This window comes from Macrobrachium rosenbergii, chromosome 43 (genome assembly GCF_040412425.1).
Source record: "Macrobrachium rosenbergii isolate ZJJX-2024 chromosome 43, ASM4041242v1, whole genome shotgun sequence".
In the NCBI taxonomy this organism is placed as follows: domain Eukaryota; kingdom Metazoa; phylum Arthropoda; class Malacostraca; order Decapoda; family Palaemonidae; genus Macrobrachium; species Macrobrachium rosenbergii.
The window spans coordinates 10,389,369-10,516,781 of NC_089783.1; the positions used below are offsets into that span (position 1 = coordinate 10,389,369).

Here is a 127,413-nt window from a genome sequence, read left to right on the forward strand (position 1 = left end):
CAAATAGCCTTATAGAAAATTGATTAATGATGATACAAAATGACATTTTTATAATAAAATAAAGTTTTATATATACTTACCAAGTAATTACATAGGTATTAGTTTCTATTTACCGGCAGCTAGAATATTGAAATGCGCGGTAGCGCTACTTTTGTTTTGGCTAGGCAAGTGACCCCGCCCACTTTCGGGGTAAGAGAGGAACCAGCTTAGCAAACGAGCTCAATATGTTTATGCCTTCCAACAATGTGAGGGAAGGAGGGAGGGCTTTGATCATGTAATTACCTGGTAAGTATATATGAAACTTTATTTTATTATAAAAAGTCACTTTTATATAAGCTACTTACCAAATAATTACATAGCTGAATCCCACATTATAGGAGTTGGGATGCATGGGTTATCTATCCTAATACATTAAAATTAGTAATGTAAAGATATAGAATATTGCTAGCATTAGTTAAGATGCTTGCTGGTCCCTTACCTGTTGAGAGAGCTGCTCAGGAAAAGTACTGTCTCTGGATGGCGCTCATCTCAACGTATAGCGACATGGACAGTTCACCCCTGCCCTGGGCACAGTACCAGAAAAACACAACCAGAGAATAAATAAACAAAACACAATCGCCTATAGCCAAACATTACAGCATACCATTACCCAACCATTGTGGATAAAAACTGGTGAGCACTCCAAATACCAAGTACCCCCAGGCTCCCCTACGACTCGATACCATGAATCAAGGCGAAAAAATAGGAAGGATGAAGGAAGCTTCCTAAACTCCTTCTTCCAGCACCATACCAGCAATCGAAATAGGCCCCAAGGTACTGCAATTTTCATAGACAGTTTCAATGTCACCCAAATAATGAGTTGCAAAAACCGATTTGCATTTCCAAAACGTTGTTTGAATGATAAGAGGCAACAGACAAATTATGCCTAAAAGCCAGGGACGTGGCAACTACCCTTACTTCATGTGCTTTGACTTTTACTATGGGCAACATATCTTTGTCAATTTGTGAGTGTGCTTCTAGAATTACAGTAAATCCTTAATGAAAAACACCAAGTCATTTTTCGAAAGAGGGCGAGAAGGATCCTTATCTGAGCACCCATGGTTGCTCAACGGCCCACGGATCTTTTCCATTCTCAGTAAATAGTATCTTAATGCACTTACAGGGCAAAGGATTCTTTCTACTTTGTCAGGACCTAAGACATCTATTAAGCTTTTAACAACGAATGAGTGAGGCCAGGGGTTGGCAGGGGACTCATTCTTGGCTAAAAATCCTAAGGTAAATGAGAAGATTGCATTACCTTGAGAGAAGCCAACCTTTTTATCCAAAGCATGAAGCTCACTGACTCTCTTGGCCATCACTAACACTACTAGGAACAGAGTTTTCCTAGTAAGGTCCCTTAAGGAAAGAGATTGCATAGGTTCAAAGCGTGGTTGCAATAGCCACTTCAGTACCACATCTAAATTCCAAGCTACTAGCCTATTAAATGACTTGATAAGATCAGAAAGGTCCTTATTAGAGGAGAGATCTAAACCTCTATGTCTAAAAACAGAGCTCAACATTGCTTTGTATCATTTAATGGTTGAGGTGGAAAGGTACCTGGTAGACTTCAAATATAAAAGGAAATCACCGATTTCCACTATAGACGTCTTAGAAGATGAGACGTTGTTTCTCCTGCACCAGTCACGGAAGACTGTCCGCTTGGCTTGGTAAACTTTGCCCGAGGAAAGTCATCTACACCGAGCAATAGCGTCCGCAACTACGTTAGAAAATCCTCTCGCTCGCACCAATCTGAAGACAGTCTGAATGTGGTCAGATCCAGAGTGGATAGTCCTTGATGGAACCTTTTGAAATGTGGTTGTCTGAGTAGACTGGGTTTTTGAGGTAATAGTCTTGGAAAATCTACTAGAAGCTCCTGCAAATACGGGAACCATTCTCGGGCTGGCCAGAATGGGGCTACTAACATCATCTTTAGGTTCCGGCGACTTCGGGAACTTGTTTAACACTTCTCTCACCATCTTGAATGGGGGAAAGGTATAAAGGTCCATGTTCGACCAATCCAGAAGCATCGCGTCTGTCGCTCAAGCTTGTGGATCTGGCGCTGGCGAACAATACAGGGGGAGATGATGATTTTTTGCAATCACAAACAGATCTAGAATCGGTCTTCCCCACAGTTTCCATAACTCCCCATGCAAACTAGAGGGTTCAGAGCCCACCCGTGGGGGAGAACTTGTCTTCAACGCTGAGTTCGTCTGCTAAAACGTTGCATTTCCCTTGAATGAATCTGGTCAGGATCTGGGTTCGATTCTGATCCGCCTAAATGAGAAGGGCTCTTGCTGCTTGTCAAAGGGAGAAAGAATGAGTTCCCCCTTGTTTTCTTAGACAAGATAGAGCTGTGGTGTTGTCCGAATGGACAGACATTGTCTTCCAACACCTCCGATGTAAACACTTCATAACTCAGTGAATTACTGTCAATTCCTTTACATTGATAAAAAATACTCACCCGTTCCGAAGTCCACAGGCCTGAAACTTCTTTGTCTCCCAAGAGGGCTCCCCAACATAGGTCTGACGCCTCTGAATAAAACACTAGGTCGGGGTTCAGAGCGAGAAGTGACTTTCCTTGAGAGAGCTTGTCTCTTGAATTCCACCAGGCCAGATCTTCTATTTCCTTCATTACTGGAAAAACATAAGCATCCAGGTGTTTCTTCCTGTTCCAGTTGACTTTCAGGAAGACCTGTAGGTTTCTCATGTGAAGCCTTCCAGGACAATACCAATCGTTCATGGACGAGTCTCCCTGGCAAACAGGACCGAAGGGCGAGAAACTTGTTTATCTTCTGAAGGCAGGAGTTTATCCTTCTGGGGGGAGGGAAAAACAAGAAAACTCTTAGAGTTTATCCACAGTTGAGATTTTTGGAAATTCACCAAGAGGCCCAAATCCTGGGTGAGAAGAAGGGTCTTGTGAAGGTCCTCCGCACATTTTTCCTTCAACTGGGAGCGAATAAGCCAATCGTTAAGATACAATGAAATGTTGACTCCAATCAGATGTAACCATTTTGCCATTGGGGCAACAACATGCATGAATACCTGGGGGGCTGTCATCAAACCGAAGAAAAGGGCTCTGAACTGGCACACTTTCGCTGGGAACACAAACCTACAAACCCTAACCTCGGCTTTTTGATACTGGGGGACATGGAAGTAGGCGTCTTCATGTCTATCGAGATCATCCAACCTCCAGATGAATGACGGGCAAGGACTGGGACGTGCCCCCATCTTGAATTTGGTTTTCTGTACGCGCATGTAAAGTTCAGAGCCGCCATATCCTCAACTGCCTCCAGCCCCGGGATGCTTGTGGGGACTACAAACAGTCGATTATAGAACCCCAGAGATGAGGTGTCCTCGACTAGTTCAACTGCTTCTTTTACGAGGAGAGCTGTCATTTCTTGGGAGAGGGCTGAAAATTTCTTGGAGTTTGCCGAGTAGGTCGTCAATAAAATAGGCTTGTTGCTCAAGGGGGGTGGGGGGGGGGGGGGGAGTTCCAGAAACGGGATCGAGTAGCCTTCTTTTAGAACTTGGACAATCCAACTCTCTGCTTCTTTTGCTTTCCAACGCTCCCAGAAATGTAGGAGCCTTGCTCCCCACAGGTGTGCGGAGGGTAAGATCCTCACTACGTGCGGGTGGTTTGTAGGAAGACTTCTTGATAGCTCTGGGGGTGAAACGAGCATTTACACAAGGTCTGAGGAAGCCCTTTGTCTGCCTCACCCCTAAAGGGCTGGGGTTGGACAGGAGAAATTGTCCTAGGGGGATAAGCCGGAGACTCTAGGCCATCTCACTGATTGTGTGAGGAGATCCTGCATAGATTTCTGTTGAAGATCAGTCGCAATCTGTAGCACAGTCGATTGAGGGAGAAGGTGCTTCCTGTCCAGAGGCGAAAAAAGGAGTGCGGACTTCTGGGAGAAAGAAACTCCCTTCGTGGTGTACGAACACCAAAGCTCCCTTTCTTGAGGATACCCATTGCAAAAAGGGATAACTCAAAAGAGCCGTCTCTAACACCCTTATCCAGGCAAGAGATGACTCCTAAAAAATCCAAAGAGAAATCTTCAGGGATACAAAGGCACTCCTTCACTTTACGAGCAAGAGCTCCTACTGCCCAGTCGAGAAAGCTGAGCACTTCCAAGACTTTGAACAAATGCTTGATCAGATGGTCCAATTCTGAGGATGAGAACAAAATCTTGGCTGCATTGAACGCTGACCCCCGGAGGAGTCAACTAAAACGGAGAAGTCTCCCTGGGAGAAGGCAGGCGCTCCCATGGAAGGAGCCTCTCCGGTCGCATACGAAAGATAACTTTTCTGAGACAGCCTAGACGGAGGGCAAGAAAATGAGGCTCTTCCCTGCTCCCTCTTGCTCGAGAGCCAGTTCTCCATTTCACAGAGAGCCTTCTTAGCTGAAGAGGACAGTACCATTTTAGGCAGTCTTGAAGAAGGCGTTGGGTTACCCATAATGTAAGTCGAAGCTGGAGATGCTGGAGTTGCAGGAGAGAAGTGATCAGGAAAAGTCACCAGCAGAAAATTGAGTAAGGAGGCACACGCCGACAGAGGGAAACAGGGTCCACTACTTCCTCTTCCTCTGAAGAGATTGGCAACATATCTGCAACGGGCTGGGGAACCGATGGGGCTTTCTGAATTATGCTCAGGGTATTGTCCAATTTGCGTTGGATCGACTGAACAGAAGGATCCAAAACAGAAGGCACAACTGTCGTAGCCGGAGCAGGCAGAACCAAAGAAGACACAGGCTCTGCCGAAGAAACGGACGAAATCGGGCGCTTGAAAGCGGCACTAACCTTGGGCACCAAATGAGCATCTTGCTGCAAGAGGGGAACGGATCACTGTGCGCTCGGAAGTCGGTGGGCACTCAGGAGCCGATGGGTACTCGGATGCCAATGGGCGCTTGGGACCCGATGAGCGCTTGGGAGTTGACAGACCCGTGGGAGCCAAAGAGCGCTCAGCAAAGAGGCGCTCAGGAGATGATGGATGCACAACAGATGAATGGCGTTCTGAGGGAGCCACAACAGAAGCACCATGACCCGCTGGAGAAGGAAGATCTGGCACCACTGGGAGCCTTGGCACCACAGACGACTTCTCCGCCAACAAAGATTCAGGAACAGCAGATTGTACAGGCGCTACAAGCACAGGAGCTGGGCGCATGGGCACTGGAGAGCGTTCCGACATCACAACCTGTCTTGGTAAGTCCTCCAAAGCAAAAGATGCACGCTTAGAAGAAGACGAAGTTCTCGATGCCGAAGAGCGCTTCCGAGAAGTAGCGTGCTTAGAAAGTAGAACTTGTCCCACTAACGCTGGTTGATTCTGAGAGAAATGTTCCAGACTGTCCCAGAAGCTACAGGAAGGAAGACATTCTAAAAAAGCCTCTTTAGCCTTCTAAATCAGAACAGCAGAAGGTTGATAAGCACCCACGGTACATCTTTTCAGAGGACGAGATTCGCCTAGCCATTGGCGCCTAGGACTGGAGTCACTGCTGGAAATACTAGAGGACAGACGATCCAATTCCATTGAGACACCTTTCCAGCGGCACTCTGTCGTAACCTGGGAATTGGCAACAGGTACGACTGAGGGGGCGACTGCCTGTGAGCAGACCCCACTGACCTCCTTTGGGCTGCCAGTTTGGCTCCTCCCAGGTTTAGGGGAGTTTAACAGGGACCTTGGCCTAGGAGAATCGGCAGGACAGACAGCCACCTCCTCCACTAACACTTCACTATCACCTGTCACATTCACTTTGTCCATTAGGACTTTAACAGAAGTACCCATTTTCTCCATCGTGTCGATGAGTAATCCAAAATTAAGATTAATTCTCGATTCAAGGCTGGTAATGAGGTCAGGATTGGGAGTAAGGGAGCCAGGGTACAGAGTAATTGGTACAGATTGAGACATGGGATCAGGTGGAACAAAGGATAAAGAATCAGAATTATCAGACAAAGATTTTGCTGACACCTGACTAGCTAAAGTCTTCTTTACCACTAGCTCTAGCCATCGCTTTTTCTCTTTTATCCCTGTCTAATTTTGCTCGGAATGACTATTCACAAGGTCTTCACATTTTTGATCCCAAGAGACACACTCATTATAGGTCAATTCAAGGGCGTGGCACTTGACCCTGCAAGAAGTACAGAGAGTATGAGGGTCATAACATGCTTTAATCAGTCTCATATTGCAGCCTTTACTGCAATACCTAACACTTTGAGAGCCCGAGTCAGACATGCTGGCAAGTCGAGTCAAAGAAAGTCCAAATAATTGTCAAATTAATCTTCAAAGAAAACCTGACACTAACTAATTGTGCTGAAAAGTCTACCATAAAGCAAATACTTCACCAATGATCCAAGATTAACAGAGGGGAGAAATTTCAAAAAACCACTGCTGCCAATCACTGTAACCACAGCCATCAGAAACAGGTTGAGCTCGTTTGCTGTTGGTTCTCTCTACCTCAGTGTAATACCGGGCCAGCCAAACGAAAGTAGCGCTACTGTGAATTTCAAAATTCTAGCTGCCAGTAAATAGAAACTAATAGCTATGTAATTACTTGGTAAGTATCTCATATAAAAATACATTTTACTTGGCTATCCAACTTCTCTAACTCTTCCATTACTCAAATTTAATATAATTGTAGAATCAATTAATCAGAAGCACTTTCAAAAGTCTAGACCATTTCAATTAAAAGTCAGGTTAAAATACTGCTATAATAATGACAGACAAAACATAAAACACTGACATTTTAAAGTGCCATTCTCCTACAGATGTATTTTGCTAGCTTAGAAGATCCTCCCTTCATGTTTTTAAAAATTTAAACAAAAGCTTTTAAAAATTAATTTAAAAATGGTACCACTGCCTCATTCAACAAAAAATAAACCTTTAAACAATTAGAATGTGTTCTGCCTGTTAAAATATAATTTAAAAAATAAATATAACATAAAATCGACAGTAAGTTTACAGAATGCCAGTGAGCTACACAGGGCAAATGATCTATTGCTTCGAACAGAACTTAAGAACAAGTAATTCACGAATCTTTGTACTCAATAAGCCTAATGACAATTTTACACCTTTATCTAATTTCTTAAATTGCAACATTAAATTGGCTACCATTGTAATATTAAATTGGCTAACATTACATCATTTAAATTGGCTAACATTGTAACATTAAATAGGCTAACAATGTAACATTAATTACAACAATGTAAATATTAAATTACAATATTACATCATTTTAATTACAACATTTTAACATTAAATTGGCTAACATTTTAACATTAAATTTACTAACATTGTAACATTAAGTTAGCTAACATTGTAACAGTAAATTGGCTAACATTGTAACATTAAATTGGCTAACACTGTAACATTGTAATGGTAAACTGGCTAACATTGTAATATTAAATTGTAAAATAAATGAGAGACTGCATTATAGAAAATGCTATGAGCCACAGCAAGTCTGAAATTCACTACATAAGGTGAGACATTGATACATTTTTAATATTTTTACAATGAACTGCTAGCAGAAAATATGGCATAATTAAATATATTAAATATGAAATAAATCAAAGCTTTCTCACTGAAATGGAATCTAAACTGTGGTTACAAAACCTGAAATCTGATTCACACTGAAAAATCAACCCAACTTTAAATTTCAAAAAACACACAGGAATGGTAGTCTATCAATGAATGAGATCTGTTTGGTTGCTTTTCACAATCAGAATGTGAAAAAAAGACAAACTTACAAGATAAAGAACTATGGTTTTACAATCCCTTAACATCATACTGTATATCATAAGACAAGCTTAAATGCAATGTGTTTTGACTGTTTTGCCTATAGCTCCCTTAAATTAAATTTTTAATACATGTGGTGTTGATATTTTCAATTTTCAATCTCCTTGATTATTTCACTCTCTATGATATATGTTTTAACACCAAAATATGATTTAAGATTTAAGATGTTTCAAAACAAAAATTGACAATAATTACGCACGTTTCTTTCAAGGCTAACTTGAGACTCATATAAACCAGATAACTTCCTTTTGAAAGTTAAAACAAAGAATTTGCGACAATAATAATAATAATAATAATAATAATAATAATAATAATAATAATAATAATAATAATAATAATAATAATAATAATAATAATGACTGATGACTACTGCTGCTTATCCAGCCCAGGTCTAACTTATGGAAGAGTAGCTGATTGATTTACATAACACTCTAATAGAATCACGACTACATTTTGCCAATGGTATATTAAATATAATAATCTACATTACATGGATATCGAGTCATCGTTTGACAAACCCTCATCTATGTTAATGCAGCACCAAAATCTTGGGGTGAACTGAAAGTGAATTATTTCTGAAAATCCAAGCTGCAAGGTCAAGCACTGGGGCACTTTCAGCCATTCAGCACTTGAGGAATTGAAAAGAGTTGGACAGTGGTTGGACAGAAAAACGGAAGAAAGGAAATGGAAATGGATGTAAAATAAATGTTTTAAAAAGAAGTTGGTGCAGCTAGGGGCCTAAGGGATGCCACAAACAGCCTACAGTAATGCCTACAGTACACCATGAGTGAACTAGAGGTGAACCGCAGGTGAACCGCATTTATGTACCTAAGTGAGAGGAATAATTTGTACTGTTGGATATCCTTTTATAAAAGTGTATGTTTTACAGTCTACAGGAAATACCTGTAACTCTAGGCACATAAATCACGCAATTTGTGTCCATTATGCAAATAAGCTCGCTGGCATCTGTACAACTTAAAATCTTAAAATTATTCAACAAATGATTTAAACATAAAATGTTACAACTATAAAATCAAATTAAAATTATCACAATTACTTAACAAATAATTTCATTACAAAGCACAACACTTACAAAATTCTTTTGAAAACTTAAACTCACCATAGTGTAACAATTATAAAATTCTTTTAAAAATTGCATCAAATTTTACAAAAACTGCAAATGCAATACACTGTTTCTTCCATTCAAATATTCCACAGTGTTTCATACATGTATACATGTTCAGCACAATCATCATTGTATAAGCATTATACAATTATCCTTTTGAGACACTCTCTACTTCTGTTCAATTACTTGATAATACTCATTTTCAATTTCTGATAATTACTATTCTATCTAAAGAATGCGTACACTTTCATTCACAGTCTCCTATTCATGATTCTTATACAAAAAGTCCCCTAAACAGGGTTATGAACCTATGGGTTATGAACCTATAACCTATATCCTACAACCTATAAATTGATGTTTCTTACGGGGTCACCAAGAAGGGAAAAACATTATCTGTGCAAAGAAGCATTTTTTGAAGGCTCTCTGAAAATGACATCACAAAATGAAGCCTTGTTCCAATTTTAGAAATTATTATATATAAAAAATAAATATATCAACTTAACACCCTCCTGTACAGTAGTTATCAGCTATATAAGCATGGTTATTTTTGTATATGCTGCCATATATCAATCTCTTAAAATTGACTTTTAAGCGTAAAGTACAAGTTAATTTAGGTTAGGAACTCTATGGAATTGCTGTTAGTTATAAGATCTCAGGACAATATTCAAGTGCAGCTGTAATATAGTCTTTGTTACTTAAACTCGGCTACTTATCAGAAACCTAGACAATATTCAAGTATAAGCTACAATATAAGGTCTTTGTTACTTAACAAACTCTGCTACTTACCAGAAACCTAGACAATATTCAAGTATAAGCTACAATATAAGGTCTTTGTTACTTAACAAACTTTGCTACTTATCAGAAACCTAGACAATATTCAAGTACTATATAAGCTACAATATAAGGTCTTTATTACTTAACAAACTCTGCTACTTATCAGAAACCTAGACAATATTCACGTACTATATAAGCTACAATATAAGGTCTTTATTACTTAACAAACTCTGCTACTTATCAGAAACCTAGACAATATCCACGTGATTATATAAGCTACACATAAGGTCTTTATTACTTAACAAACTCTGCTACTTATCAGAAACCTAGACAATATTCAGGTACTATATAAGCTACAATATAAGGTCTTTATTACTTAACATACTCTGCTACCTATCAGAAACCTAGACCATATTAAAGTGCAGGCTATAACACTTGAGGTTTCAAGGCTCAGATACTGAGAAGAGAAGGAAAAATGAATACTGTAATAAGTGAATGAACCTATCAAAGATCAGCCAATACACTCATACAGTCAAACATTCACTATATAACATATAAAAAAAACACTTTCGTGTTCCAAGGTACCTATTAAGCCAAAACTATTGTGTAGGTACACAGGTACCTCTGAAGAATCATCTTAAAAGCTAAAAAAACTATAGGCCTCCATACACATCACTCATACATAAATTCATACATATACACCCTACAAGACAAGATATCAGTCATTATACTTTGCTGCAAAGCAGCAACAAGAAATGTGTAATTCTATTAAATTCTTATCCTCAACTGAAAATGTGATGGGAAGGTCGGTAGATGACGCTGGAGCAAATTCAGTGTCTCCGATTTTAAACAACGCTGCCCCTATGCCAGAATGAGGAGCTCTTGCTCCTTGGGCCAGAATTTAAAGGATGATTCTTCAGTGTAAGCTCTAGACTTTGTGCAAATTCCAAAATCTGCAAAAAAATCAAGATTTTAGTAATGGCACTGAAAACATTCACAAATAATTCAGACAGGGAAAAACTCTGAAACATTTACTAATCTTACCCTCAACTTTGCACAAAAAGTTGTTAAAATTGAAACCTACATAAGCAATATATTATAAATTTAATACCTTCACTAGCATCTTAAGTCACCGTTTTCATGTTTAACTTCATAATCTTAAGTTTTTACCTACAGTAACCTAAATAAAATTGTACCACCTGGCCATGTAATTTTTAAAACACTACCTTGTTCCAAATTCTACTTCTTGTTTAATTATTATTATTATCATTATATTACGGAGATGAACCCTATTCATATGGAACAAGCCAACAGGGACCAATGACTTGAAATTCAAGCTTCCAAAGAATATGGTGTTCATTAGGAAGAAGTAAGAGGAGGAATAGCTGCAATGTATGGTATTTGTTACTTTACAGACTTTGTTACCTATCAGAAACCTAGACAATATTCAAGTATAAGCTACAATATAAGGTCTTTGTTACTTAACAAACTCTGCTACTTATCAGAAACCTAGACAATATTCAAGTACTATATAAGCTACAATATAAGGTCTTTATTACTTAACACACTCTGCTGCTTATCAGAAACCTAGACAATATTAAAGTGCAGGCTATAACAGTTGAGGTTTCAAGACTGGAATACTGAGAAGGGAAGGAAAAATTAATAATAAGCGAATGAACCTATCAAAGATCAGCCAATACACTCACACAGTCAAACATTCACTATACAACATATAAAAAACACTTTCATGTTCCAAGGTACCTATTAAGCCAAAACTATCATGTAGGTACACAGGTACCTCTGAAGAATCATCTTAAAAACTAAAAAAAACTATAGGCCTCCATACACATCACTCATACATAAATTCATACATATACACTCCACAAGACAAGATATCAGTCATTATACTTTGCTGCAAAGCAGCAACAAGAAATGTGTAATTCTATTAAATTCTTATCCTCAACTGAAGATGTGATGGAAAGGTCGGTAGGTGACGCTGGAGCAAATTCAATGTCTCAGATTTTAAACGACGTTGCCCTTATGCCAGAATGAGGAGCTCTTGTTCCTTGGGCCAGAATTTAAAGGATGATTCTTCAGTGTAAGCTATAGACTGTGCAAATTCCATAATCTGCAAAAAAAAATCAAGATTTTAGTAATGGCACTGAAAACATTCACAAATAATTCAGACAGGAAAAACTCTGACACATTTACAGTACTAATCTTACCCTCAACTTTTGCACAAAAAGTTGTTAAAATTGAAACCTACATAAGCAATACATTATAAATTTAATACCTTCACTACATCTTGAGTCACTGTTTTCATGTTTAACTTCATAATTCTCAAGTTTTTGCCTACAGTAACCTGCATAAAATTGTACCACCTGGCCATGTAATTTTTAAAACACTACCTTGTTCCCAAACCCTACTTCTTGTTTAATTATTATTATTATCATTATTACGAAGATGAACCCTATTCATATGCAACACGCCCACAGGGACCACCAACTTGAAATTCAAGCTTCCAAAGAATATGGTGTTCACTAGTAAGAAGTAAGAGGAGGTAAAGGGAAATAAAGAAAGAATAGATCTTACTTGCAAGAAAAAAATAAATTAATACATTACTAGATAGGTAAAAACGTATTAAAATGCAAGGCGAATACTGCTAAGGTAGTAGTGCATTGCATCTTTGCTTGAACTTCTTAAGTTCCAATTGTACAACATCCTCTGGGAGGCTGCTCCACAGTCCAACAGTGTGATGAATAAAGGCCCTCTGGAACTGAGTTCTACAGTGAGGCACATTTACTGCATACTGGTGCTGTTGTTCAGCAGGAAAAGGGGATTAAGGATCAATTGTGAGTGTGAAAGATTTCTGTTAAAATACAACTTACAAAAAGCGACAAACAAGAGACCATGTGTCAATGGTCCAAGTCACAACTGCTAATATTAAGAAGGAATTCTTCAGGTGAGCCCTAAGAGAGTTCAGGCATTGGATGTCTACTTGCTCATTCCTACAAGTCTTATATAACCTATACTACAACACTGCAGATAAATTTCTCAGGCTCTTTGATGGATGCTGTTGCTCCTAGTAAGTTTGTAATTCACTGGTGTATTCTTATCTTTGGGAGTATGGTTAGCAAGTTCATGGCATTCTGGGATGTATTTTAGATAATACTGATAACAATAATAACAAAACTTACAATATATCTATCACAGCAGAAAGGAAATCAAATAAAATACAAATAAACTAGGCCTCTGTAACAGCAAAACCTACTAAGTCATGTTAATATGTATTTAAATTAAAAATGAAAACATGAATGACAAGATATATCTGCTCAGAAACTAGAGTAAAATTGAAATAATAACAAAACTTACATTAGATCTGCCAGAGCAAAGAGAAAATTAAATAAAATACAAATAAAAGGACAAATTTTAAATAAATTTTATAACTAACAAACCTTCGGTCTTAACATAAGGATAAATACAATTTGACAAAGCCAAGTGCCAGCCTTCAAAATCCTTTGAGCAGAAAAGTTCTTTTTGAATGCCAAAAAGGGCCTAGCCCTCTAACATCATGTGCTCTTGTATGCACTTTGTTAGGACTGGGGCATGAAGTCGAACTATAAGCATGTCGAATAGTTTCAAGAAGCCAAGAGGAGATCGTATTCTTGGACACTTCTTTCTTGTTCCAGCCAGTGCTAAGGAAAGTCTTCGGAACCCCGGTCTGAGATGATGAGTCCTTTTCAGATAACAGCGTAGAGCTCTGACAGGGAAAAGGAGCAATTCATCCAGATCGTTGTCAACAAAGTCATTAAGAGACAGTATGGAAAAAGATTAAAATCTGTCATCATGAGAAGAGGGGTTTTGAGTCTTAGCCATGAATTCCGTGACAAATTTGAAGGCTACAGATGTCCAACCCCTTGTATGCTTGGCATCAAAGGATAGGTCATAGAGTTCACCAACTCGTTTCGAAGAGGCCAGGGCCAAAAGGAAAACCGTCTTGAGAATCAAGTTTCTGTCTGATGTACGGCGTAAAGGCTCAAAAGGAGTATGGGTGAGGCTGCCCAGTACCAAAGTCAAGTCCCAACTGGGTGGTCTAAGTTCTTTTGGAGGACAAGACTGCTCAAAGCTCTTGAGAAGCAGAGATTTCCCACGAGAAAGAGAGATCAACATTCCTCATACATAGAACTGCACTCAAGGCAGCTCTGTAGCCCTTGATGGAAGACACAGAAAGTCATTTCTCTCTGTGGAGAAAAACAAGAAAGTCTGCTACTTGCTGAAGAGAAGCTCCGACTGAAGAGAGATCCCTTTGAGGCCACCAACCACAGTAAACGGCCCACTTGCCCTGGTACATGGTTGAGGAAGAGCTTCTGAGATGGCCAGACATCTCCGATGCTGCTCTGCAAAAAAAGCCTCTCGCCCAGGGGAGATACCAGATAGTCTCCATCCATGAAGAGAAAGGGACCCTACTAAGCAGTGGTATCTCTGGAAGTGGGGATGACACAGAAGGTTTTGCCATGGAGGAATCTCTCTTGGAGCTTCTGACAGTACGGTTAGGTGATCAGGGAACCATTCTGCATGAGGCCACATGGGAGCATCTAGGGTCACTCTGAGATTCTGAGAGGCCATTACCCTGTTCAGAAAGACCTTACTTTGAAATCTTGATGTGACCTTTGACAAGCAGGTCTAAGTTCTGTCGAAGCATCAGAGGGGGGAAGGACAAAAGTCACTTGACTTGCTCCCTCAACAAAGAAAAACAAACTTCCAACTCCCTGAGAGACTCCTAGGAAGACGAAGAAAATGCCAGAGAAGGGGGCTTCCTACAACAATCTTATACTTCTGGACACAACAGTCCCTGTCTGCAAAAGACAGGACTCTGAGACACTCACTGACGCAAAAAAGGAAGTAGTGTCAGCTCGTCTTGAGCTATCAGACGAAGGTAGAAAACAGACTGAAGAGAGTCCAGGTGGAAACTCAGATACTGGATGCCTAGACACTGGGCACTCGGATCCCACTGAATGCTCGGACGCTCAGCAACCAAAAATCACAATTTTTGAAAGTATATTGTATTTTTCCTAACTATACAAACCTAAGGTCCTTTACATTAGGAATTACTTTCAGGCATAGGCTGGAAACGGCCATTAAACTCTTGAGCAAGGTGGTTAGGCAGTAACTACCGCCAGGTAGGCGGGAATACCCGCCTGCCCGGATGTAAACATTCCAGTTTGCCTTTCGGTCCAGGTTCAGATTGAGGGGTGGCATGAGGTGGGCATAGTATGCAATGTAAAGGACCTTAGGTTTGTATAGTTAGGAATAATACAATTTACTTTCAAAAATTGTGATCTGTTCCAACACGATATACAAACCGTCGGTCCTTTACATTAAGAAGACTCACTGGTTGGAGGGAGGAATCTGAGTGAGTCTCCTGAACTGACTGGAGTTCTGCACACCTGGGCTACTCCTCCTGGTCGAAAGAGCGAGGAGGAGTACCACGCCTCTGACATATTGATCGGAGTGTAGGAACTGCTAGATCAAATGTCAGATACTGGACCCTTTCGCATGAGTGATGAAACGTAACTCCTACAAAATAGGCTGGAAGGATCTAGAGTCGGAGGCAGTAAGGGAAAGCCGAGATAGGGTTCCCTTATTGCCAGTCTCTCCTTCCTCCCCTTGCTAGAGGAAGGAGCGGAATTGCTTCTATGATTCTATAAGAAAAATAGAACGGGTGCTCGATGTGTAGTCTTACCGCATCAATGCCAGTTCAAGCAGCTATTGGTTCAAGTACTATTCTCATCCCTAAGGAGGAGAAGCTGGAGGACGGGGAAGGAGGAGGAAGAGAGGCCAGTCACTCTCGGAATCCTTCTCACTTCCAGAACCAACACCTTAGGTGAGATGCTACTCGTCCTCTTGAAGGAGCCAGGTAAGACAACACAACTTGTTGAGCAGACACCACAGAACCAAGGAAAAAGGGTTCCAAGGGCCTGTGGGCAAGACTGAAGGAAGAAAACAAGAGTGGTCTACGAGACTGTGTCTTGCTTCCAGACAGACAGAAACTTCCGGAATGCGAGGGATGGACCAAGCCATCGACTTCGTGAGCTCTCAGATGAAAGGTACCGGTATCGTCGTCGTCAGCTGCCAAGTACCTCCTTAATCGCTTCACGAAGTCAGGAGGAAGATGTGTCCTTAGACACTTCTTCCTTGGGAGAGACAGTACTAGCGAAAACGTTGACAACATCCAGGTTAGGAATGTCGAGCCTTTCGGAAAGTACCACAGCTCCCTAATAGGACAAGGTAACGAATGATCTGGATTATTGACACAAAGTCCAAGGAGGAGGGGAACAAGAAGGACTCGAACCCGACAGTAGATGCCAACGGATTCGGAGTCCACCTACACCAAGGCCAGGGTAAGATGAGAGATGGTCCTAAGAGGGCATATCTCTATCCGACGACTCTCGTAAGGCGAGTGCAGAGCACGGACAGGAACCCTAAATGGGAATCACATGCCACCCAGGGAACAGTTCCCTGGGACAGCACGACTGAAGAAGCTTCTTGTCCGTAGCTAACTCTCGACTGAGGAGACGAAGGCTACCTCAGATAGAAGACTAGGTCGCAAGGGCCTATGTTCTTCGCAAATGAAATAGAGAGAAGCAACCCTCGGTGGAGAAGACGAGGAAGTCCAGACTTGACGAGCAACTCTGACCCGAGAAGAAGTTCTGACAAAGACACCACCAGTGAAGATGGATCCAGTCCCTAGGACAGTGTTGCAGAGGACTTCAAGGGATTTCCAGCTATATCCGTTGCTGCTCGGCGAGAAAGCCTATGCTTGCAAGGAAAGCTGGAAAGTCTCCCAGTCCTGAACACACAGGGATGTACTGCCTCAAGAACTGCTTCTTCTGTAGCTGCTACAGGAGGTTGGGTCAAGCGGAATTCTTCTCGATGCCTCGGCAATCAGGTCGGATGAAGGCGAAGTCTTCAAGTATTTGTCTGTAACTCGGGGTGAGCAATATTTGTGAACCCCTAGTGAAACGGACAAATACGGAAGGAAAAAACGTCGATATCAAGTTTTCACCCAAAAGACAGTATGCCTCACCGGAGTGGCCCCTGGTCTGGTATGAATGAGCGAGAAAAAACTACCGACTTGTGTGCGGGGAGGCAACAGAAGAACGGTAGGGATTTCTCAGTCGAGCAGTCTCTGCATGAATCTTCATGAAGAAAGAGTGAGCAGCATGTTCCGTCCCAATCACTCAAACCCGAGGCCAGGAATGCATGTGGTTAATTGAGCTGTCGAGTGTGCAATAGAACGACACTCGAGTACCTGCAAATGTCGAGATGAAACAAGAGGAAAAAACGATTGCCTCTTGTTTGTCGACAAATGTCACTACTGTACTGTGGTTTGTTGTTCAACGAAACCAGTGAGTGCCCCAAAACCCATCCTGAATTCTCGGATGGCCAAAAGGCTGCCCTGAGCCCCAGAGTGCGCCTTGAGGACGGACGGTGATGAGCAGGTACTAATCTTCTCGGTCACACAACTTCAGGACAAGGTCTTACCAGAGTGTGCCTATTCCTCAATCTGTGAATCTGTAAGTAGAGGGGAATATGCAAGCATATTCAAAGGTTCCTTCAGTCAAGCATTAGCCTAACTCTTTCCTCATAAATCGAAGAGGAAAGAAGGACGGAGGAATGGAAGCAGACTTCCAATCTCCACCATGGGGAAGCTATTGCAAGATGACAGGGTACTGAGCTAATTAGCTCTAGCCGGGCTGGCATTTCCCGAACTGGGAGCACAGGAGAGGAGGTGGGATGGAAGTTCGATGGAAGGAATTGCCGAGACCTAAGGGAAATAGATACTTCTCCTGAAGGAATCCATTCCCAGGTCTCGGCAATGTCGCTGCCAGTTCCAGAGACTCAATAAGTATCATTTCGTCCAGGCATCAGCAGTTGCAATCTTCTTCTGAAGCCTAGGACTTCTTAGCTAAGGAGTTGAGGGGGGCTGGCTTGAACTCAAGGTCGAGTTGAGATGACTAAGACCCAAAGTTCTTGCCATTGTCCAAAGGACAAGTCGGTGCCCTGGTACAAACTTTGATTACCGAGGTATCTGGCAAATCTCTGAAGAGAAAGGCAGAACCAAGTAAAGGTTCGTTCCTAAGGGAGATCCTCAGGGAGATCCAAATTGGGACAAAGTCCTTCTTCTTAGCACCAGAATTGCCCAAAAAACTGCAGTCGGCAAGACCCTCCGAGGCAAGAAGAATTCATATTCTGTCGAGGCAGGGGTGGAAGCTCGGTGTCTCGACCTGAATTAACTCCTTCGAAGAAAAGAATTTATCGGGTCGAGAACGCTCTCGGAACCCAGGACCGCGGCGGTCCCCAACACTCTTGGTCCCTCGGGAACTGCAAGGGTTGTGAGTGATGAAGGTTATTCATTGGGGGAGCTGCGGTCCTGTCCCGGGGATCCTCGCGCCAATTCGTCGGCACGAAGTTCTCCAAAAACATGGGGGCGATCACAACTTGAAGAGGAAGACCCTCGTTGTTTCTGAAGCGTGAAACTCCTGTACCTCTCCCCTTGGAGGGAGACCTTGACAGATCTCATGAAACCCTCCTCGGCTACCTGGTTATACTACGAGAGAATCGGGGGGCCGACAACCAAAGAACGCCAGGCAGCCGAACTCCAAAGATAATTTCGTCGGAGCTCTCTGTCCGTCTCGCGCCTCTCGGAACAACCAAGAGGAGAAGGGAACAGGTGAGGAGAAAGAGTATCCCTACCTGTCCTGCCAGTAAGATAAGCAGGAGAGGCGGACCATGAGCGATAATCAACCGAAGGAGATTACTGCCACATGGGGGAAGAAGAGCAAAAAGTTCACTCGAACATAGCCAAGAACCCGAATTGGAAAAAACCAAGAAGGGCCGAGCGGATCACACGAACGCAATCCAGCTGGTTGGTATGCGGCGGACTGGGAGGCAGGCGGGGCGAGTCGAGCTGAGCCAAGCCAGTCTGGCAAGCCGAGTCAAGCCGAGCCGAGCCAGTCTCGTAAGCGCGACCGGGGGCCAAGCCTAGCCAAGCCAATCGCTCAAACACAATCGTAACTGGGCAGGCCGGACTCGTCTGCTGTGAACAATTGCTAGTTTCCCGAACTCTAAACTCCTTCGAGGCCAAGGCCCCTCGAGAAGAAGGTTCAAAGGGGAATTCTGTGTCTGCTATCTTGCATGCTCGAACCCTAAAGACCAAGACACAAGAATGAAGCCCGGCCGAGCAACCGAAGCAGCTGGCAGGCAGTATCGAGACACCCAGACACCCGCGCGTCTCGGCACCAAGACACCCGGGCGTCTCGGCACCCAGACACCAGGGTGTCCCGGCAACCAGACACCTGGGTGTCTTGGCACTTTCTCTCGTCCTGTGCCTCTCGTCAGGAGAGCGCTCGTGATTCATAGAATTCGAGCCACCCACGAGACTTCCAAAAATCAGGAGCGGCTGCCTTGTTCCCTAATAGATCGAAAGAACCAGTCTTAGATGCAGACTTCCAAGACTGGCAATGAGGGCGTGGCCTCGAGAGGCCGCGCTCTCGCGGCCACCAAAATGCAAGATCCCACAGGAGAATGCGAATCGATTCCTGCCCAAGGGCGGGAAGAGTCAACGAGAGAAACTTGTCCCTGGAAGAGAGTCAGTCCCTTAGAAGTCCCGCAGGACTCCCAAAGGGAATCTCTTCCCTGCTTCTTCTGATGTTCAAACCGACAGGATCGAGACACCAGGCTGGGAACCCGACCGAGCACTGGCAAGCACTCAGGGAGCGCTTGCGGTGCTAGCAGGAAGAGGAGCCGAGACACCTAGGTGCCTCGGCAATTTCTCTCACACTGCTCCCGCACTGGGCCCAGGAACATCTCTCCAGACCAGATCAGGATACTCGATATTCCATAGAATCTCGAGCACTCGGGGCGGCTCGTGAACGAGCGCCCGAAGCAGCCCCCATCTTAGAGGTGGAACCTCCAGGACTGGGAACGGGATTGCAAACCGAGGTCTGCGTGCCCACAGCTTCCGAAACGCAAAACCCAGGGCTATGCGAATAAGTTTTCTAACCCGAAGGTCGGAAGAGCCAACGAGAGACCCATTGCCCCCTCGGTAGGAGGCAGTCCCTAGACGTCCAAGGGCATCAAGGGGAAGAAGCAGCATTCCTCTCCTTCGGCCGATGGAGGTCTGTCCGATTCTCGGGACCCCCTTGGACCTCAGGAGAGGAAGGGAAGACACAGCAGAAGACAAAATCGAAGATAAGATGAAGAGGACGGCGGCTACTTCCACTCCGACATCTTCTACAGGATGGTGGACACGAAGCATTGTAACCTCCAGGGTAGTCCGGCAGGAACACAACAGATGCGGCCCAGGACACTACCACCACGAGAAGCAGCAGGCATGATCAGGACAGCCGATGCAGGAGCTACGGCAGCGGTTCGGAAGGCAGGAGCTACTGCAACGGCCAGGAACACCACTTCAACAGGGTGACTTCCTTCATCTTCACGCCGACATCTTCTACAGGATGGCGGACATCGTAACCCCTGGGGCAGCTGGCAGGAACACAACGGAAGCAGCCCCTGGCACGGCCGCCAGGAGAAGTGGCAGGCATGATCAGGACAGCTGGTGCAGGAGCTACAGCAGAGGTTTGGAGAGCAGGAGCTATTACAATGGCCAGGAACACCACTTCAACAGGGTGACTTCCTTCCCCTTCATGCCCAGATCTTCTACAAGATGGCAGACATCATAACCTCCAGGGCAGCTGGCAGGAACACAACGGAAGCGGCCCAGGGCATGACCACTAGGAGAAGTAGCGGGCACGATCAGGACAGCCGATGCAGGAGCTACGTTAGCAGTTCGGAAGGCAGGAGCTACTGCAAGGGACAGAAATGTCCCATGAAAGTCACCAGCAGCGACAGGAATGATCAGGGTGGCTGCGGCAGGAGACCAGGAAGAGCAGCCCAGAGACTGTCGTCGAGTTGACAAGAGCATAACACAGGGAACAGCAGGAGTAGATGGACCACAGGTACGCCGGAGGCTGTGCAACAGCATAAATGAAGACCAGCAATGACAGCGATCGATCCACATCAGCGGGAACAGAGTCAGAATGATCCCGACGTGGAAATATGTCATCTAACCAGATATTGTGGTCGATCCCGAAGCAACACTGAATGAATGTCGGGACTGCTTCATGAGCGATATCCTTTGATATATCCAACCAACTACTGCTGTGTCTGCGATGCTCACTGTCAACCTGAAAGAAAAGCAAAGATGATTAATAGAGGGAGACTCCTCTCACTACAAGGGGAACTGCCCTACGCAGTGGGAGGAGGTACTCTACAAGAGGTCACCCGATCGCTCCCCGCCGCTGGTCTTCGCCCGACGAGTGAGCGAAGAGGGCCAAGGAGAGAGATCCACTAAAGGGGGAAGGAAGAACCTACGGGAAAAGAAAAAAGGACGGAGGGGAGGCCACCATGGGCGCCGTGGAAGCAGAACTTACCGACAACAGCCACAACCTCCCACCCGGCCCCCAGTTCTCCAAGCAACACTCAGCATAAGTAGGAAGGAATTAGTGATGCTCCTTATACACGGAGGGCGGAAGCCCAAGAAGGGAACGAACTCTTACGTCCCGATGAATGTAGGGGAGTGAAGATATTGCCTCCCAAACTATATCTCCGAATGTACAGGGGCGCCTGGAAGAGAAGCATTATCACTCGGTTACGTTTCTCCAATAACGCCCTTGGCCGTCAAACCCAAGACACAGCGCTGGGAACGACAGCTTATGCAAGGTTATTACAAATCATGGGTTTGTATTAATAAATATCAAACACACGTATATATGACTAAAAATACAGAAAGATCCCACCGGGATAATAAGAGCTTGACGACAGTCAGGCAGAGAGAACGAAAAACAAGTCAGCAACGCATGACAGCCGAAAGCAAACTGGAATGTTTACATCTGGCCAGGCGGGTATCCCCGCCTACCTGGCGGTAGTTACTGCCTAACCACCTTGCTCAAGAGTTTAACGGCCGTTTCCAGCCTACGCCTGAAAAGTAATTCCTAATGTAAAGGACCGACGGTTTGTATATCATGTCGGAACAAACCTAGAATTCAAAACATTGCCTAACTAGTAATCTATAACCCTGTGACAAACCCAACAATTCTGCATTATACTGAGCTAAATTGAAAACCCTATCACCAGAATTACCACCACCGCAAGACGAACCAAACTCATCCACCGAAGGAAAAGGAACCTTCAAGGACGAAGGAGCATTCGCCAACACTACAGAACCCGGCAAACTCGAAACCATATCCGAACAATGAACCACGGACTTAGAAACCTTCTGTTGTAAAAAACTCAAAGCAGGAAATAAAACCAAAGATGGATCCAAGACGAAGTCGTCACGCTAGAAACCCCAACCGAACCCGAACAAGACGACGACTGCACCTTCCACTTCTCTTTCTGAACACTTCCTAACCTATTTTCCCTACTAGTCTGTGTCTTACCTAACTCTACATCAACCTCTGAACTTACACCTTGAGTGGGAAGGGGGGAATGGGCTGCCAACACTGCCTGCTCTGCGCCGGGGAGCCTGGCAGAACCTACCTTCGAAGCTTGCGGTTCTCCATGACCCCCGGCACCCATTACGGCTGGTTCTGGAACAGGCAGGGGGGGCTGAAAAAGAATGATTACTATCACTATATCTATTCTCTGTTAACTTACTCATCAGGCTAGAAATAGGCTAGACATACTGGATGATAAACTGTCCTCTAAATTCTTGAATAATCCTAAAGCTAACACTTCCTTATCTACTGATTGTAACCCTACACATAAAATACAAACAGAATGTCGATCGTGTTTGAGGTTACTCATCCTACGCTTGCCAGATGTGCAGGACCGATGAGCAGCAGCATCTCCAGCAGTAAAAGACTCAGTTGTCGAAGATGTAGACGAAGTGGAAACAGCGGCGCTAGCAGACGGCGACATCTTCTTGTCTGACTTGTCCAAACAAGTCCAAAGTACCGATCCAAAGTTAAAACCGGGAGAGAAGTTCCAAATCCGACTAGTCAATAGAGTATAAATCCAGTAGGAAAGGCGTTGAAAACAGTCCAAAATCGTAATCTGATGTCCAAATTCTTTAAATGGGGGTCGGGCTAAATGACCAAAAGTTCACCGGATGTGGGACACACCCACACAGCACAGTGAACAAATAACAATTGGGGATGTCGGACTCTGTCGGCCGGTATTTGCAGCAACGTTGTCAACGGTACCTCAGGTAACTCATTTGACAAGATTTTTCCTGTAGCATTGGTAACGCTGACAGTTAATTACCCACTTTGTGAGTAAAATTATGGGGATATAGTTCTGGCTGGTCAGTGACCAGGGCTAATTCAGGTGTTTAGGGAGTGTATTGCAATGTGATGGATGTGTTACCTGGTCGAGAGGAAATTTCATTGGTTACCTTTTTCTACAAAGTCGAGAAGTCCCATCTACTGGCAGCTTGATAGTGACCACATCAAAAAGGCTACTGGTAATGCACATCTGTACCTACACACCTGCATTCTCTCTCTCTCTCTCTCTCTCTCTCTCTCTCTCTCTCTCTCTCTCTCTCTCTCTCTCTCTAGGTCTATAGCGAAACAAGCTGTACCCAAAATCATTTATTTGACAAAACTCTAACATAACTGGATTGCCAGAAACAAGATATGAAATAAAATGAATACTAATGTTCACCAACTGATCAGACATATTAAAGTTCATCATCTCTAACTAATTTTTCTCTCCACATCGTTATCCAACAATAGGTCAAAATAAGTCAAAGTCCAGGATATTCCCAATGAGTACATTTTCACCTCTTCCTCAGTGAAACATCTGAAGAAATCAAATAAAACCCTTGTTAACAATTGCATAAAAATAAAGATATGGGAATTCCTTCTATGTTACTTATAAAGTACACACAATGTAATAAATGCTTGACACAAGTGAGACATATGTTAAAAGAAAGAAACAATCTACAGTTTGGGAAATCTAAAATTGGTTCCTACCTTCAATCAGCAATGTTCAGTCTTAATCGACAGATCTCAAAAAAACAGGGTCTTCACCGAAGACTTTTAAAAATGTTCAGTGTTGGTCTATGGATGATCATTTGCATGATAACTAATCCCTTCACACACTGGGACTCCGCCCAAAAGAAACGTACCTACTAACTAATTAACCGGAACCTGGACATTTCCAGCAAATGCACTCACACAGTCTTGTTGTGAGGCAGAGAAGTTCCCACGTCTTGAGAATACCTGATGTACACAGTTTTACTAATTAGGAAATGCACCAGACAACAGCTAATCATCCTGTCAAGGTTCTTCACAATGTCTTTAGCCACACTTATCAATATCACAATTTTTAAAGTGAATTGTATTTTTCCTAACTATACAAACCCGAGGTCCTTTACATTAGGATTACTTTCAGGGGTAGGCTGGAAACGGCCGTTGAAACTTCAAACAAGGTGGTTAGACAGTTAACTACTGTCCGGGAGGCGGGAGTACCACCTGCCCGGATGTAAACATTCCAATTTGCCTTTTGGCCCAGGTATCAGATTGAGGGGTGGCATGAGGTGGGCATAAAGTGTAAAGGACCTCGGGTTTGTATAGTTAGGAAAAATGATATTTTTATAATAAAATAAAGTTTGTTCATACTTACCTGGCAGATATATATACAGTGGTACCTCGGTTTCCGACGCTAATCCGTTCTAGAAGGAATGTCGAGATTCAATTTTGTCGAATTCCGAATTAATTTCGACCATAAGAAATAACTGAAAATGGATTAATCCGTTCCTGACCACCAGTCACTACTCCAACCTTGTCTTTTTATACAAAACACTACACACATTACAATTAAATAAGTTCAGAGTTAAATAACTTACCTTATTAGAAGTCTTCTTACAGTTTTAAATGCATACTGTATCAAAAAAATTGGCCTACCAGTGGTAGACTGAGCGCTGCAGGCTAGGCTAGGCAGCCCATATGCACTCCAGAATGTACTGTAACGGGTACGCACAAAAACTGTTGTTAATGATAAATACAATGAAAAACAAGCCTGGTCATTACATTAAATTAATAAAACAATATTAAAAATAAGCCGAATGTACGGTAGAGTCTGTTATAAAAATTAAGAAAAACGTCTCAAGTTACGTCGGCATCGGCAGCTTGTGGCAAGCGCGAATGTAAACAAACCAGAGCGCCATCCTGGTGGCGTATCGCGGTACTACTGTAATTACATAAACATTGTGTACGTTCAGGATTGTATTAATTTATGGTAAATTCCATTCAGAGTCTACTGTAAGTGCTTTTAAATGTGCGTGGGAAGAATGCCACCAACAACGCCAACTAGCGGCGGCGTTATCAAACACTTTTGTTTACAAACATCATATGTTTCAAACGGGTCGGATCGCGTCGGGTCGGATTCCGGTTTGTTGTTCGGGAACCGCGCAAAAAGTTTACTCGGCATTTCGTGTCGGAATCCGATTTTGTCGAAAATGATTTTTAATGGTCGGAGACCGTTTCCACTGGCAGATATATATAGCTGTATTCTCCGAAGGTCCGACAGAATTTCAAATTTCGCGGCACACGCAGTGGCCGATCAGGTGGTTAGTACCCATTCCCGCCGCTGGGAGGCGGGCATCAGGAACCATTCCCATTTTCTATTCAGATTTTCTAACGCCACTGTCTCCTGAGGGGAGGAGGGAGGGCAATATGAATATATATATCTGCCAGGTAAGTATGAACAAACTTTATTTTATTATAAAAATATCATTTTGTTCATGAGACTTACCTGCCAGATATATATATAGCTGAATACCACCTTTGGAGGGGTGTAGAGACAGCTAAGAATAAGGGAAAAACAAATTTAGAGGTAAAATTATTTTGGTTCCTTACCTGACAGCATAGCTGACTGAGTGGTTACTGTCACCCTAGCCTGCTTCTGCTTTCCTAGAGACCCCAGCAAGGTAGTGACCTATAAAGCTGGCGACTGCTAGATGATCTGTCAACGGGGCGTGACCACAATGTGACTAGACCATAGACCATACAACAAGGACAAACGAGTATACCAACCACCTAACCAGCACTAAGACGTTAGTCAGCAAAAGATTGGGAAGACTGACTCCATCAATCGACCCAACAACCATAAAAACACAAAAAAACAATTAAAACCCTCCTAAACAGGATTAAAGGATCAGCAGAGCTACCCCTGACCCCAAGGTTGTAGCAGCAGCAATGTATGGTCCCAGAGAAAAGCAATTTTCGTATGCTACCTAAACATCTCTTAAGTGTGTGAGGCAAACACCGATTCACTTCGCCAAAATGTGGCACTAAGAATGTCACTGAGTACCATATTTTTCTGGAACGCCATGGAGGTAGCGACTGCCCTAACCTCATGGGCATTGACTCTCAACAACTTGAAGTTGGAGTCGTCACAACAAGAATGTGCCTCCTTAATGACATTCCTAATGAAGAATGCCAGTGCATTCTTCGACATGGGATTAACAGGATGTCTCACAGAACACCATAAATTGTCCGAGGGACCACGAAGGTCCTGTGTTCTTTTAAGGTAATACCTTGAGAGCTCTAACAGGACAAAGAACTCCTCAGGTTCTGTCCAACAAGGTCTGTCAAACCTTTAATTTCAAAAAAAATTAGGCCAAGGGTTAGAAGGCCTTTCATTCTTAGCCAAGAATTAGGGGACAAAGAGCAGACAGCATTGTGTCCCTTGAAGCCCACATGACGGCTGAAAGCCTGAACTTCTCTCACTCTCTTCACCGTCGCCAGAGCAATGAGGAAGACCGTCTTTCTAGTAACATCCTTAGAGATGCTGAATGAAGAGGCTCAAAAAGACTGGTCATTAAAAACTTGAGGACAACATCCAAATTCCAAGTAGGAGGAAATAGGCAGCTGAGGAACCTTGGACGTTTGAAAGAGATCTCAAGAGATCGTGAAGGTCCTTATTATTCAGACAAATCCAGTCCTCTGTGTCTGAAAACAGAAGAAAGCATGCTCCGATATCCTTTGATAGTTGGAACTGCCAACTTGAGCTTTTCTCTCAAAAGAGAAGGAAATCAGCTATTTGGCTCACAGTGGACGAGGAAGAGGAAAATCCTTCTTTCTGCACCAACCCTGAAGGTTGCCCACTTCGCTTGATAAACTCTGATGGAGAAGCTCTTCTGGCTCTAGCGATGGCCCGTGCCACCTGGCCAGAAAAACCCCTTCGCTCTGACCAATTTCTCAATAGTCTGAATGCAGTCAGGTTCAGAGCGGGGAGATTTGATGGTATCTCGTGAAGTGGGTTTGTCTGAGCAGATCTGCTCTCATAGGAAGGGATCTGGGAACGTCCACCAACCAGAAGAGAATTTCCGAGAACCATTGGTTCAAGAAGGCAAAACGGGGCGATGAGCGTCATCCTTGTCCCTTGAGAGGCCGAGAACTTGCGATGACTTCTCCCAGAATTTTGAACGGGGAAAAAGGCATAAACGTCCATCCCCGTCCAATCCCAGAGAAGAGCATCTATCGCCACTGCCCTGGGTCGAGAACAGATGAGCAGTAGAGAGGGAAGCCTCGCTGTTCTTGAGGTCGCGAAAAGATCCACAAGATGGCGACCCCAAAGATTCCAAAAATCTTGGCAAACCTCCTGATGAAGGGTCCATTCCTTCGGCAGGAGTTGATGGCGCCGACTGAGCAGGTCCGCTCGAACATTTTCTACCCCTGCAACAAAACTTGTGAGGATTGAAATGTTGCGAGCATGAGCCCAGAGGAGAATTCTCTCTTGCAAGGCCGAACAGGGAACGAGTGTGTTCCTCCCTGTTTCTTGAGGTACGCCAACGCCGTGAGTGTTGTCCGAGTTTACTTGAACAACGCGATTGGCAACTTGAGACTCGAAGAATTGGAGGACTAAAAGATTGCCGCCAAATCTTTGATGTTGATGTGCCAGGACACCTGTTCCCTCTCCAGGTTCCTGACACTTCTTTTCCCCCCTAGTGTTGCCCCCCAACCCGCCAATGATGACGTCGGAAAACAACACTAGGTCGGGGTTCAGAAGCTTGAGGGAGATCCCTTTTCCCAACTTCACAGGATCGAGCCACCACTTGAGATCCTCTTTTATGGAAGGAAGGATCCTCAATTCTTCTTTCCAAGTCTTCCTTGTTTTGCCAGTTCTCCAGCAAAAAGAACTGAAGAGGCCTGAGATGTAGACTCCCAGAAAAACAAACTTCTCCAGCGAGGAAATGGTCCCCAGCAGACTCATCCATTCCCTCACCTAGCATGTTTCCTTCTCCAAGAAGACCGAAACTTTTTCGAACATTGAAACTGCCGTTCTTGCGATGGAGACGCTATAAAAAGCCGCTGAATTCATCTGAATCCCCAGATAAACGATGGACTGTGAGGGGATCAGTTGCGATTTTTCTACAGACCAGAAGTCCCAGGGACTTCACGAGTTCCAGAGTAAACTGAAGGTCCTCCAGACACCTTTGTCAACCAGTCGTCCAAGTAGAGTGAGAGATCCTGAGTGCACAGATGCATCAACCAATCGTCTAGGTAGAGAAACATCCTGAAAATGTGACGCCAACAGAGGTGCAACCACCATCCAAGTAGTGACCAGACCCATTCTTCATGAGAAGAGTAAACACCCTCAACGGGGCTGTGCTGAGTCCAAAGCAGAGAGCCCTGAACTGGTAAGTCTTGCCCCCAAGACAACCTGAGATACTTCATCGAGCGTGGATGAATCGGACGTGAAGATAAGCATCTTGGAGGTCTAAAGACACCATCCAATCCCGGGGACGAAGGGCTCCTAATATTGACTGAGACGTTTCCATCTTGAACTTGTCCTTCTGGACAAAGTCGTTCAGCCTGCTGACGTCCAAGACGGGTCTCCAGCCTTCTGAATGTTTCGGGACCAGAAACAGTCTGTTGTAAAATCCCGGGATTTTGTGTCTAAGACCTGCTCCACTGCTCTCTTCTCAAGCATTTGTTCGAGAAGGTCAAACAGTATCTTCTGCTTGGCAGGATGGTAGTTGGGAAACAAAAACAAAAGACAAAGGCGGAAGAGTCAGGAAAGGAATCAGGTAGCCTCTCTCTAACTACTTGGAGGGACCAAGAGTCTGCCCCTCTCTTTCCAGGCTTGAGCAAAATGAAGAAGCCTGGCTCCTACCGGTATCTGGAGGTGAAAGGAGTCACTTGCCGCCCCTCTTGGGGACGACCTTGCTCTAGGAAAAAACTCTCCCTCGAGGTGCAGGTTTTGTTGCTTCCCGTGGAAGCCCCTCCTTATGAAACATTTAGCTGCTTCTTTTAGCTTTTTGAGGTCTGAGATCGAAGTCAAAGAAGGCGCTGAGGACGCTTAGAATGTCCTGGAAAGGAGGTCTTGAGTGGCCTTCTCCTGAAGGCTGTGTATTTATTTGCTTGCAAGGTCTGGGGAAGAGATGGCTTTAGAGAAAGGAGCCAACTGAAGCTCTCCTTCTGAGATGGAGAAACAGACTTCGCCAAAATGAAGCAGAACAACGCTCTCTTTTTAAAACTGACGAAAACTGAGAAGTTGGCTTCAGAGCCATCTCTGACGGCCTTGTCCATGCACCGTCAGTACACTGACAGCTCCCCAGACTAATGGAACTAGGGCTAGTAGCCTTAGTGTGCAGAACTCCCAGACACCAGTCCAAAAGTTAAAGACTTCCACAGTCTTGAAGAGTCCTTTGAGATGGTGGTCCATTTCTGTGAGGGTCCAGAAACCTTAGAAGAGGACACGAAGATCTCCTAGAGGCGTCCACAAGACTATCAAAGTCCCCTTTAGAAAAATGGAACTGTCAAACCAAGATCTTCACCTGTGTTGTTTAAATGCCGGATTTCCCAGACAAACGTGAAGGAGGCAAAGCGAAAACTCTTCTGAGTTCTTTCTAGTTGTCATCCAGTCCTGAACTTTCTTAAAAAAATATCCCAGAAAATTTTATTTCTTTTTTTAAGAAAGCCAGGAGATTTCCTCGCCTGAGACAAAGCCAACTGAGAAGGGGAGAGCGAGGAGCCGAAGCTTGAAAAGTTTCAGGAAACAAATCCTTAAAAAGACAAGTCAGAGTCTGATAATCAGAGAAGAAGAAGAAGGTACGTGTTTCTCTTCATCCGAAGGCTCTGACGAAAGGGTTCTTCTTCCTCAGCTGGAGGGTCAGGAGAGCGTGGGAGGAAGGAGACCGACTTCGCCGATACGCAAGCGGGACCCTATCATGTTTGGAAGTCGTGGCTAAATCCTGATGAGCAAACAACAGAAGAAGCGGGAAGTTGATCATCAAGAAAAACTGCAGGTGGAGTCAACGTTAGTAGGGCCGAAGAAGAGATAACGTAAGAAGGAGCGAGTTGAGCGTCCTGGCGGGAAGCGATGCAGCTGGAGCGTGACCGGACACGGAAGGAGCTTCACTATAAGGCGCGTGAAGCGTCCTGGGTGGAAGCGCCGAGACTCAAGGCGTACTAGAAGAGCGTCAAGCGTGAAGCGTGAGGAGCGCGAGAGGCTAGCGCGCGCCAAGCACACTCAAACCTGGCGCGATCGGGAGAGACGCAAAATCTTCAAAGTGAGAGAAAAGCTCCAAAGCCTTCAACTTAGGGAAGACGAGAAAGCTTCAGGAGAACTAGCAGACAAAGACGACGTTCCCGAAGCGGGAGGAGAGTGAGAAGGCCTGTACTTTAACAGGCAGATGCAAATCTTTACGACGAGGCCTGTCCTTTCTACGATCCATAAGAGCTCCAGCTGCTGTTGCATGCCCAACAAAATCTGGCAAGTTGGGGAAACAGCTCTCTCTAGAAGACGGGCTGAATTTGAGAGAAGGAGAGCGGAGAGGAGAAGTCTTCTTCTTCCACAGGGAAAGAGTTCCCTTGCCTTAGCGCGACTGGGAAGACGAGCAGCATCAACCTCCGTTGCACACTTTATTTCTTCTGCAGAGGAATTCCACGCAACTTTCGGGGAAGAGTAAAACGTCTAGAGGAAGAGGACGTGAAGCGCCTCTCCTCTCAAGCTTCTCTTAAGAGGGCGAGAGTCCAACCGAGAGCTCCAACCCCGACAAGGGGAGGACGTGTCGGAGGACGAGAAGCATTCCTTCATGGATGCGTGCCTGAGCACGATCCCTGGCAGCCTGGGTGGAGTCAACAGGACCTGCTGAAGGGACGCCAGATCGGAGGGAGTCCCCATAACCTTCATGCGGCTTTCGACATGCCCCCTCCCCGGTCTTGGGAGTTCGGCAGAGGTCCAGGCCTAGAAGCATTATAGGGTCGATCTGACGCCCCTCCACAACACTAGGGGCATTAACACACTAACACTTTGCGCTTGCAGGGCATTGCATTTATTTTCAAGAGCGCGAATAAACTCAAGAACGAGAGCCAGAGCATTACTTTCTGCAACAACCTCAAACCCGAAGGCAACACTAAAAAAATTAGGACTACAAGCTACAGGGTTACTAACAGGAGAAAAACCGTCTGTCCACAGAATGCACTCCTGGAGGAAGACCTCCTCAACCTATCACGCTCCAATTTACGCATATAGGATTCATACTTCTTCCATTCTCCCCTCAGATAATCCCTCACATTCATTGCAACGATTGTCCACAGAACATTGAATACCCTACATTTCATACATAAAGAGTGAGGGGTTATCAAAGTCTTCGATAGCCTCACCTTACAACCACCCAAGGTAAAGACACGATAGCTAGAGGAAGACATCTTATAGAGAAAAGTCAAAGGCAAATTCAAAAAACGGTCCAGAAAAGCGTATGCCAAGTCACAGATCCAAGTCGATACCAAAAACAACCAAAATACTCAAGTGACAAAATATTGAAATCCAAAAGGCGGAGGAACTGACAACAGATGTTGACAGTCCGGCGACAGAGAAAATCTGAATAGAAAATGGGAATGTGTACTAACCACCTGATCGGCCACTACGTGTGCCGCGAAATTTGAAATTCTGTCGGACCTTCGGAGAATACAGCTATATATATATATCTGGCAGGTAAGTCTCATGAACAAAATACAATTTACTTTAAAAATTGTGATTTGTTCTGACACAATATACAAACCCTCGGTCCTTTACATTACGAGACTTACTGATTGGAGGGAGGAATCTGAGTGAGTCTCTATGAACTGACTGGAGTTCACCACCTTGTCTTCCCTTCCTGGTCGTGAGAGCAAGAGGAAGGAGTGGGGTTGTTTCTATCAACCTGAACGGAAAATAGCACAGGAGCTCCCGTTGGGTGCTTACCTGCATCGACCGCCAGATCCAGCTTGTAACGGCATGTCCGTTCCCAGCCCGTGGGAAGAGAGCCAGGATGGGGAGAAAGAAGAGAGGCCAGTCACTCCACATTCATTCTCCCAATCACAACCGTACAACTTAGATGAGATGCAACCTGTCCTGTTAGAGGAGTCTGGTAAGCTACACAACTTGTTGAGCAGCCACCACAGGACCCAAGGAAAACGTGTCTAAGGACTTGTGTGCAACATCCTGAAGGTAGAAGGAGGTGAAAGTAGTCTGCTTGGACCACACACCCGCCTTCAGCACCTGTGACACCAACATATTTTTCCGGAATGTGAGGGACAGACCAATGCTGCGGACCTCGTGAGCTCTCGGACGAAGTGTACCGGTGTCATCTTCTCCTGCAGCAGAGTACGCTCTCCTTATCATCTCACGAAGCCAGAAAGAGATGGTGTTCTTGGACACTTCTTTCTTGGTCGAGCCAGTACTAATGAAGAGTCGTCGACACTCAGGCCATTGGTGTCGAGTCCTCTTCACATAGTGCCGCAGCACTCTAACAGGACACAGTAGCATCTCGTCTGGTTCATTACCTACAAAGTCCTCTAGGGGGGGGATCGTGAAGGACACGAACCGTGCGTCAGGGACCAAAGGATTCTGAGTCTTCGCTACGAAATCCGGGACGAAATTGAGCATAACTGATCCCCATCCCCTCGAGTGTTTAACATCGAAGGAAAGTCCGTGAAGTTCGCCAACTCTCTTCGCCGATGCCAGGGCTAGCAGGAAGACAGTCTTGAGGGTCAGATTCCTGTCTGACGACTCTCGTAAAGGCTCGTACAGTGAACGAGTCAGACTCCTCCGGACGAGAGTCACATCCCATGCAGGGGGCCTGAGATCCCTGGGTGGGCAAGACCTTTCGAAGCTTCTCATTAGTAGGGATATCTCGAAAGAAGAGGAGATGTCTACTCCTTTCAGCCACAAGACTAGGCCGAGTGCGGCACAGTAGCCTTTCACGGCTGAAACGGAGAGAAGCTTCTCTCGGCGAAGGAAGACAAGGAAGTCCGCGACCTGCTGAACAGTAGCTCCGACCGGAGAGATACCCCTTCGACGACACTAACCACAGAAGACGGACCACTTTCCCTGGTATACCGCTGTGGAGGATCGTCTGAGGTATCCTGCCACCTCTGTTGCTGCGCGACGCGAAAAGCCTCTTGCTCGCAAGAGATGGTGGATAACCTCCAGTCATGAAGACACAGGGAATGCACTGCCTGGTGGAACCGCTCTATGTGGGGTTGGCACAGTAGGTTGGGCCAGGGGGGAATCTCTTTCGGCGCCTCAGAGAGGAGAGCTAGCAGGTCCGGATACCAAACGGCCTGGGGCCATTTGGGTGCCACCAGAATCATACTGAGATTCGGGGTGATCATCACTCAGCGAATCAGACAGAACGGGGGAAAGATGTATACGTCGAGGATGTCCCACAGGTGCTGGAATGCGTCCTCCGCAGTGGCCCATGGGTCCGGCATGACAGAACAGAAGACCTGGAGCTTTCTGTTGTGCCGGGTGGCGAACAGATCGATGGCTGGACGCCCCCACAGGTCAAAAAGCCTTTCCACTACCTCCGAGTGGAGGGACCATTCGGTCCCTACCACTTGGTTCTGGCGGCTGAGCTTGTCTGCCACGACATTCCTCTTGCCTGGAATGTACCTGGCTGACAGCTCTACCGAGTGAGCCATGGCCCACTTGTGCACTTGCATCGTCAACTGATGAAGCTGGAGGGACACCAGGCCCCCTGCTTGTTGACGTATGCCACTACCGTGGTATTGTCACTCATCAGTACCACGGAGTGTCCCATCACTCGATCCCGGAACTCCTGGAGGGCCAGGAAGTCTGCCTTGAGTTCCAGGATATTGATGTGAAGGCGCTTGTCGTCTCGGTGCCATACTCCCGAAGTCAGCAATTCCTCCAGGTGTGCGCCCCATCCCTCAGTCGATGCATCTGAGAACAGTAGTATGTCCGGAGGGGGAGCATGGAGGGATACTCCTATCAAGAGGTTCCTGTCATCTGACCACCAGCGAAGGTCCTCCCTCACCTCCTCGGAAAGAGGGATGAAGAAGGATTGGGGGTCTCGGGACTGGGACCAATACTCCTTCAGTCTCCACTGGAGAGACGGCAGGTGAAGACGCCCGTGAGGTACTAGCTTCTCCAAAGCCGACAGGTGACCGATGACGACTTGCCATTGCCAGGCTGGCTGCTCCTGTCGTGACAGGAACAGCTGTGCTGCCTGCCTGAACTTGCTGATACTAGAGTCCGAGGGAAAGACTTTCGCTGGCACCGTGTCTATCAGCATGCCCAGGTACTTTATCCTCTGCTTAGGGATGAGATCTGACTTTTCGAGATTCACCATGATCCTTAGATCTCGGCAAAACTCGAGGAGCCGATCCCTGTCCTGTAGCAACTGCGAGCGAGAGCCCGCCAGGACTAGCCAGTCATCGAGATACCTCAGTAGACGTATCCCGTGCGAGTGGGCCCAAGCTAACATGAGTGAGAAGACTCTCGTGAACACCTGGGGAGCGGTAGAGAGCCCAAAACAAAGTGCCCTGAACGGGAAGACCATCTCCCCAAGGACAAAGCGGAGGTACTTGCAAGAGGACGGATGAATGAGTATTTGGAAATATGCATCCTTCATGTCCACCGTAAGCATGAAGTCGTTCTCCCTGATGGAGGCCAGCACGGATTGCGCTGTTTCCATCGTGAACCGAGCCTGGCGAACGAAACAGTTCAAGGGAGAGAGGTCTATGACCGATCTCCATCCCCCTGAGGCTTTCTCTACGAGAAAGACACAGCTGTAAAAGCCTGGAGACTGGTCCGACCCGACTTTTACAGCACCCTTGCTCAGCATGGCTTGCACTTCTTGCTGCAGTGCGGTGTCCTTCGAAGATCTTTGTACGTATGTTTGGAGATGGACCAGAGTGTATGTGAGGGGAGGCCGAGACTCGAAGGGTAGTAGATATCCCTCCTGAAGGACATCCACTATCCAGGTCTCGGCTCCATGTCGCTGCCATGTTGCCCAATGGCTCGACAGGCAACCCCCCACCTTCGGCAGCTGTTGGGGGGAACGCCGCCCCTAGTGTTTCACCTTCTTCTTCTTCCCTTTGCCCCCTTTACCGGTTTGGAAAGTGGGCTGAAAAGGACGGGAGAGACCACCCTTCTCGAGGAAGAAGAAGGCTGGGTATTTCCCCGGGACCCCTTCGAAGACTGGGACTTCTTAGTGGCCGAGGAGGTGCCAACCTGGCCCGAAGACCTGGCCGCAGAGGAATGCGAAGACCAGGAGGTCTTGGCCACTGCCTGGTGGACAAGCCAGTCACTGTCATCGGCCCAGCATTTGTCTACAGCGGCGTCCACCAACTCTCTGGGGAAGAGAGAGGAGGAACCCAGCAACGGTCCACTCCTAAGGGCAACTGCTGACTCAGGACCTACAGACCTGGAGAAGCGAGAGAGAACTGCATCTCTTCGCTTCAAAACCAGGTTTGCCCACAGGTTCGCAGTCTGGTGGGCGAGGTGGGAGATAGCCCTAACCCAGACTGGCACAGTCTCCCAAAGGCGGAGTCCTCTCCAGGTACGATGGCACCCGATGAAGCAGCTACCTTCGATACTGTGAAAGATCACAGATCGTGCCAGGACACTGCTTGGAAGGCCGCCATGGCGGTGGCTTCCAGGGTTGCAGCTTCTTGCTGGGAGAGGGAGATACTCTCTGCAGCAAGCTGCTGCAACGTCAGACCTGGATCCAGACAAGTCAGGTCCGGATCAACCTGTTTAGTCAGTAACGCCCCTACAGCTGGAGTATAGAAGCGCTTCTGGCAAGGCAGAGGGGGGGAAGAAGCTTATCCAAGTGGTCTGACCGAAGTGAGCTGTCTTGCCCAGACACAAGACTGTTCACTTGGTCGAGGACCCCCTCGGCAAGCATGGACCACGGCAGCCCCACCGAAGCCTTGGGTTCCTTCTTGGGTCCCCAAAAGGATTCAAGGCGCGAAGGACGATCCACAGAAGAGGCCGTGGTCCCTTCCCCGAAGTCGTTGTGCTGACGAATCAGCGCAATAACCTCTACAAAAGTCCTCTATATCTCGGGGGTGTCCGCATCCTGGGGTAGAGGACCCTCGAGTCCCTCCAGAGTGCGGTCCTCCCAGTCTACTCTCCCTGCAGGAGGGAGAACCTCGTCAGACCCCCGTGATCCTTCCTGGACCACGCGGGCATAAGACCTGGTTGAGCCAAGGACCGAGCCAGATTCGTATGCCTACGAGGTAGAACTCCGAGGAGAAAACTCGCCAGAGCTCTTCCTGTCTGACTCACGCCCCCTGGAAGGAGCCGAAGAGGTGGAGGGGACAGGCAAGGAGGATCGAGCACTCCCACTGGCTTTGCTGGCAGAACCAACAGAGGCAGTGGGTTGGGAGCGGTCACCAACCCACGGTGGTGACGGCAACCCAAGGAGAGCGGAGCAGCTCGCGTGAGACGAGCCGTGCATTCGCTTCCCCCGAGCCAGGCTGGCTACGCGGATGTGGCCGGGGACTAGGAGGAGCTGAGCATGCGTCTGGCTGGCGCGAGCTTGCGCTGTCCTCTAGACGCGCCCCAGTCTTCTTCGAGGCCGTAGCCTCTCGAGAAGACTGAGCAGGGGACCTCTTCTCTGTTTCTCCTGGCGTTCGGCCTCGAGGGGCTGAAGCACTATCCCGAAAACCTGACTTGACACTCCCAGGAGTGCCAGCAGGAAGAGCCGGGGCACCTGCATGCCTGGGCTCTTTCTCTCGCCCCATGCCCTGGTCTGTACGGCGAGAAGTTTCTCCTGTATCAGCCTGGGGTACCCGGGTCTCCTTGGAGACCCGGGTACTCGGAGCAACTTGCGTACAAGTGTCTGACGTGGACTCGCTGGCCTTAGAAGCAGGAATTTTCTTTGGCACGGAGGGGGGGGGGGTTGCAAACCTTAGTCTGCACGTCCTTGACTCCCGATGCGATTGACCCGGAGGTCAGGGCAGCGGTTTCCGATCCATGGATCGGGAAGAGCCGACGAGAGATCCCACTGCCGCCTTCCCTGTGGAAGGAGGCAGTCCCTTGGAAGTCTCGGTGCAAGACTTCTTAGGGGGGAGGAGAGGTAGACTTCTTCTTCTTCGGCTGCGAAGCCTCGGAAGGAGAAGAAGAAGAGGCAGCAGATGAAGACGATGACGATGATGAAGACGAAGACGAAGGTGACGACACCTTTCTAGACTTCTTCTTCTTCTTCACCATCTTCTTCAGTATCGCTGTCAGGTCCCCAAACCAAGCAGGCGCAGCCGAAGACTCAGGAACAGGAGGAGGGGCTGCAGCAGAAGGTGCATCCTGGGGAGAGACCGCGTGTCAGCCAGGAATGAAAGTAGGTGGGGCCAGGAATGCAGGCACGGGTGGTGCATGGGCAGCCAGGCCAGGCCGTGCCAGAGTCGAAGGTATCGGGAGAAGAACAGACGAAGAACTGGGCTGGATCGAGAAGCGAGGAGCCGGAACCAAAGTCGAAATCGGGCCAGGGTCAGCAACAGGGGCAGGGACAGTCCCATATGGAAGGGTTGATGTCACCATGTAGGAGGGGCCTGGTTGCAAGAACAGGGCCAGGAACCCAGGAGGCAGCGGTACTGCCTGATGCATGGCAGGTGCAGCCGAGACCTGGGTATCCTGGTGCGAAGCTACTGACACCGGAAGCTTGGCGAACCCTGACATGGTGACCGATGTTGTGGTAATTGTCGCTGCAGAGTGAGTAGTCACTGGAGCGCTGGATAGATATGAAACCAGTCCCTCCAGTGACGGTACACCAGGTAGGCCCAGGTGTAGCCAGGTTGATGAAATGTCTGTTGCCTGGTTATCCAGCCCAAGACCTGAAGCAAAAGTCGGGTTAGGTTGGGAAGCCTCTACTGGCTCTGGAGGAAAAAATTCCCCTCCAGAACGGGAAGAGACCCCCGAGAGGATGTCCCAATCCACCTCTCCCCCGCGCCCTTCCACAACCAATGAAACGAATGAGGAAGGGGAGGGGGAGTCCTTACCCGAAGGAGAGGAAGCAAGAAGGGGAAGCTCACCGGGAGGGAGAAATGAACCCGACACATTCGCCACCACTGGAGTAGTCGGGGGCGTATTACCCTCGGACGACTCCTTGGTAGGCTTACGATGGTAACGTCTCCTCCCCTCGAACTTCCTCCATTGCTCGGGAGACCAAGAGCAACACTCACTACAAGGAGCGTCACGCAAACACACACGCCCATTGCAAGATGGGCAGAGAGCGTGTGGATCCATGTCGACGCTAGACCTAAATGAATTACATTTCTTCCCTCCTACCCCGGGACACACATGCTGGGGAGAGGAAGGCTTAGAAGGCTTGTCCATAATGAATTTGGAAGAAAAAACAAAGATTTCCCACCAAATATTGAAGAAAAGAGCAGTCAGGCAGAGAGCGTGAAGAACATCGTCCGCATCCTACGACGGCCGAAAGCAAATTGGAATGTTTACATCCGGGCAGGCAGTACTCCCACCTCCCGGACAGTAGTCAACTGCCTAACCACCTTGTTTGAAGTTCAACAGCCATTTCCAGCCTACGCCTGAAAGTAATCCCCTGATAAAAAGGACTGAGGATTTGTATATTGTGTCAGAACAAAGGAGAAAATAAGCAGTCAGGCAGAGAGCGCGAAGAACATCGTCCGCATGCTACGACAGCCAAAAGCAAATTGGAATGTTTACATCTGGGCAGGCGGTACTCCCACCTCCCGGACAGTGGTCAACTGCCTAACCACCTTGTTTGAAGTTCAACAGCCATTTCCAGCCTACGCCTGAAAGTAATCCCCTGATAAAAAGGACTGAGGGTTTGTATATTGTGTCAGAACAAAGGAGAAAATAAGCAGTCAGGCAGAGAGCGCGAAGAACATCGTCCGCATGCTACGACAGCCAAAAGCAAATTGGAATGTTTACATCCGGGCAGGCAGTACTCCCACCTCCCGGACAGTAGTCAACTGCCTAACCACCTTGTTTGAAGTTCAACAGCCATTTCCAGCCTACGCCTGAAAGTAATCCCTGATAAAAGGACTGGGGTTTGTATATTGTGTCAGAACAAAGGAGAAAATAAGCAGTCAGGCAGAGAGCGCGAAGAACATCGTCCGCATGCTACGACAGCCAAAAGCAAATTGGAATGTTTACATCTGGGCAGGCGGTACTCCCGCCTCCCGGACAGTGGTCAACTGCCTAACCACCTTGTTTGATGTTCAATGGCCGTTTCCAGCCTACGCCTGAAAGTAATCCCTAATGTAAAGGACCGAGGGTTTGTATATTGTGTCGGAATAAATATCGTTTATTAATACAATTACTAGGCTAAACAATTGAGAAAAAGTGTATAGAATGCAGCACAGGCGAGATAAGATGAAAAATTGACAGAGATAATGAGATATTTGCCTTATTTTGCCTATATTTTTATATTCATCCACAAGGAGCTGGTACTAAACACAGTGCCCCAAGGAGCTTCTACCACACTGAGCACCAAGCCCTAAGGGATGAATGCAAAAACATGCACGACAGATGGCAAATTTTTCATCACCTTGGTTAATTTTAAAATGATCTTACCTGTACTGCATTCTTTGGAAGCTTGAATTTCATGTCAATGGGCCCTGTGGGCTTTGTTCCATATGAATAGGGTTCATAATAATAATAATAATAATAATAATAATAATAATAATAATAATAATAATAATTCTATACACACTTTTCTACAGTGTTCAGCCTAAGGACCAGTTGAGAAAGACAGGCACAGGTTCTGCCAACTACAACAAACCTAACCTTCCCTAGAATGCAATGTCCTGACCTAGCGTTCTTCAGCTAAATTGGGGCGCCGTTCCTGACCTGGCCATGGGGTTTTGCCTCCCTCTCCTGCACCCCACCTCCCCCAAGGAAGTAATACTGAACATGGGAAAGACCCTCTAAGGGAATACCCTAGAGGTTATACTGTACCTGACATTTCACAAGTGTTTATGGCACTGTTTCACACAAGTTAAGTTTACATGACAATTCAAAATAAGTCTAAATGAAATAACAACGTAACAGGCGACACCTACGATCATTATATAACGAAATAAAACGACAAAGGTGTCGAAATAACTCGGCTATCATGAGGGGTAAAGCTAGCTACAATCATGGCGTGTGCCTTGTGTTTACAGTCTGGGTGAGCGATAACGAGCCTAAAATAAAAACCTAAAACTATAAAATCGTAATATAATTTATGAAATGTAATTGAATTATTTTCATTAAAATATTATACTTATTTATGTTAATACTTAAAATTCATATTCTAAATCATATCTGTGGTTTTGAATTTAAGATTTGTATTCTTCATAATTCCCTTTAGACTTATATTTGGATTATTTTCATAAAGATTTTGAATGCATTTGATATTATATTTAATATTTGTGTGCAATATTACATTCATCATATGTTTAAGATTGATATTCTTTGTAATTAATTTTAGGCTTGTCTGTTTTAAGAAATTTACGGGGCCTGCGACGCTATAGACACCTATTGACAGCTGAAGTAACTAAAATAACAAAAAAAGCTAACAATAAATACTAACTGAGTACTTTGTTTGTTTACACAAATATTTAACCTTCGATTTTACGTAAATAACAACGAATTTCAACAATTTCATATAAGTTATAGATTAATCAACCTTTTTCGTTTTCTCTGGTCCTAATTATTGTTCTTGGATGTAATTAAAATTGCCAAAATAAATTCATTTTAAAAATATTGCTAAGCCAACTATTAAACTTTTGGCTTGTGCAATATACAACTATTGTCTAATCTTTAGTTAATTTGCATATAGAAATATTTCTATTAAGTTATTATGGAATATAAAAAAATACTAATATATTATATTAATTTTTATAAAAAAAACAATCATTAATGAAGTATTTTTTATTAAAACTGAGAAATATAAAAGGTATTTTCCTATGCACGTCTGGTAAAAGAAACAGACAGATGAACTTTGAAACCTGACGCAGATTTTAAAGTAAAACATGAAGAATCGTGTTATCGATCATTAAATAGGCAATGCAGGATTACTGACTAATTAAATAAAGTATTAATAATTAATAAAGTAAATATAAAGTTAGACTTCACCTCAAACTTAGATACTTTTCGGGACAATAGCTCGAGTCGTCTTATAAAACATTATCTTGACATCATTTAAAACGATTCGAATTATGAATGAAAAATGACGTCACTGCCCTGAAGATTACTTGACAGTTTCCATGGAAACCGAAGTTTTTACGCGAGTTTTAAAACAAAGTCTATTAGTTTTAATGGTAAAAATAATATAATAAAAGTTAAAATTATATATTACTATATCATAATGAGTTATTTTACTGATTAATTCATGAAAATATATGTTTAGATGTCGAATTCATCTATAAAAATACAAATTTATGAGATCGCTACTCACACCTATGGTTAAACTGCAAAATTGTCCTCTGCTTCAGTCCAAAAGGAAGGCACAAACTGGCAACTTTCACTCAAATTCATCGTTATTTACGTTCGATAATTAGGTGATTTTAGCGACTTACATGACACTTTTTTGCATGAAATTTATTAATATACAAAGAAATATGGCAAGACAAAAAAACTAGTTTTAATGTATATCTAGCTTATAAAAAAAGAATTTTGAAAGTAGCAAAAAGCAACTCTTCTATTCTTCCTACCATCTCCAGGGTCCCCCCAACTTATGATTTGCTGTTGGGCCAGAATTGGAGTTTTCGCTCTTATTCCGATCTACTACAACGAGATTTCAATATATAATCCTACTTGGGGTTGTGAAAATGATTATAATCATATAGGGGTTGTAAGTACTGTAATGTAATACAAAAATTATATACAATATATTTATATATATATATATATATATATATATATATATATATATATATATATATATATATATATATATATATATATATATATATATGTGTGTGTGTGTGTGTGTGTGTGTGTGTGTGTGTGTGTGTGTGAGTGTGTATTGTTACAGACTGGACTGGTGTGATACGAATTTGCACACAAAATTAAAATTGATGCTGCCATGAAACCAAGGGAGTCCAGTTTGTAAACAAAAGGGGATTTGATTGAAGACTTACCTCAGAATTTTCCTGGAGTTATAATAATTTAAGGTGGAAGGTCGCCTTATTGGAATTTAGAATTCTTTTGCCAATTTACAGTGATTTATTTATAGAAACTTAGCAAATCAACATTTAGACACCATACAACATAATCACTGAGGGGCAGATTCAGAATAGGGCACAGTAACAAGAATGACATGAATTGGCAACAAGCAAGTGGATAAAAAATGGGGCCAATCTGCAACAATCAGTTCAGTGATAATAATCCCCTTCAGTCTGCCCTGATTACGTGGAATATTAATGCAAATGATGGTGCTCCAGGATGGAGGAATGCTTCATGCAAACAGTTGACCACAACGGACACTTCTCTGAACTACGACCAGGCATTGATTAAATTTGGGTGGCAGGCGAGGTATGGAACAGGATTGCGATCGCACCACGTGTCTCTCCTGAAAGAGACGTTTTGCGTTAGCCCTGCTCAAACTAAGGGAGAGGGAATCTTCCTACAGAAGATTACCCAACACGTTCTTAAATACAACACATAACGTAGCCTTTTGATGAAAGCACGTAAACATGATCTGAGAATTGGAGCAGCGTGTGCGTTAACAATGAACACGTAATTATAAGCGCCCAAAGTTAACTTACGCGATTACCACTTAACTTAACTAACTTAAATAGCCCTTAGATTGCACTGGTGGAGGGATAAATGATTGTTATATCAGGATCTTTACTCGAATTCAAGGTGCGTAAATGGCAAGGCAGGGGATACAGGCAAGATTCTGACAAAGGGAAGATTGTTTCGTGGAGGAAGAGGTTAAAAGTTTAAAAGAAATGGAAATTAAGGAGTTAAGTACAAGGGACAGGGCTGGCTGTTTGACTACTCGCAACGTACGAACCTTTTATGATTGTTATAGGCGCCTACAATCGGATTGGCTGTCCGTCGACGATCGCCACACCAGTGGAGATGGAAGGACCCGCAGCGTGTCCGCTACAGATGAGGGCAGAAGCAAGTCTCTTCCCTGCTTTTGAAAAGCAGGTTGCATTTGGCGTCGGGGGTGGGGGGGCAGCTGTACCTGCAAGCATGTCAAAAGGCCAGCAAAATCACAGAGAAAAGAAGACCGTAGGACTAAGGCCTTACAGAATAAAATCCTACCGCATCCCCTAATCTCGATACGCCTATTGGGCTTTCTGAACACTAATTGCTACCCCATCTCAGGCGATGGGGGGAGACGGGGTTCTGGGTATTGTTCCCGCATCGTACAATCTTAAAGAGGGGGAGGGAAAATCTAGGTGTGTTCTGGTAGCAAGGGGGTTTTTTAAGAGGGAGACCCATTGTCTACCCGGCTTGGGCATCGCCTGTAGGCCGTGGAAGCATGCATTCTCTGTCCCTATGAGTGAAAAACAACTGAGTTCCGCCATATTGGCGCCAGCTATAAGCTAACTAAAATTAAAATTCTCTATATAAGTTAGCTAGATAGCAGCTAAATAGGAGGGAGGAATGTATATCCTTAACAATGTATATATCATATATTATATAATATAGGTGAAACTTAGCCAAGGGCCTGTGCAGATACTTGTAAATCATTAAACCCCATGAATTTACAATACAAATACTTAAGTTCAACAATATATATATATATATATATATATATATATATATATATATATATATATATATATATATAAATATATATATATATATATATATATATATATATATATATATATATATATATATATATATATATATATATATATATATGTATATATATTATCATAATTAGCAAGAACTCGCTAGCAAAGTGCTTCCCCCTTTTTCCTTTTTTTTTGTTGTTTTCATTTACTGTCAGCTGATCGATATTTCAATATTTCGCATGGTCAGTATACAAGAGATTAAAACGGATTGAAGGCCACTCCCTTTAAGTAGGTAATTCCTTTCCGAGGTAAAAGTAAATCTGTCTGGTCGTTTTCTTACAGGCAAAACACCCCTGTGGGCATCAGCTGAACATGACTCAACTCCCCCTATGTGTTGGACGTGCCCCCTGCCCCATAGGAGGAGATAAAAGCAGAAACCAAACCGAGGTTCGCTCTCACACATGCGCTGGATTGGATGGACTAAGGACCAAGCCACCTGCCCCTGGCAGTGCCCTTAGCTAACCACGTGGCCCTTTTCAAAGTATACTTTCTCCTCGTGCCCTTCGACCGCGAGCCACGTGTTTGCTCCACCGTTGACCTGCCAGATGCCCACATGCCATTGCCCGGCCCTTCGTGAAATTCCCACTCATTGCCCTTTTACGTGAAGCCCCTCCCCCCGCACCCTAACACGTGGAAGAACTCGCCCTCGGAAATCGCAAGTCATCCCCGGACCGCTTTCTGCGCTGGAACCAAATCTGCCTTACGGTAAAGTGCTTTGGAAGACCTCCATTCAGTCACGCTTTTATCTCGTAATATTTACTTAACTTGAAAGCCAGTAATCACGGAATCTCTTGTCAAATGTCAGTGCTCCTCGAGTGTCGGCAGTGCTAAGCTATCATTAATTCATCGAAGCCCCTTGGCACCCTCAGTGCAGCTTCGAATTCATTAATCTTTTGTCTGTTTTCATTACTGGCATATAATGTGCATATCTCTCATTTCAGAGGGCCCCTATATCGTGGAAGCTTCTTGGACTGTGTCTGGAATCCCCCAGTTTCATTCATCCCTTAGGAATCCCCTTCAGGATCAATAATCTACTAGCATTCCTCTTTCCCGTACTAACGTTATTTATGTAAATACATGCCTGCAAGTTTGCCCACGTGTTTTACATAATATTTTCCTCAGTAACAAGAGTCTTACGCTCATATGAAATTCCCCTTTGTTTTCCTCTTTTTTATGTTTTCCTGGACCCACGAAGTCAGAATCACAAGGCTAAATTACCTTAAATTGTTGCTACCTGTCTCACAGAGAATATTTCAAACTAAATCGCCAGGAAAAACTTAAAAATATATATATACATATATATATATATATATATATATATATATATATATATATATATATATATATATATATATATATATATATATATATATATATATATATATATATATATATATATATATATATATATATATATATATATATATATATATACATACATCCCAGTTTGCCCCTAAATCCCCTCTCACATAACCTGATAGTGAGTTACAGTATCCTATAAATTTTCTAAGAAAATTGAATCAGATTTGTCAAAAACACACTCAGTTATATATATATATATATATATATATATATATATATATATATATATATATATATATATATATTTTTTTTTGCCAAGTTAGATCAATTAGTACCATCAATTAAATTCACTGTGGAAATGGAAAGTGATGGGTGCATAGCCTCTTTGGATGTCCTCATACGAAGAAATAGTAATGGGTTTAAATATAGTGTATATAGAAAACCCTCTGATATTTCTTCCTCTGTGCATTTCTATTCTGGACACAAAGCAATAAGGTTAAAAAAATCAGTGTTTTCATCAATGTTTTTAAGAGCATTATGTGTTTGAAGCCCTGAATATATTGATGAGGAAATAGATAAGATTGGAATACAGGCAAGAAATTGAAATATCCTGACAGTGTATTAAACAATGCATCAGAAGCGGCAAGAAAAACTATGTATCAAAACCAAAAAGAACCTTACAACACAAAAAATTTGCTTGTACTGCCTTATAATAATAATATGAAAGATATCCCCCATCATCTTAAGAATTTTGGAGTAAAAGTCACATTTAAGAACAATAAAACAATGAAACATGTACTTATCAAGAACTCCCCCGACAATACTAAAGGGTGTGTATATAAAATTCCATGTAAGTCTTGTGACAACTTTTATATTGGCCAAATGGGTAAAGCACTGGAAAAGAGAATAGAACAGCATAAAAAAATGTGTGAGATATGCACAGGGGAACAGAGGTATTTTTGTACATGTTAGTAGAACAATCATGCTATCAACTGGGAGGGGGCAAAAAGGATTTTATATTCTAATAAGGCACTGGAAAGGAATATCATCAAATCTAGCTTTATAAAAGAAAGTTACAGCCATAATATGAATATCAGTCAAAGGATATAAACTTGATCCTTTAATATCAAAATAAATTTGTTAATTGTTTAAATTTTAAGGGAGGCAGTAGAGATGTATGGACATAAGATTATCTTATTTGTAAACACTGTATAGGGGGCCAGCAGTGCTAATGAGATTTCCAAACCCTGCCTCCCTGACACCTGTCAGGTGTCGATCTGATGTCGCTTATAGTCGGTATGCTTATCAGTATTGTCCCCAGAGAGTATATTGTGATTTTTAGCCAAATGAGTTTTGAAGGCCACTCCTACCCTGACACCAGCCGGTGGGTGGATATATAGTCTAACGGTTGTATATGCTCATCATTACTGTTCCTATAGTATAATACTTGTGAATTCTAATACTCTGTGTCAGTTCTTCGTCAATGGCTTGGAAATAAAGTCGAAACTGGTCAGGACCTCTTATTTTTCACCTGTGGTAATGTGTGATAATCACGTACTAAAGTTATAATTATATATATATATATATATATATATATGTATATGTATAATTGAGTGTGTTTTTGACAAATCTGAATCAATTTTCTTAGAAAATAAATAGGACACTGCAACTCACTACAAGGTTCTGTGAGAGGGGATTTAAGGCAAACTGGGATGTATATTTTTCATATTACATTACAGTAACTTACAACCTCTATATGATTACAATCATTTTCATAACCCCAAGGGAGGATTATATATTGAAATCTCCTTATTGTATTAATGAATAAATAAAGAAAAGGAGGCAAAAAAAGAGAGACAAGAATGGGAGCGAAAACTTAAATTCTGGCCCAACAGCAATTTGTAAGTTGCGGGAACCCGAGGAGATCGTAGGGAGGATAAAAGAGTTGCCTTTTGTTACTTTTAAAATTCCTTTTTTTTATAGATTGGATGCGAATCAAAACTCAGTTTCTTCATTTTCCCATATTTCTGTGTATATTAATAAATATTCATGCAAAAAACTGTCATGTAAATCGCTAAAATAACATAATTACCGAGCATAAATGACGATGAATTTGAGTGAAAGTTGCCAGTTTCTGCCTTCTTTCTGAACTGAAGCAGACGACAATTCAGCAGTATAACCATACGGCATAAGTAGCGATCTCATAAATTTGTATTTTCATTCATAAACTCGGCATTTAAACAGTATTTCCATAAATACTTCACTAATAAAACTTATTGTATTTTATTAATATATAAATAAACTTTTATTATATAAGTTTAATCATTAAAACTAATAGACTTTTATTTTGAAAAATTTGTAAACAAACTTTGTTTGCCATGGAAACCAGTGAGTTCTCTTACGTCATCTTTTTCATTCATAAATTCAATTCTCGACGCAGCGAAGTACTGAGTAACAATATCGTTTAGCAGACGAATTTTTTTCAAAATAGGGATGTACAGAATGTTTTATTTTATATGTATTTTTAAGACCAGTATCATATATATATATATATATATATATATATATATATATATATATATATATATATATATATATATATATATGATACTGGTCTTTTATATGTATTTTTAAGACCAGTATCATATATATATATATATATATATATATATATATATATATATATATATATATATATATATATATATATATATATATATATATATATTCCTGAACTAAACTAGTGACTAAAACTTGGCATCACAACAAGAGATAGAAAGGGAGAGAGAGACTGCTGACACAGTTCACATTCACATAAGAGATAATAAGGTTTTAGTGCTTCGATTAAGATCCTAATTCAATGTTGGTTGATGCAAAGACCGTCAGACAAGGCCGGTAGCTTTACATAGGGTCTAAGTAATCGTAGATTTGTTCGTAAAACGTGGTTACGATCGCAGACTTGTGTCGGGATGAGAAAGAGAATACGACGTTCAGTTTCATCCTGAACCTGTTATGTTTATTTGAGCACTTGAAAACCCACAAGTTCAAGGAGGAATAATGGCTGCTTAACTACCACCCCTTCCCATGACAATCTTTACATTTTATCACAAAATATCGCGCGAACCCTTTTCCAAAGACATGTTTATTGATTATTTAGCACCTTATGTGCACTGTCAACTTCTTTATAAGTTTCTTTGGGCAGCCTTATTAATACACAGTTTCAGGATATTTGCACTTTTGTGCAGCACAAACTTTGACGTCATTCACTCTAGAATTACTCTAACACTGAACTTTACTATCTAGAGTTGCAACTTGCATGAGAGAGAGAGAGAGAGAGAGAGAGAGAGAGAGAGAGAGAGAGAGAGAGAGAGAGAGAGAGAGAGAGAGAGAGAGAGAGAGAGAGAGAGAGAGTGGTCTTATGACAACGTAAGCACTTGCTCCTTCGAATAACCCATGGGGGAGAGAGATAGTGAGCAAGATCTAAAGACTAGTCTTTAGATCTTGATAGTGAGAGAGAATGGTCTTGCTACAGCGCAAGCAATAATTGCTCCTTTTTATAACACAAAGAGAGAGAGAGAGAGAGAGAGAGAGAGAGAGAGAGAGAGAGAGAGAGAGAGAGAGAGAGAGAGCCCTGTACCACTAGATTCAGAACTGAATGTCCCTCACCTAAAATTATTTTCCGTCTACTGATAAATTCGGCATTTAAACAGTATTTTCATAAATTAATATCTATTAAAATAAAACTGTCTTTACATTCCAAAATATCGGTGTCCAAAGCTTCTTATGACGACTTGTTAGTACAGATTTTCACTTCCTAAATTCGGTCGGTCTAACCAGCACCTATTTAACATCCCTGTAATCATTTTGCGACCGAGACAATCAACTGAACTCTCCAAGATGTCGGAAATTTTATTTCCGACGCACTAGTTCTAAGTCGAGATGTCAGTTGACTGTGATAATCTGGCCTTCAGAGCAAAACCAACAAACATCAAACAGAAGGTCCAGCAAGATTTTTATTACAAAATTAGACTATTTAAATTTAACAAACACAGAACCAACGGACCACGAGTTCTGCAATAAAGCACACAAACTAAACAATCGGAAAATTTCATTTAACCTCAGAAAAACTCTTAACATCGGTCTGAAAAGGTTACAATCATATATTTACGTTAGATCTGGATCATTAAGCAATAGCTGCGATAAACTTTAACCGCGTCAAGTCGCGGATGACAAAAATACAAAGGGATTACATTAGCACACTATATGAACCGGCCCTTGGCTGAGAAATTGCGAGGTGTACGAGACTCCTCCCGCCTGTTGCTTATCGTGGTGGCCCCGATAAAAGACACGGAGCACCTCTGCATGGTTTCAGACTGGTAATAACATTTCTAGGGCTTTTGCAAAAGAATTCATTACACTGTTATTTCAAATTACCACAAAATCATTCGATTACATAACGCTGATCATTCTTCATGGAGCTTTTATTTGATATTGTTATTCTCTGACACAAAGGGAACCGAAAATTCTCACTAACCTGGTTTCAACAAATATTAAAAAAAAGTTAAAGTTGGCAGGAAAAAGATGCATTGATGGCCGAGATGTTTCATAAGACATCCACACATATCTCTGTTCTGTTTGGTTATATATCGTGTTCATTGTTTATCACAAAATATCGTACGAATCCTTTTCCAAATATGTTTTATCTCTTATTCAGCTGCTTGCATCCGCTTTTAAATCCTTTTCAGGTTGCTTTTGCAGTCACTCTGATGTAGCTACACTTTGCCTTTTACTTCACTTTTTATGGAGCACAAAATCTTCACGTCTTCTCTCGCCGGGACCTAAGCTAGCACTGACTATTACCCTCTAGTATGGCATGAGAGAGAGAGAGAGAGAGAGAGAGAGAGAGAGAGAGAGAGAGAGAGAGAGAGAGAGAGAGAGACTGGGACTTTCGCTCCTTTGCGCAGAATGAGAGAAAAAAAGCTCTTTTGTGTAACATGAGAGAGAGAGAGAGAGAGAGAGAGAGAGAGAGAGAGAGAGAGAGAGAGAGAGAGAGAGAGAGTGACCGGAACTTTCGCTCCTTTGCGCAGACTGAGAGAAAGAGAGAGAGAGAGAGAAAAAAGACCAGAATTATCCCTCCTTTGTGTAACATGAGAGAGAGAGAGAGAGAGAGAGAGAGAGAGAGAGAGAGAGAGAGAGAGAGAGAGAGAGAGAGACTTGTGCCGATACAAAATCGGTCAAAAAATGTCATCCCAAGTCTTTCAATTTCCAAATAGAATTGACTTTTTTTTTTATCGTAGCCCATCACTCAAACTGTCATCACCCATCACTTTCACCCAAACTGTCACCTGTCACCCAAACTGTCATCACCCGTCACACATGCTGTCATCAACCATTACCCATCACTCAACTCACCTGCCTTATTTGCAGATCTGTCATAGACACTTATTTGTTTATACACTTTGTGTATGTGTACAGTACATTATATATATATATATATATATATATATATATATATTATATAATATATATATATATATATATATATATATATATATATATATATATATATATATATATATATATATATATATATATATATATATATATATATATATATAACGGGGATCAGGGATAAATTGTGAATGTGAAAGATCTCTGTTAAAATACAACTTATAAAGAATTGACAAACAAGAGACCATCCATCAATGGTCTGTCATAAGTGCTAATGTTAAGAAACAGAAACCTATATATATATATTGGGCCTTTACTGATCATATGTGATCTCACCCCTGGGGCATCATTATCAACAGAGCCTCATTGAATGGGGATTTATTTTAGCCAGGGGTGGACCCTTCCCCATTCTCAGCTCTGTCAACTAGCCAAGGCAGGTATAGAATAAAAATGGCTTCGATGACCCTCGGTCAAGCGATGCTTCCAGTCAGTTGTACAAGGGAACCAAAGTCACTCAGAACCACCATTGCGTTGCAGGATTACTTATCTCTCCTCTGCAGGAAACACACCATTCCTTCGTGCCATCCATGAACCAGTCACTCCTTCACAAGTTGTGGAAAGCCAATCATTTCCAAATCTCACATCCAGACTGACCTGTCGATGGCTGAGGCGCCCCCAGACTGTACCTCCAGAGCAGTGGTTCCCAACCTTTTTCCTGTCATTTCCCCCTGCACCCAGTGCAACCCTCCAGATTTCCCCCTTCATGTGTATGAGGGAAAGAGTAGTTAAAACACACTGTGACGACTTACTAATTTATTTTTCCATTATAGACAAATATACTGATAAACAAATAGTTAGATAAAGAGCGGTTAGTTACCCCGCATAGCCATAGAGAGTGGCTAGTAGCAAAATAAAAGGACTTTTGTTTATTCTTCTACTTCAAAATTGAATTAGTGAGAAGGTTGAGGCTGCTTCTTGTGCACCAGTGTATCAATATCAGGGCTAGTTTTGGCAAGTGCGCAACGTATGTCACATTCCACCTCCAGTCGGTTTCGTGCTTTGGGCTTGATTGTGAGTAAAGTAGAAAATCCTGACTCACAAAGGTAGGTTGTGGAAAACAGAATGAGTAGGTAGTGTAATTATTTCCCCCCTGGTAGCTTCAAATTTCCCCCAGGTTGGGAACCACTGCTCCAGAGGGTGGGAACATAAAAGGAGTAACATGAAAAGCCTATTGTGCATCTGTAGGCACTAACTCCTGCGAAAAGGCATCAGTTTCGTTCCTCGGGAGGAGGGGGGGCCAGACAAACCCTCCTCGTACCAACACCAAAACTCCTCATCAACATCAAAGCCCTCTCTAAAGCCCCTTTTACACGGGTCAAGAGGCAAGTCAAGTGAGCAAGTGGACGGCTTCTCTTTTGAAGGCAAGCAGCATAGGGCAAGTGCTTGTATACACAAAGCAAGTGAATCAGGCAACTAGCCTCTCAGTTTGTGCTGTGCATTTGGAGCATCCACATACATTCTTTGTTTTACAATGGATCTTACAAAGACTGTTATTGAAAATGTGTCCAAGTTATTGTATAGTGAGATGTTAGATATAATTGAGGAGGAGGTTACTCAAGAAAAGCGAATTTGGGTAAGGGAGTGGATAAAAAGGAGAAATGAACATGGGGCTTCATCAACTCTTTTAAGAGAGCTGTATTGTGAAGATCCCAATGAAAATAGATCCTGCTTGAGGATATCCCCAAGAGTTTTTGATAAGCTACTTAATGCAGTTGGCCCGGAGATACAGAAAAATGATACCTTGATGAGAGATGCATTACCAGCTAAAACCAAATTAAGAGTTAACCCTCATATATCTAGCAACTGGATACTCATTCAGAAATCTGCAGCACCACTTTTGGGTTTCAGTTGCTTCAATTTTGAAGATTATCCCAGAAGTTTGTGACACAATTTACAACAAGCTGCATGAATACACAAAATGAAAATTTTAAGTTTTATGATGCCCTTTTTTTACATCTTGTTTGTATCATGATTTGCTCTACCTTATTTTTGAAAAATAAATTACTTTTCTAGTACAAAAATAAAAAATATATTTTCTGTAAGAAAATAGATTTTTACTTCAAAAAATAAAAAAGAAATAGTACCACAGTATAAACATTTATGCTTCAGCATAAAATTGTTGTTAACTTGTTGCAAAATGCATTTCTACTCTGGGACATAAATAATCTTTATTTGTTACAAAGTAAATAATTGTTCTATTAAAAAAATGAGAACATTCCTTTGTTACAAAAATAATTTTCTCCTCTTTCCAAGAATCAGAACGGCTTTATTTGAAATATGTATAAACACTTGCTGTAAAACTTGTTCTTAAAAAAATAAAAATCTGCTCCTTAGTATTGAAAAGAAAAAAAAAATAATAACAATATAGTAATTCCTGTAAAATAAGTGAAAATATTTACTTATTTCATGACTTACTAAAGTAATGAAGTTTAATAAAAAAAAATAAAAATAAAAATAACCAGAGCACTAGATCTACATTACACCATCGCCAAACTCACTGAGGCTTGAAATGGCAGATGGTAAATTATCATGGTAGGACACAATGATTCATAAAGATTAAAAACTGTGTCACTGAATTTTTATATCAAAATATATGCCTAGAAAAGATTAGTACAGTTTATTAGGTTAGGCTTAGGGATGTGCAGTGTTCAGCTACAAATTAAAGCACATATATAGACTAATGTAGCCTAACTTGTTTGATTAATAAATGTACTCACCAAATTACTTTGTGATGTTCGTTTTAGTGTTCCTTGTTTCATTATGTCTTTCATTAGTGGAAATCATTTAATTGCAGACTTATACACATCTTGAGTACCAGCACCAGATCTTTCTGACTGTTCTACTTTACTTTGTTCTTGCTTAAATGTTGTCCTTAAACTTTTAATTTTCTGTTTTACATCACTAATTGTATAGTTTTCAATTTCCATTTTCTTGCATATGTCCATGAGAGCACACCTTGTTTCGATATGCATGTTCCACAAACACTCATGCTCCATATACAATAGTACAAAATTGTATGTTACATCTTCAGTCCACTTTGAGGGCATTTCTGAATACATAAAACAAAACGATGAGTAAAATAAAATTCTGGTACTATTCGGCACGTCTGTCCTGCAACTGAGCTGGAAATTCAAGTGCATGTTCACACGAGTCAAGTAGGTAGCAAGTAGCTTGCCAGTGGTGAATGGAAGAGGGGAAGCAACTTGCCTCAAAATAGACCTCGTGTCTATTCACTTGACTCGCTCTTCTGCTTGACTGTCAACTTGCTTCTTACTTGACTTGCACAAAATATTGATCAAGTGTAATGTTTACACATGTCAAGTTACTTGAAGCAAGTTACTTGCACACTTGACTTGCCTCTCTACTTGACCCGTGTAAAAAGGGCTTAACCCTGTGTTTCTACAGACTTAAATCATATGCACTTTCTTTCCAGCCACTGGTACAGGTCACCCTTCACAGTTGGAGTAACACTGTAGACCTCAAATGGCTCAATTTGAATGGATTAGCCTATCAGAAAAGGCACATAACCAAATGATGAATATTCTATAAAATGTTGATCAGCACACTTAATTAAGGTGGGAGTACAGTATCACTAGATACACAAATACACAGATGATTCCTATACAGTTGTAAAAATTGTCATAAATTTTCTCTTATTTATATATCTCATTAAAGAGGTCCATTTTTTATTCAATGGCAAGGAAGAATATCACTTACAGATTCATGTGTTATGTTCCCAGTAAATTAAGGTTAGTGAACTAGTAATCTGAAGTTTTGTTGAACAATTACCTCAGAACTGAGAAAATAATTTCAGTCTCTCTACAGCTGTCAAAGTACCTCAAGAAACTTGTGAACATCCACATCTGTATCTGACTTTTCCAAACTTGTTGTAATTCACTGATGTCTCCACCTGACTCCTCAGATTTATTGCAAGTTTCAATAATGTTCATGGCAGCTACTGTGACAATGGTTTTAGGATTCGTTAGGGGTCACACATCCATTTTTATAACTTTACCCAGTTTGTTTAACCTGACTGATCAGCAGACCAGCAGTACAGTGAATGTGCTACTGATGTCAGCTTTTGCCCTTATTACCTTCAACTTCTCTTATTAGATTCAGCAACTTTATTTTTTTGCTTAAATGCAGGACAATGGCAACAACCTCTTTTGTCTCAATGCGAGACAAACATGTGTGCCTGACTTTCTGTACAATATAAGCATAGCAGATTTCATCTTTGAGTGCCTTTTCCAGTGATTATCAACTTTTCTGGCCAAAAACTTGTTTCCAGTTGACAATTTACTCTCTAAACTGACAGTAAATACAGTATACATCTCAGCATGTATTTTCCATCATTGTATTATTTTCCTAAGCTATGTTCTCAAACTGACTGCATAACTGAGGTGGACTTGAATTTGTTCCCAAACCACTCTGTTTAATAAGAAAAGCAGTTGCATGGGTGACCATCCATTTTGATATTTAAAAATACCCTTCACTCCATGAAAACTTTCCCTACAACAGTACTCAGTCTTTCAAAGAATATCTAAAACTATCCACTCTAATATCATAGAAAATACTTGTCAGTCTTAAGTGTGCGCCTGTTCATCTAGTAAAAATTACAAGTCATTTAAAAATGTACATAAAATAGTATGCACTGCCACAACTACACAACAATCATATTCCTAAGGGAATATGTAGTCACAGTTAATGTCCTAAAACATGAAAAGTTCAAGCCCTTACACCACTGTGGATAAATAAAACAAAGTAAGATATTAAAACTAACTGTATTTTCTTACTCATTCATTTTCTGCACTGTTGCCATAGCCACATCTTGCATCACATCTGGACGAAGAAGGTCTCTGATCTGGAGAGAAAGATAAGATAGAGCTCCCTCAACTTGTGTTCCATTTGCAATGTTTTCAGCAATATTTATTTGTTTGCAAACTACAATTAACAACTAAAACCTACGAGAATGAGAAAGTCAAAAGCAAGGAAGAAATGGAAAACAAAGAACAATACACATGTGACATATATGGGAGATTAAATACACCATGTGAAAAGATTAAAATCTTCAAGAAGGTTACTGGATAAAAAATGGCGAGGTAACAGCATTATAGACATGACAAAACAATGTAATATCATTAATACTTGAGATGTCAGTGTGGAGAGAGAAAGAAAATGAAATTCCTAAGTTCTAGGGTTTACTTGGATTACAATGTTTATTTATACACATCTTGAATTTCCCTGCTAAGTTTTTGCTTGCACTGCCCAGACACAGTGCTCTGTAGAACTGCCCAGACACAATGCTCTGTAGACAGTGATACAGGTTCTTTGCAGAAAACTTTGGCCTGCCAGATGAATTACTCTCTGAATTTTACTTACCATCCTTTCCTGTGGACATTCTTGGGATTGACTTGAAGAGTTCGTTTTTAATGAGAGATGAAAATTGGAGCAGGGTAAAGCTAATGGTGTTAAAAGGTGGGTGAAAAGACCACCTACCTTTTAACACCATTAGTTTTATCCTGCTCCATTTTTCACCTCTCATTAAAAACAAACTCTTCAGGTCAATCCCAAGAATATCCAAAGATGTGACTTGATCGTCTCACTACTGTACAATATTTTGAATCAAATAAGTAAATGACTTTGCAATACAAAAAGGGCAAATATATACTGAAATATTCTTATGAACACTGAAACACAACGCGAAAAAAAGTGAAGCAAAACTGGAAAAAAAGCTACTTGAAAATTTTTTTATATTTGTACAACTTACCTCATAATCTTGTTCAATGGACTGGTCAAATGCTGCCATGACACTAGTTGGTGAAATCATGATAGAATGATGCGCTAGAAGCTTAATGCAGTTACGCAAACGACCAATCGTCTTTCTAACTTCAACTGGTACCTGTGATATTTTTAAAATACCAAATTTTTAGTCTATATAAAAACAACTGAATTTAATACTTTTTTCCCCCGCACACAGTACTCTGTCCTTTACAGTAGAATACCTAAAACTAATATCCACTTCAATGTCATGGAAAATGCTTGTCAGTCTTCAATGTGCACCTATTCATCTGGCACAAATTAATGGTCACTGATATGGACAGTAATTCTTTTCAAAATGTAACTGAGGGAAAATTTTGAGACAACATAACTGTAATGTGATGTCTCACTGCGACATGTAACGTCTTCACACTGAAAGGCGATGAAATGAAAAAGTAGATTCTTTCCACTCCCATTTAATGAAGAGACGGAAACAAACGTGAGAGCGGAGGATGAGATCCGATGCTCGTCACTCGTCAGTGACCACTGGCTATCTTATGCATCGCACTTGGCAGGAAAAGACAAAAGTATTGTCTGCTAAAATACAATGTTGCCACGTTGCATAATTCAGCTAGTGATCTTACAGTACTTATACAAATATATGAATGGTTCAACACGAATGAAATATCTCAGGTAACATAAATATACTTCTTTCTGTAAAATAATAGTAAAAGTGTACATGAATACAGGTTAGTGGCTAACCTGTGAATAAGCATATTTGAAAATAGTTTCAATCAACTCTTATATCACATATCTAAAATACTTCATTGAAGAGTAGTGCTGAAAAAGTCCATTATACCAGAACTAATGGTTCCTTCACATTTCAGTGGCCCAAGCACCACAGTCTTCTGGCTTAAAAGCTACATCCATTCCCTTTAGTTTCTTTCAACCTACCCTGTCCCAGTGCTTATGTCTCACTTGACAGCACATCCTTTTGGCCAGCCGGTACATACCTAACAGAAGCTCCGATCTCCGGTTATCGGCTCCAATAAGCGCCGAAGTTTGGTTATCGGCAATTTTCGCTTATCGTCACGCTGTCGGAATGGAACCCAGCCGATAACCAGGGACTACCTGGAATTAATTCTATCAAGAAAATTATCATTATTTGAAATGAATCTTACCTACTGTTAAAGCTGATTACCACATTGAATGAGGATGGTGGGTGAGTGCAGCCGGAAAAACAACGTTCAGCCAAGCGAACTAAAAGCTTTTTAAAGGGAAACAAAAAGCTTCTCAACATTCCTGTCTGTTGTGTGATCCTTACTGACAAGTACTGTAGCCAAACACTGGAACCACAACAGGGTGCAAGGCCCTCATAGTGAGACTTGTCAGAGGATCCTTATAGGAAAGAAAGAACTCTACCTCATAGAGTACTAGTGACTCCTGTGCCTGAGTTGAAAGCCCATAACCAACAGTCCAAAACTAAAGACACTACCGCCCTCATATACAAAGGTATGCTCCTATACACCAATGTGTACCTTCATGCTCCCAAAATTTAAAAACAGGATTTCCTTACAACTAACAATACGATAGAAAGCAAGGCTACTATCATATTTGGTTCAGGAGAAAGTGTCTCAGCTGCAACGAATGGGTTTTGTACCTAATGTACAAACACAGTTGTGAGTACACTACACTGTTTGTATTAGGAACTAAGCTATTAAACATTATACAGTTTCCTAGCTTGGTCTTTCAACTGTTCACCCATTCCCAAAGGCTCTACTTCCGTGATAATGCACCTTACCAAAACCCATGTTAACTTCTTATTTGTTTTAACAAGAGCTGAGGTAGAAGTAAACTAAAGAGCTTGGGTTAACGGATTCATCTTCTGCAAAAGGAAGTGAAAACGGAACCATGCGAGCTATGCACCACCTAAATACTTAAGGGGAATCAACCAAAAAACACAGGTGAAACTCCTAAAGTCTAAACGGCGGAACTGGGATGGAAGAAGTGACAACGCCCAGATAAGCAACTAATTGGGTCAGAAAAGCATAGTTTAGTCAACAATAGGTGAAACCTGAGTGAATTCTCCTGGTCATGCAAGAGAATTCCCCTGGTTCAAAACCCTTTGGCAAGTTGTGACCATGACGAGTTCATCAACTCTGGTGTCCTTCAAGGGTCCCCAAAAATCTTCAATGGCCGATGAACTTTTCACAGGGAAGAAAGTTCTTGAGATCATAAAACTGCCAAAACACACGGATGATCACTGGAAAAAGCTTCCAAACTTACCCGGTGAGATCTCTGCCATTCAAATGTACAAATGGTTCAGTCTGTAGATAAAAACCTGGAGTATATGCTTCTGTGGCTGGGAAAGGATGGAAGTGCTAACGTTTCCAGTCTCAAACCCAAAACTGTCTGATACCTGGTTCTCGGAAAACTCTGAGGGGGTAAGAGAACAGGTGAGAGTCTAGCACCCCTACCATACCTGCCGGGAGCCAAGGGCCCTACAGGTGAGTAAGGCCCTGAGTGGTCTTCAATTCATGTTGAGGACGGCCATACAGGTCTGGAAGAGCGAATGTATTCAAGCGAACGTGAACAGAGCTATCCCTAGGTGAGCAGGTCCATTCTTGCGGACTTAAATGAGGGCTGTCCCGGGAAGAGCAATCATTCACACACAGACGTGGACGTGGCTATCTTGATGACGTGCTATATAGCCTTCTTTGAATTCGTGCTTCTGCAAACGAAGATTGCCAAACTAACGAAGCTTTCGGTTCCTCCCTTGGACTCCCAAAAAACTTTGAGGGCAGACTTATGATCCATTGAAGCAGCCATGGTTTCTTCCTCAAGATCATTGAGCTGAGATTAGCCACACGATTTCCAAGTAGGTCCTCTGTAGATCTGGGGTGTCCATATCCTCAGAAAAAGTACCCTCTCCCTTCAAGTCACAGCACCCTCAGTCTACTCTCTCGACAAGAAAGAGGCCTTGACAGAACCCCAGACCCTTTCTCGTTGAGAGGGGCTGAGCACCTTTCCTGGACTTGTCAGAAGCCAAAGCCCCGACAGGAGAGGAAAGTTGTGAGCGATCGCCAAGACTATGGTTGCACAGGTCTAGGAGAGCGATCCTGCACATGCGAATGTGGGTGGGGCTGTCCCGAGAAAAGCAAATGGGTTCAAGCAACCGTGCATGGAAGCTATCACCAGGTGAGTGGCTCTTACAGGTGAATGCGGGTGAGGGCTGACCTGGGGAGAGGGATCATGCACTCTCGGGCACAAACTCAGGATGTTCTCATGACCTGCCCCAGTCTTCTGCGAGGCCATGGCCTCTACAATGGAAGAAGACTATATGGGGAACTCATTCGTAGTTTTTCCAGGTGCACGAACTTGTGAGTTGCTGCACCTGTACAGGACCCTGGCCGCGCACTTGGGCAAGCACTGGCAGGGGGTGAAGCAGCACTTGCATGCTGTGCACTCTCTCTCTCTCTCTCTCTATCTCTCACTGGTGTTATGGAGGTTCGTGGACCACGTGCAGTGGTAGAGGAGCCTACACTAGCCTGTGGAGGTGACTCCACGGTACTGGTAAAAGTAACTCAAGGTTCCTAAGAACCCCAAGTACCTGGGGTGACGCAGGTCTCCTTGGAAGACCGCACACCTGAAGCTCCTGAATACGAATCTATCGTGCATCAGTTGCTTCTGCTATCCGAGAATTCAAGGATTCTTGAGCAGAGGTAGGTTCTATGCCAGCCCAGAGTGATTCAATGGTACTGGTGAAGGGTAAGTTGGGATTTCAAAGGAACCTGAGTACTAGCGCACCTGAAACTCCCGAGTCACTAGTGGATCGATAATCAGTTGCTCTCTCTACCCTAGTGTCCGGGGAAACTCGATCAGAGGAAGGATTATACCAATCCGTGGAGGTGACTCCACGATACTGGTAAAGGTAACTCTGGGTTTCGACGAAACCCAAGTACCCAGGGTAACACGGTTCTCCTAGGAGGTCTGCACACTCAGCTTTCAAGTCTCGTACAGGACGACCTTCGGTTGCTCCCTCTACCCGAGTGTCCAAAGAAAAGGGGGTGGAGGTATGTACTAGTCCAGTAAGTTGACTTCCTAGAACTAGTATTGGTTACACACGTTACCTTTTCAACTTGTCGTATCTGGTGCGCCCGTGTTGTAGGGCATTTCCTAAGTACAAAGACATGGGAGAGCACCCAAAAGAGATAGCACACAAGTAGATGAAGGCGAAGACAACGATAATTCGATTCTCTTCTTCGACTTCTATCACAAGTCTATTACTGTCCCGGGACCCTTGCACCACTCCCATGAAGGAATGGAGAGGTGGGAATAAGCACACACACACACACAAACACTCTCTCTCTCTCTCTCTCTCTCTCTCTCTCTCTCTCTCTCTCTCTCTCTCTCTCTCTCTCTGAGTTGAGCCACAGGTTCCGTGGCCCTAAGTCCTATAGTTTGGCCACGAAGCCATTAAGCCAGTATTTATTTTGGGTATGATAGACTAACCTATGGTATTTAGGCCTATGGTACCCTAGCTTAAGGTATGTAAACATGGGATAGCTTAGCCTATTGTATTGTAGCCTATGTTGATTTTTTACCTGATGCCTTATAAAACATAGCCTATAAAATGGGATGTAGACAGAGCAGACAAAACAGTGACACCATGCAACATATATCTACTGTACATATGCATGCAAAAACATCACATATATATGCATATACATATAAACATATATAACTCTTGCAGTAATCAAGCTGTAGTGCTAAGAACGAAATACCGCAATCATAGGTACTTCCGCTTCACAATTAGACCTAAGTACCTGCCCTATTAGAGGTGACTTAGGCTATACCTTATGTAAGTTGTAACCCAGCTCTAAGCCGCTTCAAAACTGGAAAAGATGCAGTATCATCCCTCTAGTATTTTCCGATACTACACAAAATTCCAACATCTTGTCAGATCACTCGTTATCTTGAGAAAAAAACCACACTCATGCCTCGGCTATGTGGGCATTCTGCAAAACCGAAACATTTGGTTTCCATAAAGTCTTCCTATACAACCTATTGTTTCATCTTTGCTTGCTGTAGCTGACATAATGCAAAAAACAGAAAACGAGCACAATACCATATAGGAGAAATTTAGCCAGAAATCACAAAAATATAACAACGCCAATTCACACATCTGTAGAAGCAGGTGTCATGAAGAATTCTGACTCAAACTTATACATTCTGACACCAACTGGTGGGAAAACAAGTGACTGCAGAGACAGTCCTAATGGGTTAGCCAAGTGTAATTTGAATTCTTTTAAACACCGATCACACCTGATGGCACAAAGACGTAAGCTAACTTTAAAAGTAGGTAAGATTCATTCCAAATAATACTCAGTTACATTGCAAATATGATTACACATGATTACTATTACCAAACTACAAATTCAAACAACTTTTCTTATCCATAAGAAAAGTGTCAACATCATATCTATGATTAAACTAAGAATTAGAAGCACTAGAACACTGACAAGCATCTTTTCCTTTATAAATACCCATTAAAAATCTACAAAACACACACCCTGCACTACAAGAATTTCCCAATGCAGCTTCATCTGTCTGTATGTGTCGAAACTTTGACAAGAGAGATTGTATTTTTCCGCAAGTTGTAGTGTAGCTTTATATATTCTTTCTAAATATGCGTAAAGTGGAAATGTGTATTATGTAGAAGAAGGATATTATGTTTTGTTGTGTTTGTATTTAGTTGTGAAAAGCATTGTGTTTGGCTTTATATGTGTAATAGAGCTTAAGTGCTGGTCATCGGCTATTTGTTGGTCTGGTTGTTAGTCAAACATTTGGTGTTGGTCAGTGACAATCGCGAAGTCAGTCTTGTTATGGCGTTGGTGCAGTGTAGCTGTATCTAGGAAGGGCTCAGGAAATGAAGCCATAGTTGTTGGCGCCTTCAATCCACTTGAGCACAGTATTCCTTTTCATCTTAAAATTCATTTGGGGTGATTTCCTTTAGGAGATATGCATATCTAAATGTAAGGAGAATTTCTTGGGGTGTGCTTTGGATGAGGGTTACTAAGTAGAGATTGTGCTCACGCCAATCCCAGTCTCAATTCAGGCTAAAATGCGCCATTTGAACTAACAGTAAGTTTATGCCATTTATGTCTTGGATAATATACACAACGCAATATAGTTTTGGTCATGAGTTAGAATAATATAGTTGAAGTAACCTGGGTGTTGTAGCATAAAACTTTGGCTACGATTAGGTTAGTACATTTCATACCATTTAGACCATATGATCACTTTACAATTTGAAATGTTATAATTATTCTGAACGAGTTGCAATAGTATGTATGAATCTTATCATAAGTAAATATGCAAATAACTACAAAATTTTAATCATTTTGTCAAGTCCATGGGTCAAAATAATAATCATGGCCTTGAAATAGACAATATTGTTAAGGATGATGCCTAGATTCTTTTACTGAAACATTCATAACAAATAAGGGACATGGGATTTGTAGCCCAATACCATGTATTACTACAGAAGAAATACTAATGTACTAAGTTCTGGGGGTTTGAATTTACATGGAGTTTGACCAGGCAAGAATAAATGCATGACAGTGGATTTGTTCGGGGAGAAAAACTGGATGTTATGATCCTTGGTGAGACACAGGTGAAAGGCTGGGAAGTACAAGGTGAGTGTATCTACATTAGGTGGGAAATGTTAAGTTAGGCAAGGGGTAGCACTAATAGTGTCTGGAAGAGACAGAAAGCATTTACTGTCACAAAATGGAAAAGAATGAGAATGAAAGGTAATATCTGAACCTGTGCCTGGGTTTTGGGGAATACATGAGAGTGGTTTCAGTATGCAATTTAAATGTCAAAGTAGGTGACAGAAAATGATAGGTATGGAGTTCTGTGGTAAATAAGAATGGAATACCTTGTGAAAATGTTCAGAATGTGGTTTGACTTTTCACACGAATGGTTCAAAAGAATACTCATAAGAATCTAGAATACTTGTGAAAGAAGAAAGAGCATGGAAAAAAGTTTTTATGATTTTGTTAGTAGAGTAGATGGAAGAGCAACTTGGCGGATATACTAATCAAAAGAGGAGCGGCTATAGGTACAGTATATCTGATCCTTACCTAGTGGAAGCAAAGGTTAAAACAGATAAATGTTTAAGTTGAAGAAAGGGTGAAAATGGGACAATATGTGTAATTTTGTAAAGGCAAAGCACCAGAAGCTCATAAATGGTGGAATTTCACAGATGATAAGTTTGATATGCAGGATATTAGAAAACCAAGTATGAAGAAAATGGATGAAAATGTAGTAGGTATCTCATAGAAGTAGAAATGGTTATGAATCTAGTCATACAGAACAGTTCATTTGTGGGCATAGGAGTAGACAGAGGGAATGAAATGGTATATAGCAAGAAGAGAAAATAAGAGATTTAGTGAAGGAAACAGAAGACAAATAATATAAATAAAAGAGTAAATGTGTGCAAATGCTTTTGGGAGAAGTTATTCTAGATATACAAAAAATGCAGCAAGAAGGTCAATAAGCAAATGGGTCTCAATGCTGGCTGTGCATATGGAGACATGTCTGAAGAGAATGCTGTGCTTTATTGGTAGGGGTTATTTTGTAGGTTTCTTAATGTGGGGAATATATGCAAGGCAGAGTGAAGTGGCTCAATAGTCAAAGACATTAGTATGAGGTTGACAATGAATGTGAACATAACCGATAACAAGAATGTAAAGACCAAAATAAAGAGGTCAGAAAATGGAAGGTTACAAGGATTGCTGAGATTACAAGTCAGATGTTATGATACAACAGAGTGTGATTAACAGAGTAACCAGGTTTAGTAAGTTATGTCTGGTTGCTGGAAAGTTTCAAAAAGAATGGGTTGGAAGAATAATCCTTCCTTCTATATGAATAGGGTAACAGAGGAGACTAAGAATTACAGGGCAGAATGTTACTTAATATACTGTACTAGGAATGGTATGAGATTTTACCTGAGAAAGAGAACGGCTGATGTGCAGAGAACAGTGGGGATTAAGTCTTGAAAGATGTGAGGATCAAGTGTTGATATGAAATACCTATGTGTAGTATGAGAGCAGAGGAAAAAGCAGTGTGTGGCATAATTGGACCTAGAAAATCTTATAGTATAACTGATAGCAATGGTGCTGATGACAATTTATTGAAAGCAATTACAAATTTTAATGAAGAAAGCAAAGTAGGTGTTAGAATATGTAAATGTTAAGCGACTGGTGTGGCATATAGGAGGGCCTAAAGTTGGGGTGTAATGTATTATGTCACATTAGATGCTGAACATCTTCAGAGAAAGAGAATGAACAATGCATTTGGGATCAAAACTGAAGGATATGAAAATGGGTTGAGAGTCGAGTGTGGGGATGGGTGGAAATAATGAGGATAAACTATAGAAATTGTTGAAAACGTGACAGTGTTTGCAAGCAGATAAAGTTAAAGTAAAAATTAAGTAATGGTTAACATGAATGGTGGAAGAATTGAAGCACTTTATATATAATGTATCTGACAGTACATTTAATGCATGAGGCTGGATGAGAGAAGTAAGCCACAAAACAAGTGAAGCAAAGAAAGTCCCAGGATGTGGCAAAGAGTTGGAAAAGAACTGGAGTGTCTATGGAGCACAAAGCTGAAATGTATTAAGGGATTATTAAGCCAACTCTCCTTTCTGGAACTAAAAACAGCACTTCTGGTGTGGAAGTATGCTGTAAGTGTGGGAGAGACCACTGCCTTGTATTTTCTCTGGAGCCATCCTGTGTTAGGAGCATTAGCATACTGAATAAAAAGATTATCAAAAAAAAGCAGAAATAAGGTAAAAAAGACATGCTCTAAGAGCAGTGAGTAAGTGCTAGGAACTCCCTAAAAACGGCAATTGTCTTTTATTACCATCAACCCAATAAAATTTCACCAATTATTCAATTTGGGTGGTCTATTTATCAAGACAAGTGTAAAATTAGAGAACATATATTTAAGATTAAATACATGAACATGATTCTTTTACCATACGTTATGCTGTATTTTTACTGATATTACCAATTATCATGCAAGTTTATGTTGGTTAAGTATCAGATAAAAGAAATTAAGTTTAAACATAATTTAACCAGACCAACATGATAAAAATCTTAACTCTCACAAGGTTGGAACACTGCATCCTCTGTTTTTCATAAAAATACAATGCATAAAATACATAGGCAGTGCAAATGAAATGAAAATTAAAGAATTAATGAGAAACCAGTGGTATACAACTGAATCATAACACATGGTACTCAGCAGTAAAACATGAGCAATAAAATATTTTGTATGAATCCTCAAAGTTCAATTAACAGCAAACTGAAAAGTATTGCACCCACACACACTTACTTAAGAATAAAATCTGATCATAACCCCAGAATCTTCATCATGCTCAATCTACCCAATTATAAAGTTTTACAAATTTGTAATTCAGTAGGTGTAATAAAACTATCAAACCCTTCAAGCCAGCCCTGTGACAATCAAGTAAATATTGTCATGTACCATAATTAATTAAGCCTTTACCATTATTATTTCAATATGAGAAACTCTTACCTCTTCAAAATTCACTGTGTATGTGGATGCCTGCTCTTGTGGAACAGTGGGAGTTATATACACATATCCATTTGCTCCAAATACTACTCTTGCCCCACAAGGAAGATCATGCATTCTTTGCTTATCTTGGACAATCAATGATGGGGAAAAAGCCAGTAAAGTACCTTGTGACAGCTGAAAAAGATTTGTTTGTTAACAAGTATTCATAAGTGTTCTGCAATTACTCACACTAGCTATTTACTACTTAACCTTATGATTACCAAATGATAACTGTATTACAGACTCACAACCACTTAAGGGGAAAACACCTACACTATCTTCCATTGAAACTTTATGCAGGACTAAGATATATGCAACATCCATTAAGCCAATTACTCTCAGCCTTTTATTTTTCAACTATTCCCTTTGCTATGTTCCCACCTGGCATTGTTATCCCATATTTAAAATAACAACACAGTACTTCCCCCTGTACTGTAAATAAAAAAAAAATAGACAGCTAACTCTCTAATACTGGGTCACATATATAGGAAAAAATAAGTGAGTGCTTACTCATACCCTCTCTCGTTTTTTCTTTCAAGAAAAAATTACAGTATAACTGGGTCTCACCATTCCTCTTCCTTATTCTTGCTTGAATTATATACAGTACTGATGATGGGGTGAAGTTACAACCCTGTGATTATATGATGTAAAGTGAATGAAACAGATTTTGTGGTGGACAGCACTGAGATAGAAATCTAAAAATATGTCAGAAGCGTCATCCACTTCAGATGAAATCAGAACACCTAAACATGAAAAAGCATGTCAATGGAGTTCCTTTTGAGATGTCAGGAGTGTAAGTCAGTGGAGTTTCTTCCAGTATGTCAAAAGCAGACATGATCAACAGTTTCTTTCAATATGTCAGGAGCAGCTGAGGTTGGGAGTTACATTTTTTCTTGGGTTCCACTAAGAAAAATCTTGTGATAGGATATTGGCTTCTTTCCCATTTGTTTAGGTAAAAAAGCTGATGCAGGGATCTAAATTATGTGTCCAATCTATGAGTAATTTTTACAATATGTATGATCCACAAATTAAGATCCTTAAAATTATCCTCTAGAACTTGTGTAGTACTGAAATTATTGTTAATAACTTAATAAATACTTTACTGTTTCCTCCATGTTTGTTCCGTTATTGATCATTTCATAAACTCTAATTACTGTACTCACAACTTAATCTTCATGACCTTCAATACACGAAGTTCTTTCACTCCCTCACCTGCCATATTCGTAAATCCTTATACTGTATGCCCAAAGAATTTTTTCTTCATTAATTCTAAGGAAGCCTTGACTTTCTTAAACTGTATGTATTAAAGTACCCAGATCCAATTCAATCATTCCAGATTTTAAGAATGTAATTGATAAAGAAGTAATAGGAGGAGGTGGAGATAATCAAAGAGAACTGGATTAACATCACAAATGTACAGTACATAAATCTACTGGAAAACAAAAGCTGAGATATGAGGTAGAAAGACAGAAACCTTTGATATTATAAGCAATCTAAACTATAATAAGGAATAAAGAAAACCAAAGGTACTAGTAGAAAAATTTCAGGGGGAAGAAAAAATACACAAATTAAACACACACAAACTCAAGTTCAGACAGTGAAACTGAATGATGCATGGGTGTGTAAACTCTAATAACATTAGTTTTAAATGTACCTTTTATCACTGCCTTGTAGAAAAAGTATAATCACAGCTTTACAAACTCTCTTGGGCTAGCCAGATTTCCTAGTGTCACTGCATGATGCTAACTCTGCATCCAACCTTCCTCTTTCATCAAGGCTTGGGACCAGCATGAGTGTATTAACTCTTACGGCATTATTTATTTTTAATATACCTTTATCGTTGCCTTGTAGAAAAAGTATTGTAACTTCTATACAGTTGCGTTAAAAATTATTCCACTTATTTATCAAATGAACTAGTAAAAACTGATATATTTTCTTGATTTCAAGGCTCAGTATTCTTTTCACTAGTAACGTGCTTGACAGTAAGCACTGTTAAAGCAAGACTAGGAGATGAAGATTTTACAGAAGAGGGAATAGATATCTCTATCCCAAAATGAATACACTAGTGATATTGAAATCACAAAGCTAAGACCTTCAGATCAAAATCAGTACCCACCTAGTGAAAAGGAATAACAATATCCCACAGAGAGGTACCACTTTTAGAGTGCCTTGTGCAGCATATTGCAGGTGGAATTAAGGTTCCTCATGGCATCCAACTTATTCCAAGTAGCACTGCTTTCAGCCTTGTAGTTTGAATGTATTTCATTCACCTGGCTGCTAAATATATAACTTATCTGGCTTCATTTTCCATCTTTTACTAAAGTATAAATCCTCTGTCCAAGCCCTAAGTGTAGAAGTGTTCCTAAGCTATTTCATTAAACTACTAGCTGACCAACCCGGCGCTGCCCGGGAAAACCCTGAACGACAACCATTAAACTCTCTCTTTCTCTCTCTCTCTCTCCTCCCAATGTCCCCTCTACTCTCTCTCACACTTCCTCTCCCTCTCGCTCTCTCCCTTTCCTGTTAAGATAGTTGCTTCAATTACATTGCCAGCATTTTTGACATTTTATATTTCACCCCTCCTCATCCCCCCTTCCTATCAGGGCTGAACTTGGACTTAAAGAGCACTGGGAGTGTCACTATTCATCTCAGCGACCTTGAAAACTATGGATTAAACGCTAATATCTGTCATTTTCAGTTATTTTTACGTCACCCCCTTCCCACCCCCCTTCCTATCAGGGCTCAACTTGGACTTAAAGGGCATCGGGAGTGTCGCTATTCATCTCAGCAACCTCAAAAACTATGGGGTAGACACTAATATCTGTCATTTTTGGTTATTTTTACATGTCAACCCCTTCCCACCCCACCCTTGGATGCCAGTGATGTCTTACCCACAGTGTCTTTTCAAGATAGTAAGTCATATGTATACCAAGTTTGGGTGAAACTGCTCAATGCATTTCAGAGTGTATGTGGAACATACACCACACACACACACACATACATATATACATGGATACATCCAGTCCCAGGTTATCGGCGATCCAGTTTTACAGCGCTTGTCTAGTGACAAAAATCGGTGATATTCGATGCCAACATGTGCCAATTTCCGCCTACTAGTGCCGATAATCAGGTACTGGCGCCAATATATACCTAACAGAGGTCCCAATAAGCACTGAAAATCAGGGTTATCAGTGATTTTCACTTTTCATCACGCTGTCGGACGGATCCCCCGTCGGTAACCGGGGACTGCCTGTATATAGATTTAAATAATAATACTGTAACAGGAAAAAAAAATTGTACAAGTCAGTTTAAGGTCAGTCTGCCACAGAGGTAGGTAATAAAGTGTAAAAGTGAAAACAACATGGAATGAAGAGCCTAAAAGAGACAAAATATAACTTGACATGGCCCAAACCTTTTGAAGCTAAGAAAATTTTTTTAAATAACCTCGTAGTGGTAGTCTTAAAGTTCAAGCAAAACATCTATGATCTATTTTAAAGCTATAAAAGAGGTGGAGATATTCCTTCCCTCATGAAATAGTACTGCTCATGTTTATCTAATAGGCATAAGTGAGGTGCTTAGTGACAGTCCTTCACTAAAACTGTAAAACTAAAGAGCATACTGTACACATACTTTGCCATACTTAGTTGAACGTGCTGTAAGCCTTAGTAAACCATCGTCATTAATTTTTTGAACTTCAACGCAAACAAGGTCCCCTTCACGAAGAAGGGCCCTCATTTCTCGCTCATCTTCAACGCTGCTTCTTCTCTGTCAAGGGAGAGATAATTAAAAAGTTACAAAATTGTCATCACTCTCACAACCATAAAAGTTATTAAACCAGTCTGAACCTCATTTCCCAGAATGCTTTCATCACAGTGCTTACATTTTTATTCACAATGGTACATGTTTTCTTATGTCTATTCAATATATCACAGACACTGATTAACCCCACCTTATACCATAATACTTCTGAAATATATCACAAGTTAATTATACATGAAAGAAAGCAATTCTATCCTATACAAAAGTACAGCAAAAATTACAGAAAAAAATTATAATTTCTGAGTTCATTCCCGTGTCAGCCGGTGAAATTCCATTACAGCACGAATTTCTAGGTATAATAATGCTAGATATACCAGAGAAAAAGAGCTTTCAGGAAAGCTGGGGTTACTACCCCCAGTCGAGCGTCTTCTAGGAAGACGTCGGTATAAAGAAGGGTGAGTGAAATACCACTACCACGGAAACATACTCGAAAGATCTCTCCCTATCAAAACCCCCGGAACAGAGCGGTGAGCCGTTACAGCCCCTACACTCAACACCCGCCAGGATGGCGACACCAGCGCCACCTACCTCATTCCATTTTCTAGCACGTGACTGCATCCGTTTCTTTTGTGTGCTCGTCTCCCTTTAATTTGGATTTTCTTGCATCTACGATGGCATCGAGCAGCTTTACCATCTCCAAGTTAAGTACCATCTTCTTGTGGGGTTTTGTTCTATTTTTTGGCTGTTATGGTCTCGTATTTTCATAAATATTGAGATCTTTTTATGACGCCACGGCGTCCCCCGCCAGCCATGTCGACCGCGAGGCGACTCCTTCAGTTCTTTTCGGTTGGAGTTGTCTCCTCGTCGTTATAGATAGATTTTTACCCCTTGGTTCCCTTCCTGGTGGTTCCTTGCGGTGGCTCCCCCCCCTTTTTGTTTTACAAAATTACGTTTCATTGGCCTATCGGCCTTTGTTAGGGTGATGCCCCGTCCAGGTACCCCCCCCCAGGTTGGGTTCCTTATTATTTTTGGTCTCAAGTAGGCTAATTATTTTATTCTTGGAGATGGTGCTCTCTTTTTATTTTATTTATTTTATTTATTTTATTTATTTTGTTGTTTACCTCCATGTGGTGGCGGCAGCCTCAGATCTAACCGCTTCCCCGAGGTAGGCTACGCACCCTATTGAGCACATTTTGGTTCCATTTCTTTATGTGTGATGGCTATTTTGTGGAGTAGGCTTGTTTGCTTCCATCCCCTTGCCCTGGGTGTGGAGATCATCAGGTTGAGGGAGTTTTGGTTGCTGTTTCCTCTGGGGTCGTTTTTCGGTGGGCAGAGTGAGCCCCTTAGTTCTCTTCCTTCATTTGGGGGAATTGAGTTCTTTGGATGTGTTTCCTCTAGGCTAGTCGCCTCCTTGCCCCCCTTCTCGATCCCGGTTGGTTCTCGGCACAAAATTTCTCTCCCTGTTGCTTCCCCCTCCCATCTGCACTCCTCCCTTTTTCCTAGCCTATAATAGGTTAGGTCCCTATTAGGCTTCGCCTAGGAAGGAGTCGGGCTTTGGGCTGCGTAGCTTCCAGTAGTAGGCTACCCTCCCAAGTTTCATTTTTCTTGGAGGTATGGGTGCAGTTGAGCGGGTGATATGTTTCTCCCTGTCTCCTGTTCCCTTCCTGGTAGCCTACCCCCTCCCCTACTCCACCCCCTCCAGCCTTGCTCTACTCGCGCGGGTGACGCTAGATGGCGTTTTCTCCGAGTTCAGGGACTCCTCCTTTTGGTAGAGGGATTCGCTCCCTCCCATACAGTCCCTAGCATCGCTGTGTTGGGGTTGGTGGTTCGTTTGCTCGAACGTGTTCGAGACACTATCCCACACCTCTCGTCTCCCCGTCGGGTTACGTAGATAGGGTAAAATATAATTGCTCCGGCTTATGTTATGAACATACGAGCATTTTGCCCGTCTTGTTTCTCCGGCGGGGAAGTAAGTGCGGAAGGATTTACATTATATAAGGGGAGCGGATCCCTCCGGTCTCCGGAGTATTTACCGTCACTTGTTATTGTTATTATTTTTGACTAATATTTAGATAAGTCTGTTTATCTACAGGAGTACGCTCCTTTATATTATATATACGTGAGTCCGGTCCTACACCCGGGGGCTCCGCCGTTATTTTTACTGGCAGCCCTTATGGTTAGTTCCTGGTTTCTCATTCCTTCATTCCCCGGAGTACTCCGGGGTCTGAAAGCTTTTACCTTCCACTCTGTGTAATTTAGAGCTTATTGGCCCAGTTTATGATAAGGGAGTTCTTCTCCGCCGGAGTATTCCGGTTGTAGTTGAGTTTCCCGGCCTTGCCGGCTTTAGATTGCTTAGGGTGGTAGGTTCATGTACTTTTCTACTTACAGACTGTTAGCTGTGAGGAGCCGGGTGTACCGCCTCCTCCAACAACCCTACGGTCACGTGGTGTGCGGACCCACGCTGGTTGTGCGGTCCGACTTGACGACCTGGTTGTTTGGCACCCCGATGGTTGTGAGGTTTGCTTCGCTCTCTGCGCAACCGTCCAGGATGAGTCGGTAAGTGACAGTCTTCTTCCGTTTACGCTCCTCATATTGTATATTGTTTACGGGGTTCCTGGACTGTTTTTCGTTCTTAGCTAATTGTTGGTTTTCTTACAGGCGGACGAATCTTCCAAGAAGTCTGCCTTGGAATCCCTCCGGGCCTGGGTGGCTGGGTTTGGCAGGAATGTTCCGTCGGGGAAGCCCTACGTCCTCGACGCTAAGTTGAGGGACCTGCTCTACCCTGGCGCACGGGTGGCAGCCGCAGTGCCTGAAGATCTTGCCACCCCTATCATCCAGCAAATCCAGGATGCGACCCAGCCACCCCAAGTGGATATCCTCTACGCTGAGGTCTCGGAGGATGTAGCCGCCTTGGATCTTAACCTGGAACCAATGAACACAGAGCAGGACCAGGTGGTAAGTGGTGAGGTAAGTGAGGTTGTTGGGGCGGGCCCCCCTCTTTTTGACTCCCCTGTTTCATCTGTCTCTTCCTTCGCAGGTTTTGTGAAGTCTTCCTCCTTGGGTGATAGAGCTCCGTCTGCTATCCCCAAGTTGAAGTTGAAGACTTCATGGAAAGCGAAGGGCTACAAGTCCTCGACTTCCAAGAAGGCATCGCCCTTCCCCCCGTCGAAGGCTAAGGTTTCAGGACCTGTAGCCTCCGGGAGCAAGTCTGGTTCCTCCGGCAAAGGCGCGAGTAAGAGGGCTGCAAAACCAAGCCCTCCTCGCCAACCTGCTTTCGACGCAGAGGCCTTTGCAAATCAACTTTTTAGGAAGTTTACAGAGGACCTAGATACGAGATTTAGTAAAATCTCTGAGAAGTTGGCCAGTCATGATAACATACTGGCGGGAATGGCTCGCCCACCCCCAGCCGAACCACAGTATGTTATCCCCGACACAGCGGACCTCCCGCGTTCGATGTCGGTAACCCTTGGCGTTTCGCCTCGGGCCATCCAACATGATGGCAAGCTCACGGTTGAAGGTCTTGGCACGAGACGGTTGGAGGAATTGGAGTTCTTCCCCCCCGATCTCTTGCCCCCTTACCCAGGCTTCGTGAGGCTTACGGAGGAAGCATGGATTCGGTCAGATAAGGTTCCTAGGGAGACTGTCATCGTCCCTAGGGACCAAGCTCAGTCGGCTCTCCTGCGCACTCTGACGGAGTGGCAGGCAGAAAATACGGTTGACTCCTTTCAAGGGCAACTTTACAATGTTCGCCCTGGGAGACAACCTGCCCACCCTTGCTTGGACAAAGTCGCTCTGGCTCGGCCCGGCGTGCTTTGAAGGTAATCCGTTACCACAGCTGAGGGAAACAGACCCCACTTCCTGGTATTCCCAGGAAGTGATGAGTTCTGGGTGGACGCCCGTCCACTTTCACTGTCGGGAAGCTGGACCCTTTCTGTGCTTCCTCGCAATTCAGTGAGCAGCTCCCCAAGCTGCCGGAATCTTTGTTGAAGGCGGAGTTTGATGCCCAGACTAAGTTAGCCCGGTCCTTGAACTCCGTCTGCCTTACGGAAGCTACTGCCGTCTCCTGCGCGGACGAGCCATTCTTTCAGGTTTTGGCTAAGTCCCTGCTAGCTGGCTTCCAGTCTGACCTGTTCGAGTTTATCATGGCCAGACTGGAATGCAGGAAGTTCATCTTCGCCGATGCTACTATCCGCCACGAGCCTAACAAGCTCGTTAAAAGCTCGATCTGGGGACCTAACCTCTTCCCTGAAGAGGAGGTCACAAATGTTATGGCCGAGGCTACAAGGGCCAACCAGAGTCTGCGCTCTCGCTGGGGCATTTCTGCCTATAAGCGCAAGACCCCAGAATTGGCCGGCCCCCAGACGAGAGGAGGCAAACGTTTCAGGAGGCATAAGAGGCCCCACCATCAGGCGGTAGTCCAAGCCGTCCCGGTCTCGGCAGTAGCTCAGCCTTCCACCTCCAAGGCTCACCCCCAACAGTATGTGCTTGTCCAACCAGCTGCACCTTCTTATGTGGCTTCACCAGCGTACAACCCCACATATGAGGGCCGTGGATACTTTCACGGCCTTAATAGGGTCGCAAGGGGGGGAAGAGGCAGAGTCCCTCATAGAGGAAAGCCCAACACCACCCCAAGGGGAAGGCCTGGACGTGGTAGGGGGAATAAACCCGCTCCCTCCCACTGAGAGAACCCAGGTAGGTGGTCGCCTGTATTGGTTCAGGGACCAATGGACCTTCAGCCCTTGGGCACACAGCATTGTGTCCAAAGGGCTAGGATGGAGCTGGATCAAGAACCCTCCTCCTCTAACCAGATTTTACCAGCCACCCACATCAATCCTACAGGATTACGTGACAGAATTGCTCAACAAACAAGCAATAAAGAAAGTAAGGCACCTAAAGTTTCAAGGCAGGTTATTCACTGTTCCCAAAAAGACTCCGATCAGCAAAGAGTGATCCTGGATCTGTCGCGTCTAAATCTCTACATAAAATGCGACAAATTTCACATGCTTACGGTAGCTCGGGTGCGGACTCTACTTCGCGTGGAGCCGTCACCACCTCTATCGATCTTTCAGACGCTTATTATCACGCCCCGATTGCGCGGAACTTCTCTCAGTTCCTCGGTTTCAGACTCGGGGAATCAAGCCTACTCCTTCAGGGTCATGCCCTTCGGTCTAAACATTGCGCCCAGGGTATTCACCAAGCTGGCGGACACGGTAGTGCAACAACTCCGGTCTCGAGGATATCCCTAGCAGCGTACCTAGATGATTGGATAATTTGGGCACCAACAGTTCCGGAGTGTCAGAAGGCTACGTCCATAGTCATCAATTTCCTGGAGTCGTTAGGTTTTCAACTGAACAGAGAGAAGTCCCGCCTGACTCCGGAGTCCCGGTTTCAGTGGCTGGGTCTCCAGTGGGATCTGTCCTCTCACACGTTATCTCTCCCGCCTCCCAAGAGGAAAGAGATAGCATCTCTCACCAGGAGATTTCTCAAAAATCCATCGGCATCCCGCCGATCCCAAGAAAGAGTCCTTGGGTCTCTTCAATTTGCCTCAGTGACAGACCTGCTCTTAAAAGCGAAATTAAAAGACATAAACAGAGTGTGGCGGAGTCGAGCCAATGTCAAGCTCAGAGACAAGGTCTCCTCTATTCCTCGAATCTTAAAGACAAGACTGCGGCCTTGGACCACAGTCAGAGGCCTGTCCAAAACAGTTCCGCTTCAATTTCCCCCTCCGGCACTAGTTGTTCACACAGACGCTTCCCTAAGCGGCTGGGGGATATTCACCAAAACAGAAAGTACAAGGAACGTGGTCCACAATGTTTCAGCAGTTCCATATAAATACCCTGGAAGCTATGGCGGTCTTTCTAACTCTGAAGAAAATCCGCCCCCCCAACCGGATTCATATCAGGCTGGTGTTGGACAGCGCAGTGGTAGTTCATTGCATCAACAGGGGCGGCTCCAAATCAGGTCGAGTAAACCAAGTAATGGTTGCTATCTTCTCCCTGGCGAACAAGCACGGCTGGCACCTGTCAGCCACCCACCTAGCGGGGTGCGGGCGTGGTGGCGGATTCCCTGTCCAGGGCTACTCCGTTGGAGACGGAGTGGTCCCTGGACGTGGAATCTTTCAAATGGATTTGCCGCCGGGTTCCGGGCCTCCAAGTGGATCTGTTCGCGACGGAGAGCAACTTCAAGCTCCCCTGTTACGTGGCCCCGAACCTGGACCCTCAGGCGTACGCCACAGACGCAATGACAGTAGATTGGAACAATTGGGAGAAAATTTATCTGTTCCCTCAATAAATTTACTGCTGAAAGTATTACACAAACTCAGGACATTCAAAGGTCAACCAGCCCTAGTAGCCCCTATTGGCCAAAGAGCAATTGGTTCCTCTTCTTCAGGAACTGGGATTACGGAGTCTTCGGATTCCCAAGCCCATTCTGACCCAGACAGTACAAACCAAGACTGTGTCAGCTTCCTCAAGAATTCAGAATGCCCTAGTTTTATGGACTTTATAAAATTCGCAGCCCAAAAGGGAGCGAACATTGACCCTGTCAACACTCTGTTTTTAGAATCAGATAAAAGAGATTCTACTCTTAGACAGTATGACTCAGCAGTCAAAAAATTAGCCTCCTTCCTGAAAGCATCTGAAGCCAAAATCATGACGACTAATTTAGGAGTTTCTTTCTTTAGATCACTGTTTGAGAAAGGCCTTGCTCTGGCCACTATTACCACAGTCAAGTCAGCATTGAAGAAAGTATTTCTTTACGGCTTTAAAATCGACCTTACAGATTCCTATTTTTCATCTATCCCCAGAGCATGCGCTCGTCTGAGACCAGTATCACGCCCACATTCTGTTACGTGGTTTCTCAATGACGTCCTTAAGTTAGCATCAGAGTTGGATAACTTTCATTGCTCTTATCAGGATCTGTTAAGGAAGACTTTATTTTTGATTAGCTTGGCTTCAGGTGCTAGAATCTCAGAGCTGTCGGCTCTCACTAGAGGTGATAATTTTGTGAACTTCCTCCCGTCTGGAGAGGTCCTCCTTTCCCTGACCCTAGATTTTTAGCTAAGAACGAAGACCCACAGGACAGATGGTCTCCTTGGAAGGTGGTGCCCCTTCCTCAAGACCAGTCTTTATGTCCAGTTTATACACTTAAATCTTACCTTTTAAGAACTCCACAGAGTAAGTCGGGTCCTCTTTTTATCAGGGAGAAAGGTGGTACTCTTTCACTGAATGCTATAAGACAACAAATTCTGTATTTCATTAAACAGGCCAACCCAGATTCAGTTCCTAAGGTTCATGATATTCGAGCAGTTGCTACTTCCATTAATTACTTTCATAATATGGACTTCTCAGAATTATCTAAATTTACGGGTTGGAAATCACCTCTAGTGTTTAAACGCCACTATTTAAAATCGCTCAAAGCCCTGAAATTTTCTACCATAGCTGTGGGAAGTGTCATCTCCCCACCTTAACTAATCATATCCTTATCCTTTCCTTTCCCCCGCCCGCCTGCCTCATTTACTTCTCTGCTTATTCTCCTGGTTGATTATACCTCACTGCCTGGATCCTCATATTGATGTATCTTGTATCTGTTGATGGAAAAGTGTAATCTGACATGTTATGATTGTTTTTTCTTATGGGGTACTGGACGGTTTTTATTTTGCTCCATGTACCCCAGATATATGTATATGTTCTGTATATGTTAATTTTCATTGATCTTGTCTCTTACGTGTTTAGCCTAAGTTTACGTGTATAGTTTTAAGGTTGTATTTGCAATTATCTTATGCACATTTCATGTTTCAATTTGCTTTAAGTAATTTTAAGATTTTTGGGGCTTCTTCCCCGTCGTGCCGGGGACTTCCCCACGTTTCATAGTATTAAGTTTTTGATGTGCCTTAGATTTAGTATGCCTTAGATTTAGTATTCTTGCTACATGAAAGAGATTACTTGATTAAAATTATTTTCGTAAAATTTTTGCCTTTTTCTTCAGATTACCCCTTTTTTCCTTGTAGTTGCAGCTTTGGCATGATTCTCTATCACTATTTCACCGGCTGACACGGGACTGAACTCAGAAAAGGGATTTTGACAAAGGAAAAATCTATTTCTGAGGAAGGTCCCGTGTCACCCGTGACCCTCCCTGATCACCTAGTACTCCCCTACTTGCACATGCCAAGTCTGGGGTTAGTGCTAGCATGGAATGAGGTAGGTGGCGCTGGTGTCGCCGTCCTGGCGGGTGTTGAGTGTAGGGGCTGTAACGGCTCACCGCTCTGTTCCGGGGGTTTTGATAGGGAGAGATCTTTCGAGTATGTTTCCGTGGTAGTGGTATTTCACTCACCCTTCTTTATACCGACGTCTTCCTAGAAGACGCTCGACTGGGGGTAGTAACCCCAGCTTTCCTGAAAGCTCTTTTTCTCTGGTATATCCAGCATTATTATACCTAGAAATTCGTGCTGTAATGGAATTTCACCGGGTGACACGGGACCTTCCTCAGAAATAGATTTTTCCTTTGTCAAAATCCCTTTTTTACCAACCTGAGCTACCACATAACCTACATAGCAGAAAAAAGAATACTGCACTCTTTCTGCTGCAAACCTGAGGACACTTACAAATCATTAAAAGATTAACATAATTAACAAATCATATAATTGAAAAGGTAGTAAATGTATACACAGCAACTCATTATTTTACATCTGAACTAGATGTATTCCCAAAACCCTATAAATAATGCACATTGCATTATCTACAAACATGCAATGTGCATTTCAGAATCAAGTTAAAAACATACATTATACAGTAAACAAATAATGTACCTGTTCACCTCCTGGTAGCTGAATATTTGTCAACCTTAGCTCAGCATCAAGTCTTGAGTTGACATCAACTTTCCACCTCTTGTTTTGAACTTGTGTAATTCTTCCAATTATTGTGTCTCCAATTGCACCTGAAAATCACAGTCCAATAAATATCACACAAATTTGTAAATGAATCAACTATGTTTTGAAACAATGTGATTCAAGATTGTTCAATGTTTTCCGATTACTGTATTTGGCAGTTAAGACAGACAGGGAACTTACAAAAAAATACACCTTTTAAGAACAAGTCACTCTCAAGCTATCTAACATTAAACCCATTACTTTGTGACAGACTTCATCTGTGGCAGCAGTAATTTCAAAACACATTTCTGAAAAACATTTTCCCTTTCCAACTCTCTCAGTACGTGTACAGGTCACTTACAGGTCACTAAGTGTCTTACAGTGGTCTGCTTAGTCTGAACCAGCTGCTACTTGGAGAGGTTAGGACGAACAGTACAAATCCTTCCCAGAATGTAACGAGTTCGTGTGAAAAAATAATTTTATTTTTAAAAAATATAATTGCATCAACATAAAAACCCACGACTGTATATCCTGAGTAGCTAATTGTGTGGGATGAATTTGTGACCAGAAAATCATCAAGTTTCACAGTGCAGTACTATGGAAGCACTAGACCAGTGAACTCTTGCCAAGTGACAGTTAAGTCCAACAAAAGTCTTGATGCTTACAAGAGATCAGGATGTGGAAAAGGCCTTGAGAGCAAAGTTTTTGGTGGCACAACACCTAAAATTTGGAAGTACACACTGTACAGCAAAGGATGAAAGACTGATTATCACTGCTATAAAGTGCGTTGACAAATAGTTTTTGCATGCATGTCATAAAGCATCTAATAAACCCAAACCAATGCCTCTGGACTCATATCTGGGTAAAGGTATATCTATAACCATTTTACTGCTAAAACATATGGTCTTTTCACTCTAGGTAGGTATGGTACAAAAAGACTATCATTATGAAAACAGTGGTGTTGAAAGGAAGTCTCCATAGAATTTTGTTAATTACAATATAAGGGTCGCTTAACCTGGTAAAGACTGAAAGTTACAACTTTCCTAAAGTGAATATGAATTCTGATGCTTGCTGCAAATTTTTTCTCATCAAAGTGCATATAACTGGAGGATCTACAAACTCTGATGGTAACATCTGAATAGTAGCTGATGCACTAGTTCTCCTGGCAATGGTAGGACCCTTGAATTAACTACAGGTAATCTAAGAGGTCAGAAACAAAGCCTGCTATAGTCAAAGAGGAGCAACAAGGGTCACACTTGTGCTGAGGGATGACTGCAGCTCCACTGGTAATGGCATTGTGAGATAGAAAGGAGGGAAGGATTACACCACCAGGTTCCCCAAGGAACCAAAAAATCACTTGTCTCCCTTGTTTCTGAGTCTGTAATGCTGGATGATACTGTGAAAGCTGACTTTTCCCCACTGGTTAGAAACAAGTTGACCAGAAGGGAGCCTCAGTCTTCATTACATCCTGAGACTGAAGAATTATGCCAACCAGTGTTGTAGTTGAATCCACAACTTTTGAGGTCAAGATCAAGTTAAAAGTCCACACCATCTCAGGCCAAGATCTTACAAGTCAAAATCCCCAACATCTAACTCCAAGCCCAACCCTAAGTTCTGTCCCAGATTTTGTGTCTGAGTTTAACATTATATGTTTAAAATCCCGGCTTTAATTTTACACTATAACCAATACAAAGAGCACTTTATTTCATTTGAGAACCTATATATCTATGTGAGCATATTATACCTTTAAACAATCTTCGTTCTTCATCCTAATAACCAAGAGGATACTTGTAAAGCAACACACTACTGTATACATTACAGTATTGCTAGGCACAAGTACTTAAAAAAAAAAAAAAACAAATAGCTGCTCCCCTTTATTTTGTGAATTTAGCAAAGAGGCCAAATGCCCAAAATGTACTTGTGTTGCCTTACTGCACACCTCCACGATCTTGAATATAGCCAGAATACAGTCTACCCTAGAACTACTGAAGGTGATTGATGAAGCTGAAATGGTCTACAAAGATGTACAGGTCATTAAAAGTTTCTAAAGTAGCATGATACTATATGAAATATTCTTTTGCTATTAGTGAATCTTGCTAACCAGACAGGTAAGGAACTTACTCACAACCAAATGCAGTAAGATCTAATCCTGCAGCAGCTGGTGAAATGAGAATTTATTTATTTTTTATTTTGTTCACCTTCCCTACTTTCCAACTCTTACCAGGGTACCAGCTACCATGGGAAAAAGAGATGACAAGAAGGTAGAAAGACCAAAGAATCTGTCTAAAAGAACTTATGCATACAGGCTACTCATTGTGAGAAGTTGGTAGCCCATTCTCATCTTCAGGAAGGTTTTTATTTCCACTGGCTCCAAAGATATAACCTGTATAAAGTACTGTGGAACAGAGAATGGCTTGCTTAGCTTGTTCAATTACTTAGGCTTCATTTATTTGTTCACCAACTTTCCTTTCCTACTGCTATCATCACCTTTGTAAGAGAGAGAGAGAGAGAGAGAGAGAGAGAGAGAGAGAGAGAGAGAGAGAGAGAGAGAGAGAGAGAGAGAGAGAGAGAGAGAGAAATGTTATTAAATGGATATATAAGGAAAATAGAAATTTTTATAATAAAATTTATTTTTTTAAATACTTACCGATTACGATAGCTGTATTCCCATGTCAAGCAGAAGGACGATAGAGTGAAAAGTAAACAAAGAATAATAGGATTGTTTGGTTTGAACCGTCTACAGTATTCACCCATCCCTTTCGGTGGTTTGAGTGTCTATAGTTTTCCATTCAGTTTTTTCTTCTGTCCACATGAGTCAGGAGGTGGGGGGGGGGATGCATAATAGAGGTAAGCAATGAAAAAAATAAAAAATAAATTTTATTATAAAAACTTCTATTTTTGAAATGAATCTCACCTCTCTATGATATATTATTCCTGTATTGAGCAAAGGAGGTGGGAACAGTGCAAGGACAAAGTTAATAACCCCACAAAAACAATAAAATTCCACCAGGAATAAGACGCTACTTATCTAATGATTAGCATCCATCTGTTGGTACTGTTGCCAAGTGAGGACTAATTCATTATGTAGTGAGACCTCTGAACAATGCTGGAGGTTCCTTGCTAGGGATACTACTCACACTCCGATACAAGTGGGACACAAGGTCTTGTGCCTAGGCCAGCAGAGCAACGAAGGTAAAAGAACGAAGGCTCTCACCTAATACAACATAGATACCTTCATACCCCACAAAATTTGACAATTTCTTATGCAAACAGGGAAGGTTAGAGTGCAGCTACCCTAACTGTTCAGGATATGAGTTCCCCTGCCATAATGAGGGGCAAAAGAGCTCTGGACAATTCATACTGGATTTCCACAACTCGCAGATAGTGCAAGGCAGAGGATAAGACTTAAAAATCATTCTTGGCCCTAAAAAGGGGTAGATAAGAAAGGACTGCTCCTTGAGTGGTAAAGCCAAGGTTAACAAAAAGAGCCTTCACTGTCAAATCCTTAGGGGAGGTTGTGTTCAAGGGCTCAAATGGGGGAATGCATAAATACAGGTACTTAAGCAACATATCCAAAGTCCAGCCCAGGGGTTAATTTGGAGACTTAGGAATATCAGTTGGAAGGAGTGGATGGCCTCCTTAATATCCATGTTGGATGAAATATCTAGGCCCATATGCCTCAATCAGCAGCTAACATGGATTGATACCCTTTAATGGCTGGGGCTGAAAAATGTCTGTTGTAGCATAAGTTAAGTAGGAGTTTAAACCATTGTGAATGGGTAATACATACATATGTGTTAACTTATAGCTTTGGGGTGGATTCCAGGTAATACACACATACAGTATGTTCAAGATTTCGCGCCATACAGTTTGAACAAATTTTGCAGGAAGAGTGCTCAGATCGCTTCCATGGGCCATAAATGAATCATGGTAACTTTTACCCCAACTCTAATAACTAGTCAGTACAGGAGAGAGAAATCAGTTTGCCTTGAGATATCACAAGGATATGTTGTCCAAAATTCCCATCCAATGATGTCTTGTACACATTTTACAATAAATATACTCAGAATTTGTTACTGATTTTAGTTCTTATCTGTTATGATATTGTGTGAGCTGTAATTGTAATTTTACAAAATAAAATAAAAAAATATTTGAAAAAACACTTATAAATTGGTAAAATAAGCATATTTTTACGACTGTCATTTGGAATAGAGGCCCTGCACAGGGTTGGAAATATTCATTTTCAACTTCCCCGGAAGGTACAGAAAATTTTTTAGAATTTTTTGTTCTTGTACCATGTGCATATGCATATCTTCCTCTTTCCACTGATGAGTTTTTTTAATTGGCCATCCTTAAATTTAGCCCGGTCTAGGGGTGTGCTTAATATATCTTTAGCCCAGACTGTGTGGGTTAATGATGTTATTAACAGAGGCATGGTGCAGGAAAGCCTTCTAGTGGAGCACCAAGCCCTATAAACTGCCTACTGTCTTTGATACAGTGCATTAGTGACCTCCTTTCTCGAGTTAAGATAGACTTTCTGCATTCCTTTGAAAAGCCTTTTGCTGGTAAGAGACGGTGGTCTCTCCATGTGGTCAGCTGAAACATGGGGAGGTTTTGGAGAAACTTCATACATCCTGCCTGTTTGAGAAGACCTTTCCTTGGTGGAAGAAGCCTTGGGCTATCTAATAACAGAGGCAGGGGGTCTGGGAACCATTCTCTGGGTGGCCACCAAGGGGTCACTGAAGTTGTGCGTGAATTCACAGCTATATTGAATTTTGCTAGTAGTACTCTTTGTATCATAGCAAAGGGGAGAAAAGCATAGAGCTCTAGATAACACCAGTCTAAAAGCACTGCATCAAATGCCCATGCCTGAGGATCCTGATCTGGAGAGCAGTGCATTGGCAGGTGATTGCTGGACCTGGTGGTGAAGAGGTCCATTAGAGGAGTGCCCCATAGCTTCCACAGGTCCTTGCAGACTTGTGGATGCAAGGTCCATTAGGAAGACAGAATCTGGTCCGTCCTCATCAGTTGGTCTGCCACAGTGTTCATTTTTCCTGGCACAAACTCGGGTAACATAAGGATCTTCCTTTCCTCTGACCAAGTGAGAATGCGACTTGAAAGGCAGAACAAAGCTTTTGACTCTGTGCCTCATTGATTGCTCAGCTATGCCAGCACTGTTGAATTGTCTGAAAAGAGTGCTAGCTTTTTGCCCAGTACTAGATCCTCTAAAGCTAGCGGGGCCTTCCACACAGTCAACATCTCTAACTGAATGATATGGAGTTCTTGTTCCTCTGTGGACCAAACCCCGGCTAAATGCCTGTCTGCTGCAACCATTCATCAACTTTCTGATGATGCATCAGAATACAACATGAGGTCTGGGCTTTTCAATTGGACAGACATTCCTAGCAAAAGTCGGGGTCGATGGTTCCACCATCTCAGAGAGTCCTCTAACTCCCTTGAGACCTGAATTTGAATGGATTCTGGCTAAACTTCTCGGTTCCAGTGTCTCTTGAGAACAAAAAGAAATTACCTCACTCTCAGCCTGGCACCAGAACCTACTTCTCTTGTGATGCCATGTGCCCTAACAGGGACAACCATTTCTTGGCTGGCAAGGCTGTGAAGGATAGAAATTCTTCTAGAATTAAAAGAGTGTTGTCTATGCATTTCTCCTTTGGAGAAACCAAGAAATTCTTGGTGTCCAAGCATTCCCAGGTAACCAAGGTTTTGAGTTGGTATTAGATTGAAAATTGAAACTTTAATAGTATTCCCAACATACTTGTCAACATTAAAAGAGTATCTCTTGCCCTCAGGCTCCCCTCTAAACTGGACGCTAGAATCAGCCAATCGTCCAAGTAGAGAAGCATCCAAATGCCTAACATGTGAGCCCACTTGCCCAACTGCAATAGGACTCTTGTAAAACTTGAGAAGCTGAGCTCACACGGAAAAGTGGTACACCCTGCCATGAAAAACAAACTGCAAATATTTCCTTGAAATTGGGTGAACTGGTACATGGAAGTATGCCTCCATCATGTCCACTGATACCATTCAATCCAAGACTATTTCCACAGCTCCTTTCTGCCCAAGAAGTCTACTTCTTCTTGCGAGATCTGGAACTTCTCGTTGTGAAGATAAGGGGGAAACTCCACAGGAGAACTGGCTAAAGGAGACAGGGAAGAAAGGGATGCTATGCTGTATCCCTCCTACAGTACCTCCACCACCCAAGAATATGCCTCCAGATCCTGCCAAACTGAATAAAAGAGGCTCAACCTCCCTCCTACTTAGGACTGGGGCTTGATGCATCATATTATCAGGAACTGGATTTCTAGGATACTCATTGTCCTTCCTGAAAGCCAGCAAGGATTGGCTCAAGGGCACCAATGACTTGCCCACTTGCCTGAGGGGAACCTCGAAAATTGCGTTAACTGCAAAAGCAGCTGCTGCCTTGGTTGTGTACGATTAAATGTTTTAGAACGATGCAACAAAGATATGGCTTCCACTTCTCAACTCTTGCACTATCGTACCTAATGCTCAGTTGTCCACTAAAGAATGTAAGGGGTGATGTGCGATAATGTCAACCTTCTTTGTCGAAGAGACAGAGGAAGCCAAAATGAACACAATTGTTCCCTACACTTGACAACACCCTTAGTCAAGGCATGCATGGACTCCCCAAGGGAGTCTGAAACTGCTCTATCTATGCAGCCAAAAAGATTTGCAGAAGAGCGGAAACAATTTCACTTGCTATTCATCTATTGTTGCTGTAGCCATTTCCGTTAAGGGTATCTGCCTAGTATCATATGACATCACTCTCCTCTTTCTCATAAAGAGGGGAAGAAAAGGGGAAGAACTTTTAGAAGAAACTTTCTGATGGAGTAATTTAGCCAGAGTCAAATCTGTTCAGTGTCAACTCAGCCCATTTTGGAAACAGAAGGGGATACACCTTAAGTTCCAACCTAGCAATCCTAAGGGAAATTTGCTAGCACAAACCTTAATCAGTCTCTGAACAGCTGCTGATACGACCTGCTCTTCATCAGCATCAGTCAAAATTGCAAGCCGCAGGCTCATAGATGGAAATCCTTAGGAAGCAGGGGTGGCAGCAGCAGAACCTCCTGCCCCTGAGATGAAGGGAGTTTCAACTCCTCTAAAAAAGGAATTAAATGGAAGCAAAAAACACATTTCATACCAGAGGAATGGTTGGCTCCATTTTGTGCCTTGGTACCTGGCACCAAAAAATCATCTGTACAGGAAACAAAGCCTTCCTGACTATTCACACCATCCTGCCCTGACGTCAAGGTAGCAGGAGGAAAAACCTCAAAAAACTTGGCTGAGGGGAAGATACTCCAGTCTGCTCTGCTACTGAGACAGCAGTAATCAAAGGATCTGCTTGACTAACAGGTGAATAAGTCAAACCTAAGCACTGAAAAAGGCGACCGAGAGCAGCTAAAAGAGACTCGAGAACGCCTAAAAGAGGCCAAAGAACGGCTAAAAGAGGCTCGAGAATTGCTTAAAGAGGCTCGGCAATACTTCAAATCCTGCCTAGGAGACTGGCCAGCAGCCCGAGGCATCCGTGATGTACAACATGGTTGAAGAAAACACCTAGAAGGGGACCAAGACTGGAAGCGCAACATCTGAGAAGCGTGGGAATTACAATAAAAGCTCCCACTTTTCCGAGAAGCAGGAGAAACTAGCACTGTCTTACGAGGCAGGCGTCAACAGTTGATGAGAACGCCAGAGAAAGGAAGGTGAATGTGGAGAACAAATAAGTTCACACACTTGATCACGGTTACTCGCATGAAAATCCCTCAAATCGGATAAGAAACATGAAGATGAACCAGCATAGCCAGATCACCTGGGAGACTAAGAAGAAGAACATGGCCAGCTGGTGCCAGGCAAAAGTCTAACAGTAGGGAAGTGTTCGGAGTCAGACGAGTGCCTGCTGTCAAGCGTGTGTCTGATGGCAAGCGAGCGCCTACTGGCAAGAGAGCTTCCGATGCAAGGCTAGCACCTGCTTCCAGGCAAGCGCCTGCTCTCAGGTGAGAGCCTACTTCCTGGCGAGCGCCTGCTGTCAAGCGAGCGTATGATGCCAGGTGAACAAATATGGAATCATCTTGCAAGGGAAAATTACAGGAAGAACCTGGATAGGGATCGCTAAGAGTAAGCAGCCTCCAGCAAGGCCTATGGAATACAAAATCAGATAATGAGTGAGTGCGCTTAACCTTACCTAGCATATCTACCTCCTGTCTAGTTCCTGGTTCCTAAGTGCTCGCTCCACAAACACAGTTGTGGGTACACAAAACTGTTCGTAATACGTGCAACGTTATATAACATGAAACTGTTTTACTTTATAGCTCTTTCTTTCATACTGTTATTACATTAGAGAAACTGACACTGAATTCCCTTATTTATAATTAATCGTCTTTACCATTACTTTATTTAATATTTCAAGCCTGTTTATTTTAATCCTTGAACATTACCCTTTTTTGCAACAAGAATGTTACTCAACCAATTTTACTGAAATTTGTTTGATCTCATCGTGCTTATCTTTTAGTGACTGAGTGCCAGCTTGTATGTGACACGCGCCAGGTTGGCCAGAGGAAGAAGACAATGGGCACCAACCACTTCCACTCCCGGACATAACCCGCTTCCTTGTACTGTACCTCCAACAGTAGAAGGAGCATCACAGGGCGTGGCTAGGGTTTGGCTAACAGGGAGGGAGGGCATTGGCACTTCCTCTGCCACACGGGGGAAACCCGAAAAAGGTAGAATAACTGGGCCGATAAAGCAGCATGTAGCCTTAAGACTATACTTACAGGTACAGTAAACTGCTTCTAAATGCCAAACCTCATATCTGAACAATACAGGGAGCTTTGAGAGGAGAAAGTTTTGAAGGAGAAGCATTACTAGGAAAACAGGGTGAGTGGCAAGAGCTGCTATCTGAAAGGTTGAGAAAATGAGAAACTTACTCCTAACCTCACTTCCTGCCCTAGAGTTAGAAGAATCTTTTCTGCCTTCTCCTGTTCTTATCTACTTCTCACATCTGCTTATACTTTAAATAAACATTCATTATTTCATCTGACCAACCAATACACTGATCTAGCGATCGTTGTTCCTACATTTAACATATTGGCTGTGACCATTGTAAACTGAAGAGTAAAATCGGGTTTGCACCCTCTTACCTTACAGATTGGAAACAACTTGTTCTTCTTCTCTTTGGAATATATCCTATAAAATGACAAATATAAAACACAAGAAAACCCAAACCAAATTCAGACAACGATAGAATTAAGGAAATCATGTAAACACTCTCCAATGCATCCTTGCATGCCGACGACAGAAAAAAAAAACCGAATGGAAAACTGTAGACACTCAAACCACACGAAAGGGATGGGTGAATAGACGGTTCAAACTGAACAATCCTATTATTTTTTGTTTACTTTTCACTCTATCGTCCATAGAGAGCTAAGATTCATTTAAAAAATGAGTACAGTAATCATACAAGCAGTCCCCAGTTATCGGCAATCCGGTTTTACGGGGCTTGTCTAGCGATAAAACTTGGCAACTTTTGGCGATTTTCGGCGCCAAAAATCACCAACTTCCAGTTATCAGCACTGATACGACGTTGCCTGGAAGGGGGCCACAGTGACCGACTCCATAGCTTCTGACCTGGCTGCCAAGAACACTGCTGGAGTCTCTCTGGGGAGATCGAGTGTCAGTTCGCAGACTGACAGGTCCAAACACAAGGAAGTAGTCTTCAGTGACTACATAACCTGTTGAACAGACACCACAGGTCCCAAGGGGAGGTGCTTAAAGACTTACGGGCGGCATCCCTCAGGTAGAATGAGGTAAAAGTAGTCACAGGTTCCCAGATCACTGCCTTCATTACCTATGCTACTGAAAAGTTTTTTTAAAATGTCAGAGGTGGTCCCACACCTCTTGAGTTTTTGAAATCTTGCCCAAACTATACAGCTGTCAACCTCATTTGAGGAGCTGTAAGCTCCTTTCATCACTTCACAAAATCAGAGAGGAATGTTCCTAGAGAACTCTTTGTAATGCTTGCCAACATAGCAATAAAAAAAAAAAAATCCTGACACTCTAGCCTAAGAAGTCAGGCTCTTTCTAAACAATACCTTACAGTTCACACTGGGCATAGATGTATCTCATCTGGGTCACAACCAACAAAGTCCTGGAAAGAAAGAATCTAGCAACTCGCTTATCTCACATCAGAGCCGACAGGTTCTGAGTTTTTGCCACAAAATCTGGGACAAATGAGAACAAAAGAGACTGCCAACCCTGCAAGTGCCAGACCAGAGAAGACCAGCTGTGCAACTCCCCTATACAGTACCCTTAATTGAGGCTAATGTTAGCGAGATGATAGTCTAGAGTAATGAGCCCACCGTCCATGGCCTCCCCCAAAACCTCACATGGCACTTGGGATAGGCTGCAGAAAACAAGTCACTAACACTCAGGAGGATATTGCTCTTGAAGAGAAGACTGCTCAAAGCTCCTCATGAGTGTGGATAGCTTTTCCAAGGCAGACCAATACATGCCCTTCAAGTGAATCTCTCTCATAGCCTTGACCAAGAGAGCCAATCAATTGGGAAACCACTCAGTGTGAGGCCAATGAGGAACCACCAGTGTCATTCTGAGCCTAGGTGTGATCAAAACTCAACTGATCACTCAGCAGGTAAGGCTGAATAGTAAAAAGGCACGTCTCCAGATTGTACCACTGGGTGTTGGAAGGTGTCTTCCATCAAAGCCCAAGGATCTGGTATGGAAGAGCAGAACATTGTGTGATGAACAGGTCAATCATCAGAATTCCCAAAATCTCGAAATAGCTTTCCATCACATGAGGGCGTGGAGACCACTCTGCCCTTACTATCTGTCCCCAACAGCCAAGCTGATCTACCACCAAATTCCTCTTGCCTGGAATATACCAGGCTGACAGCTCCACAGCATGGCATACCATCCACTAAAGCATCTGCCTTGCCAACTGACAGGCAAAGGGAAACCAATTCCTGCTGCTTGTTGACATATACCTCTATGGTCATGTGGTCACTCAAGAACACCACTAAATGACTCATCAAGCATTCTTGGATTGCTTGCAGGCTAGCAACAATGCTTGTATTTCCAAAACATTGATGTGCAGATTAACTTCGTTCTCTGCCCACATATCTGAAACAAATGTTATTCAGGAATGTCCCAACCCTTCTTCAATTAAACTGTAAACAGCCACATCTTGGAGGGTGGAACTCCCAAAATGACACCCTGTTGTCCAGATAACAGGCAAAGTCTTCTCTGATCTTTCTGATCAAGGGGACAAGCTGAGAGGATGGATTACTTGAAGCTGACCAGTGCAGATTCAGTTGTCAATGAAGCAAGTACAAGTGGAACTGCCCATAAGGAGCAAGCTTCTCCAAGAATGACAGATGACCGAGGATAAACTGCCAAAGCCAAGCTGGTTGTCTTCTCAAGACAAGAACTGCACTGCAACCTCTGCTGACATGAAAGTTCGAGCAAAAGACTCACTGCTACTATGTCTGTGAGTGTGCCCAGGTACTCTGCTGCTGCTATAGGATGAAAGCTGACATCTCCCAGTTTATCACTAAAAAGTCAGTGGGTAGACTGTTCTGGAGAAACTGAGTCTAAGAGGACACCAGAACTGGCCTCTCATCCATGTAATGCAATAAGTGTATATCCTGTGAATGGGTCCCAAAGTGATACCAAGGTGGACACTTGTAATAACTACAGGGCTGTCACCAGCCCGAAGCACAGAGCTTTGGCTGATAAACAGCCTCACTGCAGACAGAGATGTACTTCCTGGAAGAATGGATGAGTACCTTGGAAGTATGCAGTATTCAAATCCACAAAAAAATATGAAGTCACTCTCTCTGATGGAAACCAACACCGAACATGTCATTTCCATCTAGAACAGAAATCAATAACTGGTCTCCAGCCATCAGTCCCCTTCTCTAAAACCCTGGAGACCGGCTGTCTATCACTACCAGCGCATCATTCTCTAGCATCCCTTTCATCCCCGCCGAGAGATCGGAAACCAAACTGGCATGGGGGATGGAGTAGGGTGTAGTGGCATTTAGAAGTTTGGGTTTGTATGATGAAATTTGTTTTTTTCCATTTTCTTTGTATGTGTGTTTTTGTTTGTAAATGCTTGAGGGGTTTAAGTTTACGTTTATTTTTTCTTTTTTTCACTTAGTTTTCCTGAGCGAGATAGTGTTGAGATTAGGCTCCTCTCCCTGTCACCTGAACTGGAAGAATGTTGGGTGATGGGAAACAAGGACTTTACTTAGACTCCTGAATGTTTACCCTGCTTCGTAACAAGTATTATCTGTACATTGCTGATGGTGCACATGATGAAAACTTGTGTTTTTCAAACATTACTATTGGAAACATTGTAAACTTAGTATTCAAAACAGCTGTGTGAACCTAGAGTCTTGATTTATTAGTCTTGATTTATTAAAGTTCCCTGTAGGAAATGATAATGCAAAACACTGTCAAGCGATTGTTGTAGATGTACTCCAAGGAAATTAACAGTGCGAGATGAATCAGAGTGTGAAGCAGGCTGACAGTGAAGTTGTATACCGAATTCCATGTAAAGAAAAATATATTGGTTCTCAAATAATCAATGCTGGAAAATTCCAAATACAGTAGACTTGATAAAGAGTTAACTTTCAAAGGTGCATTCATCTACCCTGCCTGTAGTTATTTCTGGAAACAGTAACATAGCAAAGAAACTTAATGGAAAAGCTCACTGTAGCTTAGTTAAAAGAAAACTGATGGAATAGTCATCTGAAAAAACATTGGATGTGTTAACTGTAAGAATAAGATTGATGAATTAAGTCAAGGTTCATTTTGATGGTTGTAATAGTAAGATTGATAAATTAGGTTAAGGTTCTTTTGATGGTCACTGCAGTATTAAGATTAATAAATTAGGTCAAGGTTCTTTTGATGGTCATTGTAGTATTATGGTTAATAAATTAGAATAGGTGGATAAGAGTCTTCTTTAACCTCTGAATCTGTTTCTGTCATCCTGCACCAGTGTGCAAATGAAACAGCCCCTACAAGGGGAGAAGCTCAGTCCTTAAAACATATATTGCAATACACTCCCTGAACACCTGAATTAGCCCTTAATCCGACTAGCCCAAACAACTCTTAACTATCCATCCCACTATAGTGGGAATTTTAACAGCCAGCGTTACCAATGCTGCAGGTAAAATCTTGTCACCTGAGCTACCATAACAAACGGTTGGCAACGCTGACACAGGTGTGCGCCGACACGCCCCATTTTTGTCAATTGCTTTTTGTTCGCGCTGCTGGGAGGTTGTTTCCTTCTGCAGTGCGAGGTTTTAATCCTATTGCCCAACTTCTCTTTGTATTTTGGACTTGTGGTGAAGACCTGGATTGGATTTAACGGTTTTTCTCCTGGATTTTCTGGATATCTTCGACGACATGGAACGTCTTTTTGGATTTGGACTCGCTGGTTCCCGGTCTCGATTGTGTGTCACGGACATTTCACCTTCTACTACCGTGCCATCGGCTTCGACGTCGGCCTCGACTGCCTACGACGGTGGACTCTGGCGCTCATTGCTTCTTCTTCCTGCAAAGACGGATGAGTACCTTGAGACACGATAGACATTCCGTCAGGTATGTAGGAAGGTTAACTGTGATGTCCAGACTCATTGCGATGAATGTTCCCATTGGAAGACACAGGAGAGGGATGATTACATTCGTCATCGCAAGTCTTTGGCTAGTAACGGCGGCAGATGTCGGTCAGATTCTCGTTGCCTCAAGTGTCTCAGACTTCTGCTACAGATCAGTTGATGGATTTAGTGAGTTCAATGGTAGTCAAACAGATAGAAGATAGGACTGCAATTTGTAAGGAAAATTCAATAGCTAGTCTTCTTCAACATTTCTCAGATAGGGATAATTCTTCTTCCTTTTCAGCTCCCCTGCCTGTTCCAGAACCAGCCCTAACGGGTGCTGAGGGTAATGGCAGAACCGCAAGCCTCCGAGTGGGTAGGTCTGCCGGCCCCCTCAGCGCAGAGCAGGCAGTGAAGGATTCTCCCCCCCCAAACCCCTTGTAATATTGATAAATTTAATGTTGATAATGTTAGGATCAAGATCTAGGTGTGATAAAAGAGGATAGGTTTGGGTTTGGTAGTGAGCAGAAGGTTTTAACGGTGCAGTGTCGTTCTCCTGAACGGGTTCCGGTTTCGGGTTCGAGTGGTTTTTGTGCTCTGACAAGAGTTTCTCCATTTCTTTTGATCTGGCTGTCTCAAGTCAATGTTTCAGTTATGGTGGGGCAGAATCCTTCTGCTTTCGCTTCTAACGCACTTCCTACTGTTTTCTAAATCTCCTACTGTAGTTTCCCCCTTCCCTGTATTTTCTTCTCCTCCATCTAGTAAGGCGAATTATGGTGTGTCCTTTCAGCTTCTAAAGTAATTTGCGGGACCTGCAATTGGCTGTGGCGGGTTATAAGATGGATGGCGGGGTTTTTCGACGGGTATTGACCCATGGCGAGAGGTTATATTTTTTCTCGAATGTTTTCTCTAACATTAGAGAGTATATGACACAGTAGTGTCCAGAATTCATGTCGGATATGTTTTCAGGATTATTGAGGGGGGCCAGATTCAGTGTACCTTCGTTCCTTTTTGTTCTAAGTTTTCTTCTTCGTTATCTGTCGCTTCATCTCCTGCTCCCACATTCTGTTTCTCCCTTTTCAGTCTCCTCTTCGGCCCTTTCTTCTTCGGCTCCGGTCTTTCCTGCGGCTTCCGCATCATCCGTTTTCCCTCTTCCTTCGATTTTGGTTTTCCTCCTCTCAGGTAACTTTTTTATGCGTCTGCTATTCCTATGCCTCCCGCCTTTTCCTTCCTTAGTACAGTCTTCTCCAGTAAGAGGAGCTTCCGGACAGGCGAAAACCCTGTTTCGGCAGATTTTGGCCGCAGGGGTCTCTTGTTCCATCCCTTCGGGTACGCGCAACCCCTTGCTTCCGCTTCATGCGGCTGTCCCGATAGTATCAGGTATTTCACGGGGTTTTCCCGTCTATTCCAGTTCGGGTTTGCGCTCCGTGGTTTTGGCAGAGCGTGTGGTACCTTCTTCGAGCGATCCGTGGCTTTCATCACCTGCATTTTCCGCGGCGGTAACTCAGGCTAGCTTCTACCTCTTTCATTCTCTCTCCTTCATCTTCTTCCGTCCCTCTGCAGCGGTTTTGCTTGCGCATCCTCCCCTAAGATTCAACAATGTTGGTTTGGCTACTCTCACTCGTCTTCCCCTTGGTAATAAGGGGGAATTGGCTCCGGGTTTTTATCGGTTCATCCTTCTCTTCCCGGCGGGTCCAAAAATGCGGATTCAGCTCCGGGTACCCGATTAGGTGCGGGTGCGGAGCATTCTGGTTAGGTTGGTCCAATTGCGGACTCTTCATTGTTGTCCGGGGCTTCATCCAGTGCCTCCTCTTTTGTCGGTCTTGGACCGTTCGGACATTGCGGAACAGGATTCCTATCCGTAAGTGCAGGAGATTCTGGTGGACTTAGAATGTCCTCTTGCCAGCAGTATGATTAAGGACACAGGCTTGAGTATGTTACTTCATCGTCCCTCAAGCAAGAGCTCCGGACCTCCCGATTTTGAGGTTTTTATGATTCTAAACCAGCTCCTGTCTCTTTTTTGTGTTGGCTGGTTTGGTTCGATCGGGTTAGCCAGGCTTTGGAGGAGGCGGATGTTCACTTAGCATCGGTAGTTGCTTCTAATAGACAGCACTCTTCTCTTTTCTCTCCGAGTAGGACGATTTACGCATTTCGAGGTAATCCTTCGTAGGTGTCAGGTTGCCCCTCAACGAATCGGTTGAGGCATTCCTGTTTAAGTCTCCGGTGTCGTTTCAGCTCGTAGGGAAGCAGGTGCTTGGGGGTATGTGCTGTGCAATCAGACTGAGGCTCTTGCGCATTCTTTCTGGATGCCGTCAGTTATTGTAATGAGGGTTCTAAAGAGTGACGGCTATATCCCTTCGGATCCGTGGCTGTTGGCAGCCTAATAAATTGATCTTGAGGGGTCTGGCTCACCAGGCGAAAGCTTTGGCTTCGTCTACGATGTTTGGAGCAGGAAAGTCGAAATTTCTATCTTGGTCATCTTCCCCCTCAGTATCCGGACATTCATAAGGGGGATTGCTTAGAACACCATGAGCCTTAGCTAACTCTTGCTCAAGGATGATGACGTAGCCAGTATGACGAACATGGTTTCTTCTAACTCATGTCTCCGGTGTCAGCAATTAGGGATCGTCGAGGATACAGAGTGTTGAAGCATCTAGACGATACAGTGTTGAAGTATCTAGACGATACAGAGTGTTGAAGTATCTAGACGATACAGAGTGTGGAAGTATCTAGACGATACAGTGTTTTGAAGTATCTAGACAATCGTTTAACTGGCCTCCTCTCCAGAGGAGCTAGTAAGAGCGAGGGAATTCTTTGGAATTCTTAACATATTCAGGTAAGCGGATTCTCTCTCTTCCTCTGAGGGTTTTCACAACCCTAGAGAGAGTCCAATCGGTCCTTAACAGATAGAAGGGTTCCCGTCCAGCAGGGAACGACCAGTACCAGCTCAGAGAAGCCTCTTAGGGAGAATGTCTCTCTCTCTCTCTCTTTTAATTCCAGGGTCTCGTGTCCGAATGTGCTCTCTCTTCAGGTATGTCTCAGGAATCGCTGGGACTTCCACAACGAGAACGCTGTTATAGTCGGGAGCGATTCTTGCCTGTTGGTGGTAGTCAGAAATGCATCTGACTGGGAAAGGTCTATCGACTCCCCTCTTCCTGACATTCACCTGTACACAGATGCCTCAGATCAAGGTTGGGAAACAACCTTGGAGGAATCCAGGCCTCGGAACGAGAGTAGTCAATAAATCTTCAGGAAAATCAATGTTGTAAAGCAAGCCCTCAGTTGTTCTCAGTCTTAGTGCGCTACAGAGTAGTGGCTATGTTTAGCGACAGCGTAATTGCTGTCGTATCTGAAGAACTCGGAGGGGAACAGGCTCAACAGAACTCAATACTATACTATAGCACATAGTCCTGAGAGGGTGTGAAGAACGAAAGTCTCTCTTCTTCCCCAATTTATATCGGGAGTCCCAAAGTACAGGCAGATTCACTAGGTCGCTCTCGTTCAGGTATTGGGGGGGAGAGTGGACTTTGACTCTGGAAGTAATATGTCAGGTTCTCCGGAAGTGACCAGTAACTGTCGACTAATTCGCAACATGATTAAACCATCGTCTTCCGGATTATTTCTCTCTAAGGGTGTCCCCGTTTCAATAGTCACCAAGGTGATGTTACAAGTTGGAATCACATGCAAGTTTACATCTTTCCTCCATCTGGTCTCATTAATTAGGTAATAGGGAAATTGCGGGAGAGTGTCAAGATGACCTTGACTCTAATAGCTCCCTGCTCGCTATAACACGCTTGGTTTCCGGAACTCCTGAGCTCCCTACAGAAGTTCCGTTGTCCCTACCAATGCGAAACTACTACTTCTCAGAAGACAGCATTCTTTCTATTATTATCCAAACCCTCGCGTGCTGGACCTAGTTGCAGGGCAACTGTAGAGAGAGCAACACTGTGCCTAAATAGCGGATTTTCCTTTATTCTTCCGGGAAATCAAGAGTCTTTCGTATTCAGCCATTGCTGACTACCGCGCAACGATTAGCGGTATTGTCGTTAATTACAATAACGACATGGAAAATCAATTGTTATTGAATATCTGTTTATGTTGTATATGGAAAGTGTTCTTTTATATCACGTGGTGTCAAGTGGAGATGTGCAGGTTTGTGTACAAATGAATGTTTAATTTATATTTAGTTGTAATAAGCGTTGTTACCAAAGAATATTGTCTTGCGAATAGTTTGTATAATTGGTTAACAATGCGATGTAAATTGTTTGATAGTTTCGTTCAGTTCGTGTTATTTTGGTGGCTTAGTTCGTTTTGTTGTTGACTCTTATCGTGAGCGGACGAGGCCAAAGTCGTGGGTATGGGTGAGAGAGCGAACGAATTATTTTCATAGTGGGAGGTGGACACGCGGACCACACTCAGTTCGTTCCTCAACTTTGTGATGTGTGGTTAGGTAGCCGGAGGATTAAGTGAACAGAATTTCGCTTCGATTGGATTAAACATGTCGTTCCTTCCCAGCGTTTAATGAAGTAGATGGATGAATCAGCCGGAATAAGTATCATATATTTGATTTGCCTTGATCGATACGTCGCTTGGGATATGCATATCTATGCGTGGGATTCCATGACTGAGTAAATTGAATATATATATTAGTGGTATCGTGGTTTACCCGTGCCTATCATAATCCAAACCCGGCAATTGCGTCAATAACATCATATAAAATTAGTAAGTAATAATTTATGAGTAAAACGTAATATAATATGGTATGTCCTTTTATGGAAATCTTTATAACACAACGCAGTGCATTCTTTAAGTAGAGAAAGGGTCTTGAATTCTCTAAACGAATCTGGTAATTTATAATTTTCTCTAACTGACTGAAGTCATTATGTGTTGTCGCTCGTTTGACCCTAAAGAGTAACAATAGGTATATTTAGTTTCCACATTCCTGAAGTTTCAAGTAGTAAGACAATCGTTGATTAAGTTCTTGTAAGATTGAATGTCCTGTTTTTGCCAACTTCGTGGGACTTATTGGAAGTATTTCAATATTTATCTGGCTTTCCCCTGCCTTTGAACCTATTGAAACTATAACGTTAAGACACTGAGAAGTTGCCCTTTCTTACAGCTTTAGCTTCAGCTAAAGGGTTGGGCGAGCTTCAGGCAGTTTCTAGGTTGGGTTCCTGTGCTAGAATGATACATATTTGTCTGTCTTCCGGAATTTGCGGCGAAGACAGAGTCGGAGGTTAAAACTCTGCCTCGTTCGTTTAAATTCTTTATCTGCAAGTGTTCATTACCGGTGATCCAGCGGAGATACCTTTATGTCCGGTGGGAGCATTAAAGTCTATTTATCAAGGGTTGCGAAACTCCTTCCGCTTCCGCACACACTTGTCTCTCCATGAATCCTTCCCGTCTGCTGTCAGAGAAAGTGATTAGTTACTTTCGGAGGGCTTCTCAGGGTCGTTCTTCGTCGTCTTCAGCTCTGTATTTTCCCGAACGCACAGTATTCGGAGTATGTCCAATTCATCTTCCTTTTCCCAGGAATTATTTACTTCCGTCTATTCTGGGAGCAGCTACTTGGAAGTCCGTCTCAGTGTTTACTCATTTTACTTAGAGATGTTCGATTCGCCTCACAGCGTTTAGCGGCAAAGTCTATTATGTAGGGTGCGTTCATTTAGCTGAGGGGGTATTAACGCGGAGGTTCAGAGGGTTATTCTCTTAAGGGGGGGTTTACACGGTCCAACGGTTTGTCGAACGCGGTTCGTCAGACCTGTGTTTGAAGTGATGTTCGAACTTGTGAATGGGGTATTTGGTTGTCGAACACATTGTCGAGCGGTTTGAGGAAAGTCTGTTCGAGCCTGACTTTGTGGGCGGGGCTTCATTTTCCACAACTGTTTGAATGTGAGAACGCGCCTCGAACATCAAACTTCACTTTATAGTTGTAGTAGTAACATCAGGAGCAACACCAATGACTTTGAGGTCATGAGATGTCGGACTATTTTGCACGTGTAGCGGCAAAGTCTGTTATGTAAGGTGCGTTCATTTAGCTGAGGTGGTATTCGCTTAGTGCAGAGGGTTATTCTCTTAGGCCACGTTAGCGGCGAAGTCTATTATCTAGGGGCGTTTATTTAGCTGATGCGGTATTTGCATAGTGAAGAGATTCTTAGGTTAACCAGATAGAGGAATTCCTTTTAGTCTTTAGAATTCTTAGGCAACAGTGATAATATAATCACATGAACTTAGGTTTAGTACGTTTTAAGTATCTTAGTCTTTGATAGTTTCACTACGAGAGTCCAACGGGGTACTCTAGTAGGCTAGGCTATTTCGTCGGCACCGAGATACTTCTTCGCTCGTCGATCGTCGGACCTTATCCGGAGGATCAGCGGCTCGGCACACTGCTTTATTTCCCTCCATACATGAGAGGCTATGAATAGCCACATGGGAGGTCACCATACTCCTCCATACATGAGAGGTTCTGAAGAACCACATGGGAGGTCGACAGACTGAGACAGTACGGACCTGACGGGCGATCACAGTACTCTCCATCTTGTCTCATCACCAAAAGCAACGATTGATAAGGTGAGTGTTTAACTAGATAGGTATCCTAGCCGACAGTACTGACCTGGCTTGATCAAAGTACTCTCCAACATGTCTCTTCACTGAAACCATTGACTGATATGGTGAGTGTTTGGCTAAATGGATATCTTATGCAGAGCAGATTGGTGAGCTACCATCTCTGCGGTTGTCAAAGGGGCGTGCAATAGAATTGATCCCTCCTCCTCTAAATGTTGTTAATCGGGCTAATTCAAGTGTTCAGGGAGTGTATTGCAATATGAAGTTTTCATAATAAAACTAATATTGTAATACTTACCTGAACACCTGAATGATTCCCACCCTCCTTCCCCACATCAATTTTGACCTTGAATAAAGCAATTGACGAAAATGGGGCGTGTCGGCGCACACCTGTGTCAGCGTTGCCAACCGTTTGTTATGGTAGCTCAAGTGACAAGATTTTACCTGCAGCGTTGGTAACGCTGGCTGTTAAAATTCCCACTATAGTGGGATGGGTAGTTAAGAGTTGTTCGGGCTAGTGGGATTAAGGGCTAATTCAGGTGTTCAGGTAAGTATTACAATATTAGTTTTATTATGAAAACTTCATTTTTTACCCATCACGGAGGGTACAGACTACACAGGACTCTGTCCCCTGTCTCTGCCATGTTTCCTGGTGACATAACAGGCAACCCTTACTCATGGCAGTTGAAGAAAGGGACTGTCACCTTCAACACTGAACCTAGAACAACTCATCACTGAAAGAGACTGCTTGGGGATCACTCACCTTCCTACATGTACCCTCCCAGGACTAGGAGAGAAGTAGCTGCAGAGGAGGCAGGAGAGATATGGAAGGAGCAGGCAGTGTTCCTGAAGACAGCAGCAAACACTTCCTACCCTTCTTCTTCTTACTTACTGCCCAACCTTTTTGACTGCAAAGCTAACCACTTTACACACACCTCACAGGGGAGGCAGGACTACAAAGCCTACCCCTACAGGTAGCACAGTAATAGAGTGGATCAGTAAGGAGGGAGGACATGGAATACCCACATATACACTCATGCCCCTCATAACAACACTGTACATATTTATTCTCCATTATCACTTTAAAAAAAGTATACGTATAGCAATCATACAAAACCAGTTATCTGTACCTTGTTAACAAGTTTCAATAACTGATTCCATGCATTGCTGAAAAATACACCTACATAAAAGGTGAAAGTTTGTATTTCCTTAAAAACAAACACTCACCCTGGTAAACTTGACGCAATGGCGTGACAGTTATGAGTCGATTCACACGTGTGACGTAACCTGCAACGGAAGCAACCTGGACATCATCTTCCATGTAAGTACCATGTCCTCTGTGCAAAAAGATGACACAAAATCATAATTAATAATATCACATACACCAAAAAAATATAAAATTCATAATGGTACACCTTAAACTAAGATATGTGAGTCAGACTCCAATATGTACAGGGCCACTGGCTATTCAAGATTTATCTGAAGTTATGATGTATATAATGAAAATGCAGTATGTATATGGCAACTCAAAACTGCCTGGTTTGCTTCTGACTTTTTTTTTTTTATTTTCAGTATCCCTCCATCTGTAAATGTACAGAAATTTTTGCCAAATTGTATAAAACATCTGTGTGACTGTACAAAACATTACTCAGAAATTTTTGCCAATTTGTATAAAACATCTGTGTGACAGAGTTTTTGGCTAACAATATTCAGTGGAAAACAACCATCTTTTGGAAAGGGAGTGCTATCTTTTAAATGAAAAGTGGCTGTTTTAGAAATGAAGATGACAATAATATGAGTATAAAAGTGGTCAGTTTATCTTCAATAGCATGTGAGCATGGTTTTGCTTTGTAGGCAATGATCACATTATCATCCGACTGCCATTACTGCAAACTAAATTCTCCTGCATCAAATGCTAAGTAAAAAGAGCAAAAAAACATAACTGAGTAAAGTACTGTACATAAAATACATAACTCCATGTATGTTTTACATGTGCAAATAATATCACTACAATTGGGACTTGCCTTCCAATGTACAGTACTTTGAATCCAAGGTTCCCCAGCATACATAAAAAATATTGCATAGAAGTGTAAATAATTTATGCACACATATTCCTACAACAGAAAACATTATAATCATATTTATATTACTTATAATAATTACAACAACTTAAATGCTACTTAAATGCAGCAATGTACAGCTGCTGATAAACGGTTGTTTTATGCATAATGGACTAAAGTTTGTACATGTTCAGTTCTGATGCAACCAATATAACATTAACTATATGCATAGTCCATGTCAGCAGCAGCAACAAGAAATTTGTGTTTTTCCTAGGTATACAAACTAGAGTCCTCTATGTAAGAATATCCTCAAAGTGAGCTGGACTGGCCAATGGACTTGGAAATGTGGTCATTAGCTAGTAGTTGTGAGGGGTGAGCTGGGGAATATCCCCTACTCACCTTCTGTCACCACAGTCACTTTTCCTTCAGCCACAGGGACAAGGCAGGGTGGCTGAGATAGGATTAAGATAAAAGGTTGTGGTTGTATCCCTAGGAAAGGTACAAATCACTTTAAATTTGTTACCTGTTCTTATGAAAATAAAAACAATCACCTTTTATATAGGGGATACTCCTTAGGTGGGAGTTGCTCTGACAACTGACTGGCAGTGAATCCTACCCAGAAATGTCCCACTTCCGATTACACATGCAAACAGGGGACGTGATGACTCCTGCAACCTATTACTCAGTTTGGCATATGGGATGACAGAAAGGTTGGGCTCAGCATGAGTGAGCATCTGATCTAGGAAGAGGACTCACCAAAGTAAGGAAAGACAGTCCGAGACTCATGAAATCCCCTGTAAGGGAACTCAAATAAACAAGCAGCTAATTCTGGCTAATAGCACATATTGGATTCAGAATACGACTCTACTTAGGGTCTCCCCTTGTTAAAAGGGAGGGTGGGGGGAGATGCATCTTAGGAACTATACTAAGAGTGAGTACTTGAGAGTATTTACCTGTATCTGGTCTGTTTCCAGCAGGTACTATGGCCTAAATGCTGCTCCAAGAAGGAGACAAATGAGAAGAAGACAAGTCCACTCACTCTACATTCACAGACTTGGACTTAGCTAAGGTACTCGAGTGAGATACATTCAAGTCTAAAATGAGCTAGGTGCCTATGAAACTTGTTAAGCAACCACCACAGGTCCCAGTGAGAGGGTATCCAAGGGCCTGTGGGCAACATCCCTCTGGCAGAATGAAGTAAAGGTTGTCTGTCTATGCTAGAAACCCACCCTCATTTACCTGTTGAAATTAAAAGTTCTTCTAAAAGGGTCCCACATGAGAATGGAGTGCATCCTACTTAAGGAGTCATCTTGTTTGATCATGTGAAGCTGAAGGAAGTGTACTGCCTGGTGGTACCTTTGAAAGTGTGACTGACAGAGAGGAATGGGCCAAGGGGGAAATCTCTCTTGGGGCCTCAACCAGGAGAGTCATCAGATACGAGTACCACTCAGCTTGGGGACAACAAGGAGTCACCAGGGTCATTCTGAGACAAGGTGATGAACACTCTGTTGACCACCCTGTAAATCAAACAGGAAGGCATAGTCATCCAGGTTGTCCTAAGGGCGTTGGTAGATGTCTTCCATCACCATCCACGGATCTGTGCAAGAGCAAAGCATGGGGAGCTTCCTCTTCCTCTCTGGTCTTGTGGCCAAACATCAAGGACCCCCTGAGTTCAAACAGCCCTTCTGCTTTGCAGGGATGCAGAGGCCATTCCATCCCCACAAGCTGACCCTGACTGAGATGGTCTGCCAGGACATTCCTTCTTCTCAGAATGCATGAAACAACGTCCCTTTCTGTTTGTTGACATATGCCACTATGGTTGCACTGTCACTCATCAGCACTAGCAAGGGGGAATCTCTCTTGGGGCCTCAACCAGAAGGGTCATCAGATATGAGTAACACTCAACTTAAGGGCAACAAGGACCCACCACGGTCATTCTGAGACAAAGGGTGATGAACACTCTGTTGACCACCCTGCAAATCAAGCATGAGGGCATAGTCATCCAGGTTGTCCTAAGGATCTACACAAAAACAAAACATGGGGAGCTTCCTCTTCCTCTTTGGTATTGTGATCAAACATCAAGGACCCCCAAAAGTTCAAACAGCCCTTCTGCTTTGCAGGGATGCAGAGGCCATCCCATCCCCACAAGCTGACCCAAACTGACTGAGATGATCTGCCAGGGCATTCCTTCTTCCCAGCATATACCTGGCTGACACCTCAACAAAGCGGCAAACTGTCCACTCCTAAATCAGCACTGCCAACTAACAAAGGGGAAGAAAGACCATCCCTCCCTGTTTGTTGACATATGCCACTACGGCTGCGTTGTTACTCATCAGCACTACCAAGTGACCTACCAACTTCTTGTGACCTGCGTCTCCAGAACTTTGACGTGCAGAAAAGGTATGTCCTTTCCCCACACTCTGGAAATGAATGTGCCTTTCAGGTGTGTTCGCCAACCCTCCTTCAATGCATCCATGAACATGTGCATTTCAAGAGGTGGGAGTGCAACGAAACTCCCGCTAAGAGACTCTACCACCCATCCACCATGCCAGATCTTCCCTGGAACTGACTAGTGTTGCTTCAACTGCCACTAAAGTGAGACATGAGCTACTCAAAGTTAAACAGGTGACTGAAGACCACCTGCCAAAGTCATACGGGTTATTCCTGCTGGACCAGGACCTCCTCTATTACCTACCTGAACATGCTTCCTCAAGAGTCCCTAAAGGAAAGCCCTCACTGCTGCTGAGTATATGGGCATACAGAGGTACTATATCTGCAGCTTGGGAATGAGATAAAAATTCTCCCAGTTTACTACAATCCCCACCTCAAGGCAAAAGGAGAGGAGGTAATTTCTGTCATGAAGCAAGCACACCTCAGATGACAGGACTCAGCAGATGTCTAAGTAACTCATCAAGTGTATACCCTTCAAATGGGTCCAAGCTAACAACAAAGTGAAAGCACAGGTAACCTGTGGGGCGGTAGCCAAATCTGAAGCAAAGAACCTTAAACTGGCACATGGTCCCATCACAGAAAAAGCAGAGGACCTTCCAAGAGGCTTGATGAGAGTAGACATCCTTCATTTCTACCGAAGTATGAAGTTGCCCTTTTGATGAACTCCAGAACTGGACACGCCATTTCCACCTGGAAACAAGCCTGAAGGACAAACTCATTTAGCAGAGGTCAATCACCTGTCTCCAACCACCAGTCACTTACTCCACCATGAAAAGATGACTGTAGAACCCTCGAGACTGATGCCGTATGATTTCCACAGCATCCTTCTCCTTCACTGCCTTGTGACAACCTAGCCATGGAGAAGCTCTCTCCTTTGCCAGCTGCTGTTGCTATGTCTGCTGCAGCTCCTGTGGCTGCTTCCTCAGCTTCCATGAAGGAGGAAGAATCCTCCTGTAGTAGTAGTCTGCAAGCGGTGGACCCCAGTTGCTGCTTCAATGTCAATGTCTTTAGTTCTTGCTCGTCCACCCTTTTGGCATCTAAGATTAGCAAGACTCAAGAAAGGATAAGGAAGACGTGTTCTAGATGCCCTTCACCAACTTTCTCTTCCTCATTGTCAAGCTGTTCTTCAGGATCACCTGTGGATGAATGTGCTCATTCTGCCCTCTCTCCTTGGTCTTAGGACTGAATACTTGTTGCTGCTCAGGACAGTTACCCCTTGTGTCTCTTACGGAGAAACATAGGAAAGAATATGCGCAACCCATTTGTTCGGCAAGTGAGAGGTCTTTGAGCCATGCTTATATAGGCAACAGGGTAGGCTTTCTGTGATAAGTATCTTATTTCAGGATGAGAGGGTGACGTTCAGTAGGTTGTTGGTGTCAAGAGGAAAGGAGTTGACTCTCCTAGCACACCAGAGTTCCAATCCTAGGGCAACTCTCATTCTAAGAAGGAGGAAAGTGGCTGCATCCCTCTTCCACTGACCGTTTTCCTAAAAGAGTTGTCTCTCCCTAAGGAACAGTCAGTGTTAGGCTCTTCATTACTCATTCTGGAGAGTAATGTAGACATGGCATTGGGGATAAGAAGCATGGAGTCCCGGGACTGATCAACGACTTTGTGTCCTACAAACCAGTTGTAGGAGCAAAGGCACTGGAAGCCAAGCCCTTGGCTGTCGCTAAGCCTTCGGTGCCTGGTGTTGTGAGGAAACCTGCTTCCCCTCACCCCAAAGAAATAGCCCAATCTTGTTCCTCTACAAAGGGAGAGGAGTCTCCTCAGCCCTTTTGACCTCCCCCAGCCATGGCTAGGAAGGGAGGAAGGGAAAGAAGGGAGGGGGTTGCCGATGGTTGCAATCCCCTTCCTCCGCTGCCACATGTACAGGGGTTGCCTGTTTCACCACTGGTCAGTGTGGCAGAGTTATAACACACAACCCTGGGTAGTATCAGTTCTTTGAGACAGGTACAAGATTGCATTCCATCCATGCCCTCCAGATTTGCTGGAATACCTGGGATGTTGGGCATGGGCCACACCTTTCGCAGATACTCTTAACAAAGGCACCTTCCTCGTACCTGGAACATCATAGTCAATTAAGGAAGAGAGAAAGTCTGGTGAAACCTGGCAATAGGTGCCGATGGATTTGGAGTCCAATTACGACATCTGAGAAGGAGCCAAGGTATTGATCCCCTTCACCTGTTCTTCCATCTTCTATGCCAAGGACAGAGCAGATGAGAGATGGTCCTAAGAGGGCACATCTCTGTCTGACGACTCTTCTAAGGGCGTGCGCAGAGCACAGGACAGGAACCCTAAACGAGAGTCATATGCCACTCAGGGAACAGTTCTCTGGGACAGCAAGACCAAAGAAGCTCCTCATCAGTAGCTAAATCTCAACTGAGGAGAAAAAGGCTTCAGATAGAAGACTAGGTCGCAAGGGCCTGCGTTCTTCACAAATGAAAGGGAGAGAAGCAACCCTCGGCGGAGAAGATGAGGAAGTCCAGACTTGAAGAGTGACTCTGACCGGAGAAGAAGTTCTGTCAATGACACCAACCAGTGAAGACGGATCCAGTCCGTGGAACAGTGTTGCAAAAGACTTAAGGAGATATCCAGCTATATCCATTGCTGCTCAGCAAAAAAGCCTATGCTTGCAAGGAAAGCTGAACAGTCTCCTAGTCCTGAACACACAGGGATGTACTGCCTGAAGAACTGCTTCTTGTGTAGCTGCTACAGGAGGTTGGGTCAAGCAGAACTCTTCTTGATGCCTTGGAAGCAGGGCTATCAGGTCAGGTGAAAGGCGAAGTCTTCCAGCATTTGTCTGTAACTCAGGGTGAGCAATGCTTGTGAACCCCTAGTGAAACAGACAAATATGAAAAACGTAGATATCGATTTTCCCAAAAAGACAGCATGCCTCACTGTAGCGGCCCATGGGTCTGGTACGAAGGAGTGAGAAAATTGCCGACTTTGTTGAGCTGGGAGGCAACAGAAAGCCGGTGGGGATCTCTCAGTCGAGCAGTCTCTTTGTGAATATTCATGAGGAAAAGGATGAATAGCATGTTCCATCCCAATCACTCAAACCTGAGGCTCAGCTCACCTACCAATACATCCCCACCAGGAATGTATCTGGCTAACTGAGCTATCGAGTGCGCTATAAAACACTCGAGTACCTACAAATGTCGACAGATGAAACTGGAGGAAAAAACAATTCCCTCTTGTTTGTCAACGTATGCCACTACTGTGGTTTTGTTGTTCAACGAAACCACTGAGTCCCGCAAAACTCATCCTGAATTCTCGGAAGGCCAAAAGGCTGCCTTGAGTTCAGGATGTTGATGAGAAGGTACTAATCGTCTCGGTCACACACCTTCAAGACAAAGTTTTACAGGTGTGCGCCTATTCCTCGATCGGTGAATCCAGAAGTAGACACAAGATGTGAGGAGAATATGCAAGTATATTTGAAGGTTCCTTCAATCAAGTGTTAGCCTAACTATTTCCTCATACTTCTAAGAGGAAAGAGGGATGGAGGAATTGAAGCAGACCTCCTTCATTCTCCACCATGGGGCAGCTTCTGCAAGATGACAGGCTGGCATTTCCCGAATTGGAAGCAGGGAGAGGAAGCAGGACGGAAGTTTGATGAAAAGAATTGCCGAGACCCAAGGGAAATAGATACTTTTCCTGAGGGATTCCATTCCCAGGTCTCGGCAATGTCGCTGCCAGCTCCAGACACTCGATAAGTATTATTTCATCCAGGCATCTGCAGTAGGATAACTTCTGCCCGGTTGATATTTCTTTCTCTCTTCCCTTCCCCCCTCCTCCCTTATGGAATAGGGGGTGGAAAGCGACACAGTTATGTGCACTTTCCCAGAAAGGAAGAAGAGGGCTATGTGTTCCACAATCTTCTTCCGAAGCCTGGGACTTCTTAGGAGTTGCGGGGAGCTGGCTTGAACCTAAGATCGAGCCGAGATAACTAAGACCTAAAAGTCTTGGCCATTGTTCAAAGGAGAAGGCAGTGCCCTAGTATGAACCTTGATTACCGTGGTATCTGGCAAATCTCTGAAAGAGAAAGGCAGAACCAAGTAAAGGTTCGTTCCTAAGGGTCAAGCCAACTCGGGACTTATGAAACCGGAGATTCGAATTAGGATAAAGGCCTTCTTCTTAGCACCAGAATTGCCCACAGATTGCCATCTGGTATAGGAAGACCCACCCCCGCACAGGACCAGTCTCCAGAAGGCAGGGTTCTTTCCAGGAATGGTCGTATCCGAGGAGAGGAAGCCTAAAAGTGAAGTTCTGTGGATCCATCAGGAGACTGCCTGGAGGAAACCAGCAGTTGCCCTCCAATATTGCCGCCTCTTGTTACAGAAGAGAATACCCTTCACAGCAAGAAGCAGAGAGAGAACCCAGTCCAGCTGAAGCAGAGTCAGAACAACCTGCAGTCCGCAAGACCCTCTGAGGCAAGAAGAATTCGTACACTGTCGAGGCAGGGGAGGAGCTTGGTGTCTCGACCTGAATGAACTCCTTGTCCGAAGAAAAGTATTCATCTGGTCGAGAAAGCTCTCGGAAGCAAGTATCGTGGCAGTCCCCGAAACTCTTGGCCCCTTCAGGAACTGCAAGGGTTGCGAATGATGAAGATTATTCATTGGGGGAGCCGTGGTCCTGTCCCGAGGATCCTCGCACTGACGAATTGGCGTGAAGTTCTCTGAAAAACGAGGGCGATCTCAACTTGAAGAGAAGGACCCTCGCTGCTTCCAAAGCATGAAACTCCTGTACCTCTCTCCTTGGAGGGAGACCCTGACAGATCCCAAAAAACCCTCCTTGGCTACCTGATTGTACTACGAGACAACCGGGGGAAAAAACACCAAAAGCACACCAGCGGGGTGAGCCGGGCCGAGACAGTCTCGTGAACGCGACCAGGGGCTGGGCGGGGCGAGCAAGGCGAGTGAGCTGAGCCGATCGCGCAAACGTAATCAGAACTGGACAGGGTGGAACTTGTCTGCCGTGAACTAGTGCTAATTTCCCAAACTCTAAACTCATTTGAGGCCAAGGCCCCTCAAGAAGGTTTAAAGGGGAATTATGAGTCTGCTATCCTGCACACTCAAACCCTAAGGTTCAAGATACAAGGATGAAACCCAGCCAAGCAACCGAAGCAGCTGGCAGGTAGCATTGAGACACCTGGGCGTCTCGGCACTTTCTCTTGTCCTGTGCCTCTCGTCAGGAGAGCGCACAGGAATTTGAGCTACCTACAAGACTAACAAAAATTTGAGCTACCTACGAGACTCCCAAAAATTGGGAGCAGCTGCTTTTGGTTTCCTAAGAAATCGAAAAGAGCCAGGCACAAAATCACAATTTTTAAAGTAAATTGTATTTTTCCTAACTATACAAACCCGAGGTCCTTTACATTGGGGATTACTTTCAGGCGTAGGCTGGAAACGGCCGTTGAACTTCAAACAAGGTGGTTAGGCAGTTGACTACTGTCCGGGAGGCGGGAGTACCGCCTGCCCGGATGTAAACATTCCAATTTGTCTTTTGACCCAGGTATCAGATTGAGGGGTGGCATGAGGTGGGCATAAAGTGTAAAGGACCTCGGGTTTGTATAGTTAGGAAAAATACAATTTACTTTAAAAATTGTGATTTGTTCCGACACAATATACAAACCCTTGGTCCTTTACATTAGGAGACTTACTGGTTGGAGGGAGGAATCTGAGTGAGTCTCTATGAACTGACTGGAGTTCACCACCTTGTCTTCCCTTCCTGGTCGTGAGAGCGAGGAAGGGAAAAACTGCCTTTGACAAAAAGATTGGGTTGTAAGAAACGCAGGATCAGTTGTCAGATTTCTGGGTCCCTTTGCATGAAACAGGAAACGTCAGTTCATGCAAAGTAGGCTAGGAAGAACTTGACGTCAGATGACATAAAGGCAAATATAACAATTTTTAAAGTAAATTGTATTTTTCCTAACTATACAAATCTGAGGTCCTTTACATTAGGAATTACTTTCAGGCGTAGGCTGGAAACGGCCATTAAACTCTTGAGCAAGGTGGTTAGGCAGTAACTACCGCCAGGTAGGCAGGGATACCCGCCTGCCCAGATGTAAACATTCCAGTTTGCCTTTCGGTCCAGGTTCAGATTGAGGGGTGGCATGAGGTGGGCATAAAGTGTAAAGGACCTCGGGTTTGTATAGTTAGGAAAAATACAATTTACTTTAAAAATTGTTATTTGTTCCGACACAATATACAAACCCTCGGTCCTTTACATTAGGAAGACTCACTGGTTGGAGGGAGGAATCTGAGTGAGTCTCCTGAACTAACTGGATTCTACACACCTGGGTTACTCCTCCTGGTCGAAAGAGCGAGGAGGAGTACCGTGCCTCTGGCATATTGATCGGAGTGTAGGAACTGCAAGATCAAATGTCAGATACTGGACCTCTTCGCATGAGTGAGGAAACGTAACTCCTACGAAATAGGCTGGAAGGATCTAGAGTCGGAGGCACTAAGGAAAAGCCGAGATAGGGTTCCCATATTGCCAGTCTCTCCTTCCTCCCCTTGCTAGAGGAAGGAGCGGAATTGCTCCTATGATTCTATAAGAAAAATAGAACGGGTGCTCGATGTGTAGTCTTACCGCATCAGTGCCAGTTCCAGCAGCTATTGGTTCGAGTCCTATTCTCATCCCTAAGGAGGAGAAGTTGGAGGACGGGGAAGGAGGAGGAAGAGAGGCCAGTCACTCTCGAATCCTTCTCACTTCCAGAACCAATGCCTTAGGCGAGATGCTACTCGTCCTCTTGAAGGAGCCGGGTAAGACAACACAACTTGTTGAGAAGCCACCACAGACCCAAGGAAAAAGGGTTCCAAGGGCCTGTGGGCAAGACCGAAGGAAGAAGACAAGAGTGGTCTAAGAGACCACGTCTTGCTTCCAGACCGACAGAAACTTCTGGAATGCGAGGGATGGACCAAGCCATCGACTTCGTGAGCTCTTGGGTGAAAGGTACCGGTATCGTCGTCGTCAGCTGCCAAGTACCTCCTTTGATCGCTTTATGAAGTCAGGAGGAAGATGTGTCCTTAGACACTTCTTCCTTGGGAGAGACAGTACTAGCAAAAACGTTGACGACATCTAGGTTAGGAATGTCGAGCCTTTCGGAAAGTACCACAGCTCCCAATAGGACAAAGTAACGAATGATCTGGATCATCGACACAAGTCCAAAGAGGAGGGGAACAAGAAGGACTCGAACCCGACAGTCGATGCCAATGGATTCGGAGTCCACCTACGACATCCGTGAAGGAGTCGAGGTATGATCCCCATCCCTGTTCTTCCATCTTCTACACCAAGGCCAGGGTAAGATGAGAGATGGTCCTAAGAGGGCATACCTCTATCAGATGACTCTCATAGGGCATGTGCAGAGCACGGACAGGAACCCTAAACTAGAGTCACATGCCACCCAGGAAACAGTTCCCTGGGACAGTACAACTGAAGAAGCTTCTCGTCCGTAGCTAACTCTCGACTGAGGAGACGAAGGCTACTTCAGATAGAAGACTAGGTCGCAAGGGCCTACGTTCTTCACAAATGAAAGGGAGAGAAGCAACCCTCGGCAGAGAAGACGAGGAAGTCCAGACTTGACGAGCGGCTCTGACCCGAGAAGAAGTTCCGACGACGACACCACCAGCGAAGACGGATCCAGTCCCTGGGACAGTATTGCAGAGGACTTCAAGGGATATCCAGCTATATCTATTGCCGCTCGGCGAGAAAGCCTGTGCTTGCAAGTTAAGCTGGAAAGTCTCCCAGTCCTGAACACACAGGGATGTACTGCCTCAAGAACCGCTTCTTGTGTAGCTGCACAGGAGGTTGGGTCAAGCGGAATTCTTCTCGATGCCTTGGCAATCAGGTCGGATGAAGGCGAAGTCTCCAAGTATTTGTCTGTAACTCGGGGTGAGCAATGTTTGTGAACCCCTAGCGAAACGGACAAATACGGAGGGAAAAAACGTCGATATCAAGTTTTCACAAAAGACAGCATGCCTCAACAGAGTGGCCCCTGGTCTGGTATAAAGGAGCGAGAAAAAATTACCGACTTGTGTGTAGAAAGGCAACAGAAGGACAGTAGGGATTTCTCAGTCGAGCAGTCTCTGCATGAATCTTCGTGAAGAAAGAGTGAGCAGCATGTTCTGTCCCGATCACTCAAACCCGAGGCCAGGCTTGCCTACCAATACATCCCCACCAGGAATGTCTGGTTAATTGAGCTGCCGAGTGTGCAATAGAACAACACTCGAGTACCTGCAAATGTCGAGATGAAACAGGAGGAAAGAAAAAAAAAAAACAATTGCCTCTTGTTTGTCGACAAATGCCACTACTGTGGTTTTATTGTTCAACGAAACCAGTGAGTGCCATCCTGAATTCTCGGACGGCCAAAAGGCTGCCCTGAGCCCAGGACGGTGATGAGAAGGTACTAATTGTCTCGCTCACACCACTTCAAGACAAGGTCTTACCAGTGTGCGCCAATTCCTCAATCTGTGAATCCGTAAGTAGACACAAGATGTGAGGGGAATATGCAAGCATATTCGAAGGTTCCTTCAATCAAACATTAGCCTAAATCTTTCCTCATACATCGAAGAAGAAAGAAGGACGGAGGAATGGAAGCAGACTTCCATTCTCCGCCATGGGGAAGCTTCTGCAAGATGACAGGGTACCGAGGCAATTAGCTCTAGCCGGCTGGCATTTCCCGAATCGGGAGCACGGGAGAGGTGGCGGGATGGAAGTTCGATGGAAAGAATTGCCGAGACCTAAGGGAAATAGATACTTCTCCTAAAGGAATCCATTCCCAGGTCTCAGCAATGTCGCTGCCAGTTCCAGAGACTCGATAAGTATCATTTCGTCTAGGCATCAGCAGTTGCAATCTTCTTCTGAAGCCTAGGACTTCTTAGCTAAGGAGCTGAGGGGGCTTGGCTTGAACTCAAGGTCGAGTTGAGATGACTAAGACCCAAAGTTCTTGGCCGTTGTCCAAAGGACAAGTCAGTGCCCTGGTGGGAACCTTGATTACCGGGGTATATGGCAAATCTCTGAAAGAGAAAGGCAGAACCAAGTAAGGGTTCGTTCCCAAGGGTCGAGCCAACTCGGGACTTACGAAACCGGAGATCCGAATTGGGACAAAGTCCTTCTTCTTAGCACCAGAATTGCCCAAAAAACTGCAGTCGGCAAGACCCTCTGAGGCAAGAATTCATATTCTGTCGAGGCAGGGGTGGAAGCTTGGTGTCTCAACCTGAATTAACTCCTTCGAAGAAAAGAATTCATCAGGTCGAGAACGCTCTTGGAAGCCAGGACCGTGGCAGTCCACGACACTCTCGGTCCCTCAGAAACCGCAAGGGTTGCGAGTGATGAAGGTTATTCATTGGGGGAGCCGCGGTCCTGTCCCGGGGATCCTTGCTCCGATTCGTCGGCGCGAAGTTCTCCGAGAACACGGGGGCGATCGTAACTTGAAGAGGAAGACCCTCGCTGTTTCCGATGCATGAAACTCCTGTACCTCTCCCCTTGGAGGGAGGCCTTGACAGATCCCATTAAACTATCCTCGGCTACCTAGTTATAATACGAGAGAATAGGGGGACCGATACCGAAAGCACGCCAAGCAGCCGAACTCCGAAAGAAAATTTCGTCGGAGCTCTCTCTGTCCGTCTCGTGCCTCTCGGAACAACCGAGAGGAGAAGAGAACAGGTGAGGAGAAAAGAGTATCCCTACCTGTCCTGCCAGTAAGATAAGCAGGAGAGGCGGACCGTGAGCGATAATCAACCGAAGGAGATTACTGCTACATGGGGAAAGGAGAGCACTTGTGCTGTGGCAAAGCGCTTTCCTGGGAAGAGCAAAAAGTTCACTCGAACATAGCCGAGGACCCGAATCGGAAAAAATCGAGTAGGGCCGAGCCGAGCCGAGCCGATCACGCGAACGCGATCCAGCTGGTTGGTATGCGGCGGACTGGGAGGCAGGCAGGGCGAGCCGAGCCGAGCCAGTCTGGCAGGCTGAGTCGAGCCGAGCCAGTCTCGTAAGTGCGACTGGGGGCCGAGCCGAGCCAATTGCGCAAACACAATCGTAACTGGGCAGGATGGACTCGTCTGCTGTGAACAACTGCTAGTTTCCCGAACTCTAAACTCCTTCGAGGCCGAGGCCCCTCGAGAAGGTTCAAAGGCGAATTCTGTCTGCTATCTTGCATGCTCGAACCCTAAAGTTCGAGACACAAGAATGAAGCTCGCCCGAGCAACTGAAGCAGCTGGCAGGCAGTATCGAGACACCGCGTCTAGGCACCCAGACACCCAGGCGTCTTGGCACCCAGACACCCGGGCGTCTTGGCACCCAGACACCCGGGCGTCTCAGCAACCAGACACCAGGGTGTCTTGGCACTTTCTCTCGTTCTGTGCCTCTCGTAAGGAGAGCGCTCGTGATTCATAGAATTCGAGCTACCCACGAGACTTCCGAAAATCGGGAGCGGCTGCTTTGTTTCCTAATAGATCGAAAGAGCCAAGCACAGAACCAGTCTTAGACGCAGACTTCCAGGAGAATGCGAATCGGTTCCCGCACGAGGGCGGAAAGAGCCAATGAGACAAACTTGTCTCCCGGAAGAGAGTCAGTCCCTTAGAAGTCCCGCAGGACTCCCAAAGTGAATCTCTTCCCTGCTTCTTCTGATGTTCGAACCGACAGGATCGAGACACCAGGCTGGGAACCCGACCGAGCACTGGCAAACACTCGCGGAGCACTTGCGGTGCTGGCAGGAAGAGGAGCCGAGACACCTGGGTGCCTCGGCCCTTTCTCTCGCACTGCTCCCGAACTGGACCCAGGAAAATCTCTCCAGACCAGATCGGGATACTCGATATTCCATAGAATCTCGAGCACTCGGAGTGGCTCGCGAACGAGCGCCTGAAGCAGCCCCGATCATAGAGGCGGAACCTCTAAGACTCAGGAACGGGATCACAAACTGAGGTCTGCACGCCCGCGGCTTCCAAAACACAAAACCCAGGGCTATGCGAATCAGTTTCCTAACCCGAAGGTCGGGAAGAGCCAACGAGAGACCCACTGCCTCCTCGGAAGGAGGCAGTCCCTAGACATGCAAGGGCATCAAGGGGAAGAAGCAGCATTCCTCTCCTTCGGCTGACGGAGGTCTATCCGATTCTCGGGACCTCCTTGGACCTCGGGAGAGGAAGGGAAGACGCTGCAGAAGACAAAATCGAAGATAAGATGAAGAAGACGGCGGCTACTTCCACAGGGCGGCTTCCTTCACCTCCACTCCGACATCATCTATAGGATGCTGGACACGAAACATCGTAACCTCCAGGGTAGTCCGGCAGGAACACAACGAACGCAGCCAGGACACCACCACTAGGAGAAGCCGCAGGCATGATCAGGACAGCCGATGCAGGAGCTACGGCAGCGGTTCGGAAGGCAGGAGCTACTGCAACGGCCAGGAACATCACCTCAACAGAACGACTTCCTACATCTTCATGCCGACATCTTCTACAGGATGGCGGACATCGTAACCTCTGGGGCAGCTGGCAGGAACGCACAGAAGCGGCCCCGGGCACGACCGCCAGAAGCGGCAGGAATGATCAGGACAGCCGATGCAGGAGCTACGGCACAGGATCGGAGGGCAGGAGCTATTGCAACGGCCAGGAACGTCACTTCCACAAGGCGACTTCCTTCCCTTTCACGCCATCTTCTACAGGATGGCAGACATCGTAACCTCCAGGGCAGTTGGCAGGAACACAACAGAAGCGGCCCCGGGCACGTCACTAGGAGAAGAAGCGGGCACGATCAGGACATCCGATGCAGGAGCTACGTTAGCGGTTCGGAAGGCAGGAGCTACTGCAACGGACAGAATGTCTTTTGAAAGTCACCAGCAGTGACAGGAGCGATCAGGGCGGCTGCGGCAGGAGACCAGGAAGAGCAGCCCAGAGACTGTTGTCGAGTTGACAAGAGCATAACACAGGGAACAGGAGGAGCAGATGGACCACAGATATGCAGGAGGCATTGCAACAGCATACATGAAAACCAGCAATGACAGCGATCGATCTACATTGGTGGGAAGAGAGTCAGAGCGATCCCGACGTGGAAATATGTCATCTAATCAGGTATTGTGGTCGATCCCGAAGCAACACTGAATGAATGTCGGGACTGCTTCATGCGAGATATTCTTTGATATATCCAGCCAACTACTGCTGTGTCTGTGATGCTCACTGTCAACCTGAAAGAAAAGCAAAGATGATTAGTATAGGGAGGCTCCTCCCGCTACAAGGGGAACTGCCCTAAGCAGCAGGAGGAGGTACTCTAGACGAGGTCGCCCGATCACTCTCCCCCACCACCCCGTCTTCGGCCGATGAGCGAGCGAAGAGGGCGAAGGAGAGAGATACACTAAAGGGGGGAAGGAAGAACCTACAGGAAGAGAAAAATGGACAGAGGGGAGGCCACCAAGGGCGCCGTGGAAGCTGAACTTATCGATGACGCCCGCAACCCCCGACTTGGCCCGCAATTCTCTAAGCGCAGGCGGAGAGCAACACTCAGCATGAGTAGGAAGAAATTAGTGATGCCCCTTATACACGGAGGGCGGAAGCCCAAGAAGGGAACTAACTCTTATGTCCCGATGGATGTAGGGGAGCGAAGATATTGCGTCCCAAACTATATCTCCGAAAGTACAGGGGCGCCTTTAGAAACAAAACTGAAACACACATAAAACACCAAACATACCAAATTACACAGCCATCAGACAAGACAGACAACATGGTGATGGCGGAGGCCTCATCACATACATACACCATAACATATCCTACATTGAAAAAATGCAGCACATCAAAACACTAACACAAGTAGACAGACATACAGAACTACAAGCATTTAATATCAAAATAGGGCAAAATAAACAAATCACAATCATCAACACATACATCCCTCCAGAATATTCACTGGGTTTACCAGCAAACTTCACAATTAGACTGCAGGCGTTGAATACCCTCCCAGATATACTTCTGGGAGGAGATTTCAATGCCAAACACACAGACTGGTACGCCCACCAAGACATCACACAAAGAGGCACAGACATCTCAACACAATTAGACCAGCTATACATACTAAACAACACAGATATGCACACACACATACCACACCAAGCCAACTTTAGTCTCACTTCCCCAGACATAACATTTTGCTCACCCAACATAGCACCATCAATCACATGGAAAACACAAACAGACCTATCATCAGACCACCTTCCTATTTTAATAACACTCCAAACCACACATGACACTTTCTCACATACAAGACACACCATCCCTAACTACAAGCACGCTGCCTGGGATGAGTACTTGGAAACCACTGAGGCTCATTTCCAGGAGTTAAACCACACACACATAACATCATCACAGACACTAAACAATACAACAATACAATTCAACGACATAATAAACAATGCAGACAAAAGAAACGTTCCTAAAGGCAACAGAAAACACTACAACCCAAACTTCACGCCTGACATAAACAGACTCATAACAGAACGAAACAATTTAAGAAATACACCAACCCCACACACACAAATCACAACAAATTGCATACATGATTTAAACACAGAAATAAACACCAAATTAACTCAAAAACAGACAGAGAACTGGCAAACTTTTCAAGGTACACTAGACTACAGAACCAACCCATCCAAACTACACAAAACTATCAACAGTCTCATCAATTCAAACAGTGGGAACACTCAAAGTCACGCCTCAATCACCACATCTGACAAGATCCCTTCACGCACACAACAAGCCAACATCTTAATAAACCACTATGCAAAAATCAGCCACCTACGCAAATACAAAGAAGACAGACACATCTACAGACGCAAACAACAGTTCCCATTAGATTACACAGTAATACTAGCCACAACAGAAGACACTGCTAGAATCATTAAACAACTTAAAAACTCTGCAGCCATGGGCATCGATAACATTTCAAACATTCATTTAAAACATCTAGGTCCACATGGCACACAAACACTGACAAACATAGCCAATTATTCATACGCACACTGCATTATACCACACATTTGGAAACTGGGGAAAATAATAGCACTTCTAAAACCAAACAAAACACCTACACAAGCAGCTTCATACAGACCTATAACTTTACTCTGCACACCATCAAAAGTAGTAGAACGCCTCATCTTACGCAAAACCACACCACACATACCTCTGTCACCCACTCAACATGGCTACAGACCACACCACTCCACAACAACACTACTCACCAACCTTACACAAAAAATACAAGATGGCATTAACTCCAGACGCCCACCACAAAGAACACTGCTAATCACAATAGACATAAGTAAAGCCTTTGACGCCATCTCTAGACCACTTCTCATCAACAAAGTTTACAACACCACACTACACAACAACACCAAACGCTGGCTCGCCAATTACTTAACAGACAGACAAGCATTTGTACACTACAATGGCGAGTCATCCAAAATCAGAAACTTCCCCTAACGGCGTCCCACAAGGCTCCGTCCTAAGCCCAACACTTTTTAACCTATTCATGCATGACATACCAACACCATCCAACAACATATACATCTCCTCATATACAGACGATCTAACAATCATATCAATACATGCAGACAAAAACGTATGCTCCACACAAGTACAGACTTACATAACACAACTTGAAAATTGGCTCACACAAAACAGATTACAGGTAGCACCAACAAAATCCACAAGTACACTACTCACAAGTCACAACAAAGAACATCAGTACAGACCCACAGCAACGCTGAACAACACTACAATTCCACACACACACGAAACAAAAATCCTAGGAGTCACATACAACACTTCAATGTCATTTGCTCCACATGTCAGTAACATCATCAAGAAATGCAGACCTAGACTAAATGCACTAAGATCACTAACAGGCACAACATTTGGACAACAAAAAGAAACGCCCATCACAGTATACAAACAATACATCCGCTCCATAATAAACTACGCCAGCCCAGCCTGGCACCCTGCCATATCCAACACACAACTAAACAAACTACAAATAATACAAAACACAGCTCTTAGAATCATCCTTGGCAGTACACAATCCACACCAATAGAACACTTACACGCCGAAACCAAGATTTTCACCATCAGGCAACACTTAGACATGAGAGGCACACAATTCTTGGCATCGGTCATAAACAACACAAACAGCCCATGCTATTACCTTCACGACCACCCTCCAACACACAGGCAAATAGTGAATACACAACACAGACACTATACAAATATCTTGAATTCTATACCACCACCCACAAACATCACACAAAACAAAAAGCACATCCATACTCACCTCACCAGACAAGCACTTAATAACCTTCCCAACAACAAAATACTCGGCAACCCCCCACCCAACATAAGCAGCACAGAAACACAGCTCTCAAGATTGGAGAGAGTACACCTGACTCGACTTCGCTGTGGTCATCACCAATCACTAAACACCTACAAACACCGCATAGACAACACCCAAACAGACATATATCCACTCTGCCAAGTTAGTCCCCACACAACTACACATCTCTTAGTAGATTGCCCTAACTTGGCAGCCCTTAGACAACAACACAACATCCACACTACCACACAGTTATGGTCGGATCCAGTAAGCGTGGTGTCCTTCTTGCGCGGTGCAGGCTTCCTGGCATAACAGAGTCTGGGGAACCACAACAACAACAACAACGTAAAGGGCTCCTGGAAGAGGCATTACCACTTGGTTACGCTACTCCAGTTATGCCCTTGGCCGTCAAACCCAAGACACAGGCAGGGCATGACGGCTTATACAATGTTATCACAAATCGTGGGTTTGTATTAATAAATATCAAACACACGTATATATAAACACAAAAAGAGAAAGATCCCACTGGGATAATAAGAGCTTAACGACAGTCAGGCGGAGAGAACGAAAACACGTCAGCTACGCATGACAGCCGAAAGCAAACTGGAATGTTTACATCTGGGCAGGCGGGTATCCCCGCCTACCTGGCGGTAGTTACTGCCTAACCACCTTGCTCAAGAGTTTAACGGCCGTTTCCAGCCTACGCCTGAAAGCAATTCCTAATGTAAACGACCGAGGGTTTGTATATTGTGTCGGAACAAATAGCGTTTAGTAAGATTTTCACAATATGCATAGCCTAAGAAGGCAAAATAATACCTCTGGGTAGTTTTCAGAACATCAGGACTACAGTAACCCCCCGTATTCACGGTCTCACTATTCGCAGACTCACCTAGGCCTATTCGAGGATTTCTCTGTGGAATGTACATACAGTACACATTATTTGTGGAAAATTCGCCCATTAGTGGTACTGTCACTGAGAAATATTCACTAATTACTGTATTTTCATATAATTTTCATGACTAAATGCACTTTTTGTGAAAAAGCTATTAAAATACTCATGTATAGGCATTTTTTGAGGGTTTTTTGTGTTTAAACTATCAAAATAGGCAGTTCTAAGTGTTTTTTGAGGGGTTTTAAGTATTCACGGATTTGAGCTATTTGCGGGAGGTGTGGCAGGCATCCCCCACGAATACGGGGGTTTACTATATCTATAAGTTGAAACTTTGTCCAGTATCTCCAATGTTTAGTGTTACTGGGGGGAGCATGCCACCCCAGCCAGGTAAAGGCAAGGTGTCCTAAGTGAGGTTAGGAAGGTAAGGTCTGGTTAGGTCAGGGCACAGCATTCTCAGAAAAGTTTGGTTTGTTTTCGTCTGCGGAACCCGTTGCCGTCGTTCTACACTCCCCCCGCAATTTGAGTATATATCATACATTTCCTCTAAAGAGTTTATGGGGTGGAACTACAGAACAGCTCCGCATGGGGTAGTATTACCATGGAAATTGACTTTTCCTGTGGTATTTTGGTTGCTTATTGAGGACTTACCGTTATTTTTTGGCATCGACTGTGATTAACCTGTAATTAACCTCAGGACTGATATTTTATTGTATGGTGGCCATCCTGGAATGCTATCACGCATGCACATTATCATAAGGAAACTTTTGGTAAAAAAGTGGAGTTTCATTCACCTGGGGGACAGGGGGGCAGAGCCCCTGGGTAAGTAACATGGCCTACTAGGTTAGGTTAGGCTAGGACAAGTTAGGTTAGCTTAGTAAAGTTCCTTTTGTAACAGACTTCCTTAGACAATCCCTTCTTGAACATATGGCTTCCCGTGCTAATGACTTGCGCATGCATGGAACCATTCCATAGCAACAACATGACAGGTTGGTCTTTCTATCTCCTGGCGATTTCCCCCACCCGAAACCTAAGACCTAAACGCTATTTGGACTTTGGCTAGGTCTAGCCAAACAGAACGGTGAGGCAGTTAAATAGCAGGAAATGAAGCTCGGCTGTGTCATGTCCCCCGAGACCTTACCTCATGAAACTTGTATCGTGGGAAATGATTTCTCCCGGAGTGACGAGTTTTGGCCGGGCGCTTCCATGGGCAGGCACCATCGACTGGATTCGGGGTAATTCTGAGGCAAGTTTGATTTCCATTTCGAAACAGTGAAGCTAATTACATAAAATGAATAGGTATTTTCGCTTCACTTGACACTCACAGAAGTTTTCAAAGAGCATGAGAGAAGTTTTGTAATAGTAGTAGTAGTGAGAGGGAGTTTTCTTTGAAACTGCTCCCTCGCTCGTTCTACATTTTCCGTTGACTGTGCTTGCAAGGTTATTTCTCTATAGTACGTGCCTTATGTTTTTGATAAATTCTTTTGCATTCTCATTTTGTCTCCCAGACAGATTTGTAAAAAGTAAGGTATTAGCTATTAATTCATTTTAATTTCATTCAGCGTGAAACTAAATTTGTTTCTAATTGCACGTGAAGTAATAAGGTCAAAACTTCTTACAATTTTCGTATGCCCTTCAAGTGTAAACATTTAGTTACTTCCCTTTTATTTTTTCCCTTCACTTAGCACTAGCATGTTCACTCTTGCGTCACTAATCAGAATTGTCTTTTCGGCATTATGCTTGCCCTGAATTTCCTGTAATTATTTAGTGTTAATGACTTTTCACTCATTTCTCTTCCTGCGCTGTTTGGTCAGTTTCTTATGTTTTATTTTAATTTCTTTGGTTTAATCTACGCACTTTTGCTCAAATCTATTCTGACTCCTTTATATGCTCTTTAATTTGCTAGTCCAGGGTGTTTTCTTGCTTTCGAACTGCTCCAGGATTATCTCATAGAAGAGATTTTCTAAAACTGATGAGAGTATGTTTCTGATAAAGTAACTTATTCGTATCTCTTTAGTGGTTGAATGAAGTCACAGTTTCACTCCTTAACCCTATCTGGTGCAAGTTGGGTCCGGGCAGACCCACCCTACGGGATTTTTTTTTTCATCTTTAGATAATTTTTTTAATAATCGTTTAAAGTTGATTCTATGGTTACCAAAATATGGGAAATTATTAATTATTTTCATTTTCATTAGTTTTGTATGTCATATTAAAATGACAGAGTCAGATGTGGGTCTTTTCTCAAGCTGTTTCATATCGTATATGCAGAAAAAAAACTGTAAGTGCTGACTGAGATAAGGTTCATTTATTCATTTATGTTCCTATAAGTGCTTTCTTTTGTTGAAGCCCATCACTCTTCGGGTAGGTGAACTATGAGAACAAAGATTACCCACCATAGGTCTATTAGTCACCAAGCTACGGACTACCTGATCTAGTGTTGTTGTACATACATATTATCACTAAATAACAATATTGATTGCCTATAAGGCTATCTGTAGGCACTACGAACTCTACTGAAGTTTAGTGTCGGAAACAATGCATAAATGAACAGTATATCTGACCTAAACCCATTGTACCACAACAGTGGGAAAAAGTAGGCCTATGCTGTGCTTTCCTGGCGCAGAATATTTAGTATTCAGAACTGTATTCTGAAACTCAGTCCCGCGAAACTCATTAGGAAAGCTTATTCAACACTAGAAAATATCAATGAAACATTAGTAAATGACAATGCCCCAGTGCACATAGAGCATGTGTGTCGTCTACACGGTATAGAGTAAGTTTTAGTAATTAGAGTGACAGCAGGTGCAATCTTTCGTCTTTACTGTTCAAACACTAGGAGAGCATTGTCTCCCACACAAAACTCATCCAACTTACATTAGTCCTGAAAAGACGTCATGCTCTAAGTCTATCTGCTTTATATATATATATATATATATATATATATATATATATATATATATATATATATATATATATATATATATATATATATATGAATGTCTTTTCCTGTAATACTACAGTGTAATATGAATATAAGAAGGCCCATAAAACACTATTTAAACGTTGAAACCATATATTTCGGGCACTTGCTTCTGTGCCCCTGTTCACTGGTAGAATATGGGCAGATGAAATGTTACAAGGGTATATATACAAAACACATAGGTGTGGCCTTAAGTCTCCGATGGTATGGAGGTGACCGTTTCCTAAGAAGGAAGAGAATGACCAATTCCCTAGTGGTTTTTGGCCTCATTAGCCCCCGTTTGGCGACGATTCTGGGCTACCAGCATAGAACTGTTCGAGTGGCTCCTGTCACAGAGTATTAATGCCTTAGGCACGATCGATGCGGGTAGAAAAGGTATACCTTTAGAGATAAGGCATATTTCTGGAAGGCAAGATAGATTTGACGAGGTGTACTGGGAAAAAAAAGGAAGGAAAACTTTGCTTGAACTCATTCATCAATCACACAAAGAGTAAATCTTTGCCCAAGGAATGTTTTATTTCTTAGCACGATATCACCTCCCCTGTTGGCCATGACCAAAGACGACAGCCAAAAGAAGCCTGCAATCTACAAACTCTACGACTTGACTAAGGGAGGTACAGACATTATTGACCAAAGGGCGCAATTTTACACTGTGAACACAAAATCCCGAAGATGGAGAGTAAACGCCTTCTTTTTTATCCTCGATACATCTAGAGTAAATTCCCAGACAGTGTTCTCAATGAATACAAGCACTGACCCTCGATGCCTAAATTCTTTTACATTTGGGTGAGATTTAGTTAAATCTCTTTGTACTCCTCAAATAGAGAAAAGGCAGTCAGTCAAGAATTTGCACAGCAGTATTTTGGCGAAGATGAACATTATACTTGGGAATCCGAAACCTGTTTCAGTGCTAGTAAGTAATGAACTTCATGCATACACGTCAGAAAAACGAAAACGATGCGCACCATGCCTAGAGTCCATATATAGTAGTGGGTTTTCGGCGTCAGTTGGTAAACTCTCCAAGATCAAACATCAGTGTCAGCTATGCCAGAGTGCAACCTGCCCACAGCATATTGTTCATGTCTGTTGCAACTGTTACAAGTTGCACATGTCATAATGATACAACACACCCTTTATGTTTTCATTTGGGTGATAGTGATATGTATGTTTTCTTTTTTGTTGTTCTTCATAAGCTAAATGTTAATATTCTTCTTGAAATAATTGGTAGGCCACTAATTTTTAACAGAATCAAATATTAATAGTAATTCTTTTGCTTGGCCTGGTACTGTGCACTGTTAACAAAGACTAAAGGTCTGCAATGGTTTTTTTTTTATATAGGAGGAATTTTGTTTAATTTTGTCTCCTGAAGACATAATATTATTACTGATGAAGAAGAAGAAGAAGAGTTATTACTGTCTTTATTATTGTCACTTGCTACTCTCTCATCTTAGACAAGCACTAAATGTCTGCAAATTTAGTTGTTCTTTTCGTCCTCATATACTACAGATGGGATGTAATTATTATTATTATTATTGCTGTTGTTGTTGGTAATATTAATAATAATGATTATTTATTATTAGTATTATGATAATGATATTTGCGTTTTTATATGTAAAGGAAAATAATGTTTTGTATGTAGAGTTTAGCCTTTTTGACAGGAAAATTTTATTTTGAAATAAGTTTTCTAATCTTTTTTTCCCCCTTGATATTTCAGTAACATAATTTATGTAGTGTTAATCAGTACTCATTATATAAAAAACATGCTTTTTTCACTGGAGATGGAGGGCTTTAAACAAAATTCAGTGACTGGATAATGTCATATTTTTTCTACTATACCGGCTGTACCTCAATATAAAACAATTATATTGCAAGTATGAACAGTGCGAACGTCTATTTGAAATTCACTAATATAATGTGATAAAACTCTGTCCTCACTATATTTGTTCATATGGGGAAATAAAAAGTGAAAAGGCATATAAACGTGATGAATAGGAGAGGTAATATTTAATTCAACATAAAAAAAATCTTGTTCAAGAAATAGTTATGCTGTGTTCTTTGGCCCTAGCATTGTCAGAAACTCCAATGTCCTCTTGTACCAAGTGGAATGAATAACTCTGAAAGCGCTAAAACCAGGATGTAACTAACGACAGCACCAGCATTTACAGGTTATGTAAGGTTATTCACAATATAACTAAAAACCATATGAATAATGTCTTCTCATAGAGGAGTCAGCTTTAGAACCGGGAGCAGATTATCCAGCCCTGAACAGTCTAATAACAGGAATCACTCCAAGATATGTAAAACATTCATAGAAAATAAAGATTTTTCAGTAATAGGACAAGTACAAAAAGCAAATGATTTAACAATACTTGAATCTATTATTATTAAATTAACTGTACCACCATTAAACTCCCACACATCCTCTACACAACTGTTTATTGCCTGATGGTCTTGTTAAGCTGTTTCTTCTCTGTCTGTATGTTTATTTATTTATTTATTTTTTTCTCTCTTTTGTAATACTCAATGCGAGTGCAGTAGTTTGTTTTTAACTTCCTTCTGGGTAGGTTGTTACAGCCTTTTACTTGTTCTTCTAGGATAGGTTTTAGTCATTTTATTGTGAACGTTTTATTGTAATTGTAATTCTGACTTGTGATTTTAATTTTAATTTACTGATTGCCATGTTCGCTGTTTGCAGCCTGGAAAATGCAACTATGAGGAGTTGTGAAACGTCGGCATATTTTAATAAAATGCATAAGGACAGTGCCTTTCCCTGAACCGCCTTGGATTGTTCTGTGAGCTGTTGCTCCGGAAGTTAGAGGTATATATATATATATATATATATATATATATATATATATATATATATATATATATATATATATATATATATATATATATATATATATATATATATGTGTGTGTGTGTGTGTGTGTGTGTGTGTGTATACATGTGTGTATGTATTTATTCACCATTTAGTTTTAGCACGAACAGAAACTACTGGAGAGTAAAATAGCTATAGTTTATTCCACTCCATTTGTCACCTCACCAACACAGGTTTTAGATCAGTGGTTCTTAACCTTTTTATTACCGCGCCCCCCCTAAGAGCTGGTCCTTCCCTCCACGCCCCCCCCCTTGCATCTATGAGTAACTTTCCCTCCCAGATTTAAAGGCAAATGAAAAAAAAAAGAGAAAGAGGTGTGTTTTTATTCCTTTAGTAATGAGTTAGTGAGATACTTGATACTGCTTCTTAGCGACTCTTGTTAAGAGAATAACGAATACAATTAGAGATTTTTTTTATTTTTCCCAAGGGCTCGCGCCTCCCCTATGAATTGCTGACGCCCCCCTAGGGGGGCGCGCCCCCCAGGTTGAGAACCACTGTTTTAGATAAATGTGGCATATGTATAGCTATCTCGTGTTCGGCTACAATCAATGTTTCCGATATCCTAGACTTACTGTGATAAAGATGCAAACTACTTCTTCAGTAATATATCTGAATGCTTATATTTACAAAGAACCTTCACTTCCGATAATAAACAAATACAAGCACACGAAAGACGAGCTTGTATGATGAATAATCAGATAGTCTCCGCAGATCAAACAAATAAAATAAACGATGGTCTTTCAGTAGCCCATTTGTCTCACTGTTGGTAGCTAGAAGACATCTGGCTGTGCGAGAGCGAGTAAAAGGTATTTTAATTATTTCTCGCATACAAATTACGTGAGTAGAGGCAATATTCGAAATGGCATGGAATATTGTTGTCTATGAGGCATGAAGCTGTCTAGGGAAGGTAAAAGGAACAACCACTGCAACATTGGATGGAAGGCGATGCATGACCGTAGTATTCCAGTTTTCTGTTCAGAATACTTTGTATATTTACATAACTTTTTATTGAACTTACAAATCTTTATAATAGTCCAGTAATTGGGCAATTTCAGCAGTGTTTGGCCAAGTAACTTATCGAGCATTTGCGTATTGATGACGTATGTATATTTACATAACTTTTTATTGAACTTACAAATCTTTATAATAGTCCAGTAATTGGGCAATTTCAGTAGTGTTTGGCCAAGTAACTTATCGAGCATTTGCGTATTGATGACGTATATATATATATATATATATATATATATATATATATATATATATATATATATATATATATATATATATATATATATATATATATATACAATCAGGAGATCCATGAGACAAGAAGTCTTCAAAGTTCTTTATTCAGAAACGTTTCGTGCAATCCTTTGCACATCATCCGTCTGCAATAAATTATAAAGAGCACTTAAAACTAAAGTTAAAATAACAATTATTATACCGACAGTAAAAATTTTTATAACAAAGTTAACATAAAAGCAGAAAAATTTTATTTAAAAAAAATAAAAATATTAAAATTCATCAAGTTTGTTAAGGAAATTTAACTACCTTACAGTACAACGCAAGAGGGAAGAATGGCCTGAAGAAACGTCAATGCCCAGACAACACCTTAAGCGAGAGAGAGAGAAACAGCAGTGTTACTATTCAAATTAGGGGACAGGTGCTTTATATATAATGACTCAAGGGTAGTTAAAAAGGCAGTTTGAGATGTAGCACTGAGAATCGAAAAATGTGTTTTTTCAACATGAATTTTACATTTAGTAGCATGTGTTCTAATGCTAGAAAGTTCTGGGTTGGATATTCGGGAACCTGTATGATAACTGAGCCCTAAGTGGCTGTAATAGCGGACTTGCAACAGTCTTTTACTGGAACCAACATAAGTACCAAGACATCTTGGGCATTCAAATTTAT

General features: G+C 43.1%; 1 protein-coding gene and 1 long non-coding RNA gene across 2 annotated transcripts; both read right to left on the reverse strand.

The window, feature by feature from the left end:
* Window positions 1–10,132: 10,132 nt before the first annotated feature.
* Window positions 10,133–40,179, reverse strand: LOC136828487 (uncharacterized). Its single transcript, XR_010850061.1, has 3 exons — window positions 40,081–40,179; window positions 11,689–11,852; window positions 10,133–10,677 (listed from the first exon to the last, which is right to left on the reverse strand). It is a non-coding gene; the product is annotated as an uncharacterized lncRNA (long non-coding RNA).
* A 15,220-nt stretch (window positions 40,180–55,399) lies between these two features.
* Window positions 55,400–121,669, reverse strand: Rrp4 (exosome complex component Rrp4). Its single transcript, XM_067086576.1, has 7 exons — window positions 120,779–121,669; window positions 100,111–100,220; window positions 78,608–78,735; window positions 69,673–69,807; window positions 66,004–66,177; window positions 56,402–56,533; window positions 55,400–55,495 (listed from the first exon to the last, which is right to left on the reverse strand). Exons 1-7 carry the CDS (start codon window positions 120,898–120,900, stop codon window positions 55,424–55,426), a joined length of 873 nt encoding a protein of 290 aa, XP_066942677.1. The 5' UTR covers window positions 120,901–121,669; the 3' UTR covers window positions 55,400–55,423.
* Between the last annotated feature and the right edge of the window lie 5,744 nt (window positions 121,670–127,413).

Excerpts from the sequence above, each read along its gene's own strand:
- Rrp4 (XM_067086576.1), bottom strand. The coding sequence starts at position 120,900 with ATGGAAATCAAACTTGCCTCAGAATTACCCCGAATCCAGTCGATGGTG. Across the intron at positions 100,221-120,778 it reads CACGATACAAGTTTCATGAG|AGGACATGGTACTTACATGG; the intron begins GTAAGGTCTCGG and ends CTTTTTGCACAG. Across the intron at positions 55,496-56,401 it reads CCATTGAACAAGATTATGAG|ATCAGAGACCTTCTTCGTCC; the intron begins GTAAGTTGTACA and ends CTTTCTCTCCAG.